Consider the following 144,179-nt stretch of genomic DNA (forward strand, 5'->3'; position numbering starts at 1 on the left):
TAGAGTAATGACCTAAGCTTTGAAGTACGACCCATTATCAAAAATCAACTAAAAAGGTACCTCCATAGCTATTGATAATATGTGCTTAAATGAACTTTGCAAGTCAAGATGCAGTGAGGAAAGCGCTGATACATTTTGTAACATCTTTACCAATATTTTCATTTCATCAAACGAATATCTATTCCATATTGAACAATACCCAAACTTGAACCTAACATATTCTCATAAGATCACGCAAATAAGTTTTTTGAAATTTCTAAGTAAATTCATTACCCCATCGTGTTCCTTTAGGGATAGGATGATTTCTATTTGAATTTCTTAGGAATTATTTTGTTGAAGTCAATGACCTTTACTTTCTGATTAAAGGTTGAGCCAACCCTTATCTTCTTATTCAGGAGAGAAATCTATCATTGAAGCTAGATTATTAGTTAATTCGTTAATGCGCTCAAGATATTCAAAATTTTCTTTTATTCAATCAAATTTACATGGGACGACAAACACCTCTATAGATTGGACAAACTAACTCAACTCAACAGAAAAAAATAGACTCGATCTAAAGAAAACAAAACATTGATGAATTGGTAAAATAAATTGGACTCTTGATGATGAAAAACAATTACCTATACACAACGGGCATCATTACAGACTATGGACTCGAGACATTGCTTACAACTGGTAGGACTGAACAACTGTGTAATTTTGAGAGATTTGGGGTCATTTCTGACAATTCATTTGGTGTTAACATTCATTCAAACTGATCGGACTATTGACCATAGCAAAACAGTTAACGATTGAGCTTAGGTGTAATGATAACCCCATCAAAACTGAATTTATTCAATTCCAGTGTTACCCCCTTGATAACATTTGAATGAATCTTGAGATTGAATTCTGTGCACCAATCCATTAAACAATTTTTATTGAATTATTGAAAATCCTTAACAAATAATATTTTCATTTAATAAAAACTTTCAAGAATTCTGATTTAAGCAATTTTTTCCTTTAGAAAAACATATTTCAATAATTTTTCAAGGTCTATGGAAAAAATAGATCTTTTGTAAAAATCATTTTATTTTCCTTTGGAAAAATATTTTTCTTCTTTTGAAATGAGTTGGGACCCAAATTAGAAAAATGTTTGAATATCATTTTGATTTGAATGGTCCGGCCCAACGTGATTGTTGGATCGAGATGGACTGGGTCATTATGAATCATTGTCACATTTAAAATGGATTCTTTATTTGGTTGGTGCACCCAAAAGTTTGATAGCCTAGAGTTAAATTAAACAAAAATTTGACCCTTGAGGACAAAATTGAAAATTCCTAATCTCAACATTTGAAAAGTGCCTTTCTAAAAAGTAAAGAAACCCGGGAGCACCCATGATAAGTTCGGGCCGTGACCTATAAGGAGGTTCCTTGGATTCTAGGTTTACTATGTGCAATGCAATTTATCTGGTCACCCTTGCCTAAGTACACCTATATACCTCTCGAGCGTACTCAATCAAACGGTACGTGGTGACTTAGTTTGACATAGCGTATATGTAATAATCTAAGACTCCAAATATCTGAAGTCGAAATCGACCAGTTTAATCCCTAGTTTAGAGGTGGCGCACGATGCTGAGCAAGGGCACTCTTAAGTCACCTCTCGTCTAGAATAAACGTTGTATATCCCCTAGTACACAAAGTACAGCGGGACAGGATCTCGCTTAGGCACTGATTTTGACCAAGAAGTGTAATTGGTGAACTTAGATTAACTTTGATATACCGTATAAGTATGAGTCTAAGGTTATAGCTTTCATAAATGGTTTAGCATCCCACGAGGGGACCGACCACGTACGAGTACTACATTGGCAATCATGACATGTGACTTTGCGGCTTACAATAAGACAAAAGCTCAAGTCGCTCCAACCTGGGTGTATCGATATACCTTTCAAAGTCTCCTGATCAAACAGTACTGATGTCCCAATTTTATATACCATAAAGGTACGTGACTGGAGTTGTGGTTTTCATGAATGACGTCGCGTCTCATGAGAAGACCGGACCACGCACTAGTGCCACATTGGCTAGAAAGAACATGCAAACGTGCAATGCAATGAAATAAACGTACTAGTGGTGTGTGCAAAATAGGGTAGGGTGTGCCCGGGGCATTTTTCAGATGAATGGGCCCGTAGGCCAGATCAAACTATCAAAACCTGAATATCAGATATATATCAATCAAAACAATTCAAAGCCCATCACATCAAAATTAATATTAAAGTAAACACATCAAAACACATCTATTGAGATCATGGCATATTAGGAGAACAATCAATGAGTATAACAAAAGAACAATCAATTTGATCTAACATTGAAACAAGCACAAAGATTTTTTAGTTTTAATCTAAACAATAGGATTTTTTTTTTCTATGGTCTAATTAAGGATTGCTTTGAGCGATCCAAAACAAATTGAGATTTCACCGAACATTGAATTGAAGATAGATTGATAGTTGTAAAGATAAAGACCTATGAACCCTTTTATTTTTTTTATTTTTTACCACGTGGTGAGGTCAATGATCGCTAGCAAGATTTAAATTTTTTTTATTTATTTGAATTCCATGAATTCTGTCATTTTAACAAAACTCAGGGTGCAACCCTTGTGAAAAAAATATTTTCGTGTAACCAACAAGTGAGCTACTATTGCCATACCGCCATTTATTAATGCCACACCAATTTTTATGTAAATTATTAAGTTAATTCAATTGAGGTAACGTTAATAAAAGTTGGTGTGCCAATTGTAACTCTCAATCAACAAAGGAAGTTGTTCATTTCTTCACAATTACGTGTAACCAACAAGTGAGCTACTATTGTCATACCACATTTTATTAGTGCCACACCAATTTATAATTTGCAATCACAAACTAAATTAACCAATATCTTAATCTGATGTGCGATAAGCAAAAAAAAATAATTGGTGTGACAATAGAAGTTTAAGAGGAACAAATAAATAAGAAAAAAAAAATCTTTTTAGCTTGAATGCCCCCTTTCTCTGTCGTAGACAAATTTTTTTTAAAAAATAAATTGATTTTAATAAAAAAGAAATTATTTTTCTATATTATTATATATGTATGTATATATATACATATACATATATAAATTTTTTATTAAAAAAAAAAAACCATGCCCTCATGACCCCATCTCCGTTATTTACTAAACATAGAACATAGTAGATCTTTTAGAAAAAAAAATAAAAATCACCCAGCCAGCTTTAGGCCAAAACTTGCATGCTGTCAATTGTGCAGAAGGGTAGGGCCTGTGTGGATACACCTCTCCGTGCAAGAGCAAAAGCTCAATCACTCCCCGCAAGAGCAAAAAACCTCTCCGCGGAAGAGCAGGTCCTTGAAGCTTCTTCACAAAGAGCAAAAAACCTCTCCCCGCAAGAGCAAAATCCTCTCCACGCCAAAGCAAAATCTATCCAAACGTTTGCTAGCTCCCCGCAAGAGCAGAAGTCGTCAAGAAGCTCTATCCAAACGTAGTGGTAGTCATTTCTGACTTTATTCCTGACTAAACTTCATGGTCTTCGTTCAGCTACCAAACCATAATACATCATGAAAAACATGTTGTTCCAAAGGGAAGAGGTCAATTGTTCCAGCAACACATTCTTAGCAACAGTTTCCCTTAAAAATGAAATCCATCGGTTTGTGGAAGTGCCCAAACGGCCCCACATATGCAAATCCATAGAGCATAATAAGAAGCAATCTTCTCAATTGAAGCTTTTTGATTCCGGAAATCTTTTGTGCTATTGCATCACTGCAACCAGCTAAAACTCCTGCAATAAAATTTTTGTTTTTGAAATTCTGAACCTACTTTTGTTCTGAAAGTGTGGAGCTGTAATTGTAACAGATAATTTCACCAACTGTCTTTTCAATTCAGCAACCCGTTGCTTTCGGATCTCTTCAACCCAAGCACTCTGGCGTGAAGTTGTAGGGGAAACTGAAGTGGGAAGAGGAAGAATAGGAGAAAGAGGAGATGGAGGGATTGGGCCATAACAGAGAGAGAGAGAGAGGTTTATCACCAAAATTTCTTCGTAAACCTTTAGAGCTTCGGGTTTTTTTTTTCAATTTCATTTAACAACCTTGCTGTAATAAATTTCCAATTGAGCTCCATTGGTTGAGATGAAACCAAACGTTTCAAGATCTTCAAAGCTTTTTCATTTTTTCCATTTCTGACCTCAAGATCTATGCTTGTTGCAGGGAAACCCAAATCGAAAAAGAAAAATCAAAATCCTTTTGGATTAATCAAAGAGCAAACTCCATTGCAGAACAGCAAAAAACGTTCAGAAATAAGATTCTTGTCGAAGAAAATGAGAATATCATTTTAAACTGAAGAAAACCCAAATCAATTTTTCTTATTTTTCCGTCTTTTTCTAGCAACTAAAGATCGAAATCTCTCTCTCTTTCTCTCTCTCTCTGCTGCCCCTTCTTCTCACAGATGAAAAGAAAAGAAAAAAAAAAAAAAAATTTACTAACGCCATGCATAATAGAAGTGATTTTTTTTTTTAATTTATGATTTTTTCTTTGAAATCTCATCACGCACGAATTTTTTTCATATTATCAACACAGCATGTACAGCATCACCGATTAAAAAAATACATTCACGACTCCTTATGTCAATCCTCATCATTTCATCTTTAAGTTATTAATTTTTTGAAATCTTGAATTATTTAGGATCATCATAAGTGATTCTCAATTGGATCATAAAAAAAATAAAAAGTATCATACTCAAAATCCAAATAAATTATCCACAATCAAGTCACAAAAATAAAAATAAAAATAAATAAATAAAATAAATCAAAATAAAAAAAATAAAAAACTAGATCAATTTGGCAATGCATTAAAATTTGGGATTTTTTCAATTTTGATCCTTAGAATGTCCCCAATGGAGTCGCCACTGAAAATGCCCTCGATCCGCGGGTTGTGAATCCGTTTTTTTGGGTTTGGGAGTCACCACCTAATTATTATGGTCTAAGAACCGAGTATTGACTTTAAATAGATAAAAATATTGATTTACAAAAATAACGGGTTTGAGGATCATGTAACGGGGTAGGAAGGTGTCAGGCACCAACCCTGCCCAGCAAACGTCGGTCTCTATTTTTCCCAAAAGAAAAAAATTACATTGCTAAATAGACATAAAAATAAATAAATAAAATTACTTAGTTTATTACGACAACTAGTTCTCTCAGAACTGGCGGAGAGCGTCCTCGTGTGAGTTTTCCTACTTTTTATTCGTCATTGGATTCGCTTCTGATCTCCAAGATGAAGTATTCTCCTCCTAAATCTAAGTATTTTCTAGATGTTTTGGGTGTTTTGAAGGTTTCTAGCAATTTTTTTAGGAATTCTGGGTGTTTTTTGAGTAAAAAATGGGATTTGCGTGTTAAGTAGGCACCAAAATTTTGAGGAGGCCTTTACAAATTTTATAAATAAAAATCCCTAATTTTATTAATGGATTTTAAATCCAAATTGAGTCCATTAAATGGGAACGTGCCTCCTACAATTCTGGATTTTGGATTTTCGCAGATAAAACCCATGATCCAATAAATTTAAGTGATCCACATATTAAGTATTGGGTCTTATATCCAAATAAATAAATTTGGCCCAATAATAATCCATAAAATCCTTAAAATTGGATTTGGACAAATTTAGCCTTTTAAATAAATCAATTAAACCTCTTTAAGTTGGGGTATAATCGAAAAGTTAAATTACATTTAAGTCTATAAATACAAAAACATCTCTCATTGAGAGGGGATCAGGATCACTTTCTCTTAAAAGACAGAAGCTCTCCTTCTAGAGAAGAAAAAACTTTCAAGCCCTCCTTCAAAGACAAAGTAAGGTTCTTCAGAGATCCGGACTCCAACTAAAGAGAAGATCAAGCATAAAGTCCTTCTTCGGAAGCTAAGAAAACATTCTCAACCGATAAAGCGCGAAACTTGGAGAGAAGAAAATCTATAGAAGCCTCTACAGAAGATCAAGTACAAAGCAAAGCCAACGTCAAAGCATCATTCTCAGCCGATAAAACACGAAGTTCGGACAAAAGAAAGCTACAAACATCATCATCATTATTTTGTATTTGACTGTTAATCAGAAGAAACAATAAGATCTGTATCTACTTTTCATCAAAAATCAATAAAATCATTTTCGATCATATTTCACAAATTTTAAGGTAGATCTGTTGAAATTTATTGTCGCATTCAGATTTAGGGTTTTGGAAAGATTGTAGGTGTTTCTGACCTGTTTTTACTATGGTTTCTCTTAACCTGCGAGATTAGGTTGTGGAGACTCCTATTTATAGAGTTTTTTAGAAGTCTTTCAGTTTGACTAAGTCTTTTTAAGATAAGGTTAATTATGATTTAATTAAGGTTTTGAATTAGAGTTTCCATTCTTACGTATAATGAAATAATATTTTTTAGATTTTTTTTTAGAACTCCTTGATTATATTTTAATTCTTTGGGACCCCAAATGGAGGGGCCTTCTAATAAATATCAAGTGGGCCACCACTTAAAATTTAGCTCATGGGTTTAATTAATTGATTTTATTTATTTAAAATTTTAAATTTAATTTATTAAGGTTTCACTTTACGTTCATTAATATTTTAATTATTAATTTTGAAATTTTAATTTTTTAGGATTGGAAAATTATCATTTACCCCTCAAAAAGGGCTTATGCGTTTTGAAATCGTTTTTTGATGTTTTGAAATTGATTTTTCGTAAGGAATTCAATGGGAGTATCGGTTTGTGTCATTTATGGGTTTTTGGCGTGAAATGGCCTTGGAGCCTATGAGGGGTATTTTTGTAATTTTGTCAAATTTTGTAAAGATTGACAAAATAGTTTATTTGATTTTAATTTGCTGTTTTATATGTTTGAAAAGATTTTCCTAAGCATGGTGTAGGCTCTAAGGATATTTTAATATCAGGGGTATTTTAGTAATTTAATTATTTTTTGGTGATTTTTCTCGTAAAGCTTCTTTTTGTCTGAAAATTGATGATTTCTATGTTTTAAGGTCATATTTTCCTAACGTAACGTAGTTTTCAAAGTTTTGTTTGTTTGAGATACTTTATATGAATTTCTGAAACGTATCTAGTAACAAATAAAAAACATTAGAAGGGTAACTCTCTTGCTACTGCATTTTTTGGTATTTTTCCTAACTCTACTCTTTTTTGGATAATTGATTCTGGCGCAACTGATCATATGACTGGTTGTTCCAAATTGTTCTCATCTTATAGTTCTCGTGCAGGCAATAAAAAGGTCAAAATTACAAATGGTTCACTCTTGGTAATTGCCAGGATAGGAACTATCAAACTCACGTCGTTATTAACCCTCCATGATGTGCTTCACGTTCCCAATTTGTCTTGCAATTTATTGTCCATCACTAAAATTACCTTTGATCATCAATGTCAAGCTAATTTATATTCTTCTCATTGTGAGTTTCAAGAATTGACCACGGGGAGGATGATTGATAGTGCTAAGGAAAAAGATGGACTCTATTATTTTGATGATGGACCTAACTCAAGTAAACGATGACCAAGTACTTGCTTAAATTCTGTTTCTGTTTCCAAAGATAATGATATTATGTTATGGAATTATAGGTTAGGCCATCCTAGTTTTCAGTACTTAAAATACTTGTTTCCCAATTTATTTCAGAATAAAAGCCCATATTTTTTTCAATGTGAAGTTTGTTAGTTTGCTAAACATCAACATGCATCCTTTTCTACCCAACCCTATATACCAATTACACCATTCACTGTGGTTCATAATGATATCTGGGTCCTTGTAGAACATCTGCGTATTCTGACAAAAGATGGTTTGTGATCTTTATTGATGATCACACGAGATTAAGTTGGGTTTATTTGATGAAGGAAAAATCTGAAGTGGGAACAATTTTCAAAAACTTTTACACCATGGTACAAACACAATTTCAAAAAAATGTTCAAATATTGCGAAGTGATAGTGGTCGCGAATCTTTCAAAAACATTTTGGGCCAATTTTTTCTTGAAAAAAGAATTGTTCATCAAAGCTCTTGTGTCGACACTCTGTGTAATGACCTGAAAATCCTAAAATGTATCTCGAGGAAAGAATTTTAGATCCATGCATTGATTTAAAAGTTATCAAATCCTCGAGTTTCGCGTTAGATATTTTACAATAGGTAAATTACACCTTAGAGACGTAATTTGAGGAAATCGATCATATCATTAGATTCGTGTCGAAAAATCACCCGAAATAGAATATAAGTTTGTCCAATTCGGCATTTGAAAAAAATAATTCCCAAAATGACAAGTATGTCCCAACTTAAGTGATATAAATATCTAAATTCTATTAGAAAAATTAGATTTTTCTTATTCTCCTCTCTAAACAAATCTCAACCATTTTCCTTCAATATTTGAAACTCAGATCCACGCCAAACGAGAACGATCCGAGTTTAGGCACAAGAAGGAAAGTTGTTCCTCTCGCTGAGGGTTATGCGTGGATACAAAAAAAATCCGATTTTCGCCGGAAGAAAATTTTGGAGATTGGCCGGAGACGATTTTAAAGTCCGTTCAACCGTTGAAAATAGCTTGATGTAGGTTGTCTTCCCTTCTACCTTCTAGTTATGCGATAATTTCATAGAAAATCCATATGATTGTTGATAAATCGATTATTTCATTAAATTTATACATATTTGAACGATTTGAATCATGTTTACATGCTTATTTATGATTGGTTTTAGTTCATTTGATGTAATATAAGTATTTTATAGTTAATATGATATTTGGATCGAGTTTGGTCGAGTTTCGACGAAAAATCAGCAATTCGAAAAAGTATCCGAATGTTAAGTTTGGTTCAAATTTGTTTTGTGTTGCTTCCATATAGTATGTATACCCATTTCCTACATTTATTTCATTAAAAATAATTAAGTATTACTTTAAGTTCTTTAATAAATAAATAAATAGTTCGCTTTCAATTTCGACTTTGAAAAATTATTTTTCAACACTTAGTTAAATTTTTATAGATTTTCAGCTTTTATGTCTTATGGTTTTATCTTTTTTTTCGAGTCTCTCGACTCAACCAAAACCATCGAATGGAATTGGTTGATGCTTTATGGATTTCGAATTGCTTTAAAAGTAAAATTACTTTAATAGATATGTAGGAAATTAGATGATAGATTGATTAATTTAATCGATGGATGGATAAAGAGAACGTATGTTCTCGACTGATTGATGGGATAGTGCCTCCAGTTTTACGTAGTGGCCATGTCACGTAAAACGTGATAGATGGATAGAGGGATGAGATGATTGATGGATGGATATGACAGATAACTGTCACTGGAGGGTACTACCAAATTTTGTTTGTATTTTCGATTAAAAGAAATGATATATTATATACAAAATAAATTATTTTGTTTACCAGTAAAGGTTTGTAGAAAACCCATAAAGAGTGACGCGTTGCTGTGTATCCGGAAGCGGCGAGTCAATCTAGGATAACACTAGATGTCATATGCTCTTCGGTAGTATGGGATACCTTAGAGCATATTACAGCTTATGAAATCATGGAATTTCTCCTACTTATTTCCTGGGGAACGTTGTGTGTAAAGGCGGTCTCTGTATAGTGTAGAGCTAAGCGGGGTTCACATGCATTGCCTCTTGATAGGCTTCGACGCGAGGGGTCTCCTAGGCTAGTTAGTGATCACTATTAGTCTGTAGTCGTCAAACGGTCGACCTCACCGTTAGTTGAACTCAGTATTGGGTTCTTAGTCAACGGCCAATCTAAGCCTGATAAATGGTCATCCAACCGTGGTATGCTAGACCGGCCACAAAATCAGATTATAACGATGGGATTCCACATCTGAGGTTAAGTTTGGAATATCATATTGCCATAGCCGAGGCGGTTATATCGGCGTGTTCCTCTGCTCTCTTATCGATTATACCGCTGTGTTCTTATTATGTATATTTTTCTTCTTTTGTAATGATTGATAGATGTTTTCATTTAAAATATGCATATGTTACTTTAAATGATAGAAATGATAGGTTGAAATTATTTAACTGTTTATTGAATATGCTTAGACATTTATCGTATGTTATATTATGAAAAACTTACATTATTTAACTGTTCAACTGATTACTCGTGCAAGTATGACTCGTTGTTAGAACGGCGTTCATCCTGCTGAGTAACATTCCCCTGTTACTCACCCTATCCTTCCCCTTTCAGATTATTCAACTTTTGAAGAACCGTTCTTTGAGGAGTCTTTTAAGGAGGTCCTCGAGGAGGATCAGATTGATGTCTTGCCGCCGCCATGTCTTTGAGGACTAGTAGAGGATCTTAGCAGTTTTTGGTTGTAGATAAGAAACATGGTAGTTTAGAAATTTTTGTAACCTGATGAATTATGAGATTAAAGATCTTGACTTATATCAGTGTTTGTCGATTTCTTCTGTTTACTCTAGACTCTCGTATAGATGTTAGTTAAATGTTTATTACGCTGCGTATATTTTCTTTTCATAAGTGTTATTATTTATGAATGTTCTGTCAGATTGTGTGATTGATTACCTCACACCTCGAGATTCTGACTGATGAATCATAGGGATTCGTGTTGGGATTTCGGGACGTGACAGCGTGGTATCAGAGCTCAATATTAGTTCCGGATGGGATGAGAGCTCTTCTGTGTCTAGAAGTCTGTTAGAGTCTAGATTGGAGATAGGATTAGGAATAATAAGAAATTCCTTAAGGATATGAAGTATGAGACAATAGGTATTTGATGAATTAATGGACTAAGTAGTATTAAATAGAATATGTTTGAATGCATAAATGTTTGATGTGTAATTAGTACTCTGCCTAAAGTTTGATGAAATGTCTTTTGGATTTGGAGAAATTATAAGGATTGTTTAATTGCATATTTGATTAGATGGCAGGCAGAGGTAGGCCAAGCAAGAGGCCCCAACCTACAGATGCAGGGACATCTGAGGCTAGACAACCAACAGAGATGGAATTGATGATGCAAGCCATAACTGCGATGTCTCAGAACCAGGAAAGAATACAAGAAAGGCAGATGAAAATGATAGAAGATCAGGCAGTCTTGATGAGACAGTTGACTGGGATGATAGGGGGCCAGAACCAGTCAGGTGCACATATACCTGAGGTTGCTCCGGAGCACACCCCTGACTCCACACCTGATCAGGGTATACCCCCACCTCCACCAACACAGATACCGAGACATGTGCAGTTGGTGCGACCACCATATCAGGGTCTTGCGGGTGCTCTCTTGAGAGAGTATAGGAGTATGAGGCCACCCAGCTTTGATGGAGCTGCGGACCTCGTAATGGCGGAAGAATGGTTGGAGGAGTCTGATAAATACTTGTGCACTATGGAGTGTTCAGACACTCAGAAGGTTTTGTGTACCTCTTTTATGCTTCAGAGGGGTGCAGCACATTGGTGGACTTCGGTGAAAAACAACCAACCAGAGATTCAAAACAACTGGACGATCTTTCAGAAAGTGTTCTTAGAGAAGTATGTTCCCTCTAGCTCCCAGGACAGAAAGAGGATGGAGTTTGATAGGTTGGCACAGGGTAACATGTCCGTGGACCAGTATGAGTCCCGCTTTACCCAATTGGCTCGTTATGCTCCCGAGCTGATTTTCACCAACCAGATGAAAGCAGAGAAGTTTGTTAGAGGGTTGAAAGTCACTTTCAGGAGTAGGATGGCAGCCTTCGAGGTTACTAGCTACTCTGAAGTGGTCACAAGAACCCAAAGGCTAGAGCGGGCAGATGAGGTCATTCACGAGCAGAGTGTTGGGATGAGGACGGTACCCCCACCAGTCAAGAGACATATGATTTACAGGCCCAGTAGTTCAGGGCAGCAGTGGACCAGCCAACCACAGGGTCAGAGCAGTTTCTGACCCCCAGTATCTACATGCCAGTTTCCACAGAGGACAGTAGCATCAGTGCAAGGCAGGGGTCAGGCTACTCGTTCGCAGAGTCAGATGACTAGAGGCCAGGGACAGACTTCGAGGCCTCAGGTTCAGACTACTAGACCTCCACTACCGTCGCAGAGGGCACCTACGGGTCAGGCCAGTAGAGAGCCGATTAGTTGTTATGAGTGTGAAGAGTTGGGACATCTGAGGAGACAGTGCCCCAAAATCCCCCAGCAGACCCGTGATTCGATGACTCAGGCTAGGGTCTATGCTATGACGCAAGCTGACGTTACAGCTTCAGAGGATGTGGTGGAAGGTATAATTATGTTATATAACTGTTTAGCACATGTATTGATGGATTCAGGTTCCACACATTCATTTGTATCTTCTAGCATGGTAGAAAAGTTAGAACTTTCTACAACAGACACCAATAGGACACTTTCGTTGATGACTCCCCTGGGAAACAAAACAATGCCACATCGAGTGTGTAACTCGTGCATTCTCAAGATAGGAGATAGTTCATTTGAACTGAACTTGATAGTCTTAGAACTTCGAGATTTCGACATCATCTTAGGCATGGACTGGTTAGCTGCATACCATGCGATTATAGATTGTTATGCCAAGACAGTTAAGTTTGGTGTGCCGGGACAGCCAGAGTTCAAATTCAAGTTTAAGGGAATTCGAAATCGTGTAATCCGAGTGATAGAACCATCTAGGAATGGGACTGATTGGGATAGTTTGTATAGCATGAAAACTACCGTTAGTGAGGTGAATGAAGAGTCACTAAAGGTGGAAGCAATCCGAATAGTATGCGACTATTCCGATGTCTTTCCTGCAGAGTTACCTGGGTTACCCCCAATCAGGAAGATTGACTTCTCAATCGAATTGATTCCAGGAACTAGACCCATATCGATTCCACCTTATCGAATGGTCCGAGCAGAAATGAAGGAGCTAAAAAGTCAATTGGAAGAGTTGACAGGCTTGGGTTTCATTTGTCCGAGCAGCTCGCCTTGGGGTGCTCCAGTTTTGTTCGTAAAGAAGAAGGATGGGTCAATGAGATTATGCATTGACTATCGAAAACTGAACCAAGTGACGATAAAGAACAAGTATCCACTCCCCAGGATTGATGATCTGTTTGATCAACTAAGAGGTGCCAAGTACTTCTCAAAAATTGATCTAAGATCGGGATACCACCAGTTGAGGATCAAAGAGGAGGATGTTTCGAAGACAGCATTCCGAACTCGGTTAGGGCACTTTGAGTACCTAGTAATGCCATTCGGTTTGACTAATGCACTTGCGGTGTTTATGGATCTCATGCAGCAAATGTTTTGGGATTTCTTGAATGTCTTCATTACCATCTTCATTGACGATATCTTGATTTATTCGAAGACGGAATTTGAGCATGAGGATCATTTGAATGTCACACTTCACAGGTTGCGCCAAGAAAAGTTGTATGCTAAATTCTCCAAGTGCGAATTCTGGTTAGATGAAGTGAAGTTCTTGGGTCATGTGGTTTCCAAGAATGGGATATCGGTGGACCCGTCGAAGATTGAAGCGGTTATGAACTGGTAGAGACCTACTACCGTTACTGAGATCAAGAGTTTTCTTGGACTTGCGAGATACTACCGTAGGTTTGTAGAAGGCTTCTCGAAGATAGCTTCGTCATTAACGAAGTTAACTTAGAAAGGGGTCAAGTTTGAATGGACCGATAGTTGCGAAACAGCATTCCAGGAGTTGAAGACTCGACTAACCACGGCACCCGTTTTGATAGTCCCTAAGCTAGGAAAGAAATATATCATTTATGCTGATGCTTCTCATACGGGACTTGGGTGTGTATTAATGCAGGATAGTCAAGTAATTGCTTACGCATCGAGACAGTTGAAGATCCACGAGAAGAACTATCCGACCCATGATTTAGAATTGGCAGCTATAGTGCACGCACTCAAGGTTTGGAGACACTATTTGTATGGGGAGACCTTCGAAGTGTATTCAGATCACAAGAGTCTCAAGTATTTATTCTCGCAGAAGGAATTGAATATGAGGCAGAGGCGATGGATGGAATATCTGAAAGACTACGACTTTACATTGCATTACCATCCTGGTAAGGCCAATGTAGTAGCAGACGCTTTAAGTCGTAAGAAAGATGGGGTGTTTGCTCACATAAAGATTGAGGAATGGAAAATGCTAGAAACTGCAACCGATTATGCATTCAACATTCCCTCAGAAACAGATGAGCAGAAATCCTATGTAGCTCACATGAGAGTACAACCCCAGATTGTTGAAAGGGTTATTGAAGCGCAGAAGATTGATACGGAATTGGAAGGGTACCAGGAGAAAGCAGAGGACTTTGGTGAGCAGAGTTGGAGGATTCATGATGATGGTAGTATATGGTTCAATAGTAGACTTTGGGTTCCTCACAACGCCTTGTTGAGGAAGGACATAATGGATGAAGCCCATAAGTCGCATTTTTCTATTCATCCAGGGAGTACCAAGATGTATCAGGACATGAAAAGAAATTTTTGGTGGCTAGGAATGAAAAAGCACATTGCCCAGTATGTGAGTCGTTGTATGATATGTCAGCAAGTAAAGGCTGAGCATAGGAGACCTGCAGGGTTATTGCAACCACTTCCTATTCCGGAATGGAAATGGGAGCACGTGACTATGGATTTTGTTAGTGGGTTGCCGAAGGCCAGTGATGGGATTGATACTGTATGGGTGGTTGTAGATAGACTTACTAAGTCTGCTCATTTTCTACCTATCAAGATGACTTACACTGTGGATAAGCTGAGCAGGATTTATGTATCAGAGATTGTGAAGTTACATGGAGTCCCAGTTTCTATTGTATCTGATAGGGATCCACGTTTTACATCTCAATTCTGGCAGAGATTTCAAGTTGCATTTGGTACGAAGTTGAAGATGAGTACAGCATTCCACCCACAAACTGATGGGTAGTCAGAACGTGTTATTCAGATATTGGAAGACATGTTGAGGGCTTGTGTACTAGATTTTGGAGGTAACTAGAAGAATCACTTGGCAATAGCTGAATTTGCCTATAACAATAGTTACCAATCTAGTATAGGCATGGCACCATTTGAAGCGTTATATGGCAGACCGTGCAGATCGCCAAATTATTGGGTAGAAGTCGGAGATAGTATTCTGTTGGGACCCGACATCGTCTCGGAGACTACTAAGAAGATTAAGACAGTTCGAGAAAGGTTGCGGGTAGCACAGAGCAGGTAGAAAAGTTATGCAGATCATCGTCGACGACCGTTAGAGTTCGTAATCGGTGATTTTGTGTTCTTAAAGGTTTCTCCAAGAAGAGGAATCAGTAGGTTTGGGATTAAGGGTAAACTAAAGCCGAGGTATGTAGGACCGTTTGAAATCATAGACAGAGTTGGCACGGTTGCATACAAGTTGGCTTTACCTGCTCAGTTAGAAAGGGTTCATAATGTATTTCATATATCGATGTTGAGAAAGTATGAACCGGACCCATCCCACGTCATTGACTGGCAGTCCTTGAATCTAGAGGAAGACATATCGTATGAAGAGGGGCCAGTGCAGATTCTTTACCGTAAAGAGAAAATGTTGAGGTCACGAGCTATTCCGTTGGTTAAGGTGCTTTAGAGACATCACAATGTCGAGAAAGCGACTTGGGAGAAAGAAACGGAGATGCGTGCCCAATTTCCAGAATTATTCTTCGATTGAGGTATGTTTAATTTCGAGGACGAAATTCTTATTAAGGGGAGGAGGATGTAATGACCTGAAAATCCTAAAATGTATCTCGAGGAAAGAATTTTAGATCCGTGCATTGATTTAAAAGTTATCAAATCCTCGAGTTTCGTGTTAGATATTTTACAATAGGTAAATGACACCTTAGAGACGTAATTTGAGGAAACCGATCATATCATTAGATTCGTGTCGAAAAATCACCCGAAATAGAGTATAAGTTTGTCTAATTCGACATTTGGGAAAAACAATTCCTAAAATAACAAGTATGTCCCAACTTAAGTGATATAAATATCTAAATTCTATTAGAAAAATCAGATTTTTCTTATTCTCCTCTCTAAACAAATCTCAACCATTTTCCTTCAATATTTGAAACTCAGATCTACGCCAAACAGAACGATCCGAGCTTAGGCGGAAGAAGGAAAGTTGTTCCTCTCGCCGAGGGTTACGCGTGGACGCAAAAAAATTCGATTTTCGCCGGTCGAAAATTTTGAAGATTGGCTGGAGGAGATTTTAAAGTCCGCTCAACCGTTGAAAATAGCTTGATGTAGGTTGCCTTCCCTTCTACCTTCTAGTTATGCGATAATTTCATAGAAAATCCATATGATTGTTGATAAATCGATTATTTCATTAAATTTATACATATTTGAACGATTTGAATCATGTTTACATGCTTATTTATGATTGGTTTTAGTTCATTTGATGTAATATAAGCATTTTATAGTTAATATGATATTTGGATCGAGTTTGGTCGAGTTTCGACGAAAAATCAGCAATTCGGAAAAGTATTCGAATGTTGAGTTTGGTTCAAATTTGTTTTGTGTTGCTTCCATATAGTATGTATACCCATTTCCTACATTTATTTCATTAAAAACAATTAAGTATTACTTTAAGTTCTTTAATAAATAAATAAATAGTTCGTTTTCAATTTCGACTTTGAAAAATTATTTTTCAACACTTAGTTAAATTTTATAGATTTTCAGCTTTTATGTCTTATGGTTTTATTTTTTTTTCGAGTCTCTCGACTCAACCAAAACCATCGAATGGAATTGGTTGATGCTTTATGGATTTCGAATTTCTTTAAAAGTAAAATTACTTTAATAGATATGTAGGAAATTAGATGATAGATTGATTATTTAATCGATGGATGGATAAAGAGAACGTATGTTCTCGACTGATTGATGGGACAGTGCCTCCAGTTTTACGTAGTGGCCATGCCACGTAAAACGTGATAGATGGATAGAGGGATGAGATGGTTGATGGATGGATATGACAGATAACTGTCACTGGAGGGTACTACCAGATTTTGTTTGTATTTTCGATTAAAAGAAATGATATATTATATACAAAATAAATTATTTTGTTTACCAGTAAAGGTTTGTAGAAAACCCATAAAGAGTGACGCGTTGCTATGTATCCGGAAGCGGCGAGTCAATCTAGGATAACACTAGATGTCATATGCTCTTCGGTAGTATGGGATACCTTAGAGCATATTACAGCTTATGAAATCATGAAATTTCTCCTACTTATTTCCTGGGGAACGTTGTGTGTAAAAGCGGTCTCTGTATAGTGTAGAGCTAAGCGGTGTTTACATGCATTGCCTCTTGATAGGCTTCGACGCGAGGGGTCTCCTGGGCTAGTTAGTGATCACTATTAGTCTGTAGTCGTCAAACGGTCGACCTCACCGTTAGTTGAACTCAGTATTGGGTTCTTGGTCAACGACCAATCTGAGCCGGATAAATGGTCATCCAACCGTGGTATGCTAGACCGGCCACAAAATCAGATTATAACGATGGGATTCCACATCTAAGGTTAAGTTTGGAATATCGTATTACCATAGTCGAGGCGGTTATATCGGCGTGTTCTTCTGCTCTCTCTTATCGATTACACCGCCGTGTTCTTATTATGTATCTTTTTCTTATTTTGTAATGATTGATAGATGTTTTCATTTAAAAGATGCATATGTTACTTTAAATGATAGAAATGAAAGGTTGAAATTATTTAACTGTTTATTGAATATGCTTAGACATTTATCGTATGTTACATTATGAAAAACTTACATTATTTAACTATTCAACTGATTACTCGTGCAAGTATGACTCATTGTTAGAACGGCGTTCATCCTGCTGAGTAACATTCCCCTGTTACTCACCCTATCCTTCCCCTTTCAGATTATTCAACTTTTGAAGAATCGTTCTTTGAGGAGGTCCTCGAGGAGGATCAGATTGATGTCTTGCCGCCGCCATGTCTTTGAGGACTAGTAGAGGATCTTAGCGGTTTTTGGTTGTAGATAAGAAACATGGTAGTTTAGAAATTTTTGTAACCTGATGAATTATGAGATTAAAGATCTTGACTTATATCAGTGTTTGTCGATTTCTTCTGTTTACTCTAGACTCTCGTATAGATGTTAGTTAAATGTTTATTCCGCTGCGTATATTTTCTTTTCATAAGTATTATTATTTATGAATGTTCTGTCAGATTGTGTGATTGATTACCTCACATCTCGAGATTCTGACTGATGAATCATAGGGATTCGTTTTGGGATTTCGGGGCGTGACACTCTGCAACAAAATGGTTTGGCTGAAAGAAAAAACAATCACTTACCAATCACGTACCTAAATATCTTCGGGGTGAAGCGGTTCTTACTACTACATATCTCATAAATAGAACGCCTAATAAGGTTTTAAGCTTTGAAACACCTTTTGATGTTTTTCGTAAATTTTATCCAACAAATCGTCTTTCCTCTTCTTTACCACTAAAGATATTTGGTTGTACCGCTTTTGTTCATATTCATAATCATAATCGAGGAAAACTTGAATCCCGAGCCAAAAAATGTGTGTTTGTTGGTTATGCTTCCACTCAAAAAGTGTATAAATATTTTGAACCCATTTATGAAAAAATGTTTGTTACCATGGATGTCACATTTTTTGAATTACATCCTTATTTCACGCCTCATCTTCAGGGGGGGAACTAAAACAAAGACTTGGCTATTTTGTATGATTTGTTCCAAATTGAAGACTCACAAACTAATCATTTTCCAACTTTGATTACTCAACCTGAAAACCCAAGCTTTATTAAAGCAGGAGAAAGTGAGGCGAGTTTTTTAGATACTGAAAATGCAGGTCTTCTTATAGTGCCATCTCATGATGTTCATGATCTTATAACAACTAACAAAGGAGAAACAGGAAAAATAACCACAGAGCCGGTACCATTGGATATTGTCTACTTGCAATAGAGGACAACTCGAAAGAAAATGTCTTCCAATCCTTTGTACTACTCAAAATTCGTAAATCCTCCAGGTAATGTCCTCACCGAGCCTTTACCTCATGTTCAATCCATTTCATCTTCGAGTTCTGGGTCCTTTAGTTCTGAATTTGAATCTAGTTCCAATCCTGAGATCGATGATTCTAAACTTCTCATTGCTATCCGGAAGGGTGTGAGGTCTTGCACCCAGCATCCATTGTCCAATTATGTGTCATATGAAAATCTCTCACCTGTTTTTCGTGCTTTTACCACACAATTGTCTTGTATAGAGATTCCTAATACTGTGCAAGATGCTCTAAAAGTTCCTGAGTGGAAGGAGGTTGTATTCGAGGAGATAAAGGCTCTTGAAAAAAATGGCACGTGGGAATTAGTTGACCTACCAAAAGGAAAGACAGTTGTAGGGTGCAAATGGGTGTTTACAATTAAGTATAAATCTGATGGCTTTCTAGAATGGTATAAAGCTAGATTGGTTGCCAAGGGATTCACTCAGACCTATGGCATTGATTACTTGGAGACATTCGCCCCAGTTGCAAAGCTAAACTCTGTAATAGTTCTTTTCTTACTTGCAGCTAATCGTGACTGGCTTCTGCAATAGCTGGATTTAAAAAATGCATTCCTCAATGGTGACCTGGAGGAAGAAGTGTACATGGATGCACCTCCAGGATTTGGTGAAAAGTTTGGCACAAAGGTATGTAAATTGAAGAAGTTCTTATATGGGTTAAAACCGTCACCAAGAGCCTCGTTTGAGAGATTTACTCAATTTGTTAAAAGTCAGGGGTATACTCAAGGACAAGGTGACCATACGATGTTTATAAGACATTCACAGGATGGGAAGATAGCGATATTGATTGTGTATGTAGACAATATAATTCTCACTGGAGATGACGTACTAGAGATGAACCGATTGACGACTTCCCTCTCATCAACATTTGAAATCAAGGACTTAGGGTCTCTGAGGTATTTCCTTGAAATGAAGGTTGCTCGGTCGAAGAAAGAGATTATTGTCTCCCAACGGAAGTATGTCCTGGACCTCCTTAAGGAGACTGGGATGAGCAGTTGTAGGCCAGTAGATACTCCAATTGATCCAAATCAAAAACTTGGAGATGAGAAGGAAGGTGATCCAGTGAATACAGCCTGGTATCAAAAATTGGTGGAAAATTTAATTTATTTATCACATACATGACCCGATATTACTTTTGTTGTGAGTTTGATAAGCCAGTTTATGCACTCACCCTACGAGAAACATCTTGAAGCAGTTTATCGGATTCTCAAATACTTGAAAAGTACACTAGGCAAGGGTTTACTTTTCCAAAAGACCACACAACAAAATATAGAGGCATACACTAATGTAGATTGGGCAGGCTCAGTTATGGACAGGAGATCCACGTCAAGATACTGCACTTATGTCTAGAAAAATATGGTCACATGATGAAACAAGAAATAGAATGTGGTTGCAAGGAGCAATGTTGGGGCAGAATATAGGGCTATGGCTAACGAAGCTTGTGAGATGCTATGGCTGAAGAGAATCCTTGAAGAGCTGCAGATGCTAGTGAACATGCTAATGAAGTTGTATTGTGACAATAAAGCTGCAATAAGTATTGCTCAAAATCCAGGCCAACATGATCGCACAAAGCATGTAGAGATTGACCAACACTTCATAAAAGAGAAGATTGATAGTGGAACTGTTTGCATGCCTTTTGTTTCAACTACTCAACAAATAGCTGATATTTTTACCAAAGGACTTTTCAAACCTAGTTTTGAGCTCTTTGTGAGCAAGTTGGGCATGATAGATATCTACTCTCTAACTTGAGAGGGGGGGGTGTAAGATTTCTAATGAATAAATTAGGAAATTCTATTCTTGCAAATAAAATCTAAAATTACTATTTCAGATTTTAGTAATTTATGTTTTCTAGCTTAGAGAGTTGCTTGATTTGATTTACTTTGTTTTAGTAATTTCTTTACTATTTATTTTGTAACGTTTCTCTTGAAATAATAAGAAAGAATTTTTCTTCTTCTTCTAAAAACCTTCATTTGGAGATTTTAGAAGGAGAATAAGAAGACCAAGGTAGGATGGTCATTTAATGTGTTTTTTCTTGAAATTAAGCGTAACTTCTAGTGTGTGAACCTTTATATCCCCAAAGGCCTAAAAAAAAAGACCTTTCCAAGATAAAAATGATGAAGAGACCTACCTTCCAAAAATTTGTCCAATTCTCTCCTTGCATTCCCCCCCCTCCCCCCCCCCCCCCCCCCCCCCCCCCCCCCTAACACACACACACAAAAATCTCTCTTTTACCTCTATTTTCCTTTTATATATTTTTAGTTTTTATCTTATCTCAATCATGTAGTATAAGCATTCTTAATGGCTAGGAATAAGGGTTGATAGTACACACCTTTCATTGGATGATCCTCACTATCCTTAAGTCCATAATAAACATGTTGGAAGCCTTTGTATGCCTCATGTAGAATAATCATCTTCCATATCATGAAGTATAAACATTCTTAATGGAAAGAAAAAGGTTGAGAGTATACTCCCTTCACGGGATGATCATCACCATCTTTAAGTCCATAATAAACTTCTTGGAAGCCTTTGCATGCATGCAGCTAGCATAATCATCTCCAACATTATTAGTGTAAGTATTCTTAATGCCAAAATAAGGATAGGGAGTATACCCTTTCCATGAGGTGATCCCACACCTACGCAAGTCCATAAAAAGTTTCTTTGGGAACATTTAGTACTATTCATGCATCCATGTAGATTAGACATGTAGGAAATGGTAAATGTAGCGAAAGGAATACTCTCATTGATGGAATGTTCCTCAACTCCTTTCCAACAAAAATAAAGTCTAAATTTAGACACATTCAAGCATGCATCATATTCAATAAAAAAAAATAATAGAATCATCAAGAGTGCTATCCCCATGGATAGACATTTCCAACTCTAAGCAAACAGAAAAATCTCAAGTAGTTCGGGACATGACATACATCACCAAGCACCCACAACTTAGGCATTTATGCATGAATAATGCTGAAGTGACCTCAAGATGTACCTCATATCTCACTTTCTTGACATTGATTTGATGAAAAACATCTATGATTCCTACACACTTCCACGTCAGGAAAGTAAGATATGAAGTACAATCTCAAGGTCACTCTAGCACGGCTCATTAGACGTAAGGTTGACTAAAGCTATATTGGAAAGATAGCTTGAGTGCTTCACTAGTGATATTTAACAAAGTCTAGGGAATAGGTCCATGAGACCAAGTTCAGAATAATATTCTTTCATGGAAGATATCTTTTTCACATGCCTAGTTGCCTATATGAAATGTGTTTGACATCAAGGATTTTGGGTCTTTGGCATTGAAGTTGATTGATTTAGGCAAGATATATATTTTTAAATCTCCTATGGGAAATACATTCTTGATCTTCATTGTAATAATAATAATATAATTCTAAAGTATTGGGACCCAAATGATATGCTTTTAGAGGCTAGTAATCATCATCTTTATCTATGATGAAGAGCTTCTTTTATCTCTTTATAGCTATTAAAGACTTGTGAATTTTCTTATTTATTTGACTCACTCCACCAGATCACAAATATTTAATTGAGCTAAACCAGTTTTCTTTATGTAATAAAGTGAAATTTGTATGGATGTCAATGGATTGGGTTCGAATCGTATCAGGATTGATCTAGAACCAATTCAATATGAATGTATTGGACCAGTTATACAATAAGACTGGTCCGATGTCTGGGAACTTTGGTATTATCGAATAAGTATTTTAACACGTAATTCCATATGTTTCTATTTTTAGAAATTAAGGACATTTTTAAACTAATACAGCCAATCAAACCATTTGCTAGAGTATTTATTTTAGTTGGATGAAGATACCCTGGAATATAGACGAACTTGAATTCTATTCTCTCTCTCTCTCTCTAAAACCCCAACCTTCGATACCCCCGAGACCCTCCCCGTCATCAAAATCATCTCTCTCTACAAGAACCCCCTCATGGAGATTAGGCTAATGGGATATTTTTTCTGTAATGGCGAGGAGACAGAATGATAATAATATGCCATATTAATTAGCTAACTAGAGAGGATTCGAGTGTTAGGAGGGTATTATGGGGGGGAAGAGAACTAGTGGAGACGGGTTCTCGCAAGAAACGAAGGTTAGGGGTAGGTGAAACAAAATTTCTATTCGAGAGAGATAGAATTGAAGTTCATCTAACATTGGTATTTTCGTCCGAGTAAAGTGAGCACTGTAGCAAATGGCCGTATTTGCTGCAATAGTTTAAAATGTCATTAATTTCTGAAGACAACAAACTTACAGAATTATTTGCTAAAATTCCCTTCACTATAATTAAAAGCATAATTTTAAAACTCGAAAACTCAATTGAATTGAATCTAGTCAACAACTCACAAACCAATTTGGAAAAATCAAATTAAATATATGATGTTATTAAGATTTAAAAAATAATTTTAATATTTTTAAAAATGTGCTTTATTGAAGATAAGGTTGAATAAATTAAAAGAAATTTTCTGGTTAAATTTCTAGAGGATAAAAGGTTCTGGGAAAAAAATCATGGGTTCGTTGACTAGAGGTTGAAGATGAGGCATGGGAATTTGGGTCATTGAACATAAGTCTATAAGAGAAGACAGAGGTCAAGATGAAACACAAGGGGTTATCTCAAATATTCAACCAAAATGAGAGGAGCCATTTGTCCAAAATCACCCTACATGCAATTACCAAAATAAAAAATAATTCAACATGGACTTGAAAATATTTCCAAAAGCCTACAAGATATGGCCTGATAAGCCTAAATGCCCACATCCCCCACTAAAGATTAAAGAACAACCTGAGACCATGGTTTTAAAACTCGGTTTGGCGTCTTGTCTCGTCCATGCCAGATGCTAGATACCGAGTTGTCTTGGACAAATCTTTTGATATGTTTGAGACGTCTCGTTCAAAAAAAAAAGAAAAATGAACGTGGGGTTTAATATCTTGTCCGAAAAATTGACTTGTCCGTCTGTCTCATCCATGCCTGATACCGAGACGACTCGGGCAATACGTCTCGGTCTCAGTTTTGAAACCATGCCTGAGACACTTCAGCAGCTACATATCAATGTAGTTGTAGTCCCAAATGTTACAAAATGTGTGCCATCTCTACCTTCTACTTCTTCCATTATTTCCTTCATCCATTTCTCAAGACTACTAACAATGTTCCAAAAACTTCATAAAATAGAAAGAATCTTCAGCATTTCTCTTAGAATTTTTTCACATTAACTTGTGCTCCCTGCTTCGTACCTGATTCAAGCATTGCTTCTAAAACAGCAATATCTCTGGCACCTTCCACGTAAGAACTGCGAGGTTCGGCTTCTTCATAACAACTCCCATCCTGCAATAAAGCAATGAAATTGGATATCGGCACAATCTTCTGTAAGCTAAGTTGCATCCCAAGCTATGTAGAAAATCAAGAACCTTAAACAACAGTTTACTAATTTTAATGATCTTTGTTTCTGCCATTGCAGAGATCCATCAAAGCCAAATTATACAAAAACAAAAACAATGGAGAAAAACATTTTGGTTTTACCAAAATGTTTAGATAAAAATGTATATCATCCACACTTATAAATTTATAACGAAAGACAAACTGAAAGTTCAAAAAAAAAAAAAAGGTTAGAAAAAAGTAATAAATACAATAAAGAATGGAGATAAACATTCAATGGCATTGATAAAAAAAAGTAACAATTATGGAAAAAAGTTTGAAACTTCTAGTTAAAATTTAGTTGCATGAAGCTGGAACAGTGGGTGCGGTAGCAGTGAAGAAAATATTGCAAAACAATTTTCAAAGTCAAAAAGGCGGAAAAAAAAATTTGGAAGTCATTTTTTGTTTAGTTCAATAATAATAATAATAATTTAAATCAAAATTTACTAATTTCCAGTGATTTTTTAAGTAAATAAAATCTTTATTACTGGTAAGTTTCTAAGAAACAGTGTGTATAGCTAAGGAATAGATTGCCCTTTATCAAAGTTGAAGGATTGAATCTGGCAAGCTCTCCTTTTCACATTGATCGAGCGAGAAGACCATCCCCTCTCCAAATAAAATGGGGTTTATGCTCGAAGTTATTGTCCAATGGGCAGGTCTGCTATGGTTTGTAAAACACACTTTCACACTTATTACACCCCAATTTCTTAAATTATACATCATTCTCCAATTAAAGATTAAAACATTACAAAGGTTTGGCCCAAATTATGATCTCAACATTACAAAACTATATAATACTATTTCAAACAATTTCAATAGTTGTTTACAATTATGATTAGGCTCATACAAAATCCTAAACCCAAAAAATAGAAATCTATCCAAAAAAACAAAAAATGAGAGAGCTCTCTTAACCATTCACTTATTTTCTTTATATCTAATTGGGATGTAATAAGTAAAAGTTGGGGTGCTAATAGCAGCTCTCTTAAAAAAATGAATGTATTTAACATGTTATGCTAATGCTACCTTATGGATGGTCCGTGAAATGTCGTGCATAAAAGCCTTTAGTTCTTCATCCACCCCACTAAATGGGTGGAACGAGCTTTGGCAACCCTCAGCAGTGTAAAGTGAAACCTGGAATAACATTTCAAGAAATCACCAGCAAATTAACAGTTTCACAGACGATCTTGAGAATATTGAATTCTTATATAAGTATATTCTTAATCTGTGAAATTGAAAAGATGGAACTTACGGAATTGTTGCATGAATTCTTATTAGAAACAAAAAACTACTTTACCACGTAGCCGTGTCGCCCATCTTTGTTTCCACGATCAATTTGTAGAGTTCCCTTCGAGCCAACAACTCGCCAAAAAATCTAAAACATGACATTTGGAAGTCTAAAAGAGGTTATAGTTTAATGTAAGGGTGCAACTTTGTCTGGTTCAAGCTGAGACTGAACCAAACCAATAGCTTTGGACTGATTTGATTCGGTTTGGAACTGTTGAGTGTTGTGTTATCCACCTCTGCTCCTAAGTATCACGTGCTCACGTATCGTGCCCTAGTTCGACCCGTGACCCTCTTATATTCATTGTTGCACCTTCCCCATCAGATCAGTCTTTTGGGGTAAATGGTTGTCAACAGGAACAAATTACGGATCAGTTTGGGTTAAGAAAATAGAGAACCGATCAATTTGGTTCAGTTCTTGGTCCAAGGCTTGTATAGAACCAAACCAAATTGAGAACTGAACCCTCATGTAATGAATAAATATATATTAATTTATTATGAATTATTTAAGGAGTTAGGACATAGATTACAAACTTATTTTTATGCATAAATTAATGAAATTTTGTATGGATAGGTTAATGATTTACTGTATGAAATTTTATGCTTACATATATAATTTCGGTTGAAAATATGTTCCTTCCAAGAAAGTTTATAGAATAATAGCAACCCATAGAACCTAACTGGCTTTAGTTCGATTTGGGTTGGTTTGGTTCAATTGGCATTTCGGTTAGGTTCTAGTTCTTTTTTAGTGGAACCGACCTATGTTGGTTTGGTTCCAATTTTGCCTTTAGACCAAACCAAGTTGCACCCTTAGTTTGATGGATTAACTTGGAGGGAATCAGAAGTAAAATTACAATCATCTAGGCCCATACCTTGGGTGATCTCGAGGACACTACCATTACAAACACTCCAGCACAACCATTCTCCAATTGACTAGACAGGCAAAAGAACATTCAAAAACCTCTCTTTCAAGTTTATATGTTTAATAAAAAAAGTAATGTCGGAAGTTTAATCCATGCTTTAGAAACTTACAAAAGAGCAGATATGTTATCCGGTGGAGGCAAAGCCATATCTACATGAGAGGTGATAGCAGACACTGTGGTTACCTCACACCCAACAACCTGGTTAAGTGTATTACGAAAGCTCACATTTAGGGTTAGACGGATGGCAAAAACAGTGTACACAACAAAAGAGTTATCTATTTTATTAAAAATCAAGTTTCCTGAAATGGGACTATAACAACCCAATTAATTATAACAGACCTGATTAGATGAATGGGCACATCTTCAAGCATGAAATTATTCGAGTATCCGCATTGCAATTAGGTGTTCATAATTTCTTTATTTTATTAAACTCTAGGATTGTTTGTTTCTGTACGTTATAATGAAAACAAGAAAACTGACCAAAACGACTCAAATCCTACGGAGGTATTTTTACCTGAGATGATTTTTGAAATATTATTTTATCTAATAATACAATTTTACTATGTAAATGTTTGCAAAACAATTTTCTTTTGGAAGAGTTTCTCAAATCTCTGACTAATTGTCCTGGATCCCCAATGACATGAGTCTAGGCTATGGGTTTAGATACTAGTGTTTGCAGAAGGGACCACTTTGGTTAAATATCGTATTTTGGGGGTTTAGTTGCAATATGGACATCTCACACCACTTGCAATTCTAGAACCAATTAATATTGGTCAGTTAATAGGTTTAGGGAAACCTAGAATAAGATATCCCAGAGCAATCTGTATTTGTACTCATGTTGGAGAAAATTTCCTCTTATCCCAAATAGAGTGGAACCCACTGCAAATCTCAAAAATTAGGAGAGCAAGAAATATTGACCTAATTGGGACGTCCTAGACATGTGGGATTCACTGATCCCTACAACTTAGGGGAACAATGATTGCCCATCCTAAGTGGAATGTGCAAACCATGTGGGCCCAATTAGTGTTTCAATTTTTAAAACAAAACAAATCCTTAGAAGGTAGGGATTACTAAGTGGGATGTCCAAGCATTGATGGGGGCATTGGACCCATTTGTTAGCTTAACTGTCAACAAATTAAGAGTATTCTTAGGTTGGGACATCCAGCCCTTTTGTTGCACTGGCACCTTCATAAATTTAACAGTTAAGGTTTTAGTTAATGAGCAAGAGTTGCTCTTTCATAAAAGAACTGGAGTGGGTGATAACTAGGGTTGCTGGTCTAAGAAAGTTGTTGCTTATTGCTTTTGTGTGATTCTAGTTTTGTTTTTTTATTTTATATTTATTAAGAAAAACAACGAATCTTCTCTATGAGGGACAATCGGGATGGTGAGAGATACACCATCAAATCCTGATTAAAGCTGAGAAGAGGAATTGATCCATAAAGCAACATAAACATTGAGCTTTGGAGCATTAGGCATCATCAAAAGAAAAGATTAATCAGATTAATCACTCAGATCAATTAACAGGTATGGGCCTTGAAACCCCAGTTTAGGCTTCAAGATTCAATATATATGAAATTATATTGATGTACAAAAGACATGATAGGTATCTATGATTATTAATTTGTTTTTCGAATGAATTGGGTAAACCTTTTTCTATAAATTCATAGAACCCCACCTTCAAGAACCAGCACAGATAAGATTACATCTAGAATAGTGAATAGGGAGATTAAATACGCCTAGAAAAAAAAATCATTTATTAATGTTATTTAGAGTTTTTACCTTTGGGTGGTAGATGTCTATTAGATTACCATTCTTTTAGTTCTTGATAAAATTTCTTTTTTTCAGATATGTTGAATTGTTGATGGCTTTGTATTTTAGACATCAAGTAGACATGTGGTTACTTTTGAATTGAATTGAGCTTCACTCAATTTAAGGCTACTGTCAGACTGATATTGTGGACGATTCTTTTAACAGGAGTGCAAATAAGTAACTCCATTGTTGAGAATTGAGACCAAATATTAGATTCCACAGGAAATAGAATGAGAAGTTACTTGGTTTCGTATGTTATTTTCTTTAGAGGTACAGAAAATTGAGTCTTCCAATATTTGTTTTCAGTATTACTGGAAGTATTTTTTTATGAGGTTCATTACTATTTAACATGCTTCAATAGTTTCACAGTAGATCTAGATGTTTGAATTAAGAAATGGAAGAGAAGCTTTGAAAATAAAAGGTACTCGGCATTAATGTGGTAGAATCTAATTAGGAAATGCTGTGATCTTTAGAGAAAAATCAATAAAGGTAAATATAACTTAGAAGCATAAATAAAGTCGGAGTGGAACCAATCACTAACTTCAATGGGTTCTTGAGAAGTTCAAAGAAAGTCGGTCGGAAAAATATGGTAGTGGAATGCTGCAGTTTAGTAGCCCTTACTAAAAATAGATTACACTGCAAAGCTAGGTACAGTACCCGAAATGAGGAAGTCTTCAGAAATTGTGAAAATTGTTTTAAAAAGAGAAACTAGGTAATAAGAGATGCCAAGCATTGGGTGTTCAAATACAACCACTTGTAGAAAAGTTGTGAATAAGAGACAGTAAGAAAGATATTTTCAAACTACGACATTGGGAAAGAAGAAAGGCAGAGACCTATATCATGTTAAATGTATAAAGAACAGCAAAATAGGACCTATAAATGCGTCTTCATCTAGTTTCATTATGAATCCGACTAGCGTTACTAAGTTAGTAAGGATTCCACCTTACTAAGCGTCCTTGGGCTCACCTTGTGGCATCCAAAAACATGATCCGATGCTTCAAGGTTGTAGAGGACCAAATTCTATGAACTTCGAAAAAAACATTACCAGAAAAAGTTATTTTTCACTGTTGAATTTTAATTTTAAACTTGGGTTACTCCCAACAGCTATCCCCTTTGTTTGAGGGATGGGAAATCGATTGACCATATTTTGATTCACTGCTCTTTTTCTCATGATATTTAGTCCCTTTTCCTTGGGCTTTTTCATATTAAGTAGGTCTTACCTTGAAAGTTCTTGTTCTTAGTAGAATGGGCCAATAATGCTTTTTCCTCCAGAAAAAGACTCCTCTGTGCTATGCTTCTCTCGGCTATTGCTTCGGAGTTGTGGAACGAGAGAAATAACAAGGTGTTCAAAAGTAAGGCATGAAGTTCTCATGGCGTTTTCTTGGAGATCTTAGGCTTTTTGTATCTTTGGTCAAATCTGAACATAAAGTTTGCGGGAACTACTTTCGATGACTTTGTTTTCAGATGGAATTCCTTGTGTAATCTTTGATGTTTTGGAATTTTTTTGTTCGTTTTTGCTTTTCTTTGAGGCGCTACCTCGGCCTTCTCTTCTTGTATTTTGTTCCTCTCATTTCTTAAATATATTTTATACTTATCAAAAAAAAAAGTTCAGTAGCTGTCCATTTTCAAAACCTTGGATCAAACCCAAAAAAAAAAAAAAATTTGTTCTTTGATTTATTATTATTATTTTTTTTTTATCTGAGTTTTTCCATGAATTCTAGAGGGCTGTGGTGTTGGATTGCTAATGTGGTAAAACATTTGAGCAAAACAACCCTTAGTAAGGCTTAAAATCCTACTATGTTAGGGTATGTTTGGTAACACTTCTGAAGTCTGAAGTCTGAAGTCTGAAATCTGAAGTCTGAAGTCTGAAATCTGAAATCTGGAATCTTGTTCTGGAAAAGTTGTTTGTTTATAATTTATAAGAGCTTCTGGTTATAAACAGAATTTTAAAACATAATGATCATTTTGACAATATTACCCTTCTGTAATTATAATAAATTGTTAACCAAAAAACATGCATAATGATGGTAATTTTCAAATTGAATTCTCATTCAAAATACAAAAACAAATCATTTATATATAAAATAATATAATGTTTTTTCCAATTTTCTGTTTTCGTCTCTCTCATTTATATTATTCTCTCTCTCTCTCCAATTTATCAAAACCAAGAAAATACAAGAACCAAGTAAAACACAATAACCAATTAAACAAATCATACACTCTAAAGAGTCCATCCAATGACCAAGGAAACAACTCATACACCCTAAAGAGTCCACCTAAGGACTAAGGAAACAACTCATACACCTAACAAAACCTATCCATCTCTCTTTCTTTCTCTCTCTCTCTCTATTCGTCTAATGACCCAACTTTATGCAAGAAGAAAAACAAAGAAGATAGAAGGAAAGATAAAGAGAAGATGAAGAGCGAAATAAGGAAAGACGTTGAAAATGGTTCGATTTCTCCATAATGGGTTCGGTTGGTTATTTGAGATTTTAGGATTTTTGTTGAAGTTTTGATTTTTTATTTGGTTGTTTGTTAAAGTTTTGATTTTGGGTTTTTGTTGAAGTTTTGATTTTTGATTTGGTTGTTTGTTGAAGTTTTGATTTTGAGATTTTCTCAATATGAGATTCACATGCTACTAATCAATCAAGGAATAACAATAGAGTAGTAGATGCACATACCTTTGTAGATCTTGAAAGCCGAGTTGGACATGAAGGAGATGTAGAAGATAAAGGAGAGGTAAGGGTTTAAAGATTTTTACAAAAGAGGGATAAGTGATGGAAATAATTATTTTGAGGAGGGTATTTTAGGTATAAAATATTTTTTCAGATTTCAGAACTTCGTCCAGCAACTTTTTATGGCTGATTTTTTTCGACTGAAAATGTCTTCTTGTTCTTAAATCTGAAAATAAACAAACAAGATTAAGACATTTGAAGTCTGAATTTTAATGGTGGACCACCTCCATTCAGACTTCAGAAGTGTTACCAAACACACACTTAGTAAGAAAAGTGTTTTTCTTTTATTATTTTGAAACAAAATCTCTCTGAAATTTAAGACTCTCAATTGCAGTTTGGGATTCCCACTACGAGCACACTTAAGAAGCCACTGCTTTCAATACTTAAATATATTACGAATCTCATATTTCTATGAGCCCAATTCAAAAGATAGAAATCTATGATATGTCAATATCAGGAAGCAATTTTAAAAAACATGCCAACAACAAGAACACGTCTCAAAAGCAATAATGGATATGTTACCAAATTTATCAGATCACGTCAATATTTTTCCCAAAAAGAAGATGAGTGTGGAACAAGAAATTCACAGGGAGCATACCATCCTCAATCCAGCAATGAAGTGCACCCCCATATCTAGAATGAAACCACCCTGTAAAATGTAACATGTTAGTTTCCGTATAAGACTAGGTGATGTCTCATTTAAGCAATTTATTAGAAATGTCCAAAGAATTAAATATAAGTTTAGGTGGATTTTCAGTCAACCTGGAGATATAAACATTTCATGGAAAATTTTCAACTTAAACTGATATAATTTGAATCTTTTATGACAGATTTTAAGAGAAAAATAAAGGGTTTTTTCTTAGCTCAAGCTTGAAGATGGGAGAGAGATCTACATGGGATGGGATGATCACCAGAGAAGACGGTCACCTGGTTTGCAAGCCCTAGGTGGAGATGTAGAGTGGAAAGTGAAGAGAGATTTTAAAAATGTTAGGAGGAAAAAAACAGTCTTTTAATATATAAAAATTATAATTATTACATTTATATGATACATTGGATTCAATACTATTGGAGTAGATGTATCAATATCCGAATCCATATCCGAAAAGCATTTGATAATAAAAAATTATCCGAATTCGAATCCAACATCCATATTTTTCGGAAAATATCCATCTATTCAAATATAAATATGAACACAAATACGAATTGGGATTTGGATTTTTGACTATCCATTGGCACCCCTAATTTCATGGAAATATGGTGAAATTTAATTCCATGGTTGTAAAAATTGGAGTTCTGAGAATAATTTCTCTTAGTGAGCATTGTGCTCAAGTAAGCATATATATTAAAATTAAAATAATAAAATTACAAAACCCCTATTGTTATACACACACTAACTCTCCCCCAGCTTGGTACAAACACCATGAAGAATAGTAGGACTAACTGCATTGGTGAAGAGGTTTGCATGCTATTCGGAAGAGGACACATGATGAAGGATAGGAGAACCATCATTAACTTTCTCTCTAACAAAATGCACATCAACTTCTGTATGTTTAGTCCTCTTATGAAGAACTGAGTCTGATGCAATCTTCTAAACTGCTTCATTATCATAGTGAAGTGATATGGAACCACTGATGTGAAATCCTAACTTAAAAATGAAGGAGCATAGCCATAACAACTCGCGTGAACCGTGTGCAATGGCACAATATTTGGCCTTAGCACTTGATCGAGAAACTACTGGGTGTTTCTTACTTTTCCATGAAATCAAGTTCCCTCTAAAGAATGCACAGCACCCAGAAGTAGATCGACGATTTGTAGCTACTCCTACCAAATCAGTATCAACTATGTTTAGATGACCATGAGAGCAATATACAAGTCCATAACTAGGGCTAGGCTTAATATATCGAAGAATACGATGAACAACAGACAAATGAGATACTTAAGGAACATGCATGAACTAGCTTACTAAACTAACAACAAAGGTAATATATGATCGTGTGAGAGTAACATAAATTAAGCGACCCACCAGACGTTTGTACTCTTGAGGATCAGGAAGAAAATCACCCTCACCCTCATGAAGCGAATGCTTAGGATCCAAAGGAGATGAAGCAGGTTTACACCAAAGTATATCGGTATCTCCGATTAAATGTAGAGCATATTTCCTTAAATATCTTTTTCTTAGAATGAGCCATGTCAAGACCAAGAAAATACTTCGAACTACCCAAACCTTTTACTTCAAATATGCGACTAAGCTCGCACTTCACATGGAAAATAAGTGAAGAGTCATCCCCAGTGAGTATAATGTCATCTAGGTAGACTAGAAGAATAGTACGACTAGTCACACTGGAATGAGTGAAGATAGTATGATTGGAATAACATCTCTTGAAACTCATGCTAATAACGACTTCATTAAAGTGATGAAACCAAGCCTGAGAAGACTACTTCAAACCATATATTGATTTTTCGAAGATGACAAACTTTCCTAGTATTCTCCCCCTGAAGCAGGAATGGTTCATATAAACTTCCTTTGTAAGTGACCCATGGAAAAGGCATTCTTCACATCAAATTGATATAGAAGTCAAGCTCGATTAGCAACAAGAAAAATAAGAATGCGAACAGAAGTCAATTTTGCCACTAGAGCAAATGTGGCATTATTATCAACCCATAAGACTATGTGAAGCCATGAGCAACCAGGTGAGCCTTGTACCTTGTAACACTGCCATTAGAGTTGTATTTTACAGTAAAACCCAACAACAGCCAACACTTGACTTCTCTGAAGAAAGTGAGACCAACTCCCAGGTTTGATTATGCTGAAAGGCATGCATTTCTTTTACCATTGTAGCTTTCCATTCAGGACGAAGAAGAGCATCATGAGCAGAATGAAGGATAGACACAATATCCACGGCAGAAAGGAAAGCTCTATAGGAAGGGGATATAGCTTGATAACACACAAATTGCACAAGAGTATAAGGAGTAGAAACACACTTACGAACCCTTTTACGAAAAGCAATAAGTAAATCTAGATCAAAAGGAGAAGAATATCGAATTATAGCAGTACCAATAGGTGGAGATAAAGGATGAACAATACCAGTTGGAGCAACTTGCGAGGAGGATGAAGTTTGTAGTGCTATAGAGGAGGGGGCACGAAATCTTTTACGAGCATATGTGAGATAATCTTGCGGCTGCCAAAAAGAATCAAAAACAAATACTAGAATAGGTAAAGGAGGAGAAGATGAAGGAACCGATGTAGGAATCTCAAGAGAAAAATAAGGAACCTGCTCAAAAAATGTGACATCCATAGAAATAAAGAAATGCCTCGATTAAGGCTCATAACATCAATACCCCTTCAGCGTACTAGAATAGCCAATGAACACATCGGATAGCTTTATCATCCAATAAACAAAGCGGATATCTTTATCATCCATTTTTTTTTTCTAGTAGGATGATGGTTTTGAACAAAACAAGTACGACAAAAAACTAAGGCTCAATAGGAAAAAGGGTTTCGTGAGGACGAAGAGAGTGATAAGGAATACGACCGGCTAAGACTCGAGAAGGGGTCCTATTGATCAAGAAGCAGACAATATCCAAGGACATGGACCAATTGGACTTTGGCATGTGCATTGGTAACAAGGATCTGGTCACACCAAGAAGATGTCTATTCTTTCATTCTCCAACACCATTTTGTTGAGTGTATGGACATGAGAATTAATGTACCATACCATATCGCTGGAGATAATGGAAGAACGAATGGGAGGTGTATTCCCCACCATTATCATAACAAAGAGATTTGGGGAGAACACCAAATTGGGTGTACGCCATAGAGTGAAACTCTTGAAACTTGGATAAAACTTCATCCTTAGACTTCAACAAATAAACCTACGTTACCTGAGTACAATCATCTATTAATGGAATTGGAGACAGGACCCATACATCAGAGTGAACAACCTCTAAAGGAGAATTACATTTGTGCATACGAGATAGATAAACATGCCTAATATGTTTAGAGAGTTCACATACATCACATTGAAATTTAACAGACTTACAAAGAGTGCCAAAAGATAGAATCATAGTGCATAAAGTCTGAAAACCAATATGACCAATTTTGGCATATCACAAAAATAATGTATCATGAGTAACTACAAGAGGAAAAGAAAAACTAGAATCAGAAATGCAAGTTGATTTGGAAGAAATTGTAGTAAACACAGCTTTAGCAGCAGCAGGTGTTCTCCCTCCGAGGTTTCGATACGATTCTTCTTTGATTTGGGGACATTCCAAGGTACAAATCGATTTGGGGCATCTCAGGACTATGGAGAGAGTGATAGCTTGAGTTCATCCTCTTGTTCCCACCAAGATAATGGATCAAGGATCCAATCTCAACATGATGAGATAGTTAGATCAAGTTTTAAATCTGAATTTTTTTCAACAATCAATGAACAAGAAGATAAAAAATAAAAAATAAAGTAGGATATCAGAAATTTTATTAAGAAATTTGAAAGGAAAAGAAAACTTGGAGAACAAGAAAACAAAGAATTTTATTAATAAATCTATAAGAAAATGAAGGGATCATAGATTTGAGCTATCCATCAATCGGAGTACTCTATCATGGTGAGAGAGAACTTCTCTTTCTAGTTCATCTTCTCCATTTCCAAGTTCTTCTTCTCTCTTCTCTTTTTGGAAAATAGAAAACCCTAACCACTAAAGTTCCAACCCCCTTTTTAAGACTTCTCCTCTATTTAAAGAAAAAGAAATCTTAGAAATCACAATTAGCTCCCTCAATTTCCCAAATTACAAGAATACCCATTCTTACAAGATTATGAAAAAATTTACAAAATGCCCCATTTACTCCCAAAACTTACAAATTACCCCAATAATTTCTACTAAAAATTACAAATCAACCCCAAACTATAATAGGACCTTTTTACCCTATAACATAAAGCACACTTGGTGTTAGTTTGCCAAAGTGAAACTCAAGGGCTACCATCAAAAGCAAGGATCTTCATAGAATCATCTTTCATGCATAAATCAAGCTTCCTTGGATTGGATCAACCTTCTTCGTGTCTTCTTAGACAGCCTGACAAGTGCCCGTAATTCAATTTTACCATATAGCATAAAAACCCTATTGATGCTACCCCGCCAAAGAACATCCCAAGGAGTGGCATCAACACCAATAACTAAGTCTTGCATTGAAGGAAGAGAATATGCTTCGAAGAATGAAAGTGTCGATTTCATTCACACTTAGCCAATCAACAAACCTTATGAATGTTTCATCTATACTTTGAACTAAAAGTCTTTGAGAACAAATAGGTACTGAAGAATAAAATTACTGCTTAGTGAAGGAACACACTCGAGTACTAAAAGCAATGGTGAACATTTGAACTCATCAAAATTGATTTCCCATTCAATTTGAATAGTCCGTCTTCTTGATCTCCAGTCTTCACAGTTGCCTTTTGAGCTAGAAAAGGTACATAGTATTTGAAAGTAACAAGCCATCTAATTGCAATAATCCACATAATCTGACAATAGCACCAACTATTGCACCATTTGTGAAGTGAGATAATCGAGCTGGCAGAATACACTATGAAGAATGATAAAAGTCAAGATGTACTTCTGATTACATCAATATTCTTAGTTTTGTCTAGGCCAAATGTGACTAGAATTGTTCAACTTAGTTCTCTACTTAACGTTTGCAACTATCTTGAATTGCTCACCATTTCTCTCAACTGTAGTCATGGCTGAAAATCTTTTCCCATCTTTTGCAGACTTGAGGCTTCTTGAAAAAAATCAACCAAGTGACTGGACTTGCATCACAATTATCATGTGTCATGTAAAATCAATCCAGTCACACTTCCTAACCATTTGCAATGTACTCAAGCTTCATCAGGCCACTATTCAAAATTGAGGCAATTCGATCACTTCTGTTGTATTATTCTCAACTCTGAATAACTACCATCATGGAAGTCCCGTTGACTGAAGCCCTTAAGCCCAGCTCCGTGGAAGTCCCACGTGTCATAGAATCATTTAATGCTTGTATCGCACCTTATTACTTTTATAACGCGTTACCCCGTGTAATCAAATATTATATCAACAAAGTTGCCTCTGGGCTTTGCCTCGTGTTGCCTCGTTTACTTGTTTGCTAGCTACGTTTGGTGTGTATGATCATATTTTACAGGCTTGCAAGTGGATTTGACCCCCTTGCGCCGCACGACTTTGCTTCGAAAGAACATGGCCGTGACAGTTGGTATTGCAATATCAACACCTCGGGCCCTACAGGAAATGAAGAAGTTCAGTTGAGCCAAGAAAATATGGGGTATTATGCAATGAAATCACGCAAGATGCATGCGTTTAGCTTTTGAAAGACATGGTTCACATTGTTGGCAGGGATCTAATGTGACGGACGAACATACAAAACAAAAAAAAAGGCAGAGCTATAGTACAAATCGAGGTAAGATTATTGTTCTTTCAATAGGTTCAAAATGATGTATGAAAAAATTCATGGATCAATATGTGAACACACAACCTTTGGTATGCAATTATGGGGGTTGATATTATTACTGAAGCTCTTCCTTTTAGCCTAATATGCAAAAATATGGGGTGAAGTTAAGGATGTGGGGGAAATATCACCAATCATTTATTGATAATGTGCATGCTTCTCAAATGGTGAAATAATAAGTAGAGATAAGGATTCCTAAAATGGGACTTTAAACTTTGTCTTGAATATCGAAATCAATAGGGGTTTTCAGCCATTGTCGTATTCTAATATCATCATTAACGGAGACAAAAATGAGAACTTACTAAATTGTGCTTCAATCTCATTTGCCAAAATTTTGGAGAAATAGGAGTACCAACAGGGAATCATCAATGTCCTACAACAACTATTGAGAAAATAAAGACCATTTTCATTTCTTAGAAATTGGAAGAATAGAAAAAATAGAGGCCGAGACATAAAGCCCCCTATTAGAGAAAATGAAAAGAAGATAAGGAGTTCTCTCTTAGAATCAATATCGCAAGCTCTAAAGAGGAAAGACAAAATATGACCGAGTGGAACAATGCCCTCCTTGATGTTAGAAGTTCAAGTAAACCAACAACATTTGGTAGTGGGGTTCCTAAAATAGGACAAAAATATCAATGCCTCATATGGTGGAAAATAAATGGGGTTAAAGCTAATGACGCTTTCTAATACCACCACTACCAAAGGATTTGAAGTTGAACAAGACTTATGGAATCACACATTTGCATGCCCCAATCTCACTCAATAATAGAATTTGGGTTGCCAATTGGGAAGCATCAATGTCCTAAGATTGTCACAAAGGTAGTGTGGACTAATCCTTCTCATAGAAATAACAAGATGTGTATGATTAGGACTGAGGCATGAAGCCCCATTGTCAAAGAAATAAGGGAAGGGTTGATAGAGCCCCTAGATAGCTTCAACACCTCACGATCAAAAGGGTATAGAAAAAAGACACTGCCGAATCTACAAAATATGGTATGTTTTCCCATTATTCAGATGTAATCACTCAAATGCATGCATGGTACTTTCAGCATTCTCCAAACTTTTTTTTTGTATCTTTCAATTTATACCCACTAATCAAGACTACCCTTAGTTTGGTGACACTCGAAACGGATACCTTCTAGCATTGTTGATATAGAAATGGTATACCATCTTTTAATTGAATTGAAAAAGGTACCTTCCAGCGTTGTTGGTCCACTCATGGTACCTCGAACACTTGGTGTGCCTCCAGCATTGTTGGTCGATTGACAACACTTTAACATTGAAGAATGCCTTAGGGTAAATCCTTGCTTGGCGATTAACAGTGAAGGTTGCCTCAGGGTTCCAATCCTTCCTTGGCGATTAACAACGAAGGGTGCCTCCGGGTTCTAATTCTTTCTTGGTTATTAACATTTTGAGTGCCTCCAATATTGTTGGACCATTTAAGGCACTTTAACAGTGAGAGGTGTGCCTTCAGCCTTAGCTGAACCATTTTGGCCACACACAAAAAAAAAATTGCATGCCTCCAGCTTCAATAGGACCATTCTGAGCACTGAAATTTTGGCGTACCTCCAGCATTGCTGGACCATTCTAGGTACTTGAGATTTTTATTTTTTTTTCTGTGCCTCCAACCGTAGTTGGACCATTCTCAATACTGGTTATTTTTTAAGAAAAGGTTCCCTTGTAGGGAGGATTATTTTGAAGACTACAACATTCTCAACAATTCTCGTGACATGAGAAAATTCAACATTAAACACATTATGTTGCAAAATTTTGAAAATCAATTAAACAGCCCCCTAGTATGTACAGACCATAGATCTAAAATTATCTTGAAGCAAAATTGTATTTTCAAAACAACCAAATTTGTTGTTGAAATTAATTCAAAATCAGGATAACAACATTGATGAAAATCAAATTGAAGGCATTCAAACAATACACTAGGCAATGTGTCTACTCAGACAGTTGAAAAGTGAATTATCATAGTGTATTATAGAGTCAAACATGAGTCATGCAAATGAGAGGAAATAATCATGCAAAGATGACATGGGCAAAGTGGACGATTAAACGAGAAAGGACAAACCATCAGATCAGGTGACAATGGAGATAATAGATGACCTCTAATGACAAAAACAACCACCCCTCTTTGGTTGCAGTTGGAAAAACGGATCATGATCAGATCACAAAAGTATAGTTTCGAGAAAACTGTTCTACAATCTATTACATCAAGAAAAAACACATCAAACTTCATCAAAACAGACCTGGAAGAAGCCCAAGGGACTAAGGAGAGCAAGATCTATCAGAAATTGAAGTTTCAAAGTGGTCTGAATAAAAAACGAGGGCTGATGTCATCAATGATGAAGAACAAAAACAGAACCGAAAGTTCTCTAATACCAAATTGGAGTTCTGAGAATAATTTCTCTTAGTGAGCATTGTGCTCAACTAAGCATTTATATTAGCATTAAAATAATAAAATTACAAATGTACCCCAACTGTTATACACACACCAACAATAAACAATGTATAACATCTATTGTTGGATAAACAAAAAATATTTAAGGTATTTTTTGGCTGAGATAGGCGACAGCTGGGTTTAAAACCAGTCATTACCAACTAACTATTAACCATCGACCTATCTACCTGTGTAACAGAACCTCAGATAGTCAAGATATGTGCAATAAAGCCCAAGACATCCATAAATACACAAACTATTAACTGCACACTCTTACTACATTAGTAAAGGAAAAGAGTAATAGATCAAATCTTCGTCTTAAGAACCACAAATTTCCAACAGAACATACATTTTTTAAGGTGCTTTTGTGACATGGCATGAAACAGTATATTGGCAAGTAAGCAACCATCCTTACCAAATGCAAAAACAACTGAAAGACTTAATGAATATATGAAAAATATTAAATAGAGAAGTAGCAAATTACGAAACCAATCCAAATAACAAAGGCATGACTTACTGTAAAATTACGCCTCCAAGAACTTGAGAAGTAAGGATTTGAACTATTCATTGATCCTTCAACAATGACTTGGACGCTCATCATATCACCAATTTCATTCACTAATTTTTTGCCCTGCAAAAATTTGGTAATATTTTATCTTGAAAAGCAAGAAACTGAGTGGCAATTATTTATAACAGGGACAATAAAAACCAAGTTAAATATCCTAAGAACAAATACCTCCACAAAAGCAGGCTCAAACCGATAATTTTCAGCAACAGCCCAAATTGGCCGAAGAGGGAAATGGGTATGTAAAGAATCATAGCATGAGAGAGCAGTTTCAGCCTCACTGACACCTGTGAAGTAAAACAAAAACAAAATCATTGAAAATATTTAATTTACACTTCGAATTTGTGGCCCTAACTGCACAAGCCCATTGTAATATAGTTTGCTTTCATTTATTATAATATCCTTTTGCTCGTTGTTGGCAAAAAAAATAGCACAAATGCACCAGCATTGAAATGAGAAAAATTCTACATTGCACCAAATGAATAGCTATTCTTTTTGCTGATATGAGAGAATAAGAAAAGAGTCGATTCAGCTTCTACATGAATTAAGAAAAGTGGAACCAAACCATTTTCATAACGCAAGATAGCCAATGTTCCACTACATGGGAGAGAAATAGCTAAAACAGGTCATCCCATTAGCAAATATGATGTTTACTGTTGTGCAATTGTCTTGAGTTTTGGTTCTTTTTTAGGGGTACTAAAAAGTGAATTATGTAATATTTTCTTTTGGGTTTTTCTTTCTATTTTTGGGGAGATAGACATATTCTAGTTGTAGACCTGTGAAGAGGAGAGTATAACAGAGTAGAGACAGTCTAAAGAGAAAAAACTGAAATGAATTGAATAGAACTAACTTGATACGTAAACAAGGAAACTGATCCTATTATATAGGATCTGATACAGACTCCTATTGTAACTAAACAGCTACAATTGTGGCTTAAAGATTGCCATGTTATTGGACTAGTTCAACTCGTACTCCTACTGACTTGTTCTTCCTGAATACTAGCTCAGACTCTAACAATACTAGCTCAGACTCTAACAACTGAATACCATTCTAATACCCTCCCTTAAACTGATGAGAAAAAACACATTAGTTTACGAAGCCTTGACGCAAGACCCTCCCGTAAGTGTGCAAACACCTAGTAATGATCGAAGCTTCTCAAACACATTAATTTTCAGGGCTTTGGTGAAAATATCAGCAACCTGATCTTCACTCTTGCAGTATTGGAGAACTATTGTTCTATCTTTGACAAGATTGCGCAAGAAATGGTAGCGCACATCAATATGCTTGCTTCGTCCGTGTTCAACTGGATTTTTAGACAACTTTATCGCTGAGCTATTGTCACAATACACTGGAGTGCTCCCCTCTTGATGAAATTGCATCTCGCTTAGCATTCTTCGAAGCCATATAGCTTGACAAGCGCAATTGGCTGCAGCGATGTACTCAGATTCTGTGGTGGATAGGGAGACAATACTTTGTTTCTTTGACGACCAAGAGATAGCTCCTGTACCCAACATAAAAGCATATCCGGAAGTGCTCTTCCTATCATCCAAATCTCCGGCATAATCACTATCTGAAAAATCAATCAAATCTGAAACGATTCCACTCTTGTATATAATACCAAGATCAGTAGTACCACGCAAGTAGCGCAGGATTCGCTTGGCTGCATTGAGATGAATTTCTTTCGGATGCTCCATATACCTACTGATGAGGCTAACAGCGTGCATAATATCTGGTCGAGTTGCAGACAAGTACATGAGACTTCCTACAAGCTGCTTGTACAAAGTGCTATCAACGGCATTTCCAGGAGGATCCTTTACCAATTTAACACCTATTTCAACTGGCGTTCGAACTGGATTGCAATTCTGCATCTCGAATCGCTCCAGTATCTCACGAGCATACTTCTTTTGTGAGATAAATATCCCTACATCAGATTGGATCACCTCAATACCAAGGAAATAATGCATTAAGCCCAGGTCTGACATTTCAAATTCCCCGATCATCGAACTTCGGAAATACTGGAACATGGAAGGGTCATTCCCCGTGTAAATCAAGTCATCTACGTACAAGCACACAAGTAGAAAACTCCCTCCTGATTCAGTTTTAACAAACAGAGTAGGCTCATATGGGCACTTCTGGAAACCAGCTTTGATGAAGTACGACTCTATACGGCTGTACCAAGCGCGTGGGGCTTGTTTCAGTCCATACAAGGCCTTACGGAGTCGATATACCTTCCCTTCATTCCCCTTCTTCACAAAGCCAGGGGGTTGATCAACGTAGACGGTCTCCTGGAGATCTCCGTGTAAGAACGCTGATTTGACATCCATCTGAAAATTTTGCCAAGAATTCTGGGCTGCTAAGGCTAGGATCATCCTTATAGTTTCTAGTCTTGCAACCGGGGCAAACACCTCTTCATAGTCAATGCCTTGCCGCTGCTTGTACCCTTTTGCGACCAACCTGGCTTTATACTTGTCCACGGTGCCTTCTGTGGTTAACTTGGTCTTGTATACCCACTTCACACCTATCGGTTTCTGATCACGTGGAAGATCGGTTAACTCCCATGTCTTATTCTTCTCGATAGCATGAATTTCTTCATCCATTGCATCTTTCCATTTTGGATCTTGCACAGCCTGAGTGAAGGAGACCGGATCACAGTGTCCAAGTAAAGCTACTTGAGAGAGCATATCACCTGTGAGTGAGGCATCATGATTAGCTAAGAAAGCTACATGATCAACCGAGTCTACTTCAGCAAATTTTGACACTCTATAGTCTTGAAGCCATGCTGGTTGACGCTTGATACGCTGAGGGCGAGGCTGCTGTTCACTTGGAGTTTGATCCTCAACTCTAAGGGAGCTTTGCAAAGGCGAAGATGGATTTGAGAGCTGGTCTGTATCAGAAGCACTTGTATTGCTTTGAGGGCTGGCTGTAGTAAGGCTTTGGGGCTGCAACTCCTCAGAAATATGGAGATCATTACCAATGGTTGTAACTGAACTTTCACCTTCATCCATATCAAAATCAGCAAGTATTTGCTGCCCCGAAGAAGTAATACCCCAAGGCCACATATGTGCTTCATCAAAAACGACATCTCGGCTGATGATACACTTCCGACTAATGGGACTGTACAACTTATAAGCTTTAGAGTGTTCACTAATGCCAAGAAAAATGCATTTCTCACCCTTGTTATCGAGCTTCTTCCGCTTTTCATCTGGAATATGGGCATAAGCAATACACCCAAATACTCGCAAGTCAGCAACGCTAGGCTTCCTTCCGCTCCATGCTTCTTGTGGAGTCATATTCCTTACAACCTTAGTAGGACATACATTCAATAGATGAACACTCCATAGCACAACTTCAGGCCAGAAAGTTTTTGGAAGCTTTGATGTCCTCAACATGCTACGCACCATGTTGAGGATGGTGCGATTTTTCCGCTCGGCTACCCCATTCTGCTGAGGGGTGTAAGACGCCGTGAGCTGTCTACGAATGCCATGCTGTGCACAAAAGCTCTTGAAGGCATGTGAGGTATATTCTCCTCCGCGGTCTGATCTGAGAATTTTGATTGGCAATCCAACCTCTTTTTCTACAAGGGCTTTAAATGTCTTAAAGATAGACAAAGCTTCTGATTTTGCCTGCAAGAAATATACCCAGGTTTTCCGCGTAAAATCATCAATGAAAGTGATGAAGTATCGATTTTTACCATTGGAATGAGGAGTAATCGGGCCACAGATGTCGGTATGAATCAGCTCCAAAGACTTTTTTGCTCTCCATGCTTTCCCTTTCGGAAACTTATCACGATGTTGTTTGCTAACAACACAGTCTTCACAAAATGATGGATGGTGGTCTATCTTTGGAAGGCCTTTCACCATGCCTTTGTGATAAAGAAGCTTCAAGGAACTGAAGTTAAGATGACCATATCGTAGATGCCATAACTAGGAATGATCATCAACGATACTAGCAAGACATGGAAGATCATCAGAGTCTAAATGCAAGGGAATCAAACGATTCTTGGTGATTTGGACCTGGGCAAGAAGACGTTCTTGTGGATCTTCTATCTGACAAAAGCCATTCTTAATGATGAAAACATACCCATCCTCTTGAAGCTGACCGATACTAAGCAAATTGGTCTTCAAATCTGGGACATAGAAAACACTCGAGATAGTTCGAGTACTGTGATCTTTAGCCCGAAGTTTCACATCGCCAAATCCCATAACAGAAACCTTTGAATGATCTCCAAACTTTACAGAAGTTCGAACGGTTTCATCCAAGTTTGAAAACAATGATCTATCTCCGGACATGTGATTACTTGAACCGCTGTCTAAGTACCACATGTTTGAATGGCTATCTTCTACAGAATGATAAGCCATTAAAAGAGCAATTTCTTCTTCTTTTTCAGCAAAATTGGACTTCTCGCTTTTCTCTTTATATACCTTAGCCGTGCAAGTTGAACGGTAATGGCCATACCTGTGACACCGGTAGCACTTAATATTGGACTTATTGCTGGATTTCGATTCGTGGGCTCCTCCATTGGGATTATCACTGCCACGTCCAGCTCCATTGCCATGACTTGCACCTCTTTCTCGTCCCCGACTAGAACTTCTGCCTTTAGAATTTTTATGGCTAAAAAACAAGGCTTGTTCGGACGTCTCATGTTGGTTCATTCTCTGCTCATGAACCAGCATAGAACTCTCCAATTCATTGATGGAGAGGGTATCCAAATCATTGGATTCTTCAATGGAACACACCACATACTCAAACTTTGGAGTCATCGACCGCAAAATCTTCTCAATGATGACAATATCTGTCATTTTGTCACTATGTATACGCATCTTGTTTGCAATAGCCATCGTTCTTGAGAAGTATCCTGAAATGGTCTCTCCAGATTGCATACGAAGAGTCTCAAATTCTGAACGAAGAGCTTGAAGATTCGCACGTTTCACCTTGGCTGTTCCACAATACTTCTTTTTCATCGAATCCCAGATTTCTTTAGAAGTATCTCTTGCTAGAATCGTCTCCAAGATCGACCGATCAATGGCTTGGAAAAGAAAATTCTTAGCCTTCAAGTCCTTCAGCCGTCTCTGCTCCAACTCAGTTTTCTGAGCATTTGTCATTGCTCCTAGTGCTTCTGCATTTACTGGTTCACCGATACCAAATTCAACAATGCTCCAATACTCCTTCGACCTCAAAAAATTCTCCATGAGCATACTCCAATGGTCATAGTGACCATCGAAACGAGGAATAGAGGCTTGCACAAAATACTCTCTCTCAGCCATTGAAACACAACAAGACCGGCTGAATAACAACTCTCCTGGCTTGCTGAAATCACCAAACAAGGCTCTGATACCAGTTGTAGACCTGTGAAGAGGAGAGTATAACAGAGTAGAGACAGTCTAAAGAGAAAAAACTGAAATGAATTGAATAGAACTAACTTGATACATAAACAAGGAAACTGATCCTATTATATAGGATCTGATACAGACTCCTATTGTAACTAAACAGCTACAATTGTGGCTTAAAGATTGCCATGTTATTGGACTAGTTCAACTCGTACTCCTACTGACTTGTTCTTCCTGAATACTAGCTCAGACTCTAACAATACTAGCTCAGACTCTAACAACTGAATACCATTCTAATAGTAACTCCCGATTTTATAAACAGAGATCTTTAGGGTTGTAAAGGGTTTTCTTCTTCTAGGATTTGAGAGAGAAAGGAAGAGGGGTGTACAAGGTTTTCAAGGCTTGGGTTTTGGGATTAAAACCTTGGGTGTTTTTCTTGTACTATTTGTTGGAATTTAGAGAGTTGAATTTGAAAACCCTTTAATAATCAATTAGTTCTAACCATATGATAAATCAATCTATTAACTATAGGATAATTCAATCCCATGTTTGTTTTATGCTTTTTACTTTATTGCTTTTAGTTTAGTTGATAGTGTTGTTTTTGCCTTGAGTAATTTTAGTCCCACATCGACTAGGAGAAGAATTGATTTGCAATTCTTAAATAGTTGTGCTTCTAATAACTTTAAACACGGATAGAAGTAGTGGGCGGGCTCACGCGCGCACACGGGGGACCCAAGAGGAAAACCCAAGGTTCCAATTGGAATTTGGATCCACCGGTTCGAAAACCTTAATGCGTGTGCGCACGTACGACGTGCGCGCAAGGGGGGGGGTGCAAAATCTCGGATTTACACCTCACGTGAGTTTGCGCAAAGGGCCCGTTTTTGCTTTAATTTTCAAGGCCCACTTTTAATTTTCAAAATTTAGACGTTTTAAATTTAAATTTTGTTTTGAACCAGTGTGTTTATTCTGAACCAGCACAATGTGTCTGTTCAGAACCAGCACATTCAATAGGTTTGTGATTGTTTTAAACAGTCACTTTCTCTTTATTTATATCCAAGTTTTTAGTCGATTTAACTTACTTGATTTCTCTGCTATTTTATATTTTTCGAATCAGTAATTTATTATTCGTTGTGAGAGCACACAACATCGTCGAATTCGAAGTTACGTTCCAATTTAGAGTACCCTTTTGGATACGTGGTTGTTGAATCCTGCAGAACGAACGCCTATAGACTGTGGTACCATAGCAGGGGTGAATTTCGTTTTAGGACAGTGCTTTGTGCACGCCTCAATCATTATTTCGGTAATATTTCTTCTATTACATTCAATTTTAAAATCAGAATTTTTCAAACTTCTCTCTCTGTCCATAAGAAATCAGTACTGAGTAGATAACACTATTCTCCTTTGATCTCTTAGTAAAGAAGATTGGTTCTGATCCGTGGACGTAGGCACACTTTCAAACCACATAAATCCTTGTGTTTCATGTTCGATTTTTTGTTCTCTTTACTACTTTGTTGTTTTCACAAATTAGTATCATAGCTAATCGGGTTTGTATGGAGAGTTAGTACAGATCAACTATGTTTTTTGAGATCATACTTGGTTTTTCGTTTGGGGTTTAATACGATGGCAGTGAAGAATTCGAACACGAAGTTTGAGGTTGAGAGATTCAATGGGAATGGCAATTTCAATATGTGACAAAGAAGGGTGAAGGACATTCCAATTTAACAAGGCCTGGCTAGGGCGTTGCAAGAAAAATCTGGTAACCAGAGAATATGACAGATGCAAATTGGGAAAAACATTGAGGCGGGAACAGTTAGCACTATTTGAATTTGTCTAGCAAATAACATTTTGTTTAAAGTGACAGAGGAGGAATCAGCACTAAAACTGTGAGAGAAGTAGGAAAATCTATACATGGGTAAGAGCTTGACCAACAAGTTATTTCTGAAAAGGCAATTATATGCCTTGAAACTGGCCGAGGGCTAGAATCTCCTGGAACACATGAATGTATTCAATTAGATCTTGGATCAACTACACAAAGTTGATGTTAAGTTAAGGGAAGAAGTTAAGGCCCTTATGCTTTTAACCTCACTTTTGGGTTCTTACGACAATTTGGTGACTATGCTTCTGTATGGGAAAGATACGGTGAAGTTGGAAGAGGTTAAAGCAACACTTCTACCAAACGATATTAGGAGAAAGCCTAGTCTTGAAAGCAATGCTCAAGGGTTGATTATTCGTGGAGGGAATCAATGAGGAAGGACTTTGGATAGAGGATCTAAAAATAGAAGTAGATCCAAAACGATGGGGAAGGGCAACATACAGTGCTACTACTGCATGGAATATAGTCACATAAAAAAGGATTGTCCAACTTGTGCGGAAAGAAACAGAAAGAAAGTAAGGATAGTTTTGGTAGCACAACTGTTGCAGTAGAAAGTGATAATGGTTACGGAGATGTTCTCATAGTCTCCAAAGGTATCCACACTTTTTATAATGATGAGTAAGTATTAGATTCAGGTTTTTCTATTCATATATGCTCCAAAAAGGAAAACAAATGTGTTTCCTTTGGTAATAGATCTGTTTGTAATGTCAGAAGAGTTGGTACGATAAAAATCAAAATGTGTGATGGAGTGATACATACTTTAAGTGATGTGTCTTTTGACCCAAAGATGCTAAAGAATATAATATCACTGGCAAGTTGGACTCTATGGGTTGTTGGTATTCAACTAGAGGTGGAGTTATGAAAATCACACGTGGTTACATGGTCCTAATCAAGGGAGAAAAGTGTGGTGATTTATATCGTTTGGTTGGAAATACAGTGATTCATAATATTTCCAAGACCTCGAAATAGGTTGGAAATAGGGTATACAGAGTAGTAGACATTTACGGAGAATCTCTTTCATGGATGGGGCAGAGAAAGATTTGTGTTTCCAAGTTGCACATGATCATGAGGTGGTTCCTAGTCGAAGTCCTTGCCTAGAGTTGACTAGGCAGTCGGCTCGAGGTAGCTACACATCTGCATTGGCCATGTGATCGAGTCAGGGTGGACCAGGATGATTCAATAGTGTGTGTAACCAGTGGCTTAAAAGGCCAATGTGATGAGGACATCTCTGTCGGCATTATCAAACAGTTGACTGAGTCAGGTTGATTCAGGTTTAAGGTGGAGTTACATCCTGGGTATAGGTGATGCAAAGTTCATTGTGTGAAACATGTGCGATTTCTCTCCATAATGGTTTTAGTATTTGGGCCAAGGTAGAGAGATGGGCATGTGTGACAGGTTATTGTTCTAGGTCTTGGGTGTGAAAGAATTCAAGCCAAGTTGGAGATTGTTGTGCAATTGTAGTGAATTTTGTTTCCTTTTAAGGGTTACTAAAAAAGGAATTATGTAATATTTTCTTCTGGGTTTTTTCTATTTTTAGGGTTTCTATTTTTGGGGAGATAGACACGTTTTAGTAACTCCCAATTTTATAAACAGAGATCTCTAGGATTGTAAAAACTTAAGGATTTTCTCTTCTAGGGTTTGAAAGAGAAAGTGAGGGGTGTACAAGGGTTACAAGGCTTGGGTTTGGGATAAAACCTTGGGTGTTTTTCTTGTATTGTTCTCCTTTGATTTCTTAGAGAAGAAGATTGGTTTTGATCCATGGACGTAAGCATACTGTCGAACCTCGTAAATCCTTATGTGTTTCATGTGCGATTTTTTTCTCTTTACTACTTCGTTGTTTCACATATACATCATCAATAAATTAAAAGGTTTGTACCCTATATCAAAACAACAAATACCATCCTACGTTAGGAGATACTAAGTACATGTTTAGTAGTTCAATTACATTATCCTAGTATCATTAGGATTTTGTGTTCAACTGCAATGTTATACATTTCTTTCCTATGTAATGACACAATATTTTTAAGGTTTATTTTCTGAGTCCAAATGTTTTCACATGTATAAGTGTGTATTCTGATGCATCCTGATGTGTAGGGAAGTTTCACCCTTTATTGTAATGATTTTGTAAATTAAAAAAAAAAAAAATGGCTTTAGAAGAAAGCTAGTATGCTTTTAAGTTGTTTAATGCAAATATAGCTAGTTCGATCGGTTTCCCTTTTATAATCTATTGATGTTAGTGAGTCTATTTGATGCGGAATGCAAATCAAGCCAGCAGTCACAAGTTCCAACGGGAATTTTGGAATTATTTATATTGCAACTTGTTTGGGTCTAAAGTTTTTTTTATTGGGATTAGTTTTAAATTTGATTATTTGATTTTTATGTCTTTTAATTATTTTAAAAGTCCTTTAAGAGTTTAGGAATTATTCACGTCATTTTTCTTTAGACCTTATTTTAAGGGGTCAAATTGGTTGTATTGGGTCGATATTCAATTACTTATCCAACAAGCCCAAAATTTAGCAATTCCGATGAGTTTTGAGAAAATTATGGCCAAAATACTGATGGGGTGTCAATCTTACACGAGGTTGACTTCTCAAGGTTAAAAAGAAAACTCCATATTTATGTAATTTTAGGATTAGGGTTTTGAGTCTAGCCTATATATTTATAGCTATTGTAATTATTTTTATGGAACAAAAAGAAATTTTGCAGCTTTTACAGTGATTAGAGATCATCCATCTTGGTGTGATATCAAGAACCCTTGGTGTGATTCCAAGGTACTATCTTTTCTATCACCTTCTCATCTTTTTCATTTTTTTTATTGTTTTCTTGATTTTCTTGAAATCTTGATTTCTTGAATCGATCAAGAATTCTTTGACCTTCATCACCACCAATTTAACCCTTTCCAAAATAGAACAACCTTAGAATCGAACAGATCTAGGTTGTCCTGCATCACTATTGGATAACTCTGATGCACGGAAATGTTTACTTTTTACCTTCCATATATTTCTTTCCTTATTCTTTACATAACTTTCTGATTAACTAAGATATGGATAGATGTATACGAACAAGTCTGCATTCCAGTCTTCTACATGCACCGTGTCAAACATCTCAAATTTAATGTCACACACATATGTTCCTGTCATTGTTATATAGCAGTATTATCTCTGGATGCCCCACAAAATGTTGTCAAGTGCTTATCAAAAGAGGGGAAAAAAAACTTCCTCAAGTAAAACCATGGTGTCCACAGGTATGTTTGTTTGGAACATATTAGAGATGAAAATACACAACAAAGGAGGATGTTTTCTTTTACACATTATTGAATATAATGTGTGGATATTACCAAGGATACAACAAGAAGACCTATCATAATCATATAGTATCCAAAGGAACGGAGAAACTTCAATCATCCCGAGCTTTGAAATGATCAATGAGTTCTATATTTTACACACACATCCAATCAAACTTCCCTGTGAGGTCCCTATTCTGCTGAGATGAAGAGAAATCATAAAAGAAAAACTCATAAACCCTATTGGTAGTTATCAAAAGTTCTATTTCTAGGATGATTTAATGGAGAAACTACTTTTCCAAAATGTAATACCACACAAAAGGAATTAATTTACAAAATAGGGATCATAATCTAAAAGAGAACTATAAAGAACGAATTAATCAAAATGATCAGATCTCACTTACAGGCTGCAGCTGGTTTCTCTTCAGATCCACCACGTCAATCAGAAATACAAAGACAAGAGACACTACTTAGAATTTAACAGAAGAACAAAATAATAATAATAATAAAGGAGCGATAAAGAATGGTTGTTCAATCGATGAACTGTAAATACTTATATAGATATGCTTCACCTTTGTGTATAATTATAAGCAATGTTCAAAGATTCATTCCATCTCGACCCAAGTATCCATTTTTCACATCTCAGGATCAGAACATTTCAGTGTGTTCTGAAATCTAGAATAAGTATGTTTCATAAATACCGAAATGGATTGGTATGTTTTGTGATTCATAAATGTACAAATGGAATACGTTCCATTACTATTTTTATGATCACTTTTCAGGGAACAAACCCATGTGTAGGCTGCAACTTGGGCGGGCAAGCCCAAACTCAACCCGCTTGATGGGAGAGCCTAGGCCAAGTTATGTAGAAGATGAGTCGAGCCTGGGTTAGAATATCTCAACTCGACCTCAAATCAGGTTGAGCTCGCATTGAGGGTTCAGGCAACCCGAACCTGATGCTACATACTAATATATAAATATTTTCATATTAGTTACATTTTTTTCTAAAGTATTTTTAAAATTATTTCTTTCCTATAATTAAGGGGGAAAATAGATTATTTTTTGTTTTTGTTTCTATTATATGCATAATTTCTTAAAGATGAAGAATCATATCATTAAAGGTATTGACATTAAGGACTAAGAAGTGAAGGGAAGCATCATCAAGATTTTTTTTTCATTTTATCTTATTATTATGGCTTGTGGACAATTGGATATTATCAATGTGCACTTTGGTGTAGTATGATTTGATTTAATATTCTTTCAATGATGGATTTGGAGGTTTTATGTGATTTTATTTAATAATTATTTTGTATTCGATGTCGTATTTCTTGTTTAGGATATACAATTTATTTATTGATCAAAATAAATTTAGGGTTGTTCAATGAGCCCAACCAGCCAAAATTACCTAACTCGGGCTAACCCAAGCCCAACCCGCCAAATGCAATATTTCAAGGTATGCTATGGTACAAACACTTTGAATGCGTCTCGATATGAAAAGTGTGAAATTGTATTCTGACTTTCATTTACATAAGAGAGCTGCCATTGCCACGCCAATTTTTACTAATGCCACACCAATTCATATGTAAATCACCAAAGAATTGCACACTGTTGGTGTGGTGTTAGTAAAAGTTGGTGTGGCAATAGTAACTCTCTTTACTCAAATAGATATTTTCTAAATTTGTTTATGAAAAATAATTTCACAAATTTTAAATGGAATATTTCAGAATTTACAGATGTGTATAGTACCTATAAGGTTTTTCAAATTATTGAAACACTGAAACAAATGGCATTTTAAACAAATTATAATAAGAATCCTGTTATTGAGGTCCTGCAGGGGGGATTTCATTTTTCATGTCAGAACATTCCACAGTAATCTGAATTTACAGAAGCCTATGGAATGAAATGCCATGAGAAGACTCATGAGAGCATAAGAAGGTGCCAACTTCGTGAGTTAGTAAAGTCTGAGAGCGTTAATGCCATAAACTTGGGATCAACGCCCCCTCCCCTCACCCATTTACCTATCAAAAAAAAAAAAAATGAAGAAGAAGAAAGAACATAATAGTGTTTCCGTTGTGCTTTTCAAAAGCAAAATCACCTTGAAGGACATGCTTCCCCGCCCTTAACATCCTCAACGAAATCTCGACCTGCAACAATAGGCCCAACTGTCAATTGAAGCTTTTCTCAAACTGAGTTTGTTGGGAAAAACATCATCACAATGATTCACCGGATGGGTCTTTTTTTCCTTTTTTCTTGTTTTCTCCTTTTTTAGTTCCCTTTATTCTTTTTTGATTATTTTGGTTTTGGTTTCTGTTATTTAGCAGTTTATTTGAAATAGAAGTAAATTAACAAGTTGATAAATCTCTTAAATATGAAGTGATGTTGAAGAAAATAGCAATGGGCTCCTTATTAGGTCCACAACATTTATCTAGTAGGTGATAAACCCAAGCACATCTGTTCAAACCCAATTCATCACCCATCAACAAAGAGGGATAATTTGGTGCGGCTACTTACTACCGAATATTAGGGACAAGGGTAAGAAGACTAAAAAGGGGAAGCATCTGCCAATTGAGACTCATTACTTAAGTCTTGTTTTGGGCGGATCTAACTAAAACGAATGACTCTAAGAACAGTTACCACACTTCAATGGAGAATCAATAAAAAAAAACAAAAAAAGGTCCCCTGTCTCACCATTCAGGTTGGTGATCATCCTATAGAACACATTTACGACTGACTACTGTAAATAGGCTTTGAGCGTTTAAAGAAACTTGTTGGATAGTCATCAAGCATCATGGAGAAGGAAGGAACATTTGTTTCCACCCAATTACTCCATTAGTAGCAAATTCATTCTACCAAGTAGTCTGAAACATCACAATTAACATGGACATGAGGCCTTTTTCATCCTTGAAGCAAGGGGCTTTCATTTATTATACACATTCCACCAAATTAATCACTTTAAATCATTCGGGTTCTTTAATTTACTAAGTTCAAAGTTCTGTTGTGGAGTGTGCATATGGGAAAAAATCCATGGAAGATGAACATTGGTGTTTATAAATAAACCTAAAAGATGTAGAACAAGAAAGATTAAAACCAAAATGACAAGTAAAACTACTGTAACACAAAATGGATGGCCATACCTGAGTTTGACCAGCCAATACAACTGCAACTCCATGTATGGAAGTATCTTGAATAATGTCATCAAGACCGGCATCACCCCACTTACATTCTATTTTTGGAAAAAACTCACTAGCAAGTACCACAATAGCCCTTGCAGATTCCTACATTAATAGATAGACATAAACAATGAAACAAAATTGAAAGATTATTACAACTCCAAAGGGCGAAGAGATTAACTTTCCGCACCACTATTACCTCAGTCTTTTTGGTGTAGACTAAGGATCCAATACGGTTTTCCATTCCTATAAAATAGAAACGGTGTCTATGTGGCACACTTTGGTTGAATTTTAAAACACCTCGGGCTACTAACCAAGCTGTACATGCAGCCGAATGTGTTTGTTCTCCAACCAAAGCATGCCAAGTAGACACCGTTCGTATCTATAGGAACGGGACACCATACTGGATCATGACTCTTTTGTGTAATGGTTGAATCGGAAGCCTGTCTCTGAAATGGGCTGAGAGAAATATCAAGTGAAGTACTTAACTGGACCATTATTCCTAACAAAGAGTGAAGATCTGACCATACTTCTATGAGGGTTTAGTATCAAAGCTAGTACCATGTCTCAGGTTCGAATCTCAGAAGGAGCAACTTGGGAAAAGGCTACATGGGGGCCCAAAAAGAAGGGTACTAGAGTGAAAGCTGACACATGGGCCACAGCAGATGACAACTACAAAAGAGTGGTGGTAGGTTATGACCCCAAAAAGATACAAGCTTACTTTTCCGCACCACTAACACAGGCATTTTTGGTGTATTGGTTGGGTTCAAATCATTTGGTATTAGAGCCAGCACCACACCTCATGTTCAAATCTTTTAATGGACAACTTGGGGGGGGGGGGGGGGTTGACAAAAAGAAGGGTACCAAAGTGAAAACCGGCACAAAATGCATACCGAGGACATTTGTGAAAGGGGGACCTGAGGGGAGTGCAAAAAAGAAGGGTACCAAAGTGAAAGCTGACACATAATAGGCTTCGTGGACATTGGCTGGCTGTACAGCATGATCGTATGTTACAGCCCCAAAAAAAAAGAGATATAGGATTAAATTTCCAGACCATTAACACCTTGTTATTTTTTATGTATGGGTTTAGTTGACCTGTTACCGCATTAAGATGCATTAAATATAAATATACCTTGAAAATGACCATTTGAGGATAATTCTGGTAGAAAATACTTTTTTCTTTTAAGGGCATTTTTGGTAGGAAAAGTAAAGTTTGGAAGTGTATTTACTGAATCTTAACGTCTTGCCCTTAGGTTGGATTCGTAACAAAAATGGCATCTACAACATAAACTAGAACAAAAATAGCAATTCTTTAAAAAGTAAATTAGTTACCTCACTACGACTCCAAATTGCTTTAACAAGCACAAGATCGGCCATTTCTCTAAGTCTGGGAATGTATTGAGTTCGAACAAAGGTACCTGACCCTAACACTGCAATCTGGGGACGCTGCGCCATTTCTGAAGCTGCGGCTTCGGTACCCAAAATTAAAGAATGTATGTTAGAGCTATAAAATAACACATATTTTCTATTAGAGAATTACAAAGAAATATCACAATTTGATGAAAAACTACTGAATTGAACTATATGTGAAAATGAAGCTAAAAAAAAATTAGCCTGATTGTAGAATTACAGAAAAACAATTTTTAAAAAATATCTATAATGTGTGTTAGATTTGAAAGGACGAAGCTACTGGAGAGTCAACAGATCATAACAAATTCTGGAAAAAAATTTACCAGAATATAGAAGCGATCAAGCTGCGTGCGTGCGTGTGTGTGTGTGTGTGTGTGTGTGTGAGAGAGAGAGAGCTAGAGAGAGAACTTGGAAGTTGGAACTATATTTATGATTGATTGAGAATTTTAGATTCATGATTTCAGTCGCCCACCTGGTTCCCACGGGATACCGAGATGACTCATCCGAGTTCTCTCGTTTTATACGAGTCAAATCATTAAATTATTCTAAAATTATTTATTAATATATTTTTTATTATTATATGGTGGGTTAATAGATGCTCATTCATAATAAATAATAAATTTTTAAATCATTAAAAATTATTTATTCAATAAATAAAAATAAAAACATCTGAGTTACTTTGAGTGCACAATATTTTAAAAATAACGAACATCATCTCAAATCTAGGATGAGTCAATGTGATGGATAATTCACATTGTCCATCTTGCTTGATCGCTTGACAAGTTTTTAAGCTATGATTGATGATGATTGATATTAGTTACTTATTCTTATTATACCTATATTACTTTATGATTATAAGAGAAGAGTTTTGAGTATTTGTTGAAACAAATTAATATTCACAATTTTATTGATTATTTTATACATTTAAATCTCAATACGAATATTATTTTGTCCCAATAGAATCAAAACACATATCTCAAACAATCATTCATGAAACCCACCCATACCGCCTAAGTGGTAAGGGCGAGCACGTGAAGTATGGGTTAGGCGCATGTTACGGGTTCGATTCCCCTTTTGAATTTTTTTCTCATGATTTAACTGGGGGACCATGGCGGTGAGTTGCTGTGGTAGTCCTCCCCGAGATTAGTTGTGGTGCACTCAAGCTGGCCCGGACACTCGGTTAGAAAAAAAAAAAAAAAACAATCGTTCATGAACAAAATCTAATTCAAGTTATCGTTACTTACATTGTGTTATGGCTAAACCTTTAATCCAATGCTTTTGAAGATAATTCATTTAATCTCCTCTTTCCTCGTGTTTTGTGAAATCTCAATCGAATTAGTATTTTTTTTTCTCCTAGACTCATTTTCCCCCTTCTCTCTATTTGAATTAGTTGAGTTTTATTATTGATGGATATCACTCTCTTTACCTAACGTTTCATGTATTTTCAACAACTCCAATATGGGATTAGTCAATCCCTTTTATAAATGAAGATTGAGAGCTTAGCCTAATTTTTTAGTAGATTTCTTATCCATCAAGGTCTCCTATTAATTCTTTAGATAATATAATTCTAATAATATTATGTTTTATAGAATTCGCATGCAATTTAGAAATTAAACTCGTGGAGGTTAATGTACCTAGGTTAATTAGGCCAAAACGTCTCATAGATTCTAACAAATTTTAGGTACAAACATTTGTGTTAATTAAAACTAATTAGTGCCCATGCCTACAGCACAATGCATGTGCCTATGGCATGGGTCATTCACAAGAGCATCTGTACTTACTTACATATCCAACCTCGAAAAATATTTTAATTTTGGAATTTTTTTACAAAAAAACTTTTACAAAGTTATTAGTCACACATATTTAAGTGGAAACCTTTTAGTAAAATGAGATTACAAAACTTAGAGGAAGTAAGTGAAAGAAAATAAAATAAATAAATTACTTTATTTGACTTCAATCAAGATCAAATCATGTTTTCAAAATTTTCAAATGGGACAACTTTGAAGAAAACAAACGAATTGAACTAATTACAAATTAACAAACTTTAGAGAAATAAGAATGAAATTCCTCTACCTCCGCTTGTGAACAAAATTCATTCTAGACGTTGAACCACATAATATAAAAGTTGTTCCTTCAACCACAATTTATTTTATTTTGGACATAAGGAGAAGCCCTTCAAATTTATTTTATTGTGTTATCTTGGCCTTCGAAAATTACCTTGAAATGAAAAAGAGGCATAGAATGTGTACAAATCAAATTAAAAATTAAAATTTGAGCGGAAAAACAATACAATAACATAATTATAACAGAGAAAATAATACAGTAAACAATTGCACTTTAACCTTAGAGAAAAAGAGACAAGAAACTAAATCTTCTCTTTGAGAATTTGGGACAGTATTTTAACAACCCATACTATAAAATCTTTCTTTCCTAATGCCCCTCAATGGTCCTAGTTCTAGATCTCCCCAAGACCTAAAATAAAAACTACTTTCCACTAAAATTCTAGAAACCAAGATGATCAAAAATCCTTTAATAATAATACTATACAAATTTCACAAAAATTTTCTTAATACAATGGAAGTTAAAATAGGTAAGTTAAAGAATAAAAATAAGTCCACATTTATGTAATGCCATAAATTTTCAGCATGTATCTTGAGGTAAGTGGTTATCATATTTTGCATATATCGGGGATTTTTAATTAAGATTGGTCACATAGTAAAAAAAATTGATAAGAATTGATTCTAAAAAATCAGAGGACATCTTTAGGTTTGTATCGAAAAATTACCTAAAATAGATAATAAGTTTGCAAAAATCAAAGCCTGGGACATAAACATTTTAAATAAAAGAAAATAAACTCAAAATTGACTTTTAAGTCCCTATGTCATTATAAATACTAAACTTAAAGAAAATTTACAGACTTTGTATTTTCTCCTCCAAGAACAAAACCCTAACCCTATCCACCTTAGAAATACAAATTTATATCCGAAGACGTATAGCAAGATATGAGACTTGATGAAAGAGAATAAAAGTTTCAAGTTGCCAGATCCAAGAAAATCACGGTTAGTCAAAGTGAAAGTTTTGAGATCTAACAAAGAAAGCGTGTGAAGTTGATCTTTCGTAGAAGATGCAAATGAGATAAGAACTCTTTCCTTCTAACATTTAATTATAAAAACTTTTGATAGAAATTGTTTAGATCAAAGAATTAGATTAGACTTTCAATATAGGTCTAACATTCTCCAAAATCTTGCCTGATTAGATGGTTTAAATTTGTAGATTTTATTTTAAATTTGTAAATCATGTGTTAAATGATATAAAATAAATAGATATATGAGTTATATGAATTATTTATGTATTAGAAGACTTATGAAAGAATTTGAGGTGAATTTGTGACAAAATCAGAAAAGAAGATAACAAAACATTTACACTCGGTCGACTGACTGGTTGCCCCTTGAAGAAGTGCAAAATGTGTACTTTGCGGGTTCGGTTGACCGAGCCTATGTCGATCGTCCAACCCTATGTGAAGAAGAACTTTATTTCAGCATAGTCTTTCCCCATTAGTATATACATTTTTTATGCCTAATTCATTAAAATATTTAAGTAACTTTAAGCTATTTAATGAAAATAAGGGAATATCCCCCTTTTAGATTCAATAAAACTTATTTAAAAAATCTAAAACTCAAATAATCAAAATCTTTTTTTCTTTTCTTATTTAAGAACAAAATGTGAATTTTGGCGTTCTTGTAGATTTTCGACCCCCTTCTTCATTGGATTTTATTTCAAACTAAGCTTTAAAATTTCCATTATGTCAACTCTTTTATTTAAGATTTTCATTTCAAAAATTTGTTTTTCATTTGAAGAATTTTGAAAAATGACATTTTAACACTTACCTAAATTTTCACAACTTTAACTATTTACTGTTTTATCATGCTTTTCTAAATTTGTATACTCAACAAAGACTGTCATGTGGAATTGATTGACAGGTTAGAATCACAAATATTTTACAAAGTGTATTTTGATAGATATCTAGGATGATAGATGATTTATTAATATATTGATGGATGGATTGAGAAAACTTCTATTTTTTATTGATTGATGGGATAGTGACTTTAGCCTTATACAGTGGTTATGCCACATTACGCATGATAGATAGATAGATAGATGGTTGAATATTTCATATTCTCACGATCACATGATATATGATTTAAAGATAGATGGATGTAACTAGAGGGCACCATCATACCTTTATTTGTATTTTTTATAATAAAAAAACTATGTATGTACATAAAAAAATTTAGTTTTGTTTACCAGAAAATGGTTATAGAAAACCTAGAAAGAATGATACATGTTATATTTTCGAACGTGATGGGTCAATCTAGGATAACACTTGATATTCTATTCTCTTCAATAGTATAAGATATCTTAGAGAGTAGTATAATACATGAAATTTGAGAATTTCTCATCTTCTTTCCTTATGAATATTTGTGTGTAAATATGATATTTATATAGTATAGAGATAATCAAGACTCACATTGCATTGCCTTTTGATAGCCTTAAAAGTAAGGAGTTTGCTCATAGATTAGTTGGTGATTACGAAGGATTTGTAGTCGTCGAATGACTAACATAATTGGTTCAAGTATTTAAACCTTGGTCGATGGTCAATCTGAGCCAGATAAATAGTTACCCAAATATGGTAACAAGGATAAATTGAATGTTACGTAGGTCTAACTTGAATAAATTGACTGCCACTTGAAATTGGGCCCATGGGCTTAATTAATCACATTTCTTTGTTAAATTTTTTTAATTTAATTTAATTTATTAAGATTTCACTTTAAATTTTTAAGATTTTTAATTAATGATTTCAAATTTAAATATTTTAAAGTTGAAAAATTATCGTTTTACCCTCAAAGAGGGCTTTTGTGTTGGAAGGTTATTTTTTGACATTTTGAAATGTTTTAGAATCAATTCTTTGTGAGAAATTCAATGGAAATGTTGGTTTGTGTCATTTAAAAAAATTTTGCGTGAAATGGGTGTGGTTCCCACGAAGGGTATTTTGATAATTTGATCGATTTTTTTTATAAAAATAGTCAAATCAATTTATTTGGGTCGAGATTTCCATTTTTTTTTTTTTTTGTGTTAGGAAGGATTTTCCTAAGTGTTATGTAATCTCTAGGGGTGTTTTAACATCAGAGGTATTTTGGTAATTTGATCATTTTTGTTAAATTTTCTCATAAAACTTCTTTTAGTTTTAAGATGATGATTTCTATGTTAATGGTCACACTCTCCTAGTGTAGTGTAGTTTCTAAGATTTCTAAAGTGAAATATCTCATTCGAGGAAACACAGCTAGTGGCAAATAAAAACCTTCTCCATCATCGAGAACTATCACAATCAGGTTGACAAATTAATTAATCAAACGAATATAAAAAATGGGATGTCTACAAGACCCAATCCTTGAGGAGAGAGATTTGCAAGGAGGTACCTAAGGTTTAAGGGTTTCGATGAACAGTTGCACCTCCACTAGTTTGAGTAGTGTTTAGAGTACTTATGCTTTTGCTTGAGACACATTAGGGTACTGCGTGCCAATTTATATTTAGTATTGTTACTTAGATATGTATGTGTTTCAGTTGCTAAGACCTATTTTTATGAGATTTGAGGATTATGGAATGAGTCGTGATATTTTGACTCAAAAAATTTTACCCGATATGTGCTTGGTCAACGTGGCAAGTGCAAAGAACAATAAATCTTTTTTTTCGGGATACACAAGAAAAAAGATGTCAAAATGTTTTAGTCAGATTATCATGAAACATGATGGATTAACCACAATCGTTGGATACCTTTAAATCTAAAAAACTTTAAGGCTCCCTAATTTTTTGCAACAATGCGTAAGTGCAAAGTGCCCTAAACGCGATGCGCAAGCATTGATGGTGTTTCGCACCACCACGAAGCACCAAATCAAACCTATGGAGATATGACACATATGATAACTAATTTAGTTTGCTCTCTATTAGTAGGAGTCTCACATTCTCACTTATGAGCCACGTGGCATAAAACTTTTACACAAAAAATCTCAATTCCTTACTTAAAATAATCAAAACAAAAATCCAACAAGATGTTGAAACAACATCAACCATCCTCACTAACCAATTGTTGGTGGTGTTTGACAATGACATTTCAGATTGTTTAATTTCTACGAGGACATCATCATTATTAAAAAAAAAAATTCAGCCAACAACGCATCTCCACGTGATCCTTAATTTTGTAAATATTTATTTATGCATCCATGGAAATGGAGATGGAGAACTCAACTTAGTAAATATTAGCCAGTTGTGTTATAATGAAAATATTTGTTGCTAGACTACGTTCACCAATCTACATTGAGCTTTTATCTTATCCAAGGAATTATTGCTTCTGTTTCGACATGTGAACGTGGTTTTAAACTCTTCCAAGACTTAGATGTTGCGTGTAGTGCCAAGACTTTCCTCCAAAATAAAGGAGAGGTCTTAAGTCCAAACCCCCTCACTGACCACCCACACGGATTATTCTGACTTATTTAGTATATGTGATTTATAGGATATTGTATGTATTCGGGGGATTTGGGCAGAATATGGAACTCTAATACCTCATCTTTAAAATAATAACTAAAGAAAAAAAAAAAAAATCATACCAGAAAATAACATACATTCTCATTGTGTTTGGATTGAGAGAAATGGAAAAAAGAAAAGAGAAAATAAATGAATTCCTGTCCATTTCTCTTGTTTGGATGGTTAAGTGGGGAGAGAAGAGTAAAGAACTGAAGATAATAGAGAAAAAAAGTGAATTTTCTCTCTCCAAAAGTGGAGAGAAGGAGCCCTTTTAAATATGTTATAATTTCAACTCTACTCTTAAATCTCTTTTAAAATATTTTAAAACTCCAAAGTTGTCCCAAGTTCTCACCTGTCAATCCAAACCTGGTAGAAAGAAATTGAGTTTCTCTTTTCTCAATCCAAATGTAAGCTCCACACAATTCCTTCAAAAGTTGGAAGAAGCATACTCATTTTCGGCCTTGATGTTTTGCATAAAGAACAAAAAATCGAACAACTAAGACACAAATTTGCTTACCATATCAATTCTTTATGTAAGGATTATGAAATTCCATCGATACAAAACCAATCCAATAAGACTTATTGAACGTTCCCATCCACATGGTACATGCATCCAGCATGAATTGAACCTACAAATTTGTCAATTACTTGCTTGAATCAACTCACAAGTCATTGAGTTGATTTGACTCAATGGACAATAGGAGTTGGATCGGATCGCATTCAAGTTTTAACATTATGGTCACACTCTCAAGCAATCTCCTTCAGTGAGACATCCTCTGACTCGTGCTCAGCATACTTGGGATTATTGGAAATTTGTTTTCAAGAAAATACCAATTCCTTTCGAAAATGATAACAAGAAAATAAATTCCGTGGGAAATAAATTTCACAATTTGCTTGCACTAGGGAAATGTCAAATATATAATGAATAATGATTTTTTGACGCCCCCCTCTGACCTACACCCCCATTACAGAACCGTAGATCATTTGCCTTGAGATAGCAGAACCATAAATCTTTTTCTTGTGTATCACGAAGCAAATGATCTATGGTTCTGTGATGGGGGTGCATGTCGAAGGGCGGTGTTAGATTATCACGACTCATATAGAATTGGTTTACAAGTGGTGATTGTGAGAGAATAATGTTAGGTGGTGCGAGAACATAGTTCCCAAATAGATATGGGCAAAATAATGAATTCTAAGGAAAACGTGGAATCAAATCGAATTTTCCAGAGAAAATCTTTTTCCCACTCATTGTCTTAGGCCTATACTGATCAAACTTTTTATGAAGCCCATCTGTATCAAAGCCATACTCTCCTAGGATATCTGACTGATTTAAGTCAGAGAAAACAAATTCCCCAGATTGTGCAGAGAAGGTTCTTCACATATAAGGAAAAAACCTGGGTGCTCACAAAATACATTTCTAGAGAAAGCAATACATTTTGTCTACAAGGCTCTTTCAATAGCACAAACACAATTATAAACAGCTATTGACCATCTCAATCTCAACATTCCCTTTATTCGGCATTTTTTATACATATAAAAATGGACTAGTAGTGGCATAATTCTACATTTCTAAACAGGGTCGAAACAAATAACTCGAAAAGCTTAGAAGAGAGGAGATAAAAAATCAATATTATCAAATGCTTGCCTACTGCAAGAGTCTAAAGACACAAACAGGACTATGGAAGTCAATAAAGTTTTGTACACCTTCCAACGCCTGAATATAAATGGCTTCTCTGGGTTCCTCGCTTACTCCACTTTGTGTAGCATACTCCAACGCCATCTCATAATCCACCTAAAATATCCATTCAGAAAAGGTGTTTTAAGACTCCAAAGGGATGGTTGGGTCCATATCAAGGTGAATAAGAAATATCTTAAATATGCTTCGTTGTCACCCTAAACACATGGGGGAAAGTCTACCGTCACAGATCATAAAGCTGATTAATGGTGTAGCCATACACATGGGTCTCATGCAAACATGCTTGCCCATCAGTCTTTCTAGATCCAGAACAAACATGAACAAGTCAAAAATGAAAATCTCATAGATCAGAGGGCAAAGGTCATCACCTTAGCTCAGTTTTTAGCACAAGCATGGTTTCAAAACTCCATTTGATGGCGAGATCGAGTTGTCTCAGACAAGTCAAATAAGTCATTCAACTCGGTTTACAATTATTTATTCAAAATAGATATTTATATGAAAATAATTATAATTTTTTTGGAAAATAAGGTACATTATAAGATGTTTAGTAATAAAATCATAGTTTATTTATACAATAAAAAATTAAAGTTAAAAAATTAATTATTTTAAGTAAAATAGACAAAACCCCAGTTGACTCGGACGAGTTTTACTGATTCGACCAAGATTTTCAAAATATCATCCGAGTCATCCCATCTCGCGAGATTTTTCACATGTGAGACACTGTGTCTATCCATCTCACTCATGGACGATACCGAGATGACTCGGGCGAATCATCTCGGTCTCAGAGGAGATTAGAAACCATGGGCACAAGAGAGTAGGTGGGGCACCATTCCCCTGCATGTACCACAAGCATAGCAAACACATCTGTAGAATGTGGTTTTAGAAACTGTCAGACAGGTAATAACATGGTTTCCTCTTCGGTGAAAATCCATCTCGAAGATTTGAGCATTTTTTTTATACTTAATGTCAACTAGTGTAAGTTCGGTGAAAATTTTAAAATTGTTAAGCAGAGAAATAAGAAACAAATAACAAAGGATTTAGGAGCCCACCTGTTCAACGTGCTTAGCAAGTTTTTCCCGAAGTGTCTCTTTTGTTATGACACGAGCTGATACATCCTTTAGCATTTCAGCATCCTCTCCCTCGTAGCGTTTCTTCTTCGATGCATGTTGATGTGCCATTTCTTTCAATACATCATATATGGCACCCGTTGCATCAGGTATGTACCTTCAGATTTTGATAAATTATAATCAAGTGAGTGCAAATAGCAACAGAGATCATCCACTAGAATTTTTTTTAAAATTTAAAATTAAAAAAGCAAGCCAAGGATGGTCCACCACGGGCTCGCATGAATACATGGTGCCCAAGCCTAGGTTTGATCCTAGTGAAGTAATCTACCCCAAAAAAATCAAAATGCAGTAACCATTCCTTTATATGGGTAAAAAAGATACGTAAGTGTGAGGATTTACTTGCTTAAATTCCGCTTCCTCTCCTGTTGTTCACGAGCATGAATTTTCTTCACTATTTTGGATTTTAGCTGCACACAGCACTGCTGAATGGAAACCTGAAGAAATTATTTTATTAGCTTACAAATTTCTTTACATCACATAATTGAGATACAAATGAAGTGAAAATCGCTCACCTTGACAGCAGAAGCTATCTCACTAATATCATCTCCAATATATTCCTTTCCCGTCCCCTTGAATGGTATTTTAGTGCTTACTATGCTCACAAACACCCCAATCTTATCTTGTGTCTGGTTGATCTTGTAATTATTCCAACTGGTTACAGTACTCCATAAAATACTCTATGGTTAGAATTTTAAAGCTTTGCTTTACCCAAAAATTTAAGTAATTAGTCAAATGGATAAAGAACGGAATGGAGAATTCAGATTCTCCTTATACCATACTTGATCCTCTTTAGAGTAGTTCTTGTTACCACATCAGCACCTTGTTCGAAAAGAAGCGGGATACGGTTTGCAAACCGGAAAATATTCAGACCCTACAATTTAACCAGCACAGAAAATGTTGAGCTCAGTGGAAAAAATGACTAAAACAAGAGCAAATTCCTTATAAATTTGACTTTTTTCTATTAACTATTGCTTGAATATGCAAGAAATATGGTAAAGAGAAGATTAAATGATAGGTGGCAAATTGTGACAAGATATCTGGTGCCAAAAAGCATACAACAGAGACCTTGAGAGTTAATTTGGTGGGTATTAGGAAAGAATGTAGTCTAAATGTCTATATTGGCATAATTAAGAATGTGTATGAGGGAGCAATGACTGGTGGGAGAATAATTGTGAGGAAACAAATGAGTTCCAAGTTAGAGTTGGATTACATCAGGGATCGACTCTGAGTCTCTATCTATTTGGTCCACTATCGATGAAGCAACTACCATGTTCAAGAGTAGGGAAATTGTGTATGCTATTCACAGAATATGAGCTATTGGACGAGACTGGAAAAGAATCAACACAAAACTTGAACTCTTGGGGGTCCAAGGCAGAGAATTGGTGATACTAAGGATTGAGGATGACATCGCCCATAGAATTAGAGTTGGATGGCAAAAGTATAGGTATACTTCTATGGTGTTATGTGACTGATGCATCCCAATTAGAAAGGGAATTTTTTATAAGAAGACAGTAAAACCAGTGATGCTTTTTGGAACTGAATGTTGGGCAATCAAGAAACACCATATTCACAAATTAGGTGAAACAAAGATGAGGATGAGTCTGATAACTGGCAAGACCAAGAAAGATAAAATTTAAAAATAAACGCATTCGTGAAAATGTACAGTAGCCACAATACGTGATAAACTAAGGGAAACTGATTTAGATGGTTTGATCATGTGCAACCGTAGCTTAAAGCAACGTACAAGCTGAAATTCTAAAGAACAAGATGAATATCAAAATGAATGTAGATTAAGGTAACGTGAGAAGATTCTAAGACTCTATGAATTAACATAAGACGTGGAGTTAGATAGAATTGAACAATAAGGAACATGACTTGCTCAACAAACTCTAGATTTTTGGGATAAGGCTTTGATGATGATAATAGTGATGATCAATATGCAAGTGCAAGTGTAATAACCCGCTGCTGGAGGAAGCACGACACGGGAGGTGAAGGGTTTAGTCCCACAATGCCCAGAAGTGCGGTGCTTGAAGTATTCATAAGGGACAAACCGACCCTACATAGTACCAAGGCCTTTCGGGATAAAAACCCAAAAACAAAACCCTGGGCCTAGTGGGTGGTTAACTCAAGGACAATATTGGTACTGTTGTGAGCTGGGGCATGACATAACTAAAATATTATTAAAATCCATTTCTTGAAAACATTCACATAGGACAGCTCAACACACCTTCAATCAAAAATCATAACTTGTTTAATTTTTATTGGAATTTAATGCAACACCCCATTTTGAAAAGATGGTTGAAATAACCATAATATAACAATGCTAAAACAAATAAAATATTTATTTTTCTGGTATAAAAATACCGAGCAAAGGTTCTATACTATGACACAATTTAGGATTTAACAACACATCGTATGACTTCTAAAATTTGTACACACTTCAGTTCTTGTTGGTAAATAGAGATTTTAAATTCTATAGAAGTTACTGAAATGTGGAACCTAAGATAAATATGAAATGTACATTAAAATCACTGTTTGGCATGTGAAATATTTTTACAAAAACAAAGGTACAGAATGGGTTTCCTATAGTCCTATTCAGTAGGTTGGACGGTAAAATTCGAAATAAATATTTCTGTCATTTAAATGGTATGGAACCAAAGTTATGTCGAAGGTAATTTCCAAAACCTAATCCTCAAAAAAAAAAAAAATCAGAACCAAAGGAAAAGTCTAAGTAGGGATTGTGACGATATAAAGTAGATTTTGTTTTCTATTCATTTTTGTTGTCCACTAACAGTGACAGCAAAGACGACTTGTTTTAAAATATAATAAGTTTTTTAAAAATTTCACAAAAAATATAAGGATATACGTGTGCAAATTACAGAATTTCTCCAGGTAGTATCACATCATTTCAACAACAAATGAAAATTCTATAACCTTTCTCGTAAAACATGTTAAAAAGAATCATCAACATTACAAATCTTCTTTTCTAAATCAATTAATAACCAAGGTCCTTGAAATGAAAATCCACCACATTTATTCGATAAATTGGTTTAAAACAATTCTAATAAGCATAAGATAACATCAAGAATTTTCCCCCAAACCCTTAATCATGAAAGCAAATCAATTTAAGAAATAAAACATAGCAAATCACCGAAAACGATCTCAAAGCCCCTAATGTGTCTTCATCGAAATCTAAAAATGTTGACATAAAACGTCGATGAGCGGCAAAGCCCAATAGGAATGACATGACACCCCTCCACATAGTAAAAAAATAATAGAAGGAAATACATCGAGTTGCTCATGGTATAATGAGAATAATATAAAAACAAAACAATTATTTCATAAATAAGAAAATCACAAAATCATTTCCTTATCAACCATTTTATCCTCAGTTTGGCTAAACCGTCATATTCAATTCAGCCCTTTTATCCCCAGTCTAGCGAAACCGCAAATTACCCCATTCCACGGCCTTCCTCAAGGGCATATGCTCTACTTGTTTTACACCACCATTTGTCCTCATAAAAAAAATTGTATCCATTTTATATAACTCGAAAATCATGTGGACCATTCATCCTTAGCATGGAATCACCAAAATCATACAAATATTTATGCATACAATATCATTAGATTATATGATTATCATCATTTTTTTTTAATATCATGCCTTAACGATGAAATATATACATGCATGGTTTACTTCCTTTATATCACTATTAAACTTAGTTAATGGGAGTCAAATCCTACCTTGATCGAATTCTAGATCATTTCCTGTTGAGTCATGCGTTCTTCACACCTTAACCTCGTGGTCTTCTTCTACTTAGCCCCAAAAGAAGAAAATACACCAATGTTAAGTTAACATAATAAAGGAATTAAAGTAAAATAGAAAAGATGAAGATTAAAAGAAAAGAAAAGAAAAGAAAAAGTTAAGGATGTTACTCTATTGGAGAGTCTCCACACTTCCTACGTCTTTTTCCCTTTCTACTAAATTGATTATTGGTAAGAAATTAGAAAACTAAGAATTTTCTCTTTCTCTTATTGATTTACTAAAAGAAACTTTCTAAACTAGGCTAAAAAAAAATATAACTTTTTTTTTAAAATTTCAAAAAGGAAGAATTCTCATGTGTTTGAAATTAAAAAAAAATCCCTTATTTTTTTTAGCCTAGTTTAGAAAGTTTTTTTTAGTAAATCAATAAGAGAGAAAATTCTTAGCATTCTAATTTCTTACCAATCATCAATTTAGTAGAAAGGGAAAAAAATTGGGAGAGGAATAAGGGATGTAGGTAGTGTGGAGACTCTCCGATAGAGTAACCTCCTTAACTTTTTCTTTTCTTTTCATCCTCATCTTTTCTATTTTACTTTAATTCATTTATTATATTAACTTAACATTGGTGTATTTTCTTCTTTTGGGGCAAAGTAGTAGAAGAAGAAGACCATGAGGTTAAGGAGGTGTGAATAACGCGTGACTCAACCGGAAATGATCTAGAATTCGATCAAGGCAGGATTTGACTCCCCTTAACTTAGTTTAATAGTGATATAAAAGAAGTAAACCATGCATGCATATATATTATCATTAAAGCATAATATAAAAAAACTAATGTGGTTAATCATATAATTTAACAATATAGTATGCCTAAATGTTGGTATGATTTTGATTATTCCACACTAAGGATGAATGGTCCACATTATTTTTGAGTTATATAAAAAAGATACAATTTTTTTTATGAGGACAAATGGTAGTGTAAAGCAAGTAGGGCGTAGGCCCTTCAGCCCTCAAGGAAGGCCCTGGAATGGGATAGTTTGCGGTTTCGCTAGACCGGGGATAAAAGGGCTGAATTGAATATAACGATTTGCCAAACTGAAGATAAAATGGCTAAAATGGTTGACAAGAAAATGATTGTGATTTTCTTATTTATGAAATGTTGAAATAATTGTTTTGTTTTTATATTATTCTCATTATATCATGTGCGACTCGATGTATTTCCTTCTATTACCTTTTTACTATGTAGAGGGGTGTCAAGTCATTCCAATTGGGCTTCGCCGCTCACCGACGTTTTATGTCAACATTTTAAAATTTCAATGAAGACACATTAGGGACGTTGAGATCGTTTTCGGCGATTTGCTATGTTTTATTTCTTAAATTGATTTGCTTCCATGATTAAGGGTGTATAAGGTTTGGGGGAAAATTCTTGATGTTATCTTATGCTTATTAGAATTGTTTTAAACCAATTTATCGAATAAATGTGGTGGATTTTCATTTCAATGACCTTGGTTATTAATTGATTTAGAAAAGAAGATTTGTAATGTTGCTGATTCTTTTTAACATGTTTTACGAGAAAGGTTATAGAATTTTCATTTGTTGTTGAAATGATGTGATACTACTTGAAGAAATTATGTAACTTGCACATACATATCCTTATATTTTTTGTGGAATTTTTAAAAAATTTATTATATTTTAAAACAAGTCGTCTTTGCTGTCGTTGTCAGTGGACAATAGAAATGTATAGAAAACAAAATCTATTTTATATCGTCGCAATCCCTGCTTAGACTTCTCCTTTGGTTCTGATTTTTTTTTTTTTTTGAGGATTAGGTTTTGGAAGTTACCTTCGACATAGCTTTGGTCTCATACCATTTAAATGATAGAAATATTTATTTCGGATTTTACCGTCCAACCTATTGGATAGGACTGTGGGAAACCCATTCTATACCTCTGTTTTTGTAAAAATATTTCACATGCCAAACAGTGATTTTAATGTATATTGCACATTTTTCTTAGGTTCCACATTTTAGTAACTTTTATAGAATTTAAAATCTCAACTTTCCAATAAGAACTGAAGTGTGTACAAATTTTAGAAGTCATACGATGTGTTATTAAATCCTAAATTGTGTTATAGTACAGAACCTTTGTTCGGTATTTTTATACCAGAAAAATAAATATTTTATTTGTTTTAGCATTGTTATATTATGGTTATTTCAACCATCTTTCCAAAATGGGGTGTTGCTAGGGGCGGAGCTAGTAAGGAGCTGGTGGGGGCAATTGCCCCCATAGAACTTTGAGACACCACTATAGTTTCAACTAATTACATGCCCCATTTGTCCCCACTATCTCACCTCTCTCCTCATTTGCCCCCATACCCTCACCTCCCTCCAATATTTACCCCCCCCCCCTCATATTCTAATTGGAAATTACCTAAATATCCTTCTCTTCAACTTTTAACCAAAAACCTCTGAATTTCTCCCTAAAACCATTCATCCTCAAGTTCTTCACCCATACAACTAACCATAGTTAGCCCCCACTACAAGAAAATCCTGATTCCGCCCCTGGGTGTTGCATTAAATTTCGATAAAAATTGAGCAAGTTATGAATTTTTTATTGAACGTGTATTGAATTGTCCTATGTGAATGTTTCCAAGAAATGGATTTAGATAATATTTTAGCTAGGTTCAACACGTTTTTTTTTTTTTTGTCGATGTGAGTAAATGGATTATTCCTAAATGGTGGTAACGGATTGGGTTATGGATCTTAAAATTTGGGGCATGACAGCAAGAACCTAATTTGATATAAATAAAAAATAAAAAAATCCATTACTGAATTTGTTGTTCCTGTTTTTCTTATCACTTACTACAACTCTTCGCTGATTAAAATCCAAGATATTAATTTTGGTACAAAACTGATACGTGATAGGTTATACTTAAATTGTTTAACAATTTAATAATGTATATAAAGAGGTATGTATGTACATTCACAAGTGCATGCTTTGGTATCTGTTTATGTCTATGCAAGATTTGTGTATCTAAACATCTGCATATACACGTGCTTACTCTAATAATAATAAAAAAAAGTTAAAAAAATTAATGAAGTCAATTAGCCAATGGCACAAGAGGAAAATAAAACAAAATAAAATACCAATAGAAGAACTTAGTCTCAATTTGATCTAGAAAGCATCTCTAATGAGCCATTTAAGAGAAAAGAATGTTGAGTGCACATTTTCCTCCACTCTCGGGTGTGTCATACCCCAATTAAAGCCCTGTGGACCTTGTATATTCATAGTTCTCCACTTCTCCAACAGATCGGTCTTTTGGAGTAGTAGGTTGGTTAACATAATATCAGAGCGCTAGGTTCATGTAGGTCACGGGTTCGAATCTTTCCACCCTTATGGGTGAGGGGGAGTGTTGGGTGTATATTTTCCTCCATTCTCGGGTGTGCGATTGATGTAGAACACATTGCTCTTGATTTTCTAGAGAAAATGAACCATAATAAAGGCACAGGGAAGAGAATTTTCCTGGCAGAATCAACGTATCCAGATCTGGCCAACTTGACTCAGCTTGACTGAGTCAACTCTGTTTTACTAGCATTGCCCGTGTTGACCCAGTTGAGTCCATACTCAACCCAATTTTGATTTTAGTCCTATGTGTTTAGTCTATTTTAGTTTTACGTTCTTTAAAAAGTTGTTTAGTTAGCTTCTATTTCAACTTTAGGAAGTTTCTATTTTGTTCTAAATTCATTTTTATTATTTAGGCTACAATTAGAAGTGCTTAGAAGTGCCAAATTGAGTTTTAATACATTTAGAAAGTTAGTATTATGCTATAGATAGATTAGGAAAATTACTTTTTAGTATTTTAGAATATTTCTAAGTTGTTATGATGAAGCTATTTCTTGTTTCGCTTTATGCTTTATTTTCTTTCAAGCTATTGTTTATTTATCAATTGAATCTATTGATTCAAATTGATTTTGTGTGTTCCATTGAACACAATATCTTAATTCATATCAAATTTATTGATACGCATGCTTCCGCTACGTTGGCCATACCCCAGTTAAGCCTAATGACCCTCTTATATTCATAGTTCTCACCTTTTCTGATGTAAGTCATCTACAATCCTAGTTAAAGTTTTTACTAAGATTTCGATTTCTAGTTCTAGTAGGATTTCTATTTCATAGTTAAACTCGTTTTTATTATTTAGATTATAATTAGAAGTGCTTAGAAGTCTCCAATTTGAATTATAATAGGATTAGAAAATTAGTATTATGTTATAGATAGGTTAGGAATGTTAATTTTTAGTATTTTAGTAAGATTATAAGTTATTACGATGGAATTATCTATATAAGGAGCTCCAAATCCGAAAATTCAAAAAAAAACAATTATCGATTCAATTATCTTTTCTCTTTTAATTACTTTTTTTTTACTTTATGCTTTATTTTCTTTCAAGTTATTGCTTGTTTATCAATTGAATATAGAAACTCTTTCAGAGGGGCCGAATTCCCTCAAAACCAGAACCTTACCAATAATTTTGGTTTTGCCCAAACCGCACCACTCCCCACACCTCATACCCTCCTCTCTCGACCTTTTAGCCATACCGCATCACTCCTATACCCTCAAAATAATATCCCTCACTCTCCAAAACCACATATCCGCTCCCACAAAATGTTTCTCCTAACCATAATCCTCCAAATACCCTTTTAAACCTATCAAATAACTTCAATAACTCTTCAAGGACTATAACAACCCCATATATGGATTACATAGATGAATTGGATCCTTATACTACCCATCCTCCAACTAAATATCCCTATTTTGATCATGATAAACTTCTCCCTAACCCTCCCCATACTCACCCACCCCCATATTACAAAGCCAAAGCAAGACAGGGTGATTATCCCTCACCCACAAATCAACCCTTCCATGATTTTGAGGAGGTTGAACGCGTGTTCATGCATAATGCACCCCCACATTCTCGCAACAATGGACAACAAGAGCAGTTTTTTGACTATAGGCTTAAGGCGGATATTCCTACCTTCAATGGGCTCTTGCACATTGAGGACTTTCTTGATTGGATCTCCAATGTCGAATGATTCTTCGATTACATGAAAATTTCGGAGGATAAGAAGGTCAAACTTGTTGCTTTTAAGCTAACCGGGGTAGCCTCCTCTTGGTGGGACCATCTCCAACGAGATTGGCTACATCAAGACTTTCCGCAAGTGCAATCATGGCCAGCCATGAAGCAATTGCTTAAGCAATGATACTTACCAGTAGATTACATCCAAATCTTGTTTATCAACTAACAAAATTGTAGGCAAAGGTCCCAAAGTGTACAAGAATATGTTGATAACTTCTCTCAAGGAATGAACTTCAAGAAAATGAAGACCAAACTATGGGACATTTCATCAATGGGTTGAATAGAAGAATTCAGGAGAAATGGGTCACATATCAATACACAAGCTTGCATGCAGCCATAAACAATGCCCTAAACGTAGAATCTTTTATGCTTGATTCTCGTACTTTTCTTTGCTCTTCTTATACCAACAATCGGAGGTCTAACTACCCACAATCTACCCCCCTATCTCATCAACCTTATCCATCCCACAATCAGCCCCCATATGACAACCACCATGCTTCCACCTGTCAAGCTCCACCTCCACTTCCTAAACCCCACCAACCTAATCCCTATACACACCCAAAGCAAAATAAGTATTTTAAGTGCAGGAAATTGGGTCATACCTCCAAAGTGTGCCGAAAGAAGCACACATTAGTGGCCGAGGCTAATTATGAAAATGACAAAGATGACCCCTATGTTGATAATGATACGGTTGTCATCTTTGAGACTTATGAGGAGGATGAAGGTGAACATCTAAGTTGTGTTATTCGCAACTTATTGTCGGTACAACATGTTGATCTTTCAACTCGACAGTCTTTTTTGAACTATATGCAAGGTGCAAAGCAAGTTGTGCCAATTAATCTTAGATAGTGAAAGTTCAGAAAATATAATTCCAAGCCACATGGTCGATGCACTCAAGCTACCCACTACGCAACACCTATTATTTCATGCATAATGGTATCAAAGTGATCCTACATTCTTCCTATGCAAAGTCCAAAACTTCCAACCTAGTCAAGAAAAAGAGAACTTGTTTTCTTTTTACCAACATCAATGAGGACTTAAAGGAAACAAGCCAAGTGTTCGCGATGGTAGTGCATCCTTTCACACGGGACCTTCCTACTCAAGTTCCTCCTCAAATGCAATCCCTCCTTGAAGAATTTTCTTGTGTTCTTCCTTCGGACTTGTTAGATTCATTACCTCCCATGAGAAATATACAACACCACATCGATTTGATGCCCGGTGCAAGTCTCCCAAATCTACCTCATTATAAGATGAGTCCAAAAGAACATGGCATATTGAAAGAACAAGTGGAAGATTTACTTTCCAAGGGTCTCATTCAACCAAACCTTAGTCCATGCACGGTTCCGGCCTTGTTGGTACCTAAGGATGGTACATGAAGAATGTATATTGATAGTCGTGCGGTGAACAAAATTACTGTAAGGTATCGTTTTCTTATTCCAAGGCTTGATGACATGTTCGACATGCTAACAGATTCAACCATCTTTTCCAAATTCGACTTGAAAAAGTAGTTACCATCAAATACATATCCGACCCAAAGATGAATGGAAAACGGCCTTCAAAGCCAAAAATGGCTTGTATGAATGGCTAGTTATGCCATTTGGTTTATAAAATGCGCCTAGCACTTTTATGCACCTCATGAACCAAGTACTACAACCCTTCATTGATAAGTTCGTTGTGGTCTATTTTGATGATATCTTAATCTCCTCTAAATCTTATTCGGAGCACCTTCTGAATCTATGGACTGCTTTTCAGGTTCTCAAAGCCAACTATCTTTACATCAACTTGAAGAAATGCCACTTTTTCACATCTTCGGTACTTTTCTTGGGTTAAATAGTCTCAAAAGAGAGGATACTCGTGGATGAAACTAAAATTACAACCACAAAGGATTGGCCTTCTCCAAAATCAATCTCCGAAGCTTGAAGTTTTCATGGGTTAGCATCCTTCTATCGGTGTTTCATCAAGGACTTTAACTCCATCGCAGCACATTTAACCGACACATTGAAGAACAGAAAATTTACTTGGACCGATGATGCCTAAGCTAGCTTTCATCTCTTAAAGACTAAACTTACTTCCACCCCTATTTTGCCACTTCCTTGCTTTGACAAACTATTTGAAATCCATTGTGATGCTTCCATACGTGGAGTAAGAGCTATTTTATCTCAAAAAGGAAAGCCTATTGAATTCCTTAATGAAAAGCTAATGAAAGCAAGGCAAAAGTGGAGTACATATGAACTCGAATTCTATGTCGTTGGTCGTGCTCTTAGAAAGTGGAGGCATTACTTAATCCAAACTGAATCTGTACTCTATTCGGACAACCAGGCCTTAAAATTCATCCAAAATCAAAGTCCGACCATCCGCATGCATTCTTTATGGATCACCTTACTTTAGGAGTTCAACTTCACTATTCAACACAAATTTGGACTCAACAATAAAGTTGTTGACGCACTAAGTCGTAGTCCTTCTAATGCCTCCACATAGAAATGTTTTGCTCATTACAATAAGGAGCATTGTGATAGGCTTCGACTTCCTCAAAGAACTCCACATTGACGACCCAGAATTCCAAGTTATGTGGCAAAAGTGCAACTCGGGACAGCAAGGTACTTCAGACTTTATGGTTCAAGATGGGTTCCTCTTCAAAGGAACAAGGTTATGCATTCCCAATGATTCCATTCGTGAGTATCTTATCAAAAAGTTACATGGTAGCGGACTCTCAGGACACTTTGGACAAGACAAGACCATTGCACTTGTGGACGAACGGTACTTTTAGAAGTCCCTTAAGAAAGATGTTGAAGATTTTGTCCGTCGATGCCTCATATGCCAAAAAGGGAAAGGATAAGCACAAAACACTGCTTTGTACACACCTTTAACACTCCCTAATGACCCTTGGGAAGATCTTTCAATGGATTTTGGGCTTGGACTACCTTGAACACAACGAGACAACGATCCCACCTTCGTTGTTGTTGATCGTTTTTTTAAGATGGCATAATTTATCCCTTGTCACAAGACTCACGATGCGGTAAATCTAGCCAACCTCTTCTTTCGTGAAGTCGTACGTCTACATGGCATCCCCCAGACCATCACTTCGGATCATGACTTTAAGTTTTTTAGTTGGTTTTGAAAAACTTTATGGGCTAGACTTCAAGCACCACCTATCCTCAAACGGACGGACAAACAGAAGTTGTGAACCGTACTCTTGGCAACTTGATTCAATGCATTTCCAGTGACAAACCGAGACAATGGGTCTTGGCACTTGTACAAGCTGAATTCGCTTATAATTCAATCCCTAATCGCTCTAAGGGCTACGCACCATTCCTCATAGTCTATTCCAAAGCGCTAAATCATACTTTGGACTTGGTACAACTTCCTTCTTGCCCTAACTCTAATGTGGCAATCAATAATATGATTGAGAACCTTCACAAGCTCCACATACAAGTGAAGAAAAACCTTGAAGCTTCTAATGAAAAGTACAAAGCAAATACCGATAAGCATAGACAATTCAAGAGCTACAAAGGAGACTTAATCATAATTTATCTTAGTAAAGATCACTTCCCTGCTGGAATTACAACAAGACCAAACTTAAGAAAACTGGGCCCCTTCGTATCTTGAAAAAAATAAACGATAACGCTTATGTGGTGGATTTGCCTGATGAAATGCAAATATCCCCCACATTCAACATAAAAGACATCTATCCTTACTTTCCAGACGATGATTTTTCTACTCTATCAAACTCGGGGACAAGTTTTCTCAAAGAAAGGGGGTCTGATGTAGGACATCTACAATCTTAGTTAGAGTTTTACTAGGATTTCTATTTATAGTTCTAGTAGGATTTCTATTTCATAGTTATGTTAGGAGTACAATTCTTTGTTAGTTTTTAATTTGTTTTAAATTCGTTTTTATTATTTAAACTATAATTAAAAATATTTAAAAGTCTCCAATTTGAGTTTTAATAGGATTAGAAAGTTAGTATTATGTTATAGATAGGTTAGGAATGTTAAGTTTTAGTATTTTAGTAGGATTATAAGTTGTTATGATGGAGTGATCTATAAAAGTAGCTCCAAATCCGAAAATTCAAGAAAAAAACAATCATCAATTCAATTATCTTCTCTTTTAATTACTTTTTAGCTTTATGATTTAGTTTCTTTCAAGTTATTGCTTGTTCATCAATTGAATCTATTGATTCAAATTGATCATGAGTGTTCCATTGAACACAACTTATCAAATTTATTGATTCACACGCTTCCGCTATGTCATTTTCCAACAGATCGGTCTCTTTTGGAGTAGTTGGACAAAGAGTAGAGAAGATTATATACTTCAGAAGAACAACTAATCACATTAAGGAGATGGCACTTACTTGCTTAACATCTTTGCCACCCAAGCTAACTCCAGCTTCCACAATGAATGGATGGCCTTCAAAGACTTGAGGACTGTATTCAGAGGTTGTCAAACAACAATAATGCTTAGGAACCATGTCTATCAACAGCATCACCAATTAAGTATGCACACCTTCTGATTTTAACTACTAATAATTAGAATATTCAGACACCCATGATAAGTATCCAGCCATTTTATACAGCATTGGGTTCCTATGTAACTGAGAGAACATCAGATGTTGCAAAGTTAGAGATCAAATACGAACCTGCCTGAATAAGTGGCAACCATGTCAGGATTCAGCTCCTTCGTGATCCCTAGACGAAGGTTGTATTCCCCAGCAGGACTTAAACACTGCAAAAGTATAGTAAATAAATATTCCAAAACCATTGCAGGATACTTAAAAAGATAATGAAGCTGAGTTAAAACCAATATAATATTAAAAAACAAAAACAAGTGTTGAGACGGAAGACAGCAAAAAATAAAGAAGATAATCAAGCAAAAAAGCTGACTTACATCACCACTAGGATCATCAAATTTAGCCTGACGAAACAATTGATGAATACGAACAATTTGCTGGGAGGTGAGAGATTTAACAGCCATTTTTGGACTAAAATCTGGGCCCATTTCTCCTATAAAACACAACAGTAATATGATCAGTGCACATAACTAGATGTAGCCTATACTGGTATTTCAGTGGTCTAAGTTTCTAACCTAAAAAAAAACAAGTGGTCTGAGTTGACCAAGAAATGCAAAGGGAGGCTTTCGTCAGATATTTGGCACAAAGACAAATCTTCACGTATTTTATGATCATCATTACAATCAAACTAGTGCAAGCAGAGAGGTGCCCAACTATTCATACAAGAGCATGAAATTTTGAGATACCTTCCCTTAACTATGAATTTAAACAAATATAACAGGGAGATGGATTAAATTAATCTGACCAATATAGGCACCTAAGTACTTACATTGTTCAGTTGACTAACATCCACACGCTACAGATACACAAGATTTTTTACGAGGAAATCCCTTCACAAAACAACCACAGGTCCTCGTCCAGATGCAAGCATGCACTAAGACTTAATAAGAGTACAAAAGTTACCCATGCACAACCAAATCACACAACTGACTTGATTGCACAACCAACCTCCAATTGTTTCTTTGCGCCATCCTTCATACTTCGATTCCACAAACCGCACTTGCAATGCCAATCCACTCCTCACGAACCTTAGCACAAACCGTTCACCGACATAACTCCAACACTCGATTCCACGAGTGGTCAAATTTATAGAAAACGAACCTACTCAAATGACTCGTTTAAGAAAATGAGAATATCACCAACAAGCTACACAGGAGAACACCATGGGACCATTATTGGGGGGGGGATCTCACTCATCAAGAGAAAATAAGAGCAATAGAGTTCTATGTGGCTTGTGCCTTGGGTTGGAGTGGGAGAAGCCTCCCTATTTATAGAGGTAGGTTCTTTAATGGGACTAGTAAACTCAGTTATGACTACTCCATGTTGTCTAACATCTATGGTAATAAAAGCCCATGATACTTTGATGACAATGAAGACACTCCTCATGGTTCTTTTAACCTACATGAGGAGTGGTCTTAAATATGTAACTACACCAACTCGGTGACTGTTCAATTATTCGAGTTGACTCAGTCGAGTTATGTGTTTGGAACTCTTTCGGGCACCATGTGTGTTTTACCTTGGTGATGGAACATGTTGTAATGACCTTTACTACTTGGGTAGCTTTATGGGTACTAGTTACAGTACTTCGTTGTATCGCTACCCAGGTAGCTTTACACAATTCCCTTAGTGTATCAATTTCGTTAAAGTAATTACCAAAAGTAGTAGTAGTAGTAGTAACCGTAGTAGTAGTATCAGCTATTGAGCATGAGCATGAGCAAGAGAAGGAGAGGAAGCAGTAGCATCAACTACAGAGCAAAAGTAGGAGATAGAGAAGAAGTAGAAGCATCAGCTACTGAGCAGGAGAAGGAGAAGAAGAGTAGCATTACCTACTGAACAGGAGCAAGAAAAGAAGTAGCAACAATAGTAATTGTTGTTGTTGACAGAACTTGGTCGAATCACTTTAGTGTTTAGAGAAAGGTTAGATAAACCTTCCTTGGATGAAATATCAAGGGGTTGTCTCGTTGAGGAGGTCGAATCTCTCAACTCCTTGAGGAGGCCGAACCTCCTTTGGATGAATATAGCAATGATTGGCTCCTTAAGGATGTCGAACCTTCTGTGGATGAATAGCAAAGGGATCAACTCCTTGAGGAGGCCAAACCTCCTTCAGATGAAAATGACAAGGGGTCAGCTACTTGAGGAGGTTGAACCTCTTTTGGATGAAAAGAAAAGAAGTCGGCCAAGGTGGTTGAACCACTTTGAGGGAGCAAAAGAGGGGGGTGGGTCAGTCAAAGAAGCCGATCCGCCTTTCGAACCGGGTTTACGGGTTGGATTGGATTAGAACGGATCTAATTGCCTTGATTTAGTAATTTTGTTAATTCCTAGGCGGGGGAAATTTTTGGTTCCTACAATTATCACTCACCATAAAACCAAATAGGCTCCCTAATGAGGCAACCTTAATTATGAGCCTTCCCAAGGCCTCTACAACTAGTACAAAAATGAAAGGTAAAAAGTGTTTCCTTGCCTCAAATACCTAAAACTGTTGAAAAAGCCTGAAAGACTTCCATTTACAAAGATTGGTAATAATGGAAATGATTCACATTTCATAATCCAAGAAATCTATTTCTGATCAAAGCCCATTTACTATGATAAAAGTGCATTTGCCCCATTATATATTTGAAGAAATCCCAATTGACATGACCATGCCTTTTCATGATGAACTTTGCATGTAAAAATGAGCTACTTGACCTAATCCTCAAGTAAATGAATTCATTAGCAATCATCACCTGATCAAAAATTTGCCTCCTCATAAAAGAACCTTGTGAAGAGCCAGTCAGTCAATCTTGAGACAACCATTTTCAGCCTAGATGCTAGCAATTTAGATAAAATCTTGCATATGCCACCCACCAAAAAACTAGCCATTCAAAAAACTTAGGTGTTGTTTATTAAATTGAAAAAAATAAGTGTTGAATAGCATTAAGCGCTGAAACTTATAAGCGCTGAATTTAAGTGCTGAAAAATTTGTTTGTTTAGATGCTGAATCATATTTGTTACACATTACTGAAACTGGTAAATTGTCTTTGTTACCCTTACAATCATTTTATACATTGTTTGCATGTTTCAAATGCTTATTTATTATTAAACACAATAAAATATATTATTTCTTATAAAATTAAAATACAATTTATTTTAAATAATAAATAATACTCAAATCTTCAATTTATAAATAATAATTTCTATTTATAAAAGCCCACAAATTTCAAATTAAAAATAATAATGTCATACAAGTCACCAAAATTTGAAATCAACTTTAAAAAAACTTAATTTTGGATGAATAATTTTCGATGGAAATGAAGGATGTGTAATTATAAAAGCACCCTATGAATTAATAAGGGCGACCCACATTATAGCCACTTTTTTTTTTGTTTTATATGGGTTAAAGTTTTTGGAATGAGCAAATTTTTAGTGAGGATGGTCTATATGGTCTAGAGATCATCCTCACCAAAAATCAGTCTATTTTGAAATTTCTAACTCGTCAAAAATAATTTTCAAAAAAAAAAAAAGGGACAATTTACGGTTCTTGAACTTGTTTTGATAGGGTTAGAAGTTTCAAGATATGCTGATTTTTTGTGAGGATGATCTCCTCATTGTAGAGATCCTCCTCACCAAAAATCAACTCATTCCTAAACTTTTAACCCATATAAGACAAAATAATTTAGCTATGGTGTGGGTTTATTAATTTGTGGGGTGTTTATATACTTATCCATGGGATATAAGAGGTAATATCCTTTTAAAAATAAGGGCATACTTGTCCATGCTCAAAAAAACAAAGAGCATACTTGTCAGTGTTGAAAAAGCGAAGTGCTTACCGCTTCAGCACTTTTTTACAGCATCAAAATAGTGCTGCATTTTTTTCACTTATTTTCAGCAATAAACGCTGAAAATATAGAGTAAACAAACGCGTTATTTTGACAAAAGTGCTGAATTTAATTTTTTTCAGCAATAAGCGCTGAAAAATAGCACAAACAAACACTGCCTTAGTATTATTGTCCCCTTCCTTTAGCTACCTCACTCTGGATTTTTGCATCCAACTTATTTCCTTCATTAAAGCAACTTTACGGAATTCCACTTTGAAGCTATCAGCTATTAGTGGGAGAAGCTGAGAGGTCCATTCAAGATATCAGTTCCATGCTATCTTATATTCACCCTAGCTCAAACTGAAAATCGGTTCTAAGTGGAGACCTTGAAAAACGAAACATTTGTTCTGCTACTACAACGAGGTTCCCACTAAAAGCCTAAGACTAAAACTTTTTATTGTTGAATTTTTCAAAACAGTAAAAACTAACCTCTTATGGTTTACAATTTAAAGCACCACACTACCACAGTACAAACTAATTTGCATGGCATGCATCCTTGAATGAAAAATAAATTTTGAATATGAATATTTACCAATTAAACGTGAAGCATATGATTTGCCTATATTAACAAATTCATGCTGGAGAAACTGCAAAAGATTCTGCTTCGAAGTCTCTGCAATAAGCCGCTTGATGAGTAATAAATCAACGGCAGAAGGATGGTGCTTAGTCTCAAGAGGAACCGGAGGCATCGTATCTGTTCTTCGTGCAAACCTTATAGTAACATTTTTGCTGCAGAAAATAACTAAGGGAGTTTAGATAGAAATAATAAATAGAAAAGTTTTCTGGCCAAATAAATTTAAGATACAGAACTTACTCGGCCACATCTGAAACAAATTTAAAGAGAAATTGAGCGTATGGGGTAATTACAGCCATCTGACGCACATAATGCAATATCTTTGACTACATGTAACAGCTAAAAAGTTGTTCAGTCCAGTGAAAAAAACTCACATTAGTCCATTATCTGTTAGTGTTCCTTAGCAAAAAGATATTACAGGGTATTTACATATTAAATTTGAAACCACCATGTCGGGGCCTGAAGCTCTGAAGCTCCTACAAAGCATAGAAACTTCCGAGTGAATACCACTTACACGATAAGTTGTCCAGTTTCCCTCAATAACAATTTGAATTTCTGCACCATTCCACCATTCCTTGTTCTCTCGTTTTTCATGTAAATGTATATGTGGAATGTTCCTGAATAATTGAAAATTTAAATATCTGTAAGCAATTTATCCATGAAGTTTGAGCAAGCAGACGCAATGGAACTTGGAATTTTAGAGCCCTTGCAAAAGAAAAAAAAAGTTATTATTGTAATGCACATTTCACATCATACCGGTGAATATCTATATCCAGCCTGCAGAATGAAATATAATTTTGGCCCCTCATTGATGACGAAATCTCTATAGGAAGTCCTGTACTCATTTTGGACCAAATCAAGGCCTGCATAAGTTCATGGTCAGTCAAAACTCTAGTTTGCTTCTTTTATAATCAACCAAACTGGTTACCAGACCATCCTAACTAAACAAGTTCTTTTTAGTAAATATTCTCTTCTTTTTTTTGATAGGTAAAGGGTTAGTGGTTAGCAAGGTGAGTTGGGTTCAAGGGAGTGAGAACCTATGATATGGGAACAACACTCCAAACATCTTACCAAGTTAGCTAACCGGTTGACTGCATTATTTACCAGAGATTTTCATAAATGGCAACATACGTGTCTAGGCCTAATTTTGTGAGTTGTCTTCTGAAGCTCAGGTACCAATTCTAATAAGCTAATCGACCAGGCTCAAATTAAATCACTTACCAAAAAAAAGAAATTCATCTTTTATTAAAAATTAGCCGACTATTGAAAATGGCTTAGTTGTTCTCTTTAATAGAATAGGCCACATGACAATTATTAGGAAGAAGTTATGGTGATAACAGACTTAATGACTGGATGCGTCAATCTATCAAATAAGAGAATTTTTTAGAGGTTGGTCATGCTGTTTCAAGTTGGTGGTATGGTTAGTTTCCGATTTTCACATTCTTGTAGAGTACTTGAGATGCCAAGTGGGGTCATTCCCAGATTCCTATATGAGATTACCCCTTGAGCTACTTGTAGAAGTAAAAGCATTTGGGACCCAATTATCGAAAGAATAGGGAGAAGGTTAGGGTCATGGAAGAAGAAATACCTTTCCAATGGGAAAAACATGAAATTGACTAAAAATACATTGGTAAGCACCCCAATTTACTTCCTATCATTATTTACATACCAAGAAGTGTGGAATAACGCTAAGATAAATTGAGTAGAGATTTTATATGGAATAATAAAGATGAAAATTGTAAATTTTTCGTAGTGAAGAGGAAATTGATTGTCCTTTAAAAAATGCAGGGAGCTTAGGTATCAAGAAAATTAGGCTCATGCATTCAGCTTTATAGGTAAGTGGTTTTGGTGCTTTGGAGTAGATCATGAGAGTTCGTGGAGGTGTCATTATGGAAAAATATGGGTCAGGAATTTTGGATGAGAAAGTGGAGAATTGAGAGCTTCTTATGGCTGTAGTGTCCGGAAAGGCATAGTCAAACTCTCAAAGGAGCTCCGCAATAGAATAGCTTTTAGGGTTGGTTAAGGGAACAAAGCAAAGTTCTTGTAGGATCATTGATGTGATGTCTCACTCTTTCAATTGTGATTTCCAACTATGTATTCTTTGTCATCAAAGAAAACAACATTCTCTCAACCTCCTTTAGGTGTTTTATTTTTTTCCTCTTAATGAAATATAGTTAAAAAAGATATTATAAATCAAAGATTTCATGGATCAGATTGGGAAAAAATAGTCATGGGATTTCAGCTTTAGGAGAAGCTTTAATGATTGAGAGGTCTAAGTTGTTGTTAAACTTGTCAATGGTATCACTCTCATCCCTATCACTTTTACGGATGATGATTGAAGGTGTAGGCTTGTAGTCAAGATAGAGTGGCTTCATTGATTGTTTTAAAATCCCAAAGTTCTTGTGTTTTTCTTTGGCTTCCATCTGAGGTAACATTTTCCATTTAGTTGTCTACCCTAGACAAGATTCTAACCATTGATCATATAAGCGCAGGTGATATTACCACAATTGACTTCAGTTTTTTTAGGCAAAGCAAGTGTTAAATTTGTTAATCACTTGCCAATCCATTGAAACTTTGTTAGAGATATTTGGGCGTTCTTGTTGTTTTCCTAGTTTTGTATCATCTTTGTTTCAAAGCTGGCAGATCATGGCATTTCGCATATAGAAAGAATTTTGTGAAGTTAATTCCATTTGCCGTGTTTTGAAGCATCTAAAAGGATAGAAACAACAAAATCTTTGGAGGGAAAGAACACACCTTCTAGGAACGTTATTATTAGCTTCCTAGGTTTTTTGTTCTTTTGGTGTAAGCTCTTTAAAGAGCTCAAAACTGACTTCTATTTCTATGAAGACTTCATCTTTGTAGTGTGAAGATAGAGACTAAGTCCATGCCTAGTACGTTTATTTGCGTTAGGCAAGTCTTTTTGACCGGCTATTATTTTCTTTTTAATAGATCACCATATCTGTCAAAAGAAAAATGAAGACTTACCATCTTTGCACCTAGTCCAAATTTTCCACGGGTTTGTTTTAAGCCATATTTTGTGCCAGATAGAACTGCATGAACACCCATGTAGCAACCATAAGCCATATTGAATACAAATCGCCATGCATCACTTCACAGTTCTCAATACAATGTACAGTAGTGTAATGTCAATGGATCAAGATTATCCAAAGCCACAATGAATATAATAGTGTAAAATGGATCTAGTAAGCAAATTGAAACCTCGTCCAAACATATTTGGGATGTCATCATGAGCCATTCCTCTTCCATTATCCTACATTAAATAATTTACCAACATCAAGATAACTTATCATATCAAGAACAATTTATATTTAATTTCATGCCCCATTCTAAAGCTATATACTAGGAAATGGATGGACCAAACACCAAACTGATATATATATATATAGCAGGAAAAAAAAAAAAAAGAGCTTATGAACACAAAGAGCCCGGATTAGAAAAGTTGGGATGGATAGTGAACCACACCTTACAAGTCACCCTGAAAAATGAGGCCTCACCTCGACCCTTTATGCCCTTTGAAACTGGATGCTCTTTGACCTTCTTCCCAAGAGAAGCATTCTTTGCTTGGGTTTCATGATTTCGAGCTTCCTTTGCAAGACGTTTCTACAAGGAAAATGAAGCTCAGTATGTTAAATCTTACAAACTTCATGTATCAGCCACTATATATCAACTTCGATAAATATGTTCCCCACATAAAACATACAAACCCCATCACTCACAACCCAATGTTAAAGGACTAGGTTTACATGTTGGGTTAGGACCCCTTGACTCATGAAGAATGACTCATGGAAAAAATACATGTTCCCAACCATTTAAACACAAAATCCAATGGTTGAGATTTACCCTCGGGATAAGTATCTCTGAGATATGTGTTATTAAGATACACATAAATCTCAACTGTTGGATTTTGTATCTAAATGGTTGGGATCGTGTGTTTTCTCATGAGTCGACAAATCCCAACCCTTACATGTTTGCAAGCAAAATCCATGTTGAATGAATAAAAAGATTTCAAAACAAACCAAGCAAGCTCGTTCATCAAGCATCAAACACCATATGAAATTATTTGTTATCATGTTTCGGTTTATGATAAGGTTATGTCCATCTTAAACAAATAGACACACACCTCACGAGCCTTAGTAGACTCAAAATCGTCATAGAGCTCCTCGTCAACACGTTCCCGATCAACAAGGCCAATCATAGAATTAAACTTGTTTTTCCCAATCTCCTCGCTGTCATAGCAAAACCCATCAAAGACATTATAGTACTAATTGAGAATGAACTTAAGACAGCATGCATGCATATACGTTGAAGGTTTAAAATCTCCTCTTGAGGCAATGTTTCAATTGGGAGAAAAGCCAAGACAATCTCAACCGAAACATCTAGAGAATCCAAAACATTCAATGTTTTAGTGTTAATGTTTCGTTCTGGTCTCGACCGAAACATTCCAAAACGGTATGAAACTTTAAACGATGAGTATGTATGCCAAAAAAGCCTGGTTGTACAATTATATACATCACCACTTACATTGTTACTTCTATTATGGGAAGCTCTGAGACAGATTCTGCTGAATCAAGCGCATTCTCAACTAGTTCTCTAACAGTCGTGTAAAGAGATTTCCCGGGCTGTCATTCACAAGAATTCAATTCATCCACAACTAATTAAAATTGATAAAATTCAAAGTTTAACTCATACAGCATGAAATTTTAAAGGCTGATTTTCCCAAAAGGAAAATGCTAAAGTGACTGTGCAGGGAACCATTGATGGTTTTCCTTGAGATATGAATGAAAAGCATCAACAATTCTGTGCACATCTCCATGTCAGCTCAGCATCGAACGCAGTGTCCTGCAGTCACTCTAGGAAGACTCTTACCAAAATTTTGAAATTCCTATTTCAGCACATTGTTCATTTTAGTTCCAAAAATGTTAAATTACCATTTTTGAAATTACTCTTTTTATCAAACAGGAAAAGGCCTAAGTTAAATTGCAAAAATACCCTTCTAAAAAATGTGCCATTTAATAATAAACACAAAGGGGCATTTTAGTAACTTAAAAAAGCTTTTTTCCTATTTTGTAAAAAAACAATTCTGAAAACGGGACTTCCACAAATTTTCTCTACTTATTTGATAATCCCCAAATTTTAGATTTCTCACTAGAAATCAACAGATAATATCGAAAAATGCTATGATCTATAATGAAACTTCAACTCTGATATCAAACAAATTCAAACAAAAAATTTGGAGAAAACTTACATTATCGAATCCAGCGATGTTCTTATTCTCCGCGAAGAACTCTGCTGGAGATTCTGCAGAAACAACAACCTTAAATCAAAAGAAACAAAAAAGAGAGAAGAAATAACAGAGCTTCTGTGGGGGGAAATTAACTCTGTTTTAGAACGCTTTCCTTCGCTTTCTTAGGTGTCTTTGATTTTCCTTTCTTCGTTTCGATCGAACTTTCGCTGCTACCACCAGTTTCCATTGAAAGTGTCCTTAGTGATCAGCTGAAGGACTACAGATTGAAGAATGAGAAAGTTGAAAGAGATGATCTCATCCACAAAACATGTCGAGGATTAAGCTCATTTGAATGGCGGAGGTTTCAGAATTCTAGGGTTTCGGACATTTGAGTGGCGGGAAGTTTGCAATTGCATTGGTTCATCTATGTTACATAAGCTGGAAATATTGTTAGAGAGATGCTATCGGCACCCCAACTTTTACTTATTACACCCAAACTGTACAAGCGAGAGAAACCAAGGGCCTGTGTGGATTGACTTTTCTAAGTATTTCTGACTTTTGCAGGGAGTTAGAAGCATTTTAAAGGTGTTTAGATAAATAATTCCTAGAAAGAACTACTTTATTGTGGAGTCATTTTAGTGTTTTTTCACGGAGTACCAATAGTACTACTTCTCTAAATTACTTTTGTGCGAAGCCACAAAATATTGTCAAAATGACGGGATTAAGATAAGTATGTCCGTCATAAATTTTGAAAATTTCAAACCTACCCTCAAAAAGATAATTGGAATAACATTATATTACTATCATATCGCTTTTCGGTGTAACATTTGGGACAAGTATACCCCTCATAAATTTTGAAAATTATAAGCATACCCTCAAAAATGCAATTGCAGTAATACTATATTATTATCCATTGATGTGGTGGTAGCTTTTTGGTGTAGCATTTGGGACAAGTATGCCCCTCATAAGTTTTGAAAATTACAAGCATATCCTCAAAAATGCAATTAAATAATATTTTATTATTATCCATTGATGTGGTGGTAACATTTTAGTGTAGCATTTGAATTTGGATTTCTAGCTCCCCCAATTGCTCACTCAATGATTTATCCATGAGCATTCCAACCATGGTTGAAATTTTCTTATTGCAAGATTGATGTAAACAATTACACACAAATTTACTATCCATTGATGTGGTGAAAGCTTCTTCATATTTTTAGTGGTTGTATATATTTGCTCACAATATCTTCTATTTGTTTATAATTGTTGAGTGTTTATATTAGTTTTTACAGATAAAAATAATAACTTTTATTTCTTTTGAAGAATAATTTGTTGAGTTATAATGTTAAAAATAATAATTGATACTTATAAGGGCATTTTGATCATTTTAACAGAATCCAAAATAGTTTTCAAACACAAAACTCTATCAAAAGTACTTCTGACAGTACTTTTCATAACCTACATCCAAACACACAACAGTTATCCACCTACTCTAGACAGTACTTCTAAAAGTACTTATTTTCTAAGTACTTCTGGCTCCTGTATCCACACGGGCCCCAAATGTGTTAAGAGTCGTCGTGGTACTTTAATAATTAATTAATGGGTCTTGTTAACGTGTGCCCTAAGCGCACATGTTAAAGTGCAATTAATACATTTACAAATTGGAATATGAGGGTAATTTAGTAAAATATAATTTTTTAAGGGCATTTTCGATATAAAATCTAATTTTCAAAGTGCATTTATTGCAGTTTAACGGGCGCACACATTAACAAAATTGTGAAAATTACTTAAAGACCCTCGTAGAAAGGTTTCTTTCTAAATAGTCCCTAAGTTTTGCACGTTACTTTGATAGGACATTTGGTGTACTTTTTCTTTCTTAATGATCCCTCATATTGTCAAGTTCATAATTTTTTACTGTCGAACTTGATGCTTTTTTATTTAGTGTCGAGTTCACATATTTTATTGTCGAACTCACTACTATTTACTATCAAGTTCACCACTTTTTATTTACTGTCGAACTCGACGTTTTTTTAATTACTGTCGAGTTCACCGTTTTTTTAAATAAAAAAGTAGTGAACTTGACATTGATAAAACCCACCCATTTTCAATTTTTGAGTTTTTCCGACTAAAATACATGAAGATAATGACTTAAAACTTGAGATAACGACTTGTTTAAATGATTTCAACCCAAAAGAATCATTATTAGTCGATTTTCATCGAAAAACTATGAAAAAAAAGTGAAAAAAAAAAATTAATAATTTTTTACATTCATCTTCAAAATGTTTGATAAAATCCTAGAAAATGACTTCTTCTTCTTTCTTAAATCCTTCTGACATGATGGAGTCTCTAAAACTCGATTGAGATGTCAAAAATCCAAATTTTAGATGAAAATGATGACTTCAAACGATTTGGACATTCAATCATGAAAATTTTGGGAAATGAGGTCTAGGGGTCATTTAGAAAGAAAAAGTTTACTAAAGGTCCTGCCAAGCAACCGTTAAAAACTTAGGGACTCTTTAGAAAGAAATCCCTCCGTGAGGGTCCTTTAAGTAATTTTCCCCAAGAAAATCCATAATTAATAGAGAGATTTACCGGGCAGACCTATCTATTGCAATTTTATTACAAAAACTCCTGTAATTTATCAAGTTTGGTTCTTAAACAGGCCTTACTTTATGAATCAAGCTACCACGACTAACTATAAGATTTCAAATCTTACCAAGGGTCATTGGGCCCACAGGGATAATCAAATTAGCAACCCAACAATACAAACTTGTATATTTCATGAAAAAACTTATATTCAAAGAAAAATTCAGAAAAGAAATCATTTTTGAGGTTGGTCTCCCTTGTTGAAAATGGGTGGCTACCGAACTCCCAAATTTAAAACTAATATTCAACATTGAAAATTAACTTTTTGTTTTTGAATTTTTTAGAAAAATTCTTAGAATTTTGTCCCTTATAACCATGTAGCATCAGATCATGTTTTTTTATGCCACAAATTGATGCGGTTAAAATCCACTCCAAAGTATGTTAACTAACAAATTAAGTGCATAAATTTGAATTTTATGACATGGATCCCCACTCCAGGGCTTGCTGGGTAACAAACTTCATAAAGTAAGGTTTCCTTGGAGTTGTCTAAACTCCAAGGGAGTTATTGTAATACAAATGAATAATTAGCTCAGTTCTCTAATTAATATGCATAGAATCTAATGATTCTATGACCATTATGGTCAGCCAAGTAAGAAACATATTTGATTGGTCAACGAAACAATCGTTGAGACCCAACATTATGTTATTTTTAAGAATTGTTTTATTTGCATCTTATAGATTTACTATGTGCACCCCCTAATAAAAACTCCCACAACTTTTCATATGGTAAAGGATACCTTGCCTACACTAAACAACATCAATTTCAAGAAAGCATTTTATACCTCCTACATTTTGAAGGGTATTTTTAGTAAAGATCTCTGCAAAATAAAAGATATTAATGTTAACTCCCAAGAAATGCAAGATAAGATACTCATGAATTGTCGTTGAGCCTTCAAACCATTACCAACACAACGTTTATTCACTTAACATTCTATTGCATAAATACCCAAATTACCCTTATAAAATTTAACTCACCAAAATACTAATGTTTTAAATGAAATAATAATAAAAATAAATCAACCTAAATCGTTGGATTAGAACAATTTAAACTATTGGATTCAACCAAAAATCCTAACTTCATCATGTTTTAAAATATGAAGATGAAGTTAAGACGTTTTCATCATCTCACTGAGCTATTCCAATTAGGGTTTGTATTCTTTTTACTTTGAATTTTTTCAATCTCACCATTGTTTTGAAGCTCTACTATTAACAACTTCACTTTCTATTTTGGGTTCTATTTTAGGTATTCAAGTTAAAAATCTCATATTTTGGGCAATGGGTGGAGGTGTGAACTCTAGGTAAACTTATTTCAACATTTGCAACCTTAAGGCTTCATCCTATGTAGAAAAAAAAATGTAGTGTTTATTCCTGCACACGGGGAGGGGGGTGTAACATTAATATAATTAAGGGTAAATTTTTAATTAATTACTAGTATTTTCATTTATTATAACTGTAGGTTACTCGTGATTTGGACTTTCCCATTCAATACTTATTGCTCATAATGCACTTTTAATGCCTAGCATTTCTATTTGTGCTATAAAAAAATAATTGAAAAGTAACTACCTCATGAGCACGTTTAACGATAACATGATGATTGATGTGACATTTTTTTTGCATTGACTACTTGATTTTCTAGAGATACTCATTAAATTTTAAATTTCAAAAAAAAAATAGAAGATCTTAATCGTTGATTTAATAAGTAATAGATTTGATCCAACAATTGACAACATTATATCAGTAGTATCGTCAAGAATATCTTATCAACCGTTATGGTAGTGGGAGGAGACAGTTCATACGCATCTTCCTTCTACATCTCCATTCTCCTTCATCTTCATTCTCTTTCTTCTTCGCCTTCCTTCTTCATCTTCATTTCTACAACTATGAAAAAATCATTTACCAAACTATTTAATGGCTAAACAATAAAAAAATGAGTTTTTTTTTTCCAAAGTAAGTTTTTATTTGTTTGCATATACTCTGCAAAATGACAAAAATTTGATTATAATCCACTGTCAAATATATGACACAATGTTGACACTTTTTTTTTTTAATAATTGAATCTATGAAATTCTTTTGTTAACATAAGTAGTTGTTTAATGTTGACAACTATATAATATTTAGTTGAATTAGATTTTGAAATATATTTATCAACAGTATATGAAAAATATGGATGAATGTTAAAACAATTTATCAACGTTATGATGTAGTTTTGCCAACAAATTTAACTTTCATTTTTTGAATTTGTCCAGTTTAATGTTGACAAACATTAAAAAAAATATTGACATTTCTTTAGTGTATTGTTGAAAATATATTATTTAATAGTTGGCATTCATGTAAAATTATCTATTAATTAGTTGTTTATGCCTCATTTAAACATTGTGTCGACTGTTTTTTTTATTTATTTATATTATTCAATTATTTTAACATTATTGTAGAGTGGGAAAGAAAAAAAAACGGTAAGAAAATTTATGGAAACATGTAGTAGGTCTTTGGTAAAAAAATTAAAAGAGTACTTTTCAGAATTTAGTGAGGAAAAACGATAAAGATTTCAAGAAACATGTTTTAGACATTTTTTTGCGATAAATGCATTTCAAATGCAAACAACGTTGATAAGACACGTGCTCAAATATTATTTCAAAGAGATGTCTTTTATGATTATGGATTAGGAGATCAAATTACGGCCTATTGACATGACTTTAATCATCGGGCTCTCTATACATGAAATTTCCTATTCATTTCATGTGATGAATGATTCAAATATCTTGGAGTTTCAAAAAAAAAAAATATATTGTGGGGATAAGAGAATTACCGAAACTTTGATGAAAACAACAAAGAAAATGGTGAGAAGAGAAGAAGAAATCAACTCGAATGATCTCCCAACTAAACATTTTCTTTGTCTTTCCCATAGTCTTTCTATTAAATTTCGTAAGAAATATTGACAAGAGGTCTGTTAATTTGGCAAGCTTTAATTTTTTTCCATGGGGAATGATTGCCTATTGTAACTATGCAATTTTTTAGGCTGAAAGATCGACACTATGTGGATTGGAGTCACCACAATTAATTTTTTAAACGGGTGTGAATGACCATAACTACAAGAAATTTGATATTTAACCGTAATATTTTTCATCACTAAATGTTCAAAAGTTTTTAGTGGCAACATTTTTATCGCGGCTACACCATGGTTAAAAGTTCCGTGATAAAATGTTTTAGTTGCAACTTTTAAAAAATGCCACTAAAAAACATATATTTAGTTATGACAAATAAATCATAACTAAAAGTATAATATTTAGTCATAAAAGATATTACAACTAATTTAAAAAGTTATTATCATTAAATAAATGAAGTTGCTACTAAAACTTATTAGACTAACTAATAAAAATGAACTTTTAATAACAACTTTAAGTTGTTGGTAAAAGTGGAGAGTTAGCCGCAACCATAATTCATCACTAAAAATGTAAGATTTAGTGATAATTTATTTTCTACAACTAAATGTGAACCGTTAGCCACAATCATCAACTGCCACTAAAAAAAGTATAAGAATAGATTTAGTGTTGAATTATTTTAAGACTAAAAGTGGACTATTAGTCACAACCAAAAAATCGTCACTAAAAATCCTTAAAAAAATTTGGGACAATAAATTTAGTGACATTAAATTCTTTTATATATATACACCTGTTTTTCATGAACCTCTTTATATTTTAAATGAGAATATGAACTCTTTATCACCAATAAGTGTTGAAATAAAAAATAAAATATCAAGTTTAATTCATTTAATTACAATATTTCAATAGTAGATGGCGTGGGCTTCGGTCCAACACCATGACCACATATATCCTAATCGTTTTGGTACAAACACTATGTCAAATCTCTAATCCTTAGTCATAGGATCATCTCCTTCCTTCGATTTCTTAGATTTTAGGCTTTCAAGCACATCCTACATTTGAAAATTATATAAACTGATTATTATATTATTTATGCCATCATAAAATGTTATTAATTAATTGAAATACTAAAAATTTCTAATTTTCGTATATAAATAAACATGTAATCCTACGAATAAATTTGATTGCTAAGTATAACTGATCATCTTTGTATATAAAAAAGGATCAAATTAGGATTCATAAGCTTATAAAAAAAAACAAAATTATTGGAAATCTCTCAATCCAATCACAATCAACCTTCAATTATTTAGTCAATCTCTCCGAACAATGGAACAAAAATCCCTTCAATACTTGAAAAGCTTTTGTAACCTAAGTAGAAACCAAATCCAAGTTTTGGTCAATTAAAGATAAAATAGATATCCACACACCAATCGTCATCTTTACATTAGTTGTTAAAGTATTGTAAAAAGAACCCACATAGTGGGGCATCCCTTCAATAGAAAACTGGGTCATAACATGATGATTCACATGTGTAATAAAAAACAGAGTAGCAATTTTACCTATAAGGCATGCTCCAACATCTTTTTGGTGCTAATGAAAGCATTAAATTGCAAAAATGTTGTTTCAAAACTAGGAATCAACTATACATTTTCTTCTTTTTATGTTAAAAAGGAATGAAAATATAGATGGGTTTGATGAGTTTTAATTGTTTTCTTACTAGGTTAGTGAAGGATACCCATATCCTAATTTTCACCAAATAAAAAAAAAAAAAATAAGAATCAACTCTAACTTTTTTTATTTTTACTGTAAAAGTAAACGAAAATATAGATGGGTTTAATAAGTTTTTTTACTGGTTGGTGAGGAAAGATAAGATCAGGTGGAATGGGTACTCTTGATTCCATGTATTTGTAGATGAGAGCTTGGTGTTCAAGCTTATCATTGACATGTAGTGAAAAAAAATATATTTCCTGCTCTCAACATCATTAGAAGTTAGAACAAAAGAAAGAAAAATCTCCGGAGACTAAGAAGAAGAAAAACAAATAGATAACTTCAAAAGAAAACAGTGAATCAACCTCTAACAAGCCCCCTTAAATGATCAATTACTAAAGGAAATTTGACCAAATTAATGATGTTTGCTGAATAGTCCTCCACAAAAGGGTCTTAGAATCTCTCTTAAAACACAAGTGTTAGGCCTTGCAAAAGAGCTTTTTTCACTACACTTCATTATAATCTGTTTTATACCTACTAGTCCCCCACACCCTCTCCCCACAAGAAAAGAAAAAAAAAAAAAAAATTGTAATTTAACAATTTGACCCCAATTGTTCCTAAAACCCAATAAGTTTTGTTATGGCCATCTCTAATTAGTAGGGTATGGTCATATAGAGATTTTAAAAAATATTTTTAATTATTTAAAAAAAAGTAAGAAAAATAGATTTCTTTTTAAGGAGTAGAGGATATATTTATTAACAGATAATTATTTTATTAATGATTTGACTAGGTCAAGTAAAGTCTAGGAGATAAACCTCATCTTGCAATTGTTTGCTACGTGGTGAAAATTTTGCGAAAAAAAAAAATATAAAGGGTATGTTTGATTGCATGGAAAGTCAATTTCCATGGAATTTGAAATCCACGACAAATTAGTTGTGGAAAATAGGTAGGGTTGAAAAATCAAATTCCATTGTTTGATTTCATTTGGATAAAATCATGAAAAAAATATGAGAAAAAAGAAGAAGAGGAGAAGGAGGAAGAAGATGAGAGGAGAGGGAGAGGAAGAAGAAGATGACGAGGAAGAGGGAGGGGGGAGGATGCGGCGATGGCGACGGTGGTGACGACGACGGCGACGGTGGCGGTGGCGACGGCGACGATGGTGACGACGGTGGTGGCGACGACCGAGGAAGATGGAAGGAGAACGTGGTGGTAGTGGTGGCGGAGGAGGTGAGGGATGGAGAAGAAGAGAGAGAGAGAAAAGGTGGTCGGAGACGGAGCCGGCGACGACGATGGTAATGATGACGACGACGACAGCGAGGTTAGTGTAATGGTGGTGGTGGTGGTAGGGAAGAATTGATGATAGAAAATATGGGTGGATTTCATTTTCCCACCCATATGGGTGGGAAAGTGAAATCCATGATTTAGTGGACTTTTTGAATGGGGTGGAAAATGCTTTCGTGGTGAAAATTTATAGGTAGCTGGACAATTGTTTGTCTATTGACATCACAGACTAACGAGCAGATAAGAGATTCTATTGCCACACCAGCTTTTTCTAACGCCACCCCAATTTGTATGCAAATCACCATAACACATTTCTTGGAATGCCATTAGTAAAATTTGGCGTGGCAATAGAAGCTCTCCCAACAGATAATGTAACCGAGCTTCATTTCTCATCCACCTCTTCCCAATCACTACCCCAAAACCCTCCATTTGCTTCACACACAGAATGAAAAACCCTAGAATTTCTCTTATTTGAAACACTAGATTTTAACATAAATGGCAACAATCTCTTTATATTTGTGTCCCAATCTTCTCCAACAACCCACCCAATCCTTCATAATCCGATCACAAGCCTCAAAACCTTCACCCCAACTTCCTAAATCAATCTCTCTTCGAAATTCTTATGGATTCTCTGTTTCTCCTCTCATATTTAACCCTAAAGAAACCCTAATTGTCTCAGCTGTTGCTGAAGAAACCTCTGTATCCACTCAAGACCCGTCTTCGAAGTCCGCAAGGAGATTGTACGTTGGAAACATTCCGAGAACTGTTAACAACTCAGAACTTGAACAAATTGTCGGAGAACATGGAGCCGTCGAGAAAGCCGAGGTATAAAGGGTCGAATTCGGTTTTTATTTTTTATTTTTTGCATTATTGTGCTGCATTTCACTTTTTATTTTTATAGGTTTTGTAAATATCAATTTCCTGCATAGTTCATGGTTTTAAAACCACACCAAGTTGAATCGGCCGAGTCATTTATTCTTGGACGACTATTTCTCAATGTATATTTGTAGGAAAATGCTGGAATGACACAAACAGAGACACAAAGGTGAAAAAAATGATGTGGTGGCGCACACATAACTGTAGATGCTTTTTACTCGTATCTCCTGGGAAAGCATCTATGGTAACACGCGCAACACCACATCATTTTGTCACCTTTGTGTTTCCGTTTGTGTAACCCCAACACGACTCATATTTGTATTTAAAAAAAAAGAGAGTAAGTCTAGCCTTAGTAACTTAATAGGATATCAAATCTTACTAAGAGTCGTTGAGTTCACCTTGTGGCATACAAAAACATGACCCGATTCCGATGCCACAGGGATGTAGAGGACTAAATTCTATTAACTTAACAGAAGAAAAAAACTTAAAACAAGGTTGTTTTTCACCGCTAAGTTTTAATTTTTAATTTGGAAGTTCGATGGGAGTTCAGTAGCCGTCCATTTTCAGAACCTTGGATCAAGCCCCCAAAAATTATTATTATTATTATTTTTGGATCTGAGTTTTTCTAGGAAAACTAGAGGGCTGTGGTGTTGGATTGCCAATTTGGCAATCCATATTAGCTTAGCGATCCTTAGTGAAATCTTACTAAGTTAGTAAGGAAAGTGTTTCTCTTAAAAAATATTATGATTTTTTTTCTTAATAAAATATGGTGGATTAGAAGATGTTCAGTTACAAAACCATATTTTTGTCTAGATAATGAATATTTGAATCATTAAAAATTAATTATTTTATTAAAAAAATTTAAAAAACACACACAAAGTTACTTGGATAAATTTTATTAACTTAGCAGTGATTTTCAAAATATTACCCGAGTCATCTCTCTTGTGAAACGAAACAATGTGCTAGGCGGTTTACATTGAGCATCTCGCTCATACTTGAACAATATTGAGATGTCTCAAACAAGTCATCTCGGTCTCGGATGAGATTTACTCCATATCATAGTAACACGATTGTCTGAATCATGCCGAAAGTCCATAGGAATCCTCCGAATAAGGGACTAGTGACTTAAGTGGATGAATTGAGAAATTAATTGGTGATCTATTGCTTAATCATGAATTATGGTAACATTTTTACCTTTCACCCTCAAAATTAAATCTCAAGAACGATAGGCTCTTTAGGGATATTAAAAGATCACGGGTTTTGGTGAGAAACCCAAAACTATCATTTTTTTATTCCCCGAAATTTTCGTTATTTCTTTTTTACAAAACTGTCCCAAATTAACCAAATTGAACTCTTGCAAAAGAATTACCGAGTCCAAACTTTGTTACTATGAATTTTCCTGTCATAAACAAAGATATATAATGTTTGCAGATCTTTTTATTTTTATTTTTAATTTTTTATAGGTAAAGATAATTTCAATAAATAAAAATGGAGGTCGAGGGGACCAGCCGAAAGAAAGAAATACAAACCTATCAAAAGGCAAGCAAGCCGTCTAACAAGAAAGACAAGGATTATCCCAAATCTATATTATAAACCCTCTCCCACTTAACTAAAAAGTCTTTGAAGAAACTACTCCTAACCCCATTGTTTTGGACTTCTGGGTCTTTTTGATTACGATTGCATTGTCGAAAATTCGTTGGGCTTTGAAGTGGAACACCCCTTTGGTCGTTGCCATGATGTGAAGTTATTTTTCTTTTGGTAGTGAAGGAAATATGGAAGGTCTTACCAAACTTCTTATAGATTAGTTTTTATTTAGCGGAAACGAAGAACTCATAATCAATGAATTGGGTTATCTGGATATCTTAAAGTTGGTCCACATCCCATTTCAAATCATACAATTGGAAATCCAAACAATGTAGTCTTTGTGGCTCGCAATAGTAGACATTAAATGAAACCAATGACTGCTCACTTGATCGGTTTTATTGACAGGTCATGTATGATAAGTACTCTGGAAGAAGCCGTCGCTTTGCATTTGTTACTATGAAGACGGTGGAGGATGCAAATGCAGCTATTGAGAAGCTGAATGGAACAGTAAGCTATATGTCATCATTTGAACACCAACTTATTTATTTTATTATTATTTTGTAAATTTCGGTTTAGGAGGATCATCTTATACCAAGGGACTGAAGAATTTGAATAACAGGAAATTGGAGGACGAGAAATTAAAGTAAATATAACTGAAAAACCTCTGCAAATTGTGGATTTGGCCCTCCAAGCCGAGGAATCGAATTTTATCGACAGTCCATACAAGGTCTATGTGGGTAATCTTGCAAAGACAGTTACTTCGGATATGCTCAGTAAATTCTTCTCTGAGAAGGGAAAGGTTCTTAGTGCAAAAGTTTCACGTGTGCCGGGGACCTCAAAATCGAGTGGGTTTGGGTTTGTCTCATTCTCTTCGGATGAGGATGTTGAAGTTTCGATTACATCATTTAACAATGCCGTAAGTTCTTTGCTGTCCTCATTCAATTTTTATGAAGCTAGGACTACTAGACATGCATAAATATGTATGTGTATGCATATATATACATTTATAGATGCATAAATGATACATGGGGTCACAATCCACGTAACGTCAAGAGTTTGTTTGATTGACTAAATCAACACATGTTCCCTTTTAAAATGCTAGTGATGTAGTGATCCTTAGAGAAAATGGTAGAGATGGGCTCTTGTGACTTAGTTTATTATGTCTTACTCTATGATTGCTAATAGCAATGACAATTGACTCAAGCAGTTGCACGTAGGAATTTTCGAGGGGCCGGTGTGTGTGACTGTGGGATTATTCTCACCCAAGGGGTGGGGATACCCATGATAAGTAAAAAAAAAAAAAAAGTTTCTTTTGGGTCTTCCTCTTGTTCTTTTAGGACTTTTCAACTTAAATATTTGTTCTCATCGGGGCTATATCAGATTTTGTTAAATATGTTGTTCAATGTGCATGTAAAAACTTATGGTATTTTAAATCTGTTTTGGGTGCATGATGCCTCTTTCTTTTTTTTGCAGTTATTGGAAGGGCAGCGAATACGTGTAAACAAAGCTTGAGCTTTGGGGAGCCTAGTCAGAGAGATACTTTGTACGCATGGAAAATTAGGATTGTATTTTATTGTGAAGATCCAACTGAAAACTTCTTGAGAAAGGTTTTAGTTAATTGGAGACAAATTTTTGTCCAAAATTCTCTGTTTGCTAAGGTTACATTCTGTGATTGAATGGCCCATTTCTCTTAATTCATGATTGAGAGTGGGCTGTCATTCTGAATTCATTCTGCTTCAATAATTTAGGGTTTGGATCGAGGACCTGCATTTTGATAAGGACTGATCTAAAAACATTATCAGACCAGGTCTCGATCAAGCGGCTCTCTAACTGATAGGGGCCCAACGCAAGAATATATGAGAAAATATGTTATCTATAAGTAGTGGGAGCATCGGCATTTATTACTATTAAAGTCTTTGGGTGATGATACTAGAGACCTGGGTTCAAATCCTGCCAGCACCAAGTTACTGAACTCATTAAAAAAAAAAATGCTTAACGATCAAACAAAAAAAGAGATTGTTAGAAATTTTAAATAAACAGTTTAGCTTTAGAAATTGTATCATTTTGTAATGTAAGGGTATTTTTTGTAATTTTAAAAATTTACCAATGTAGATAGTTGTCAATGATACTCACCCACCTAGTCGCCTTTCTCTCATTATGGTAGTAAACATAAGTAATGCAATCAAGACTCACCTTTCTCTCATCATAATATTAACACTGCAGGAGAAAAAAAAATACATTTATATGTTGGGGTTGTCGATGGGTCAGATTAGGTTTGAGATATGAAGTTAAAATCATTAATTTAGGGTGTGGAATGAGGATTTGAATTAGTTCTCGATAATGAACAGATCATTAAGTATCTGATTTGGTAATCATATCGGTTTTGGGTCAATATGAAATATATATATCAAGTAAGGTTGATCTGATAGATTGCAATTATATCCAAATATTGATACCCAATAAGAATCTGATATTTTTATAAGAACACCTGATCCATTAAGTGTTATCAATTTGGATTTGATCCAATAGTAACTCCTTTTAGATGACGACATAAGATCGATAAAACATATACCAAAAGAAAAACTTTTTGAAAGATAAATAATACACTTTATTATCAAACTAGATATAACCAGAACAGTTATATAAATCCCTTTTCAAAAGGAAAATACCAAAATAAAAGTCCTCAACAATCAAATGGAAAACCCAAAAATTATTATAAATGTGGTCAACCAAGACACTTTGCAAATAAATGGAATTTTAAAACATTTAAAAGAAAAGTCCATGAAATGCAAATAATAACTGATCACTCAGAAAATGAAGCTCAAATACAAATTTTTTCAGATTCTTCTAAATAAAAATTCAAAATGACTTAAATACCCTCATCTTTAACTCTTAACCAAAACCCTTTATTTTTCTTTATCTTCAACTTTCAAGCCTCACCTCAAAGTAAGATATGATTTTCAGAGAAGTAGTAGTAGAAGATGATGAAATTTTGAGTAGAAAAATCACGGGCTTCTAAAGCATTAAGATGAGGTTGAAAGTGGTACCTTGAAGATGAGGTTGAATAAATTTAGAATAATTTACCATAGAAGTTGAAGGTGACTCATTTTGAGAAGAAATAGGTTGAAGATTTTGGCATCTTAATCATTTTTCATTGATCTTAAGAGATGACCCACTACGGACATGTCATCAATTTGAAAACACAAGGGGTATCTCAAAAATTAAAGCAAACACGGAGGGGTAGTACTTTGCAGGGAGTTACTTTCTCTTGACATGGGGACTGATCAGGCACCACAATTACTAGAACACACAGAATCAAAGTGACTCAGAATATTTATCAATCAAGAATACTGAGATTCACAAAAATCCAAAGTTAACTATTACCATTAAAAATGTAAAATTGCAGTACTTCTGATGATTTTTATTAAGCTAAAGTATCAACTGGCAATCTTTATTCAACGGTAAGGTCTGAAACAGAGACAGAGATAGTTGGAGACCAAATTGAATAACAAGAAAAGGTCCCAAACATAATAATTATAGATTCTTAGTTATCCTCTAAAAGCTAGAAATCAGTTTTAGGTAATAATAGAAAATCATTTTCCATTGATAAGGACATCAATTTTCTTTTCAAGGTGGGCTTCGTGGTCTTCAAGGCGACCATTGATCGCCTCATTTTCCCAACGTACAAGTGTTGGAACTCCCTTGAGATTAAACCTTGAGTCGACCCTCCACGGGTGGCTGGGATTCCTCCATGTTGGTCTGTCTCCAACGTATGCTCGCAAGAGTGCTACATCAGTTGACGATGATTCCAGCTTCTTGTATATTGCAGGTTCGGCTCTCACACAATCTGCAACATTTTGCAAAAAAATTAAAATAAATAGTGATTTGGTGTTCCAGTCAAGGCTGTCAAAATCTGATCCGTTCTGATAACTTTGGGTCTGGATTGATGTTTTGGATTCCAAAAAGGTTTCGATCTGATATCTTATTTGATTGGATCAACCATGTCCTGATCTGATAAGTCCCAGTCTGGTGATATGATAGAAAATTTAAAAATTATATTATATATTTGTTGAAATATATAAAGTTTATTTAGATTTTGTATATAAAATCGGATTTGGCCCATCCATTTGTTAATGGATCGGATCTGGACCTTAATATTGAGATCCGATAAGGGTCCAATCCGATCCTTATTGGATTGGCACCAAATTGACCCCAAACCAATCCAGACTTGATCCATTGACAGCCCTATTTTCAGTCATCTGCTGCCCAACAATACGGATCTACATTATAAAGAAACCGTTTCTACGGTAGTCAATCTGCACTATCACTAAATCCTTTTCATTCTTGTTGTCATCATCAAAGCCTAGTCCCAAAAATTAGGGTACAATTGATTACTGTTGCTTCATTCAATTCTGCCTAAAAGCCATGTTTTGTGCTAAATTCAACTACTCCAGAGTGCATACCACTCGTATTAACTCCATTCGAGTTCTTTTTGGTCATTTCTTGCTCTTTGGAACCTTCAGCTTACACATTTTCTGGAAATTTCCTGAATGGTGTTCGAGAAATTTACGTACTTGACGATGCCAGAGAGTTGATAAAAAAATGTATGTTAAAATAAGGAAGACAAAAATACAAACAAAGCTATTTACAAACTACTGCTTATTTAAATAGAAAACCCTCAAAAACAATTTTTTTTGACCTCTATAAACAGCATACACCAAAACAAATAGGAGAAATGCTAATAATAACTTCCTAAAGGGAATGGTCACTCCCATTAAAAATCCTACCATTCCTCTCCTTCCAAAGACCCAAACACACAACAAAATGAATCACATCCCAAAAATCCTCTCTTTGCTCACAGAGGAAAGTGCCTCCAACCTGCTATAAGAGAACCAAAAAGGTAGGGAAGCACCACGAGATGTGAAAAAGGGATAGAATGAGAGCCCAAACCTCACGTCACAATGAATTAATCAGTGATTGACAGATTCACCACTCGATTTGAATTGTGATACTAATCAATCTTAGCTGATTCCCTTGGCTCGAATATGATTTGAGGTTAGATTTTATCTAAAGGCAAATCCATACCAAAAAAATAAAAAAAAATGAGTGCCAAGTCACAGAAGTAGGAACTAACAATCCCAGGTGAGCAAAAGTAGCACTGTCAATGGGCTGGTTCGGGCTGAGCTTGATTGAACCCTAACCTGGCCCTAAAGAGGCGGACTCTACCTATATCAGCCCCATATCCCTATCAGGCCTAAGTTGACTAAGCCCTAGCCCGGCCCTAACGATCTCGAGCTTGATTTGGAAAAAATAAAATGTCTAGAATTCAATTTCTTTAATGATTTTTTCTGTTTTCATACAATAATTTGTGTGTTCGAAGATTATCCTATCAAATTTGCAATTAAGGTCTTATTACCATATAATTGTTGTAAATGAGAGTTAAATTCTAATTATACAACATCATTTACTTTTATTAAAAAAATACCTATCTAATTAATATTTTATGAACGTTACCAAAATATATAATAGCGAACTCTCGTTTGGACCTTGTGCCTTCAGCCAATGTTCACTCAAAACAATAAGCTTTTGCTGAGCTTGAAACATTGAGTGGAAGTTCGACTCCTTCGAGCCGAACCAGTGGGAGCTGACTCATCCAACTAGCCAGGATCGCAAGGCATAGCGATTATTGGTTTCAAACCAAGCTCAAAACAACCAAATGACGCTGGAACAGGAGATGAACGTACTCTTGATCCACCTTCCCACCAAATGGATCAACAACAAGGCATCTACTTAGAACACTTGACCCAATAGCAATTCCTTTAAAGAAAGCCATTTGCTCCCATTCTAGAGGTTGCATTACATTGGGTTGGAACAAATGAATAGAGTGTTTTCGGGAGTTCAATGCTCACCCAAGGAGTAGGAGATAAGGGCTCAAAGGAATCAAGATACTCACCTTTGGCATCCGAATAAGGACTTCAATTGTTGTTATGCCTTCAAGGGAATAGTCGAAAAGATGGATCAGGGATGGAAGACAAGGGAGTCAACTCGGTCATCCCCCCTCCCCCTCCTCCTACTCCTCCTCCTTTCCACTAGTCGGTCAAGGATAACATTGCTTCTCCAATTGATGTATGGGCATCATATTTGATGAATTCCCTCCTAGGGTTCGGTAGTTCCTGCTTGGATGCTGTCATGCAGCCTAGTATAGGGATGAGAGAAAAGGAATAAATACATTTCTTTGGACTGAGAGTAGAGGATCAAGAGCAGGGCCAGACCTAGAAAGTTTCATTTGCAAGGGCCGACCTAGTTAACATCAACTCTCTATAAAACGAATAATAGAGAGTTTTGAAATCAAAATCTAAAAATCAACAGAGAACTAAAGATCCAGAATTTTCATCATTTAATAATCGAAACTACAAAACTTATTTTCAAGAATTTACAACTGCGTAACAATTAGCATACTTTTTGAATTATGCCATACTTTTCCATTAACTCATAAAATCACACTACAACTTTGACTTTTTCCTCATTGCATATATGCTTGAAGAATTCAAGAAATTGAAATAGAGAAAAATAACAAAAAGAAAAGAAAAAACAGTACCAAAAATTCCACATAGTTTCTTGCTGAGAAAATCTGTGCTATAATCGATCAACAAAAGAAAGAAATAAACAATGCTAATTTCAAATAAAACCAACAAAAAATAACATTTTTTATTTTGTCATCCCCCCCCCCCCCCTTTGCTGTATCTAGTCTAACCTAAATTTACCAGTCAAAAACTAATGTTACAAAAAATTAAATCTTGAAAATAGATCGTGTAAACGATCTAAAAAAAATATCATTTACATTTTTATATATAGGAGAATTGAAATATATTGAGATTGAAAGATTTGATAATAAGTTTAGAGTTCAATTTTCTTAGTATCGATTCTTAAAAAAAGGAAGGAAATCAATTCCTCAAAAAATCAGAGAAAAATAGATTTGTGAGCAGCAGATATCCGCCGCTTATTTTTAATTATATAAATAAATTGAAGTATTTTTGAAAATTTTTTGATGGGCCATCTCATCTCCGTGTGGTCTGTCCCTGATCAAGAGAAATATCTAGTTTCAGGTGCTTCTATTGGCAGTGAAGGGGGAACGGAGGAGAAAGACAAGCATTTGTGTGCGGGTATCCATCCATGGGTGCATAGAGAGGTCGGAAGGAAGTTCATTGCTTTGGACCAGCTGAATGGTCAAAAGAGATTTGCTTCCTTAGGAATCAACATCAAACACAAAATAGAAAGATCTAATAAAGAATTTCAATACTGATTGCAAACCCATACCCTATTATCTTCCACGAAAGGAAAAAATGGAAGCAGTGAGAATACATTAATAACATTGAAACCTCCTCAAGCTCCTAATTATTAAAACTTCACCTCAATCTGAAATCCAACAAAGTCTCTCCCACCCAAGCCATAAAGCTAAGCAACAACAACCCTTCCTTTGATCATAGAGAGAACAAACCTGAGAATTGCACCACGGATCTCCCCAAAAACTCAACGATTTCCATTCCCAACATTGAATGCAGTCGACTTACAAGATCCAAAAGGACTTTATAGATATCCTTTCAAACACTAAACCCAATTACCCAAATTAAAATCTCACCTGCTCACTTTCCCACGTTCAGACATTCTCCCTGTACATAGCCTTGATCACCCTCCTCCAAAGACTACCCTATTCACCCCAAATTTCTAAAGCCATTTCCCCAACAAGGCTAAGTTTATAGCTCTAAATTACTTTAAGTCGAGACCCTTTTCTTATTAGGATGACATACAAGCTTCTACTTAACCAAGTGGAATTTATTACTACCATCTTAATTGTTCCATGGGAAGTCCTTACAAGCTTCTCCAAGTGCACTTCAGCACTCTTTGATATAGCAAACAAGGGAAACTAGTAGATCGAAATGCTAGCAAGCAAACTCTTAATCAAAGTCATTTGCCTCCTATGGCTAGGCATCTAGCCTTCCATGATCCCAATCTCTCCCCCACATGCTCAATGATAGGATCCCAAAGTCATAGGTTTGACCTCAAAATGTATATGTTCTCAAAACTTTGGTCTAGCAACAAAGCATTACTATATCATTCCAACACATGCCCAGAAATGCACTCGTCACTTCAATCATTTTTTTTTTTTTGCTGCAGATTTAGAAATATAGTAGAATCTACTAAGGGGATCAATTCTCATTTGGGCTCTTCGTTTCCACCTCATTTGAAATTTCATGACTCTATGGTGGTATTGTCAGTTTTTTTTCATATACAAAACTGAAGTTAATGAGGATTGACCATGACTTCTCGGTACAACAAGGCTGAAATCAGAGTGGATAAAAAAGAAAGACAATAAATCTAAATGAAACCACGACCTTCACAGTTACAAGCCGAAAATGGGCGCCCTCTTAAGCTTCCCACCAAGAAATCTGAGCTTCACCCTCAAGAAAGCTTAAACTTCTTTTTCTTCTAAAATAGTAACCTACTCTTTCATTTTCTCATATTTGACAAGAGTGCGAACGAACTTCCCAAACTTGAATTACCTAAGATGATACCCTGCTTGTTACTAGTTTCCTAATTGAAAGAATTTTTCACACTAACGACTCTTAACAAATTTAGAACCAAAAGAGGCCAACTACTAGTTTCCCAACTAAAAAGATCCTACATACTAATTAATCTTAACTGCTTCATTAATAAGAAAAGATCCCTAGTATATATTATAGATCCCAGAAAGATTCCTTCTCCTTTTTCTTTTCCTTATTGCATATGGCCACCACTTTTGACGGGAGGACTAATAATGTGGGGTGTAGGTACATAAAAAACAACACACATTGCTCCTATATCAATCGGGATCTGTCGTAACTCTTCCAAATAATCCTTCGGGTTGGCTAATGCACAGTTGTGTTTATTGAACACTTCAACATGGATATCATACTTGTGTCTCACCCTATTCTTTGTGTAAATGCCATTACATGCCATGCTTAGGCCATGTGCTTGCCTTAGCTGGCCTGGTTTCATTCCTCGAACGATCTTGAGTTGGATCACCCAAGTCAACTCAGGATGATTTAGACCTAGAACTAGTGCAACCTAGACATGTAGCACAGCTGCCACATGTCAAGGTGTCAAAATGAGCTTGGCATTCCAACTTCTGAAAATTTGAATACAACGATATGACCATACAAATAAGGAACATATTAAAAAAGGATAAGAAAAGAAAATTGATGAATATAATCTGAAAATTATTTTAAAGATCATGCTAAACACGTATTACTCCCTTAAATAGAGAAAGAATAATAAAAAGTTAAATCATACAAATAGATTTTAAGGACTTGAGCACTTTTTAGTTTTGATACTTTACATGGTGTTACATGCAGACATAAACCCATTTGGGTCAACTGGTTTTAGACCAACTCACCCATGCATCTGCTGCTAATCTATGTTGTTGGGATTGTTCAACTTGTCCAAACCATCCAACTATGGCAATTATTATCTCCAGTAAACTGATTCATTGATAGATTTTATTTTTTTTAATGTGAGAAACAAAGAATGAGTTCTTTAATACAATAGGATCAGAAGAGGTAGAAGTGATATAATACCAATATGGGAGTACTTGAACCTCACACGCCATATGTCAACACATGAACTCTCATGCTAATGATCATTTCAAAGCAGTCAAACAAATTCTTTGTTACTTAAAAAGCATCCTCTGTAAAGGACTTCAATTCTATGCTGATAGCCCTTATGTTTGCTTGGGTTCTCTGATGCTGATTGAGCAGACGTTCTATATCTGATGTTGCCGTTTTCTTGGGTTGAAACTTGATTTCTTGGAGTATAAAAGAAATAACCCATGATCACTTGATCAAGTGCTGAATCCAAATATAACTCCCTTTCCAATACAACAATTGAGATCACATGGATATCGTTTCTTCTTGTTGACTTGAGAAAACTTTCCCGCTATTCTTTTTTTTGTAATAATTGTAGTGCTGTTTGTTTGAGTTTCAATCCCGTTTTCATGCTCGTTACAAAAATATTGCCCTTAGATTATAACTATATTTGGGAGAAAGATGCTTGCAGCCTTCTTTCAATTTATTGCGTCTCACATACAGCTTGTTTATATCTTCACTAAGGGTTTTCCTTGCTCAGCCTTGACGGATTTATGTCACAAGTTGTACCTTTGAGATAATGTGACCAGTATTTGTTGTATTTAGGATTTTTCTTTCATTCTTTTCAGTTTGTATTTTCTTCCAAAAGAAATGTGTATATATATAAGATTAGCTTCTGTTGGGCAGTAAATTAAGAAACCAATAGAAAATTTTCTCCTATATTTCTATTCTATTTCTTTTCTATTGTTTTCTCTATTTTACAATTTTTTTTTTTTTTTCATAAAGGGCAAATCTTTTACCTTGTTGAAATATTATAAGAACCAGAAGCAATACTCGAAAAGGCCTAGACCTGTTGGAACACATCAAATTTAAGCCCTTAACCACTTAGGCACATAACAAAATGAGACACCTTGATGAAATTATATGTTGTTGTTTAGACGTGTCACGTCATGTCATGTCATGCCATGTTGAAGAATTTCCCAAGTTCCAACAAGTGTTGACACGGCAAAAATTCCAAAAGCAACATTGCTCCAAAACAAAACATCCATTTGATTTAGTCACGCTTTTATTTACTTTCATCTCCTCCTACAACTTGAATCACATTTGAAAACAACTCGACTTGATCGTCTGAGTGGACTTTGTTTCGATGATGAACAATTCGGACTCTAAGAGTAAACCAACTAACGAAGGGTAGTTTATTTTTAGTGGTCACAGATTGATGCCCATATGAAGGGATTCCATGAACCCCTAGAGTTTTCTTGTCCCACTCAATCAAAATATCTCTGTGAATCAGATATATAAATCAAAATTGAACTAAGAGACATGATTTAAAAAAAAAATTATTTATCAAAAATAATAATAATTAAAAGAAAAAAAAAAGAATACCAGGGCACCAACTGAGAGAGGTGGAAGGGTCTTTGTCAGCCAAGAAAAGAATGAGATTGACTTGATTCTTCGGAGCCTCCGATCTAAACTTCTCGAAAACATTATCGAAGTTTGAGACAGTCGCGTCTATCATCTTCAGAGGCATCTCTCTCTCTCGTTCTAGTTTTGATTCGAGATGTTCGCGTCAAAGTTATCCTCCATTGAGCATTTACTTAGGCCCACTAAAGGCATACTTCTGGGCTGGTTGGCCCGCTAAACAGATCTGTCCAAACAAATTTCCGGTTTAGGGACTTAATTTTGTGCCCATTAAGATGGAGAGCTGCTATTGGCACCCCAAAATTTATTTATTACATTCTAATTAAAATAAAGAAAGTTAGTCAATGGTTGAGATGAGAATAAGTAAAGTTGTGGTGCTAATAAAAGCTCTCTCATTTTATTTTTACTTTTTTTTTTTTCTAGATTTCTATTTTTAGGATTTATGATTTTATATGAACCTGATATGAATTGTAAATCACTACTGAAATTGTTTGAATTAGCATTTTAATATTTTACAAATTGAGATTATAATTTGATGCAAACCTTTATAATGTTTGAAAAGTGTATTTTAATTTTTAATTGGGGTATGACAAATAATTTAATAACTTGGGGTGAAATTAGTGGGTTCAAAATTTTTGAACTCATTAAATTTGGGTTGGACACGGGCCTATTACACTCAACCCGACTCGCTAACATATGTATATATAAATAAATGTATGATCTTACAGTAAAAAAAGTATATTATGTATGAAATTACAAGTTCAGCTTAATTTATAACAATTAGAAATTCTTTAACCATCATAAACAAGGCTAAGAATTTAGACTAAAACCAAATCCTAATTATAAAAGAGTAACCCAATTCTCTCTTCATTGTTCTTCATCTCATCTTCTTTGAGGCCTTTCTTTACCAATCTATAGTTGTGTTTCTTTTTCTTACTCTCAAATCTCAATGACTAGAATCAAATACAAAATTGAAGACGATTGTTTAATATAATGTTTTAACTTTTTATTCTTGGATTGAACAATTACTAAAGTCGTTGACATATGCCCTTTAATGCCCATTTGTTGTAAGCTATTACACAAAATGCAGTGTCCCACACTTCTTTTTGAGGCCTACTGAATCTTAGAATATTTATGGCTTAATGCCCCATGACCAAGTCTCTGAAAACGGTGAGCAAGTCAATGTGAATTATCTATCATATTAGTTCAATAGCGACAAAAATTCAAACCAAGTTTCATCCAGTAGGTTAAAACCGAATTTGCCAACATAGATTCTATAGAAACCTATCGAATCTACCTACAAAGATTCAATAGATTTTTATCGTATTTCAATTGGTGGTGGGTCCTTATAAAAGGATGGGAGGTTTCCTAATTTTAGAATCCCCACCTCTTTTTTTTTTTTCATTTTATACCCCTTGCAAGCAAGCCAATCTTATAAATGTTTTTCATTTATTTATTTAAATGTGTCTATTTTTTTTTTTTAATACATTCATCACCTACTGCAGGCTTGGTCTAGTGGGATGACTCCTATATGAGCCTATTTTGTTGGGCATGCGGCCAAAATTGATATCCCCTAAAAGAATGAGAATATATAGTAGAAAAGGACCAAATATGCATTAGTGTTCATAGAAAGAATGCAAGGGCAGTACTTGTTGTGAAAATGTCTTGTATTCTATTTTTAGGGTTATTAAAAGAGAATTATGAAATATTTTCTTAAGGGATTTTTATTTTTATTTTTAGGGAAAATAGGCATCGTCGACAATAAATTTCATGAATTACCTTGCGATACGTGAAAAAAGATAGCTAATAATTTTTGATTGATTTGATGAAAATGGAAAGTATAAATCTCAGTACACTCTGTCAACAAAGTGTTCTCCTCCGATAAATAGTCACACCCTTGATTTAGGATATAGATTTTCCCAAATTTTGAGGGTGAAAAATTCAAAATATTCAAATCTTAAATATGATATGAATTTCTTTCAAATAATTTCGACAAAGTTTTCCTTAAAAATTAGACTTTTAAAAAATCATTCCTAACCCTTCAAATATTGTGATATAGATAATAACTAGATATTATTTGGTTATCATCATAGTATAACATAAATACAATTAAAAGTAAAATCTAAAAGTGTAATATACATCAATTACGCATATCCCACATTGATCATCAGTTATCTACATCATAAACACTAACTCCCACTCTTTGGATATATACATGTAAGAAGACGCAACACATAGGATTATAATATATATGAAAAAATCCAAAAATACACAACATAATTTCAGTTTAACTCTAATCTCAGCTCACATGAAACAAAAGTAGTGCTTTTGATCTTAATCTTATGATCTCTCTATATAATGTTTCTCATTATGACCAAACATCTCGATAGCTAGGACATTGGTAATGTTTTGTTGGTGGGTGAGTAATGGGAGTTAGTCAATAATAAACTCACATTTCAAATTAATAGTTCTAATATAAATGGCTAAATAAACTAATCTCTTACAAATAATGCAAGTTTTTAAATTAAAAAAATAAAAACAAAAACATGCTAATTATAAATAACGTAATGAAACATCTTTCAGTTCACAATAAAACAACAGAAACATAAACATGTCATAAGTATATTAATCATGGTGGTGTATTTGATAAGAATGACGATTTGCACGACTGAGACCAAAGTATCGATTTGTATATCGAAGATCCAATATTTAATCGGTGTAGTCCCCACTGTTAGATCATGATTTTATGGTTGTTCTGAGAATTTATTATAATAGGGCAACCATGTTGTCTGACTTAGATTGACCGTTGACCCTAATGGAGATCAATAATTTGAATACTATAGATTGTAAATAATAATTTGACAAGTCAATTTCATCATATTATTATAGTCTACGTGTGTCCTAAATCAATCTAGTCATTTACAAATCATCTTTATATTATAATTTGTTATTTTTCAATAAAGATAACATGAATTTTTCGAATAGTAAGATAATGAGATTTTCAAGTGATATCTTATACTATCGTAGAGAATAATCAAACCCCTATTATTTTAATCCTGTAGGTATTTATTATCCCTTTAATGGATACCAAATATAATAATATATATTTATTTTTAAAATTCATTTAAAATGAATTAAAGTAACTTACTAGTATAATGATCTTCTTAGGTATTATAGAATTATAATCATGCAGCAGTATATAGAAAATAATAAATCATAAAGTAATAAATATGTAGGAATATCGTCTCGTAGTTACCAACCAAATTGCATCTCATGCATTTAATATACAGTGCTAAAAAAAATTTTAAACCTAAAATTTCATTAACACAAAAACATACAACTAAGAATCCATTCTCGATTCCAAGCAATCGAGACTTTCATTTTCGATTCCAATTAAAGTTTAAATTTTTAAATTTGTTTTTTTATAGATTACTATCCAATCAAAATGAACTTTCAAAATAGAGTGTTTTAACATTTTTTAAAATAAATATCCTATGAAAAAATTTTAAAAATCAATTTGTCTCGAATTGATTTTCTAGTTAAACTTACCCACATTCATTTTTTTTTGTTTTGCAACATTAATATGTCATAAAAAAATATATAAAATGATTTTTCTATAATTTCATGCATGGATTTTGAATTTAAATTAGAATAAGACTTGAAATTAATTGTCAAAATTGTAAATAAAACATACTTAATTGAAAATTATACTACAAATATGAAATTAAAAGTTTCCTACTTTTGTAGTTGGGTTTCATGCGTCCCTACGAAATTATAATAATTTTTTCAACTAATTTTCTCAACGAATTGATAAAATATTTTGATAACTTTATAGATCTCAATGTCGTGAGTATTTTGTTCTTCAACGCTAGGTCATAATTTGCATCCTACATACGTCAAAATTGAAGTTGGAGATGCTCAACCCAGTATGTTTCAAAACAAATTTCATCTTTGTTTCAATGTTCTCGACACAAATTAATTTCAATCCATTAAGTTACGTACATTAATATAATATAATATAATATAGAATTGTGAAAGATGACGCCCCCCTAACAAATGTCCATCTACGCATCATAGAATCATAGATCATTTGCCTCGGGATACACACGAAAATATTTATGATTATGCGTATCCTAAGGAAAATGATCTATGATTCTATGATGAGACACAAGTCAGAGGGAGAGTAAGAAAATCATTACTCTATAATATAATATAATAATATATAATATTAATATTATAATATTATATAAATGGTTAGACACGTGAGTTGCCAAATACCTCACACACATTTATATAATATAATAATATATAATATTGATTACAAATCATTCTAACCTTTAACTAATTTCAAATTCAACCCCTCAATTATAAACAATTATACTTTAACTCAATTTTATAAAAAATATATTTTAATAATAATAATAAAATAATAAAATAATGTATATTTTCATTTATTTTTCTTTTCTATGTGATCTTCGTTGCATTAAACCAATTCGAACCTTGTATCTTCAATTTTCAAAATTTCTCCCCGATTGTTTTCTATTGACTAAGATATCACTCAAACCCTATCTTCTTTTAATAAAGTTAATACTTTCATAACTTATCCTACTAAATTCAGATTTAAGCTTGCGTACCGTCTAAATCATATTTTTTGATGCTTTTAGACTCAACAATAACGTTCATTTGACTAATAAAACTTTCAATAAAATTTTGAGTTTTATCTATTTTGATTAATAATTCTAATTCTTCGATCATAATCATGGTAAAATTTCTCGAATGATACATTTCATTTATCAAATTTTCTTTTTACCAAATCCTTATTTTTGATCGACAATGTTATATTTTATTTTGGGGTTTTTAGTGATTAAAACTCCTAACTTTCACAAGTTAAGAGTTCAGATTTCTTTTCTTCTAAATTAGGAGTTTACCCTTATACCTTACAAAAGATCGAAACATCCTTCATCCTTATCAGGTTTGTCTTTGGAGTTTTTACTTAAACTTGAAATCTAAGATTGAAAGCACCCTCGATCTGCGGGTGTGGATCCCTTTTTTTGGTATTTGGGAGTCGCCACCTAGTTTTATAGTATAAGAATCGAAATATGATTCAAAACAGATAAACACATATTGATCTACGAAAAGAATGGGTCCGGGGATCACGTTACAGGATTGGAAGGTGTTTGGCAGCAATCCTGCCTGGCGAATGTTGGTTTCTACTTTTTAAAAAAATTACATTACAAAATAATGACCTAAAAATAAAAATAAAAATATTACCTTTGTTACCTGGGTGATTGTGACAGTTGATTCTCTAAAAAATTGACGGAGAACGTTTCTCGTGTGAGTCTTCCTATTTTTGTCTCCGTTACTAAATTCGCTTCCGATATCTGAGATGAGGTATTCTCCTTATAGATCTAAATATTTTCTTAATTTTTTTGGATGTTTTGAGGGTTTCTAAGTATTTTTTGAGGATTTCTAGGTATTTTTTGAAAATAAATGAGGCTTGAGTGTTAAATAAGGACTTGGGACTTCAGATTTAGAATTTTGAGAAGGTTTGGGTGAGTCTTTAGCTTCTCTTTCTTATAATTTTTCTTGATATGGAAATTTAGGTTGTGGAGACTTCTTTTTATAGAGTTTTTGGGAGTTTTTCAGTTTGACTAGGTCTCTTTAAGTTATTTAATTAGGATTTTGAATCTTACGTAGAATGAAAATATTTTTTAATTTTTGGAGAACCCCCTATTTATATTTTTAATTCTTTGGGACCCCCTAGTAGAGGGGTCTTTTATAAATATCATGTGGGCCCTACTTAAATAAGTAGGCCACTACTTAAAATTTGACTTGTGGACTTAATCGATTGGTTTTATTTGTTTAAAAATTTAATTTGATTTATTAATATTTCACTTTATGTTAATTTTAGGGTTGGAAAATAACTATTTTACCCTCAAGGAGAGCTTTTGAGTTGAAAGATTGATTTTTGATGTTTTGAAATTGATTTTTCATAAGAAATTCATTGGAAGTATCGGTTTGTGTCACTTACAGATTTTTCTCATGAAATGATTGTGTGCCCTAGAGGGCATTTTCAAATTTTGTTAAAGTTGTCGAAATAGTTTATTTGATTTTAATTTGTTGTTTTATATGTTCGAAAGGATTTTCCTAAGTGTAATGTAGGCTCTAAGGATGTTTTGATGTCATGGGTATTTTGGTAATTTGATCATTTTTTGATGATTTTTCTTGTAAGGGTATGTTAGATTGCACATGAAAAATAGGGTGGAAAATCAATTTCCATGGAAAATGACATTTTTCAAGTGTTTGATTGCACATGAAAATGAAAATTCATTTTTCATCTCAATCAAAAAGTCCACTAAAACATGGATTTCACTTTCTCACCCATATGAGTGGGAAAGTGAAATCCACTCATATTTTCCATCCCCAATTCCTCCCTACTCATATTTTTTTCTTCCCTACCACCACCACCACCATTATACTGACCTCGTCGTCACCATCGTTGTCATCGTCGTCGTCTCCGTCATCATCATCTCTGGCCACCTTCTTTCTCTCTCACCTCCTCCGCTGCCACCACCACCACGTTCTTCATCATCTTCTTCCTCACTTACCTCCGTCGCTATCATTACCACCACGTTCTCCTTTCTTCTTCCTCACTTACTTCCATTGCCGTCGTCGCCGCTACCCTCGTCGTTGCCACTGCCATCGTCGCCACATCCTACCCCTTCCTCTTCCTCCTTATCTTCTTCTTCCTCTCTCCTTCATTCTCCCCTTCTTCTTTTTTCTCATATTTTTTCTATGATTTTATCCAAGTAAAATCAATCAATGGAATTTGATTTTTCAATCCTACCTATTTTCCACAACTATTTTTCCATGGATTTCAAATTCAATGGAAAGTCACTTTCCATGCAATCAAACATACCTTAAAGATTCTTCTTGTCTGAAAATGATGATTTCTATATTTTGGGTCATATTTTCCTAATGTAGCATGGTTTCTAAGTTTTGCTTACTTGAGATACCTCATCCGAATTTGTGAAACATATCTAGTAACAAATAAAAAATATTAGAATATTCATCCATTATTGGGAACCGTTGCAATCGGATTGACGATTTGATTAATCAGGCGAGTGCGAAAATGGGGTGTCTACAAGTATGTAGTAGATGGTACGAATAGTTTTACACAAAACTTCTCATTGAAGCTTACTTCACCATTTTTACATGTATCTTCCTCCATGAAACTTCGGTATTTCTCTCTCATCTATTTTTACACCTTTAGGCTATTAGTATATTAGTCGTTCCTCCATTTTGACATGATTAACACTAATGAAGCTCCATTATTAAGTAAAAAAGATCCATTTTTACGTAATATAGCTACATATTTATGTATCGAAGCTTCTAGTATTAGCTCTAATTTCCATACTTTACATCTATTTGTCTTATCTTTCTCATAATAATAAAATATTAAAATAAATAAGGTTATAATACATATGACGCCTCAGTATATCACGATGATATACACATGACACCTTTATAAAGTTTGATATCATTAGATAATGCATTGTATTACAAATAAATTACACTCTAGTACAAAAGTAATACACTTTAGTACAAAGGCATTTTTCTATTTTTCAATTACATCATCTCCATTTGAAATCTTTTTCTTTTTCGTAATTGTATTTTCAATCTTCTTTTGAAGTCTCTTCTCTGTTTGAAATCTTCTTCTTTTTTATTTGAAATCTCCATCTTCATCTTTTTCAACTATTTTGATGAAAGTTTCAACGACAATGGTCGTGAGGAGAGAGAAATATATTATATTATGAAAAAGTTACATCTGCAAAGAAAACTATTTCACATATGAAAAGATGTGTAACGACTCAGCATGGCATGGCGATATACACATAACGCCTTTATAAAATCTAATATCATTCGATAGTGTACTGCGTTACAAATAAATTACGCTACGGTACAAATGTAATACACTTTAACATAAAAGTTTTTTCTTAATTTTCAATTACATCTTCTTCTCCATTTGAAATTTTCATCTTCTTCATATTTGAGTTTTCAATCTTCTTCTGAAACCTCTTCTCTATCTAAAATCTTATTCTTTTCTATCTGAAGTCTTCCTCTTTATCTTCTTCAATTATTCTGATGACAGTTTTAGTGAAAATGATGGAGAGGTGAGAAAAATATATTATATTATTGAAAAAGTGTAATAATTATACCTGTAAAGGATGACAGTAGCAGGTTTAGCATCAGATAAGGGTAAAAGGTATTTTGGACATGAAAATATATTTTTTGCTGATATGGCAGCTTTTGAGAACAAACTCTTAATTCATAAGAAATAAGACCTATACTCCTAACTTTCAAATTAGGAGCCCGAATAACTATATATCCCTTTTATTTTCAATATTTTTCTCAACTTAATAGGAAATTAGGTTAATATAGTTGACTTAATTTCTCAATATGCATAATAATTTTTCATGACATTACATTAATAGTCAAATACAAAATATGTCGGTGCAGATTTCTTCTCTTCGGGCTTTACACTTGATCAGCTGAGAACTAAACTTCTTGATTTGTTGGAGAATGCTTAGGATGTTTGATTTCTGTAGTTTTCTTGACTTTTGAAAAAGGGCTTTAGGACTCGATTTTTTCTTAATTGGAGTCTAGTTCTCTCTTGAATAGCCTTCCTTGGTCTTTGGAGAAGGGATTGAGAGATTCTTTTTCTTTAGGGAGAAAGCTTCTGTCTCTGAGAGAAAGTGATTCCAACCCCCTTCCAAATGAGGGAGGCTTTGATATTTATAGACTTAAGGTAGGAGAGTATTTTCAATTATGCCTCTTTCTTAATAGGTTTTACATAATTGGTTTAAATACTATTTGGTTATAGGTCTGATATATTTCAATGGATTTTAAATTTAACCATGGGCTAACCTGTATGTTAGGTGTATGGGCCCAATATTTAATGTGGATCACTTAGATTTATTAGATCATAGGCTTTATTTGCGAAGTCCCAATTAGTGGAGCCCCATTTGGATGTGTGGGTACATTTATGGCTTCTAGGAATTTCATTTTGATTATAAAATTTCTGAGGACCTTAACAAAATTTATGTGTCCACATACACATTTTAGTAACTCTTAGTTTTATAAATAGAGATCTCCAGGGCTGTAAAAACTCAAGGAAAGGAAATAAAATAATAATTGTTCTTGATCTGATATGTGGATGTAAGGACATTGTCTATCCACGTAAACCCTTGTTCTTTGTGTGTGATTTTGTGTTGTTTTCTCTTTGCTACTTCGTTAATCTCACACCTTTCCCTCACTTAAAATGTACATTTTTACCTATAATTTATGGGTTTCAAACTAGTTTCGAAGTCACTTCCATAGTGTGTGAAAAAATGTTATATTTGATGGACCAAGATGTAAAATTTTTCATTGTTAATTTTTTTTTTTGCAATAAATCGAATCATCAAATTAATGAAGGATGGGAGAAATTTGATGACTCTAAGCCATTGAATTAGGGAACATAAAAAATTTCAACGGCTATGGGCCATCGAAATTCGGTTTCTAAAATTTGTGGGTTTTGGCCTGTTAAATTTTCTTGTCAAATTTTTTATTTTTCACAGTGTTTCTAGTAAAAATTAATTATTTTTTTCTAAATCATGTATTTTACCGTGGGTGATCATTTACACTCATTTCAAAACATTGTGTAGTGTCAAATTGAAAACTAGGTTACTTTCACAAGTTCGTCCATGCTATGGCAATAACCGATCTTATAATAATATCTTTTATGAATCTAATTATAAGTAAAGATACATAGGTGATTCAAATCGGGCGATCATTCACATCCATTTCCAAACAATGAACTGGGCCGCTTCAAAACCCAAATAATTTTGTGGGTTCACCGAAAATCTATTAAGTAATGTAAACCTGGTTAAACAATTTGATTTGTGCAAAACAAGATGAGATGAATAGGACTAGAGGAGGTTTTTTTTTTTATTTTTTAGTTTAAAGGTCAACATGTTAAGGCAGCACTAGAGGAGATTGCTGGTTTTAAAATCATGAATCGAACCCAAACATGTTGCCAAATGCTAAGGTTGAAAATTTGATCTTTGGACTGAGACTTCAGTAAAATAATGAGGGTAAGTCACCATTTCATGACCAAATTTTGACGAATTTACGATTCCAGGGCTCACTGTTCATTTGAAGGAAGCCAATTTATTCCACCCTACGTATAAACGTAAGAATCATGAATATATCACAATAATTATCTTAAGGAACAAATAACTTAATAAATAATATACATGGTTTTGACATGAGTGATACAAATTTCAACATTATTTTTTAAGCTAGGAATAACTGGAGACTTGATCGAGTTTAAAGGGGATGAAGAAGTTGAAAACTTGATCTTTTAAGCGTTGTAGTTGAACCCACAATCTTCAGTTCAATCGTCCAAAAACCAAGGGAAGAAGCCAAGCCATTCAACATCCATATATCTCTGTCGTCTCTCACTTTCACATCATATGTCTTCAATAAACTCAGTTTTGAACCTTTTTTCGATAGATACAATAATCTATAAGCGGGACAGAAGAGAGTTGATGGGGAAATATGAAACAGGAATTGGGGTTCCCGATTTTTTTGGTTTCTTTGAAGGAATTTTGTCATTGTTGATTGACTTGGAATCATTGTTGGAGACACGAGCAGAAGAAGAGCAAAAACAGCTGAAGAAGGAGAACCCCATTACTTATCTTGTCTTCTGTTCTAGATTATGATTTGAGCCTTTGAGGGAAGAGTAAGTAAGTAAAGAGAAGCTTTTTATAACACACCAAACAAAGAAAATGTTGTGGTAATAATGGTAACGACTAACAACAGTTGAGTTTTTAACGCGTTTTCTCCTGTGGGAGAAATTTCTAGCTTGCAGAGCAAGTCTTTTGCCTTTTGACCAAGTTGCATCGGACAAACTTCATCATTTTAGACAGCTGGTATTGGTCACTAAAGTGAGGTGGCACCGCATTTTATGCCACGTGGAATTCATTTTTAGGATCGACTGACCGTACCTACATACCGAAAATCTTAGTGTTTGGTAACTTGTATCCCTTAGATCTATTCTCTTAAAAAAAAGAATTTAAATCCAACGGTTTGAAATCAATTTGAAGATAATGCCATAATCATTGGATGCACATTAGCAATCAATCTGATCTTTTGTGTGTAGATTCACTGAGGGATGGACCATATATCCATAGCGTCAATGGATAAAAAAAAGAAAAAAAAATACCAAGTGGTATAAAGGGGGTGCCACCTAACCTTGGTTAGAAATGGTCCATCTAACTGGACCCTTGCTCTAAAAAAATAAAGAAAATAGTGAATCTCCATTTTGTGCAATCATGAATATGACAAAATTATGAGATTGGTATCATTCATTTTAATTCCCAAAACATGTTTTTCTAGTGAATTTATCAATTTTATAATCAATGAATTCGCTAATAAATTACCAGCGAGATCGTTGATAAATTGGTAATAATATCTCTAAAGAAAATTAGTGAATGTTTGAGAATAAGAAAAAGTTGAGGTGACAATAGAAGTTCTCTCTCTCTCTCTCTCTCTCCCCCTACCTATGTTAGATTTATATTATTTGGGCTTAAGATTTTTTATGAGCCTAATCATAATCTAAGATAATTACTGAAATTGTCTAATTGAGTATATTAATGTTTTTTCATGTTGAGATTACGATTTGAGCCAAACCTTTGTAACGTTCGAAGAGTGTGTTTTAATTCTTAATTGGGGTGTGATAAGTAATTTAAGTAATTGGGAATACCTAAAAGATAGGGTGCCAATAGCAGCTCTTTTATTCTATAAGACCATTTGGGGACCAACAACATTGGACAGTTGAGATATCAATCAAGGGTCGGAATGGATTGAAAAATAGAAATTTATTAGAGACTTATTTCATTTCTTAAGGATTAATTTTCATAGAAATCCTAATGAAATGTTTTAGTACAGTTACTTAATAGACCCTGTGTGTGTGACGTCTTTGTAAATGCACCTTGAGTTTTGGGGCAGTATTTCTCTCTTAATACACGTTCACTTGATAAAACGGCTTACTCAAATTGTTGATCTAGGTGATATGAAGTATCGATCTTGATGATTAATATTTAAATGTAAAGATCGATGATTATAGGAAGGCCAACATCGACAATTTGAATGTTGATCTCAATGATTTGACTTGTCCATTGACAATTTGAATCATTGATCTCACCAGTTGAAATGAGTTTTGGAGGCATTGAGAAAGAAAAAATCTACTAGATGAACCAATAAAATTACTGTAGAAAATTAAGGGGCGGGGGGGAGTTTGCCAATGCCTCATCGCCATAATCCTCTTGAGGTTATGGGGATTAAAAAAGAAAGATAATAAAATTAGTAGAGTATTATTAGAAAAGAAAGAGATGAATAAAGACAATATAGAAAAGTTCTTGTTTTTTGACACTCCCTCTGACATAGGCATGGGCTAGAATCATAGATTTTTTCTTAGGGATACACAATTGTACATCCTTATAAATGTGTAGTTGTGTATTCCTAGGAAAATCTATGCATGATTCTAGACCAATTACGTCAGGGAGCATATGTGAGCGTACGTCAGTGCGAGTGGGAGTGGGATAGGGGGTGGGTCAAAAAGTCATTAGTCTTCTTAGAAAGGAGAGATAAAAGAGAAAAGACAATTTAGCTTAAAGGTATTCTAAAAAATCATCATCACAAGATTGAATTTGATTTTTTATTCTATAAATTTACTCCTCACTCTTACTATCTTCATGTACATGATCCGACTATTAAATAAAATTGGAGTTATCTTCACAAGTAAAATGCTTTTTGACATGCATAACCTCTTTAGAAGTTGCTATAAATTAAAAAAATTTAGAATTATTAAATTTAAATCATTAATTTAAGCCAATAATTTTATATAATTATTACGTCAATGGATCCATTACTCTTCAACAGTTGCCATGAACTTCACTGGTCTTGGGCAATAGGATCAAGCTTCTTCTTCGATCCTTATCTGGTTGTGCTATAAGAATAAAGTCATCACCCAGAAACTTGGGATCAAATATTATATTGATAATCCAATTGATTAATAGAAAATATATAATTTTAATTAGTTTCCTTCATTGATAATATCTAAAAGTGTCGGGTGTTACTATTTCACGCCTCTGAGTGGGACGAGTATTTAGAAGAGTGCAGAGAGATACACGTTAGATGCAACGGAAACATTATTATCAATAAGGTGAAACCTTTATGCTTTAAAGAATATCTGAGATTTCCCTTATTTTGGTGAATATTTGAAACACCCGCTCTATTTTCAAAGTAATGATAATCTCCTTCGACCTTATTGTCCACCCTGAAAATTTTAGCTAATAAGACACCCCTCTACATTTTGATGAATATGTATTTGAGGTACCCGTGTTGTCAAATAGATGAAATGTATCCCCTTTGACTTTATTCAATTCTTTCCTAGACTAATAAAAAAATAACCTAAATATTCTTATTTTTAACTTGTAACTCAAAAGTCTTAAATTTTCTTCCTAAAATCAATCATCTTCAAGCTCTTCAGTCATTGCAATTAGTTTTAATCTACTTCACTTCATTTCAACCCATTAATTCTAACCTCACCTTAATCTTTTATAGAAAATACTGTAATTCTTTATTAAAAAAAAATTCACCGTCTTCTATACATTTCAAAAAATTCTATGTTATACTTCAGGTTTAAAAGTTAAAATTGATGAAGATGGCATGTTTTGGGAAGAGAAATCAGAGGGATTTTGGTTTCATATTGAAGATGAGGGTAGTGAGGTCCTTTTTCATTATCCCTTTAGAGAAGACTGAGGTCAAGGGAACATGTAGGTGTTTTGGTTAATATTTGAGAAACCGTATTATTTAAAATTGATAATTTGCCCCTCTTGACTTAGGTAAATTACACTCCTTGTCTTCAACATCTACCAAATAACCCTTGAAATTTCTCCCAAAATCACTCATTTTCAACCTTATGAGTTTACCCCTCAAGAAGAAGACTGGGTTCCACCCCTGGTCGTATTTCCTTTTAGTATGAAACCTAGGCATAGATTTTAGTAAATAGATCATAGAAATCCAATGAAAAAGAAAGATTTTTATTTTTATTTTTCAACAGTTATTGGGATAAAGCGTCTCAAGTTGTTATGCGTAAGGGGGGTCTACTTTGGCCACATAGAGTGGAATTTTCTACTTCCGTGCTACAACTTTTCCACTTAGACCTTTATAATTAGCGTGTTGATTTTCTAATTCAACCTGACAGAATAACTCAAAAACTCACTGACATGGCTAGATTTTTTTTCTTTCGGATACACAACTGCACATGTTTTATGGGGATGTGCAGTTGTGTATCCCGAGAGAAAAAAAATCTTTGGTTGTTGCACATCGTCAATGAGTTTTTGAATTAATCTACCAGAATATCATTACACTTATAGTTATGTTTCATCTAGAGGAATGTACTTCGGAGCCATTATAGCTTTATATACATTAGTAAATCTTGGTTTCGAGTTAGTACAGAGCTCATACTACTAGCTATGGCACCCCTCTCTAGTGGATGGCGCAAATCAGGTGGGAGAAGCCTACCCCATCTAGCAATATAAAAGGCTTTCACGGCCTCGAATGCGAATCGGTCTTCTTCATATCAAAGGGTAGTGAAATATGAAATAATAGGATATAAGAGGAAAAAAGTAAAAATTATTATTATTATTATTTTTTTCGTTTGAAGTCTTCTTCTTTATCTTCTTCAACTATTTTGATGAAAGCGAAAATGACGGAGAGGTAAGAGAAATATATTATATTATAGAAGAAGTGTAATAATTACACCTGCAAAGGACGATAGTAGCAGGTTTAGCGTCAGATCAGGGTAAAATGTATTTTGGAGATGAAAATATTTTTTTTGCTGATATGGTATCTTTTGAGGGTAAACTCTTAATTCATAAGAGATGAGACCTATACTCCTAATTGAATAACTAAAAACCCCTTTTATTTTCAATATTTTTCTCAACTTAATAGGAAATCAGGTCAATATAGTTGGTTTAATTTCTTGATATATGTAATAATTTTTCATGACATTACATTAACAGTCAAATACAAAATATGTCGGTGTGAATTTCTTCTCTTTGGGCTTTACGCTTGATCAACTGAGAGCTAGACTTTTTGATTTGCAGAAGAATACTTAGGATGTTTGATTTCTGTAGTTTTTTTTTTCTCTCTAGATGTCTCACTTGATCGACTAAAAATGATTTCTTGACTTTCAAAACAAGGCTTTAGGATTCAATCTTTTCTTAATCAGAGTCTAGGTCTCTTTTGAAGAGCCTTACTTCGTCTTTGGAAAAGGGATTCAGAGCTTCTTCTTCTTTAAAATGAAAGTTTCTATCTTCTAAGAGAAAGTAATCTAGGCCCCCTTCCAATTGGGGAAGGCTTTGGTATTAATAGACTTAAGGTAGGAGAATATTTCCAATTACACCCATTTCTTAAATAGGTTTTACATAATTGGTTTAAATATTTGGTTATAGGTCTGATTTATTTCAATGGATTTTAGACTTAACCATGGGATAACCCGTTTGTTGGGTGTATGGGCCCAATATTTAATGTGAATCACTTAGATTTATTGGATCATAGGCTTTATTTGTGAAAATCTAATCTTTAGAAGGCCTAGTCCAGATTAACGGAGCCCAATTTGGATTGGCGGGTCCATTTATGGTTTCTAGGGATTTCATTTTGATTATAAAATTTGTGAGGACCTTCACAAAACTTATGTGCCCACATACATGTTTTTAGTAACTCTCAGTTTTAGAAATAAAGATCTCTAGGACTATAAAAACTCAAGGAAAGGAAATAAAATAATAATTGTTTTTTATCCGATATGTGGATTGAAATTGCCTTGACAATTTTTCATTAAATAATGAAGAGGAGTTCGATTGGTAAATTGAGGATTTTCTGAGAATTGGGAGTCGCCACCTAATTTAGGTTTAGGAACTAAAAATAACTCCAAATGGATCTGGATCGGTCCATAGATAAGAGAAATGGTAAATGGTTGGATTATGGGTTTCGGAAGGTGTTAGGCACTGAATCAAATTGAAATGATTGGTCTCTACTACGATCCAAAACAATCCTATAATCAACATACAGAGACTAAAGTCAAATTAGGATCTAATCATCATCAATTTATATTGGATTTGCTAAATGAATTTTACGTCAAAAGTTTTCCTAATCACTACATGATTTCTTGAATTTCGTAAAAAAGGGAACCTTTGAAAAAGCTCAAATTATATCATATGTTCTACAGTTCACATGACAATATTTTCCAATTAAAACCATCATACATGCAAAATATTTTCCAAATTGGATAAAATAGAAAATTTTAAAAATCTTCAAATTAGAAAATTATGAATTTGAAAATTTAAATCGACAATTTAAGAAATTTCTAAATTATGAATATAAAATTCCTCAAATTAGAAATTTAAGAATACACAATGAATTCCTGAATTAGAAATTTACAAAGATGAATTTTCCAAAATAAACTTTTGCTCACAAACTTTTCAAAATTGGAAACATGAGTAAGAGATTTCAGCAATTTGCAAATATGACTAAAGAAGAATTTAATGAATACGGAGTTCCAAAAAAGAAGTTTATGAATATGAACACTTTCTTTGAAAGAGAGAATTTGTAAATATAATGGATTATCAAATCTGAAAATAACCATGCACACAAAGTTCCCAAACTGGAAAAAAATCTCATATTAGCATGCTTCCTAAATCAGAAATAAAAAATAATGAAAAATGTCAACAAAAAAAAAAAAACTGTACGTTTATCCGATTAATCCGAGGATATATAAGTATAATTCTTGACTTTCCACAATAACCCTCATTCAAAAACACATAAATTCACCAAAAAATACTTCAACCAATGAAAGAATTTTGAAACCCTTAGCCACAAAATCGATAATATTGTCTAATACTACCAATGTAAAGAATGATAAAAAATAAGTTTCCATTACCATAAGTCGCATAAATTTAATTCGAGCACAATGATCATAAAATCTTATTAAAAAATCTCCCGACCTCGTTAACATGAAAAAAGAAAAATAATGAAAAAACGAACCTCTGCTATCACAAATTGGTAAAAACATGATGATCATGAGATTGTCGTAAAAAATAACATAGTATATAATTCGGCTACCTAGAAAAAAAATTAAATAAATAAGAATATAAAGAACTACTATGCAATAACGACGACAGACAAAGATAATGTGAAAATAGAAGAAAAATGGGATCCGTCACCAAAAACAAGAGAGAAGAGAAAGAAAAAAAAAAATTACTAAAACAAAATAAAAAAATGACTTACCTATAGCATGAAGTAGCGACGATTTTATTCCTTCAGAGGCAATTTGAGAATTGTTGAGTACCGTAGTAAAATAAGGAAAACAATGACATTATCATTGTGACAAATTGAAGAAAGAATATATCGTTGTTGTAACTGCAACTGAGAGATGGAGAGGTCGTGTATGAGCTGTTATGATGGACTACAAAGAATAAGAAAAGGACTGCCGTGGCTTGCTGTGATGGACTATGGAGAAGGTGGATCGTGAGAGAGAAAATCTAGAGAGTTTCAGCCAAAAAAATAAAAACGTGGGAGGGAGCAGTAGAGACGTGATGAAGAAGGAGATGAGTGCTGCTGGTCTGAGAGTTGTCTGAGATTGATGAGGTGGAACAGGGATGTGGAATGAGAAGAATGTGAGAGAGATGAGTGCTGCTGATCTGAGAGTTGTCTGAGAGTGAGCTGGGCAGGAACGTGGGCTGAGAAGAATGTGAGAGAGATGAGTGTTGCTGGTCTGAGAGTTGGCTGGGCAGAGAACGTTCAGAGATTGAGAGACAGTCGGAAAGCCGCTGGTCTGAGAGTTGGAATGGACGCAAGAGAGAGATGAAGTGGGTAGAGAGGTTGAGAAAGACGTACGGCCAATGGAAAAGAAGAAGAGAGATCGTTCCAGCAGAGAGAGATCGTAGGGGAGAGGGCTGTTGGTTGGGCTCCATTTTTGCTCCAAAACGTAGGAGAGCAGTCTTAGAGGTGTAGCCAGCTGAGAGGTGCTTCCCAAAACGTGAAAAATAGAGATAGAGCAGCGTGAGGGAGAGGGAGATCAGCCAGATTCATTTGGGCCGCCTTTAGAGAGGGAGATGACTTTCTGGTTTATAGAAAAAACCTTCTAATTTTGTTCCTCTTCTTTCCTTCAACGTTTTTTTGTTTCTTATTTTTTCTTTTCTCATATTTTTTCTTAGGAGAATGAGGGTAGAGATCCCACGTTGCTCGCACTTTGGTAGTCCTTCATCGATTGGGTGCATGATTGGTCAATTTTTATCTTTTCGATTGTTACATGATTGTTTTGATTTTAATTCCAATTTTATGTGTCAATTAATTTTTAATTTGAAATTTTTTATTGGTTGACTACATTTTATTTTTATTTTTAATTTGATTAATTTTTAATTTATTTGTTGATCATCTCTTAATTTCCATTTTTAAGTGAATTTTGATGAAAATTTGATTTTGAGTTTTAATTGATTGAATTTTAGTTTGATTTTTATGATATTTTGATTTAAATTTGAATTTAAATTTAATTTTGATTTTGATTAGATTGGATTTTTTATTTGAATTTGATCTTAATTAGATTGGAATTTTAAATTGACTTTAAATTTTCTATTAATTAGATTGGGTTTTTAATTTATTTTCGAATTTGAATTTTTAAAATTTTTTTATTGTGTTTTCCTAAGAATCAGTGTCTCTAGGTCAAAGTCAGACATTGAGGGGCGTTTCGATCATTTTTGTGATTTCTTATAAATTTCTCTATTTTTGTCAATTTAAGTATCATTAGCCTCGAAATCATATTCTGAATGCAATGGATGAACTTTTAAGATTTTTTGGAGGTCTGAAATTTGTGAGGGGTATTTTTGTCATTTTATTGATTTTTGCAGATTTTTATGAATTTTGATATTAGGTTTCTTTCATTCCCAACGAGATTATTTCTAAGTCTTGAGGTCATATTTTCCTAGTGTAGTGAGGTCTTTAAGTTATCGAACTGTGTAACAAACTTAAGTGCATGTACTTGTTAAATTGGGTGTAAGATATAGCAATCCTAAGTGTGCGTAAATTTTTATGTTGAGTCGTAACAAATAAGAGAGATGGAAGGACTAGAAATAGAAAGATTGAGAACAGTACTCATAAGCCTTCGAGTTCTTTGCGCTCATCATTAGGAATTCATCGCAACCGAGTGACAAATTGTCAAATTAGGTAGATGCAAAAATGGGGTGTCTACAGATACCCCTCTTTGACAAAGGGTAGAAGCAAACTAGATAACCAATTTATTGTGGTAGATAGTACGACATTCGAATGCCAAAGTCAGTGACAACACATTTTCCAACCTAATTCGACAATTTGTCAAGACGTCCAGATCCTTCAGGATAAACTCTCCCTAGACTTAAAAAATGTCAAATTCTTAAATTTTGAAAAATTTTCCTTGACTAATGCAAATGCAATAAGAGTGCACGTGTGTACAATAGTGTAATTATGATTTTTGAAAGGCCCACCTCCATTCTACACATTCATGTTGGGAAGATAACAAACTGAATAATGAAAAACTGCGTAAAATTAACATAAAATCTAGGCAAAACTTGAGAAAATTATGGATTAAGAATTAAGTGAAACTGAGTAAAATCTGAGCATAATCTGGCCATAACTGAGCATAAGGTCTGAGCATAATCTGTGAGTATAACTGAGTATAATCTGAGCATAACTGTGCAAAATCTGAAAAAAAAATCTCAGCGGGGTTTGAGCAAGATCTAAGCAAGGTCTGAGCATAATCTAAGCAAAATCTGAAAAAATCTCAGTGGGGTCTGAGCAAAATCTGAGAAAAATTTCAGTAGGGTCTAAGTATAATCTGAATAAAATTAAAGCAAAAGTTGAATGTCTTACTCTACCTGCCCTGGGTGAAAGAGTAATAAACTTATTTTTTTGGGAGTCCTATTCTATCTGCCCTAGGTGAAAAAGTAAATGAACTTATTTTTTTTGGGAGTCTTACTTTACCTGCTTGGGGTGAAAGAGTAATGAACTTATTTTTTTGGGGAGTCCTACTTACCTGCTCGGGGTGAAAGAGTAATGAACTTATTTTTTTGAGAGTCCTACTCAACTTGCTCGGGGTGAAAGAGTAATGAGCTATTTTTTAGGAAGTTCTATTCTTCTTGTCTAAGTGAAAGAGTAATGACTTATCTTTTGAGGGGTCCTACTCTACCAACCTTGGGTGAAAGAGTAATGAACTATTTTTTGTTGGGAGTCCTACTTTACCTACTTGGGGTGAAAGAGTAATGAACTTATTTTTTTAGGAGTCTTACTCTACTTACTTAGGTTGAAATAGTAATTAACCATTTTTTGGGAAGTCCTACTCTACTTGCCCTGGGTGAAAGAGTAATGAACTTATTTTTTGGGAAGTCTTACTCTATCTGCCTTGGGTGAAAGAGTAATGAACTATTTTTTGGGAGTCCTACTCTACCTGTTCGGGGTGAAAGAGTAATGAATTTATTTTTAGGAGTACTACTCTACTTATTCGGGGTGAGAGAGTAATGAACTCATTTTTTAAACAAAATAAATAACAGATCAACAACACTTTCGGATTTTTTTTTTTTGAAACCAAACGTTGGATTTTATGAAGGTCGAGTCAACATTTTAACTTTCTTTAAACCTCCAGGATTTTAAAAAATTACTATCAAGAGACCTTTAATTTAGGGTTAAACTAATCTTTTGGGTTTGAATTTGATCAAGTTTTATAACAAAATGCCCCTAGTTTGACAAGGAACATTGTACTGGGGATAACTGAACGTAGTTTGAAAACGAATGCCCCAAGTATAAGGGGGGAAATTACACTCTTTAGCAAAGGAAAATGCTCCTGTTATGAAAGTTTGAAATTTTTGACTATCGCAAACGTAATAAATATTTAACTTTTAATTTTGTCTTTTTATATTGAAGATTTTGAGTCAAGTTCAAAGAAATCAGAACAAAATATTTTTTTTTTTCTGAAATTCATCATAGAATTTGTTTTTTCTTCCCGTCAATTCACTTAGGGAAGTGAAGCTCTTCAAATCAATCATAAACGAGATACTTGTATCCATTGAGTCAATATCTGGTTCAAATTGGGTATTAATTGGATGATGATTAATTATTTACCCCAAAGTCGATGCAGCCTGGCCATCCAGACTTTCAATCTTTTAGTTTGGATCACTTTCTGAATTTTCAAATTGATTGAGATTTTTCCTTGATTGCTCTGACTTTTGCCTAGATCGCCTTTTCAAGTTTTCAATCTAGCAAGCTTATCATTTTTTCTCATTTTTTTTTCTTTGTTCTAATTGTTGTCAAGGCTGTCCTTTTGGATTTTCAACCTTGCGAGCTTGCTTTAATTTTTTCTTTGCTTTGATTGTTGCCAAGGCCATCCTTTCAGATTTTCAACATTGTGAGCTTGCCTTACTTTTTGCCTAAGTTACCCTTTCAGATTTTTGACTTAGTAGGCTTTTATTTTTCTTCCCTTTTAAACTTCTGGAGTTATTGTTTGATCATGCTTTGTTATTTTCCTTGACTTTTTCGCACGATACTTAGGAGGACTTCTATAGGTAGGTTTATGATTGGACTTAGAAAAAAAGGTAGTTTGAGGCTCAAAATCTGAATGCCCTTTGTGTGGCATTTTTTTTTAATTATTTTTTCTTTTTCTTTGAATTTTTTTCCCGTTTTAATATTATCTTTTTTATTTTTATTTTTATTTTCTTTTTTCGGATCTTTTGTTTCTTTTGTATATGGGGAATATATTTTTATTTTTGAAGTGGTCGGGCCTGAAGTAATTTCTCAGGTTGCCTACATACCCCAATTATTTTTGGGATTAGACCAAAACGTAGTTCGAGCACATTCCCTCCCCTAGGTTGGGTCATCAGGCTGAGAAAGAAAAAAAATGTAAGATTTTATTTGAAAAGACTGCAAAGGGATAATGAAAGAGATATTGAGTTGGGTAACAAGAAAATTGGTTCGGTCAAAGATGACTTCCTTAAATATAGTACCATTCGATTTAGGCAAGGTTGATTGATTCTAGTATTTTGGTGTCATTATGATCTTTGAAATCTGATAATTTTTCCAAACAAATTTATCTTGGTGACGAAAGGACCTTCCCTAGTAGATTTGCAATTTTTTTTATTCGGTTGAAGATAACTATTCGATTTTCTTTAAAGGCTAAATCTTCATTTCTCGTACCTTCACTTTTTTATAGAAAACACAAGTGACTCATCTTGTACTTGTGATAAATAAAATTTGCTTTAGACGATTGGTTTTCCGTTAATACTTTAAGAAATGAAACTTTTATTTCAAAGCTTTCTCTCATGCCACATAACAGAAGGCACTAAGTAACTAAAGTCAAAATTTGGCATGTCGAGGGTGCGAAAGACAAATCCTCATACCAATCTCAATGTGTCTCATACATTTTCATGATGATGGTTTCAAGATTCTTGTTAGCTGCCTTAAAAGTAATCTACTCTAGGTACCCTATTATTTTGAGAAATCTAGCATTGATTTATTTCATAATTTATCCTCTGATTAGATGATGCTATTATGGTTTTATATGTGGTGTTCCCATTTCATTGGGTAAGTATCTATTTCGTGATGGACAACACCCAGGTTTACCCAACATATCCTCATAAGACGCCGTGAACAAGTCTTTTGAATTTTCTAAATAAATTCATCATCTCCTCATGTTCCTCTAGAGATAAGTTAATTCCAATATGAATTTCTTGAAAATTATTTTTTATTCCGAGGTCAATGACCTTCGCTTTTTCGATTAGAGGTTGAGCCTGACCTTTGTCTTCTAGTTTAAGTAGTGTGATTAATTCGGAAGGGAGTTCCTTGTTAGAAGATCCTCTCCTAAAGTAAGATTATTAGTTAATTCGTTAATGCACTCGAGGTATTAAGAAATTTTTTTTATTCAACTAAATTAAGATAGGACGATAGACACCATTGTAGACTCAACAAATTGACTCGACTCAACAGAAATAAAATGGCTAGACTCGATCTAACGAAAATAAGACATTGTGAAATTAATAAAAAAACTAGACTTAAACTAAGTCACATGACTTGTGAAAAATTAAAGATAAGTACCCATAATGAGTTTGATTATAGATTGAGGATTCAGGCTATCACTTTCAACTGATAGGACTGAGGCGTGATGATTTTCAAGGAATATTCTGGCAATGTTAAGGGATCCTGTAATAGTTTGCTAATTTTGAATTTCTTCTTCAGATTCTTTGCCCTTTACTAACATTTTCTTATTTCAACTTGATTCCTCTCTCTTGGCCAAGGTCATATCGAGTTCAGATAATTTGGAAGCTCTTTCTTCCCAAGTCACATGTTCACGTTCATTGCAATAGAGGGATACAAGTTCGTATTCTTGGTTCAATAGATAAGGATTTTCATCTTCTAAGAAGTTAGATTCTTCAAGGTCTATTTGAGTTGAAATATAAGTGATGAAAGCATGATTATCAGAATAAGGTAGGACAAACAGTAGATTTCATCTGAAGTTAGATTGAATGGTTCACAACCAGTGGTGATAACTTTCTTAGGGACTATCATTCCAATAAAATGATGGCTATGTGGTTTAGGATTGACTGGGTGGATGAGGAGGATTGGATCAAATGGGATATGGGTATTAGACACCATGTTTAAAGTCTAAGGAGGTTGGTAGGTAGGTAAATGATTGGTGGTAACATTTGATTGCCCATGGGTAAAGATGGTAAGTTTTTTGACATCGATGAGGTATTGAATGATGTGACAAAGGGCGACGCAACGATTAGTAAAGTTATTAGGATTTTGGTGAAACTCACAAAATAAGTTGGGATTGTGAGAAGCGGGGAGTGGGTTTGGTAAAGGTTGAGGTTGGAGAGGTGCAATGAGCCATTTACTTAATAATTTCTAAAAGACAATGCTCAAAAATATCTTAAGATTAGTGAATTTCTTGTGCGGTCGAGGTTGACTAGGAGTAGTTTGGTTAATAGGTGGGGTAGTAGTGGTAGACGGGTGTAGCAGATGTATTGGCTACATAGGCATGATTAGTACTAGACTTGGAATTGGAGAAAGACTTTTTGAGCTTATTGTCAGAAAGGTTAGAAAAGACCTCGGTAGTGAAGTGATCGATTGTAAAGCTTGCAATAGAGATGCAGAGATAAAGATTTGAACTAAGACTTTGGGCAAGTCGAATTCGTTCCACAGGGACAGTTTGGATTCAAAGATTCAATCGGATAAAATTCCAAAACAGAATTGGAAAACAGATTTTTCTTAAAAACAAAACAGATTTGTTGCAAATTAGAAAATGAAAATTAACAATAGAAAAGAGTAATTGAAACTAGTGAGAAAGGGCTTAGAGAGCTCAAGTCTACCATTGCAAGTCATCCAAAATGCTAATTAATTCTAAATATGACTCAATCCACGTAGCAAGTCATTGCTCGTGGATCGGAAGATGATTCGATGTATCCATTGATTGGAACCTAAAAGTATCCATGAAGATCTCTGATTTAGACAAGATTATGCGACTTATGCTTCCATTCATCACAGAGCATGAGTGTTCTTGAACTTATCTAAGTAATACTCATCAAAGCTTGAATTAGAAGCATGAGTTAGATGATCTTATCATGATGAGATTCATAGATTTAACATTAAACACAGAAATATAGAATTGAAATAACATGAGTAGAATGAACTTGCTCCGGCATCCTTGATCTCTTTAAAGAGGATCTAGCCGATCATCGTAAGGATAATATTGCAACAATAATAAAAGCAAGAAGATGATAGATGGAGAAGAGAAGGTAGAATAGTGTTGCAACTTGATTCCTTTCTTGATGATCTCTCAAAAGAATTACAATAAAGCTAATGGATTACTCTTGATGTTCTCACTCCTCTCAAAAGCTTACCCAAAGGAAAAATTACAGAGAATTAAAAGAAGAAACTAAAGAAAATTATAGAAGAGAAGAGCCTAAAAGGGACCCAAGAGGGGACCCCTTCTTTGAAATCAACCCTTAAATTTATAATGTTCTTATTCGGGTAATCGGGGTGATTTGGCGGATAATTCAATTCGAATGACCCAATCAGTTACAACCACCGAAGCTTATGTAAAAATCTCGAAGACAAATTCCTCGAAATGACCGCGGCGCGGTGACGTGGGGCCCAAATCGATCGAGATTTTTCTGGAAACTTCCTTTCGGCCCGCGTATTGTAACCGTAATTGTTTCGCTATTTGATAACTTCCACGTGCGCTTTATTTATCTACAATTAACAATAAAATCTCATTAGCTCTATTAATTTGGATAAATAGTTTAATTTTATAATTATTTAAAGGAACTAGCATTTGTAATGTGATAGAATCCGAGAAATTACGGTCCCAAAGTCAAGTTATTGGGACCTTATCATGAAGGCATCATCTAGTTGGCTATCGGCTTGCAATAGAGACTCGAATGTGGGAAGTTATTGGGAGATTAGATGCTGATCATATCCATGGGAAAGATTTTTCAAGATGATAGCTATTTGTTCCTTCTTTAAGGGCCTGTCCCACATTTGTGTAGCCTTAGCCCTCTAACAACCGATTAAGTTAATAAATATTTCCCCATTCTTTTGCTTAGTTGAGTCTAAATCCTTTTGAGAAGTTTTGATATCGGTATTATACTTGTACTAGTGCCAAAGTAATTTGATATATTCTCCCATGTCCCGATTGTAGATGGATCCTGAGACATCAACAATCGTAACGTCGATCCTGATAAGGTATGTTGGAATAGTAATGTCATATATTCATCACATAGGCTTAGAGTGCGCATGTTAGTGACATATACTTTGAGGTGCATTTTTGTACAGCTTACCCCGTTACAATTTTCCATATCTGGCATTATGAACTTCTCAAGTAGACAAATTTTAGGGATTTGATTTAAGGCCTCGATATCTGTTACGATTTCGTCAATCCCTTTTATGTTCTTCAATGCTGTTTTCAACTGAGTCATTCTTTTAGCTAACATCGGATTTTCATTACCATCAAACTCATAAACTTCTTCCAGATTCCTGGCTGTGCTACCTTCTGGTCCCTTGCCCCTTTGATCGTGTTGATTTAAATATCTATTATAACATTTTTACCTTGCTTTTTATGTTGTTTATGTCTATGGTAAAGACTACCAGGATCTTACGAATCTTCGTCAGTTTAGATTCAAAAGTCATTTCTGACGATTCCCTTGGTGTTGATGTCCACCCTAATTGACCCGACTCACGACTCCAACTAGGTGGTTGACGTTAAAGCTTAGGAGCAATGATATCTTGAAATCCCATCAAAGGTGAGTTATTTGTGATAGACCCGAGAGTAGGTTTTAACAATTAGAACTAAAGGTCCTTCTTGATAGCGTTTATTAAATTAACCCCTTAGACTTAAAGTCTTTAGTTTATGAAACATTCTAAGCAAGAAATTGCATGAAGATGATTTCCCTACTGATCATGAATCTTAAGAACTTTCAAATGATAATTAAGGATTGTACAACCTTGAAAAAGTAATATCCAGATTGTATTAATCGGTACATCTCTTAATATGATTTTTTAAATTGTTAAATTGTTAAATACAAAATACTCAGTCCATTGAGTTAAACTGATTAATACAAGGTGATTGGGACTATGTACTCATTTGAGTTTGGGCCAATTCGACACAAAGGATCCGAATATTCTACTTGAATCACTTCATTTACTATTTTTAAACCAATTAGTCCAATCAATCCATATGCTGATCCATAAGATCCATTTATCAATTGGACTAACTAGTTTAACTTTATATTGATCGGTATGTCTCATCAATTATGTCTATTAAGTTGGACTAGTATTGTGGGTTTAATTTAAGCGGTGTGGATCGGTCCACCTTCTTACCTTTTAATTAAATTAAATAAAGCAACTCAGGAGTACTCATGGTAGATTCGAGTCGTGGCATAGTGGGATTGTACTTAAGTTCAAGTTTCTAAGCTTACTATATGATTGAGGCTAAGTTAGGATAAAGCTTAGGTCACTTCAATCTGAAACATCGATATACTATCCCAATTTCACCTGGTCAAGTAGTACGTGATGTTTCAGTTTGATATACCCGAATGTACTATATTGAAGTTGTAGTGCTCACTATCATCTCCTGTGTTCTGAAGGACCAGGTTAGCTTGGATCCAACTACGAGATTTATAAGGACATGTCATGATGCAAATATGAGTATGCAAACTCGTGAATGTGTGCGAAGAGACAAAGTACGTCCGAGGCATTTTCACGAATATCTAACCAAACAAGTCAATATATTTATCAAAATCAATCATTAAAAATAATCAATCCATCACACCCAATCACATACCAATGAAATAACAGACAAAATCTATCCTAATTTAAAAGTCTCTTTGAGTCAATTAGATTGACTCGAGCAAAAATTCAACCTAAGGATTATTTTTGATTGGGTCAAACTTGATCCTAAAATCCCCAATGGAGTCGTCACTAAAATTGTCTCGACCATTTTTCACTAAATAGTGAAAATGAGTTCGATAGGTAAATTAAGGATTTTATGAGAATTGGGCGTCGCCACCTAGTTTAAGTCTAGGTTTAGATTACGAGTTTCAAAAGGTGTTAGGCATCGAACCCGTCCGATTGAGATGGTCAGTCTCTACTACTATCTAAAACTATCTTATGGTCAACATACAGAGACTAAAACCAAACTAGGGTCCAATCATCATCAATTTATATTTGATTTTCTAAATGAATCTTACGTTAAAAGTTTTCCCAATTACTACATGATTTCTTAAATTTTACAAAAATGAGAAACTTTGAAAAAACTCAACTCAAATCATTTCACATGTTCTAGAGTTCACATGACAATATTTTCCAATTAAAAAATCACTTATGTAAATATTTTTCAAGTCGGATAAAATATAAAATTTTAAAAATCTTCAAATTAGAAAATTATGAATGTGAAATTTCTAGATCGGTAATTTAAGAAATTTCTAAATTAGGAATATGAAATTCCTCAAATTAAAAACTTAAGAATACTCAATGAATTCCCAAATTAGAAATTTATAAAGATGAATTTTCCAAGATAAAACTTTTGCTTACAAACTTTTCAAAATTGGAAACATGAGTATGAAATTTCAGCAATTTGCAAATATGACTAAAGAAGAATTTTATAAATACAGAATTCAAAAAAAGAATTTGCAAATATGATGAATTATCAAATCTGAAAATAACTGTGCACACAAAGTTCCAAAACTGGAAAAAATCCCATATTAGCATGCTTCCTAAATCAGAAATAAAAAATAATGAAAAATGTTAAAAAAAAAAACTCCACTTATTTGATTAATCCGACGATATATAAGTATAATTCTTGACTTTCCACAATAACCTTCATTCAAAAACACATAAATTTAGGGCTGTCAACGGATAGGTATTCGATCGGATAGTGCTATATCCGAATTCGAATCCGAAAAAATTTAGTAATATCCGAATTCGAATTCGAATCCGATCAGATATCACTAACCAATATCCGAATTCGAATTTGAAACATATATCGAATATCCAATAATATCCGATCCGATAAAAATTCTACGAAAATTAGATTCGATCTTTACCGTCTTCTCCAATGTGTAAAAAAATCCAATTGATTTTCCCATTTTGGTTTGAGGTTGAAACATATGGATTTTTAAAGAAAAAAAATGGGATTTTACTTTGAGAGAGAGAGAGAGGGAGATGAAGTATCTACCTGGCTGGAATCATGGATGCTCACAAACCGGAGAAGATGGTAATCATGGAGCTCGCCGGCGGAAGAATATGGTAGTCATGGAACTCGTATAGTGAAAAAAAGGGTTTTGCTTAGAAAGAAAAAGAGAAAGAGAGAGAGAGAGAGAAGAAATATTACCTAAATGCTCGTCGGCCGGAGCAAACGATGGCTATGGAGATCTTCCAATCGAAAGTTCGAAACGACAAAACCCACCCTCTGTTCTTGCGTTTGAGTTTGGAGAAGATAAAAGGATAAAGATATAAAACTTAAACTTCGTTGTATAACACGAATACATAAGAATATATATATATATATATATATATATATATATATATATATATGTAAATGAGTTTTGTTGTATTACATGAATATATAACAGATGTATTCAAATCGGAGCGGATATTATCGAATCGGATTGCTTAACATCCGAATTCATATCCAAAACTCATTCGAATGTTAAAATAACATCCGAATCCGAATCCGATATCTGAAAATTTCGGATAATATCCGATTTTTCGAATTCGAATTCGGATTCGGATTCGGATTTTGGTTATCCATTGACACCCCTACATAAATTCACCAAAAAATACATCAACCCATGAAAGAATTTTGAAACCCTCATAAATCCTTAGCCACAAAATTTGGTAATATTGTCTAATACTACCAACATAAAGAATGATAAAAAATAAGTTTGAATTTTCATTACCGTAAGTCGCATAAATTTGATTCGAGCACAATGATCATAAAATCTAAAAAAAATCTCCCAACCTCATTAACATGAAAAAAGAAAAATAATGAAAGAACGAACATCTCCTATCACAAATTGGTAAAAACATGATGATTATGAGATTTTTGTAAAAAATAACATGGTATGTAATTCAGCGAGCTAGAAAAAAAATTTAATAAACAAAAATATAAAGAATTACTATGAAATAACGACGAAGGACGAAGATAATGTGAAACTAGAAGAAAAATGAGATTCATCACGAAAAACAAGAGAGAAGAGAAAGAAAAAAAATACTAAAAGAAATTAAAAAAAATGACTTACTTATAGAACGAAGTAGCGACGGTTTTATTCCTTCGGAGGTGATTCGAGAATTGTTAAATACCGTAGTAAAAGAAAGAAAATAATGACGTTGTCGTTGCTGCAAATTGAAGAAAGAATATATCGTAGTTGTTGTAGCTGCGGTTAAGAGATGGAGATGTTGTGTATGAGCTGCTATGATGGACTACAGAGAAGAAGAAAAGGACTGCCGTGGCTTGCTGCGATGGACTATGGAGAAGGTGGAACGTGAGAGAGAGTCTAGAGAGTTTCAGCCAAAAACGTTTGGAGAGTCTCAGCCAAAAAAATAAAAATGTAGGAGAGAGCAGTAGAGACGTGAGGAAGAAGGAGATGAGTGCTACTGGTCTGAGAGTTGTTTGAGAGTGATGAGGTGGAGTAGGGATGTGGGCTGAGAAGAATATGAGAGAGATGAGTGTTGTTGGTCTGAGAGTTGTTTGAGAGTGGGCTGGGTAGAGAATGTTCAGAGATTGAGAAACGTCGGAGAGCTGCTGGTCTGAGAGTTAGAATGGACGTGAGAGAGAGAGAGATGAAGTGGGTAGAGAGGTTGAGGAAGACGTGGGGCCAATGGAAAAGAAGAAGAGAGATTGTTCCAGGAGAGAGAGATCGTAGGGAGAAGGCTATTGGTTGGACTCTGTTTTTGCTCCAAAACGTGGGAGAACAGCCTTAGAGGTGTAGCCAGCAGAGAGGTGCCGCCTAAAACGTGAAGAATAGAGAGAGAGAAACGTGAGGGAGAGAGACCAATCGGATTCGTTGGAGCCTTCAGAGAGAGAGAGAGAGAGAGGGAGAGAGAGAGAGAGATCTGTTTTATAGAAAAAACCTTCTAATTTTGTTCGTATTCTCTCCTTTAAGGTTTTTTGTTTCTTATTTTTTCTTTTCTCATATTTCTCTTAAGAGAATGAGGGTAGAGATCCCACATTGCTCGCACTTTGGTAGTTCTTTATCGATTATGTGTGTGATTGGTCAATTTTTATCTTTTCGATTGTTATATGATTGTTTTGACTTTAATTTCAATTTTATGGGTCAATTAATTTTTAATTTGAATTTTTTTATTGATTGATTAAATTTTATTTTAATTTTAATTAAATTTTAATTTATTTGTTGATCAACTCTTAATTTGCCTTTTTAAGTAGATTTTGATGAGATTTTGATTTAAATTTTTAATTTGATTTTGCGTTTTAATTGATTGAATTTTAGTTTGGTTTTGATGATATTTTGATTTAAATTTGAATTTGATGTTTAATTTAAATGTAAATTTAATTTTTATTTTAAATTTAAATTTGATTTTGATTATATTGAATTTTAATTTGAATTTGGTCTTAATTAGATTTGATTTTTAATTTGATTTCAAATTTAAATTTAAAATTTTTTTTGATTAGATTGGGTTTTTAATTTGATTTTGAATTTCAATTTTTTTTATTATGTTTTCCTAGGAATTAAGGTCTCTAAGTCAAAGTCGGACATTGAGAGGCGTTTCGGTTATTTTTGTGATTTCTTATAAATTTATTTATTTTCATCGATTTGGGTCTCATTAAACTCAAAATCATATTCTAGTGCAATGGAAGTACTTTAGAGATTTTTCGGAGATCTGAAATTAATGAGGGGTATTTTTATTATTTTGTTAATTGTTGCAGATTTTTACGAATTTTGGCGTGAGGTTTCTTTTAGTCTCAACGTGATTATTTATAAGTCTCAATGTCATATTTTCCAAACATAGCGAGGTCTTTAAGTTATCGAATTGTGTAATGAACTTAAGCGTACGTGCTTGCTAAATTGGGAGTAAGGTATAGTAATTCTAAGGTGCGTAAATTTCTATGTTGGGTCGTAACGAATAAGAGAGATGAATGGACTAGAAATGGAAAGATTGGGGATAGTATTAATAAGCCTTCGAGTTCTTTGCGCTCACCATTAGGAATTCATCGCAACCGAGTGATGAATTGTCGAATTAGGCAGATGCAAAAATGGAGTGTCTACAGGACGTAGGCACGTTGTCTATCCACGTAAACCCTTGTTCTTCATTGTTTTATAGTACCTCACACCTTTTCCTTACTTTAAATGAACATTTTTACCTATAAATTATGGGTTTCAAACTAGTTTTGAAGTCACTTTCACGTGTGAAAAAGGCTTATATTTGATGGATCAAGATGTCAAAATTTTTATTATTAATTTTTTTTCGATAGATTGAAATTGTCAAATTAATGGAGGATAGGAGAAATTTGATGACTCTAAGCCATTGATTTAAGGAACATAAAAAATTTCAATGGCCAAGGGACGTCAAAATTCGATTTCTAAAATTTGTGGGCTTTGGCACTTCAGATTTTCTTGTCAAAATTTTTAGTTTTCACAAAATATTTCTAGTAAAAATTAATTATTCTTTTCTAAATCATGTATTTTAGAGTGGGTGATCATTTACACTCATTTCAAAACATTTTGTAGTGTCCAATTGAAAACTAGGTTACTTTCAGAGGTTTGTCCGCACTATGACAATAATCGATCTTATAATAATATTTTTTATGAAGCCACCTTCAAGTAAATATATATAATCCTTTTTAGAATTATGTGATTCAAATCAGGCGATCATTCACATCCATTGCGAAATATTGAACTGGCCGCTTCAAAACCCAAATAATTTTGTGGGTTCACCGAAAATCTATAAAAAGTAATGTAAACCTGGTTAAACGACTTGATTCATGCAAAACACGATGAGATGACAGGAGTTTTTTTTTTTTTGAAGGTCAACATGTTAAAGGCAGACCCCAGGACTAGAGGAGATTGCTGGTTTTAAAACCATGAATCGAACCCAACCATGTTGCCAAATGCTAACGTTGAAAGCTTGATTTTTGGACTGAGATTTTAGTAAAATAATAAGGGTAAGGTAAGTTACCATTTCATGACCAAATTTTGATGAATTTACGATTCCGGCTCACTGTTCATTTTAAGGAAGCCAATTTATTCCACCCTACGTATAAACGTAAAAATCAAGAATATATCACAATAATTATCTCATGGAACAAATAAATTAATTAATAATATACATGGTTTTGACATGAGTGATACAAATTTCAACATTATCTTTTTAAACTAGGAATCACTGGAGACTTGATCGAGTTTAAAGGGGATGGAGAAGTTGAAAACTTGATCTTTTAAGCGTTGTAGTTGCACCCACAATCTTCACTTCAATCGTCCAAAAACCAAGCGAAGAAGCCACGCCATTCAACACCCATATATCATTGTGGTCTCTCACTTTCACATTACATGTCTTCAATAAATTCAGTTTTGAACCTTTTTTCGATAGACTCAATATCTATAAGCGGGACAGATGAGAGTTGATGGGGAAATATGAAACGGGAATTGGGGCTCCTGATTTTTTTGGTTTCTTTGAAGGAATTTTGTCATTGTTGAGTGACTTGGAATCATTGTTGGAGACACGAGCAGAAGAAGAGCAAAAACAGCTGAAGAAGGAGAACCCCATTACTTATCTTGTCTTCTGTTCAAGATTTTGGTTTGAGACCTTAGAGGGAAGGGTAAGTAAAGAGAAGCTCTTTATAACACACCAATCAAAGAAAAAGTTGTGGAAATAATGGTAACGACTAACAAGAGTTGGGTTGGCTTTTAAATTTTTTTTTTTATAGAGTACATATGTGTTGGTGGGTGTTAGCTTGTAGAGCAAGGAATAGGTGTCACAATTTCAACGCGGCTTCTTTTGTGGGAGAAATTTCTAGCTTGCAAAGCAAGTGTTTTAACTTTTGACCAAGTTACAATGGACAAACTTCTTCCTTTCAGAGAGCTGCTACTGGAATCTCAACTTTTACTTATTACAACTCAATTGAAAATGGAGTTGGGAATCAAAGTCAAGTGGCACCACATTTTTGCCACGTGTAATTATTTTTTGGGATTGACTGACCGTATGGACGAGTGGTCCATCCCTTGGTGAACTTTCATAACGAAAATCATAGTGTTTGGTAACTTGTATCCACGAGATCTCTTCTATTGAAAAAGAATTTAAATCCA

At 34.6% G+C, this 144,179-nt stretch overlaps 4 protein-coding genes across 7 annotated transcripts; 1 reads left to right on the top strand and 3 right to left on the bottom strand.

Annotated features, from left to right (window-relative positions):
* Positions 1-23,551: 23,551 nt before the first annotated feature.
* LOC147386768 (NAD(P)-binding Rossmann-fold superfamily protein) lies at positions 23,552-56,127 on the bottom strand. Of its 3 annotated transcripts, none has more exons than XM_086424030.1 (13): positions 56,008-56,127; positions 55,607-55,743; positions 54,239-54,379; positions 53,200-53,248; positions 51,509-51,526; positions 40,793-40,908; positions 40,574-40,687; positions 31,722-31,772; positions 26,689-26,777; positions 26,529-26,589; positions 25,670-25,747; positions 25,399-25,506; positions 23,552-24,285 (listed from the first exon to the last, which is right to left on the bottom strand). In XM_086424030.1, exons 2-13 carry the CDS (start codon positions 55,727-55,729, stop codon positions 24,154-24,156), a joined length of 1,080 nt encoding a protein of 359 aa, XP_086280156.1. In that variant the 5' UTR covers positions 55,730-55,743; positions 56,008-56,127; the 3' UTR covers positions 23,552-24,153. The 3 variants fall into 3 exon arrangements, with proteins under 3 accessions (XP_086280156.1, XP_086280158.1, XP_086280157.1); XM_086424032.1 differs by having other exon boundaries at positions 55,607-55,737; positions 56,008-56,123; XM_086424031.1 differs by having other exon boundaries at positions 55,607-55,740; positions 56,008-56,057.
* A 7,518-nt stretch (positions 56,128-63,645) lies between these two features.
* TOP6B (topoisomerase 6 subunit B) lies at positions 63,646-88,640 on the bottom strand. Of its 2 annotated transcripts, none has more exons than XM_086422677.1 (19): positions 88,371-88,640; positions 88,239-88,291; positions 87,515-87,612; positions 87,114-87,219; positions 86,456-86,593; positions 86,192-86,243; positions 85,958-86,022; positions 83,729-83,835; positions 83,487-83,589; positions 83,213-83,298; positions 82,931-83,127; positions 78,862-78,977; positions 78,614-78,699; positions 78,329-78,401; positions 65,866-65,957; positions 65,599-65,737; positions 65,426-65,520; positions 65,009-65,183; positions 63,646-64,055 (listed from the first exon to the last, which is right to left on the bottom strand). In XM_086422677.1, exons 1-19 carry the CDS (start codon positions 88,462-88,464, stop codon positions 63,909-63,911), a joined length of 2,022 nt encoding a protein of 673 aa, XP_086278803.1. In that variant the 5' UTR covers positions 88,465-88,640; the 3' UTR covers positions 63,646-63,908. The 2 variants fall into 2 exon arrangements, with proteins under 2 accessions (XP_086278803.1, XP_086278802.1); XM_086422676.1 differs by having other exon boundaries at positions 65,599-65,749.
* Positions 88,641-97,104: 8,464 nt separating this feature from the next.
* On the top strand, positions 97,105-100,829 carry PSRP2 (RNA-binding (RRM/RBD/RNP motifs) family protein). The gene is made up of 4 exons (XM_086423960.1): positions 97,105-97,552; positions 99,593-99,694; positions 99,807-100,103; positions 100,661-100,829. Exons 1-4 carry the CDS (start codon positions 97,223-97,225, stop codon positions 100,697-100,699), a joined length of 768 nt encoding a protein of 255 aa, XP_086280086.1. The 5' UTR covers positions 97,105-97,222; the 3' UTR covers positions 100,700-100,829.
* Positions 100,830-102,543: 1,714 nt separating this feature from the next.
* LOC147386771 (Thioredoxin superfamily protein) lies at positions 102,544-110,383 on the bottom strand. The gene is made up of 2 exons (XM_086423700.1): positions 110,194-110,383; positions 102,544-103,034 (listed from the first exon to the last, which is right to left on the bottom strand). The coding sequence occupies exons 1-2, from the start codon at positions 110,336-110,338 to the stop codon at positions 102,781-102,783; spliced, it is 399 nt and encodes a 132-aa protein (XP_086279826.1). The 5' UTR covers positions 110,339-110,383; the 3' UTR covers positions 102,544-102,780.
* Between the last annotated feature and the right edge of the window lie 33,796 nt (positions 110,384-144,179).

Source organism: Akebia trifoliata, chromosome 14, assembly GCF_017979445.1.
Source record: "Akebia trifoliata isolate Shusen 1 chromosome 14, ASM1797944v1, whole genome shotgun sequence".
Taxonomy (NCBI): Eukaryota; Viridiplantae; Streptophyta; class Magnoliopsida; order Ranunculales; family Lardizabalaceae; genus Akebia; species Akebia trifoliata.

Bases quoted from the DNA above. Each gene is read 5' to 3' on its own strand.
- LOC147386771 (XM_086423700.1), bottom strand. From the start codon at position 110,338: ATGCCTCTGAAGATGATAGACGCGACTGTCTCAAACTTCGATAATGTT. The intron at 103,035-110,193 runs GTATTCTTTTTT...AAAATGTTGCAG, and splicing joins CTCTCTCAGTTGGTGCCCTG to ATTGTGTGAGAGCCGAACCT.
- TOP6B (XM_086422676.1), bottom strand. From the start codon at position 88,464: ATGGAAACTGGTGGTAGCAGCGAAAGTTCGATCGAAACGAAGAAAGGA. The intron at 78,402-78,613 runs GTTCGTATTTGA...CTCTGAATACAG, and splicing joins GTTGCCACTTATTCAGGCAG to TCCTCAAGTCTTTGAAGGCC. The intron at 65,750-65,865 runs GTATGGTATAAG...TATTTTATGGAG, and splicing joins ACTACTCTAAAGAGGATCAA to TACTGTAACCAGTTGGAATA.
- LOC147386768 (XM_086424030.1), bottom strand. From the start codon at position 55,729: ATGGCGCAGCGTCCCCAGATTGCAGTGTTAGGGTCAGGTACCTTTGTT. The intron at 26,590-26,688 runs GTAAGTTTCTAA...TTGCCTGTCTAG, and splicing joins GATAACATATCTGCTCTTTT to TCAATTGGAGAATGGTTGTG. The intron at 24,286-25,398 runs GTAGCATTAGCA...GCTTTATTGCAG, and splicing joins TTTCACGGACCATCCATAAG to GATGGGAGTTGTTATGAAGA.
- PSRP2 (XM_086423960.1), top strand. From the start codon at position 97,223: ATGGCAACAATCTCTTTATATTTGTGTCCCAATCTTCTCCAACAACCC. The intron at 97,553-99,592 runs GTATAAAGGGTC...TTTTATTGACAG, and splicing joins GAGCCGTCGAGAAAGCCGAG to GTCATGTATGATAAGTACTC. The intron at 99,695-99,806 runs GTAAGCTATATG...TTTGAATAACAG, and splicing joins TTGAGAAGCTGAATGGAACA to GAAATTGGAGGACGAGAAAT.